Here is a 144,179-nt window from a genome sequence, read left to right as displayed (position 1 = left end):
ATTTAATTATAATTAAGCTGGTGTTGTGGATTATTTTCTCATGCTATGATTTCATACAACATTTGGGTTCTATGGAATTATTTGTTTTCTTATTGGACAGGAGACAGCTATTCCCAAAAGTGGGAATATCCCAGGTCAATAGAATAATCTGCGGCGGCGGCAGAATTAATGTATTGAATCAACATAGCATTTGTGATCGCAGGGTTGTTACCTTCGCCACTCTGCCTCAGAACCTCGAGGTTACAGCCAAACAAAACACCTGTGATTATATCATTACCCAACACTCCTACTCACACAATTTCCAATTGCTTAACCTCTTTTCAGCCTTGGTAACTGAATACTAAAATTAAACTTAGGTTGATTGTCAGTTATCAGTCTTATCCTGTGGGTCATGTGCACTGCTGTTATTTTCTTATGACTTAATATAAAGCATAGTTTGGATTGGATTCTGATTAGCAGTCAGTGGTTTAGCTACTCTCCACCTCAGCCTCTCCAAGGTCTTTATGCTCTCTCCTGGTTGACCAATGCCTACCCTGCAACGTGGTTTGTTTGTACACATCACTTGAATTCATGAAACACATGAATTTTACTTCAAATGTTAATAGAAAGAATTGTCAGTGTGATTTATTAATGTGTTCCCTACATGCATTTAAAATAAATGATTCATCAATTCAGTATCTGAATATATTTGATTGCTATTTTTCAACTGGGTCAGAGTTTGTGGAAATTAGAAAATTGTAGTTCTGAATGGTAAACATTAATCTCAGTTTAGCATTATTTTTGTGGGGATGAGTCATCAGGTAGTAAATAAACAGTACAAACCAGTGGTCCATTTTTCTGGCTGGAAGATAGTTTGACTTAAAAAATAAATAAATAAATAATATCTCTGATTATTATTGCATTTGATATAACCTCAGCTAACAATTGGTGTTGGGAAACGGCAACATTGCTAAATGACCATAGGGCCACGTTATGGCCACGTTGCTCAAGTCACCAAATGGCAACGTTACCAAATGACCATAGCGCCACGTTGCGGCCACGTTATTTAGACCACTAAATGGCAACGTTGCCAAATGACCATAGGGCCACGTTATGGCCACGTTGCTCAAGTCACCAAATGGCAACGTTACCAAATGACCATAGCGCCACGTTGCGGCCACGTTATTTACACCACCAAATGGCAACGTTACCAAATGACCGTAGGGCCACGTTATGGCCACGTTGCTCAAATCACCAAATGGCAACGTTACCAAATGACCAAAGCGCCACATTGCGGCCACGTTATTTACACCACCAAATGGCAATGTTACCAAATTACCATAGGGCCACGTTATAGCCACGTTGCTCAAGTCACCAAATGGCAACGTTACCAAATGACCATAGGGCCACGTTATGGCCACGTTATTTACACCACCAAACGGCAACATTACCAAATGACCAAATGGCCACTTCATAGTGGCAACGTTGTGGCCACGTTGCAGGAAGGTTGCCAGAATGTTAGTTGGCCGTGACCAACTGGCAGCTTATAGGCAACGTGGCTGTTTAGTTGTGTGTTAGCTGGGTCGTCCAGTTTTCTACATGACCTGTAGGCTAGGTCTACAGTAGCCTATGTTGTGCCGCACAAAATGTATCTATGTTGTACATTGCACAAAATGTATACCCCCCGAAATAAACACATACATAAATAAACATATTTTTCCCGTCACTTTGGCTTCCTTGAACATTTTCCCTACGTTTCGCCACTGCTTTGCAACATAGATTCCAGTGTCCATGCTCCGGCAGCGCCCACACAGTCATTTTCACCCAAATGATCCTACTGAAGGTTGAGCTGGAGCCTGAAACCCATCTAGTGGTAGTCAAGACACTACAGGCCTGTCCCTCACAGGCTCAAATTTGTAACCCATTCCATTAAAATTACAATTTTTCGTGTATACATAATATGCTGTTGTCTATAGAACTTCTCAGGTCCTACCATGCCAGTGACGTCATTGAAACTGGCAGCGTTCTAATACTAACAAACGCAATTTTGGTGTTGCTTGAAAAAGGCTACGTATTGATTTTTTTCATTATTTTTTTTAGTGTCATTTATTTTTAATTGTCATAATCAACACATTATCAATGCTGATTCTTTCAGTTCAGTTCATCTTTAAAGTCCGGGGGACGTCCCGAGTTTGTCGGGATGTATACAGACGTGACACACAGTTCTCCTCCCCTTGTCTTACCGGAGTCTTTGCTACGGTCCTGTCGGGTGGTGCGGCTTGCTAGCTGTACCACAGCATCGGGGAGAGCCAGGTGGAGCCAGGTTTCCGTTATCACTAGCATACAGCAGTCCCGCATAAAGTTGTTTTTCGCCAGCTGCAGTTCCATCCAGTGTTGCCAATTTAGCGACTTCTAGTGACCTAGATCTAGTGACAACAAATCTGGCGACTTTTTCGTGTGTCTGGTGACTTTTGTTTTCTCTTTGCGTTATCCTTCGGTTTGCCCAGGCTGACTGCAGCAGCAGCTCAAAGCGTGAGATCTTCTCGCAAAGATGGCAAACTCTGTTTCGTTGTTGAAACGTCAGAAAATCTCCCCTCTCATGCCTGTTTCTGTTTCGAATTTGCCCAAAGCGTTGCCCCATGATTTTAAAAGGAATGACTGGCCTATACAGTATCAGCCCATTTTATTACAAGGAAGTAGATGTTCTATCTAAGCTCAGACAATGCTCATTGGAAGGTGCAGCAACTAATATGAAATTAATATGTTTTTACATATAAATTAATATGAAATTACAACAAGAGAGTCAACGAGACGAGAGCAATGACATGATGACAGCAGGGACACGCTTGCCAGCATCGTTCAACAATTGAAGAAAGGAAGTAGGCTACAACTTCATTCACAAGCAAAGCAGATAGTTAATCAAACATACATGTTAGAAAAACCTATAGCATTCGTTTAGGCTATGTAGGCCTAGCTTCAATGTTGTCAATGCAAGTTGATGCAGGACTGTCGGCTGAGTAAAAAAAATAAAAAATTGTCTGTCCGAGTGACATTTAAGCCTATATTATGTAGCCTAAATATGTCCAAAATATAGCCGTAAGGGGGCATTGCGTGTAGGCTATCCTACCCTATGGTCACATTATAATCAGACGTCAAGCAGTGCAAAGCAGATGCAGCAGTGAATAGGTTGGAAATGACTGCTTTTCAGCCACCTGATGCTAGTGTAGTCAAGATGATAAGCTACAGAAAGTAAAGTGTAGCCTATCAATAAATATACAAGTATATTAAATCAAATATATTTAAACTAGGCTCTTAAAGTTGCCTATATGAGTAGGAGAAAAGCAAACAGGAGTAAAAGGGAATTAAAGGGCCATCACCGTTTTTTTTTGTCGTTTTTTGGGGGGGGGGGGGGTACGACGTGCTGACGTAATTAATATGCAAATTAGTGCGTGACGTCATCTAGCGACATTTAGCGAGTTTTGGAGCTGGCTTTAGCTACTTTTCATTCGAAATAGTTGGCAACACTGGTTCCATCTCATCCATTTTGTTGACCAAGGACCTGGCGTTGGAGAGAAATGTGCTTGGTAGTGGTGGCTTATGCGGTTGTTTCCGTAGCCTGGCAAGTAATCCGGCTCTGCAGCCCCGCTTCTGCTTGCTCTCCCTACACTGCCTCCACTGTTTGACAGAGCTGACAACAATCCAGGGAGAGCCCGGTGGTCTCGCTATTGCCGTGGGAATGTTGTTAGTTCGATGGAAGTCCTGAGTACTCCATTTAGCTGTAATCCCCAGTTTATGAGTTCTTGATGACTGTAGACATAATTTGCTCGGCAGTGCTCCAAAACAACTATCACACACAAGAAAGAACATCATACTGAGCACCATGCTAGGGCGCCGTAAGCCGTTGCACTCGTGCACGCCGCCATTATCCAGGGGCAATCCATGCTAAGGAGACTGGAAACTCCACAGCGATGTGGTGGCTCAAATTTCAATTTCAATTTATTGTGCTTATAGAGCGCCAGAGATGTATCATGGCGCTTTACAGAATGTAGGCAATCAGAGAAAAAGGAAAGAAAGGAAGAAAAGAAAAGAAAGAGAGAGACCCATGGGTAACAGGGGTGAGGAAAAACTCCCTAGAATTGGAGATACATATAGGAAGAAACCTTGAGCAGATCGACGACTCAAGGGCCTAACCCATCTGCCTAGGGTCAATACAGGACAGTAAGGTCTGTATACATGACAAATGCATATGATAGTCAGGTGTAGAGAATAAGATATGGTGTTAAAAAGCACTTGAGCTGAAAGTTACAAGAGGTGGGGTGATTACGTATCTAGTTTGATAATTCATTAATCCTGATTTAGTGACAGTTCAAATAGTCCAGCGTTGGATTTGTCCAGGGGAAGGGAGTTGTCAAGGGGCATGTGGTGGGTCGGCAGACGGGCCAGGAATCCGGGCAGAATTGTCGTAGGCAGGTGATGGGTCACTAGGCTGTACGGGCCAGGAATCCAGATAGGGTGACAGTAATAGGGCAGTCGAGGATGGGACTTCAGGTGAAATGGGTGAGAGGAGGGCCAACACATGGATGGTTGATGACTGGTGATGATATACCTCACAAGTGAGGTACAGTAAAGGGAAAGAAAGAGAGATGTAGAGTGGGTTAGTATTACTGAAAATCAAAATGGTTAATGTCAATAAGTAATCAGTGGTACTATATATTGTTACAGTATATCATAGTGAGAATAGGCAAGAGAGGGAGAGTGGAGAGAGAGAGAAGGGGAGAGGGGTTGTACGGCGTGACACATGAAAAGTCCATGACAGCACTATGCTATAGCAGCATAACTAAGGCATGGTGAGGGGTAGTCGACACCAGCGCAGGTATGGTCAGTGACCACCATCGCGTGACAAAAGCATGGATTAATTTCTCAGCGCCTGGTAGGGATAAAGACTTCCTTATCTTTGAAATGTTCCTTAAATGATAAAATAAAGTTTTGGTAATCTGTTTTATGTGATTACTTAGTGATAGGTCTTGGTCAATTGTAACTCCTAGATTTTTAACACTTGTGGATGAGGATAGTTGAAGATCAGTAAATGTAGCCTGTGATGAGGATAGGATATCCCTCATCTTTTTAGGACCTAAAACCATGACTTCTGTTTTATCGGAGTTCAAAAGCAGGAAATTATTTGCCATCCATGTCTTTATGTCTCTTATACATGTGTCAAGTAGTAGTCAATTCGTCAGGTTTTATGGAAAGGTATAGTTGTGTATCGTCTGCATAAGAATGAAATTTAATACCATGTTTCCTAATTTCTGAGCCTAGAGGAAGCATATAGAGAGAAAATAACAGGGGCCCTAGTACTGAGCCTTGAGGCACTCCATATTTTACCATAGTCTGGGTAGACGGTTTATTGTGAACCTGTACAAATTGTCTGCGGTTAGAAAGGTATGATCTAAACCAAGCGAGTGCTGAGTCTTTAATGCCTTTCGAATGTTCAAGCCTGTGGAGTAGTATATTGTGGTCTATGGTGTCAAAGGCAGCACTAAGGAGGACCAATATTGATATATGTCCATTATCGGCAGCGATGAGGAGGTCATTAAAAACTTTAACTAAGGCTGATTCAGTACTGTGGTGAGCTCTGAAACCAGACTGATATAATTCTTAGATTTTATTCATATGCAAGAAGGTACCAATTTGTTTCGACACTATTTTTTGTAGTATTTTTGACAAAAAAAAAAAAATCTGGGTCGGGCAAAAGTGGACTTATTCGCCTCTGGGGAGAATGTGCAATGTCCGATGTTTTTCTCCCTACGCGAACGGAACATTAGAGATAGATGCGTTGGCACACCAGTGGCCACACGTCCTGCTCTATGCCTTCCATCCATTGGAACTGATCACTCCAACACTCACCAGGGTGCAGGAACGGGGCCTCTCTGTCATCCTCATAGCCCCACGCTGGCTAGGGAATCCCGTTGCTCCTCTCCCCACGGTGGCCGCTGGCTCTCCACAGGGACCAGCTGTCCCAAGCAAACAGGGAGATATTTCACCCTCATCCAGAGTGCCTGGCCCTCTGGGTTTGACCCATGAAAGGCTGAATCTGACAGCTGCAGGTCTGTCCTGCAATGTCATAGCGATGTCAATGTCCAGTGCTCTGTGGACGTTATCCTTATGTTTCTGCAAGACTTACTGGATAAAAACAAGTCCTTCTCCACTGTCAAACTTTGGGGACAAAACAGTGGGCCAGCATCCTCTCATACGTCAATTTATGAAAGAGCCGCAACGCCTCTGCCCGGTTTCTAAACCACTGGCCCCTTAATAGGATCTACCTATGGTTTTGGATGTTCTGTCTCACCCTCCCTTCGAGCCATTACAGCAGTTTGATCTTAAAGTGCTCTCACTTAAGACGGCATTTTTGGTGGCCTTATCTACGGCTAAACGCATAAGCGATATTCACGTCTTATCCGTGAATCCAGCCTTTATGCAATTTTTCCCGGGTGACACAAGGGTTATAATTAAAACCCAATCCACCAAATCCACATTCTGAAGGTTTTCAATCCATTACTGTCTTGCCATCCCATTGAACTGTTTGCTTTCAACCCACTACCTTTTGCCGCCCTGGAGCAGGAGCAGCTGAATGCGCTCTATCCGGTCAGAACGTTGCATGCGTATGTGGACAAAACGGCGGAGTTAATATTCACAATATATATATATATATATATATATATATATATATATATATATTATATATTAATATTTAAAACTGTACAGGTAATTGAATACATTTGACAACACTTGTATACAAAATATGTAAGATTATATTATATTTATATGCCCATGAACAGAGAACAACAAAGCTGTGGAGAAAGAATGAATCACAAAGAACTATGTACAACAGGAACAGGCCAGTAGCCTGAATAGACACAGAGAGATATACAGACACACAGAGGGGGTTGGGTGTGCTATGACAGTAGACACAAGAGACCTTACCATTACCATTACACTCTGGGGCCTTGCAACCTATTTTAGTTTTCCTCTCTATCTTAAATTTTTTGTAACATATGCAACTTTGACCTCTGTGTAAGCATTAGCATTTTGGAAATTGGACAGGCACGAGACTACACGTGTGTCCTTCCACTGAACCACTAACACATCTCCCTCTATACCACCTCATGTCCCCACGTTTTGACGTTTGATTCAATGCCACAAACTAAATTATCTTTGTTTTTATGCATAAAAAAATAGTTCCATTTTCAATTGAATTCAATTGAATCATTGAAAAGTTAAAAAAAAGAAAGAAACATAAGAAAAGGGCTCTATTTTTATGATCTGAAACGGAAGTGTCCTTGCGCAAAGTGCAAATAGCTTTGTGGGCGGATCTTGGGTGCATTTGCTATTTTACCGGCGGGATAAATGACTGTTGTGCCCGACGCAAATCTAAAATGGGTTGGTCTGAAGTAGCTACATTACTCATGGGTGTGGTTTGGGCGTAACGTGCAATAAACCAATCAGAGCGTCATCTCACATTCCCTTTAACAACAGGTGCGCTTGTTCCGTGGCGGATTGCTATTATGATGGCGGATTTGTCGCAGCCAGTAGCTGTTCACAGCAAGGACTGTTCAGTTAGGAACAGTTTGCTATTGATTTTTCTTTTTGACAAAATGTAAATACAGAAATGTCACAAAGACATACTTTCCGATGTTTTTGGCACACTCTAACTGAATCACTATGACTATGGTGATATTTTTGCAATGTTCTTCTGTCAGATAAGCTCTCCTCTCCCGTACTGCTGCTTGGGCATTTGGGTTAAATGGCATCGGCATATGCAGTTCAACATCACGTCTCCTCAAGTCCTCTAATATTTCTTCATTTATGTCATCAACACATCCATGATTCATGGAAATGGCATGTACGCTAGATTTATGCTTATTTTCCCACATCTTAATGGACACCACAATGATCCCTCGTATTTTTCCTTGTAATTATGTATTATTTGCAGAAATGGGAACTGCTGCGTCCGTGTATATGAGAGGAACAACGTGTATGTGCTTTGTGCACACGCTACATTATGCCCAAGCAGGTGTACGGCCGTACGCTTACCATCAGACAACTCAACAACGATAGACAATTTCCTATGTGTCTTCACACCAAGTTGACCTACTATAACTTCCCAACTCTGCACAGTATCCCATTAACTGCATGACAGTAGGCTATTTACAATATTTTCTGTAGAGTAAAGTTTGTAAACACGTTGTCAAAATCAACTTAATGCACGCACAACTTTTGTTTGAGCAGGAGAGAGAATAACAATGCACGGACGCAGCAATTACAGAAATTGTAGGCTTGCTACTTTCTTTTACCATCTATGTGTTACAGGTCCCAAATATGGGACTGTAGTAACAAAGATAAAAAATATCCTGAAAGACAGGTGAAATAAAAGGAGATTTAGACACAGCAGCTTTCCATGTTTTCTCCCAAATTGCATCTGATTTATTTATTCAGAATAAATCACAAAATATCTGTGCATTAATTGTTTTGTTCAAGTTCCAGTGTGGTGTACAATATATAAAGAATATAATATATAAATATATAATAGTAGATAGCAATCTTATCCCCAATGCATACATAAACAATTCATACAAAACATTGCCATCTCCCAAAATAACAGAATATCACATATCATATACTCTACTGTATATTCACATTCCAACATATCAGTTATCCAAGGCCACTGTGGCTTCATAAAGTACTTTAACATGGCTACATTGTAATTAAAGTTGTAACTTGAATTTCCCCTTGAGGATCAATAAAGTATCTATCTATCTATCTATCTATCTATCAACTGCATATAGCTGCCTAGCGAATACTGGACTAAAACATTCAAACTGCATTTGATTACTGACAAAGGCTACAAGACATAAGAATCACTTTAAATCACTTAAACTAAACAGCAATGACCATTTACAAAACCATTTGTAAACCCTGTGTGTGTGGACTAATTCATACTTGTTCAAGTTGGCAAAATAACCGTTTCTAAAACCAGTGTGTACTTATTCATTCTCATTAAAGTTGGCAAAATAATAGTTTCTAAAACCAGTGTGTATACTTATTCATTTTTACCCGTGTGTATTTGCTAAATCATACTCATTAAACTTGTCAACATACAGTAACCGCTTCTAACAAGCAGAGTGTCAGATCTATGCTACATGAACATGGACCAAGAGATGGCAGCTAGCCGTCTGCAGTACTGGTTTTCCAGTTTGCCGCCACAGCTTGTTCGCGAGACGGTAGCTGCTAGCTAACTGTTTACAGTAGCGTACCTCAGCTAGCTGCCTTGATCAACGGCAAACTTTCAGACATTAAGAAAAAGGGTGATACCCCAACAAGTAAAGATGTACAGTTTACCCATTACTGACCTGAAAGGCAGGTGAAATATAAGGAGATTTAGACACAGCAGCTTTCCACGTTTTCTCCCAAATTGGATCTGATAGCGAGTGGAGGTCCGTTCCCATAGCAACCCAAACGCAACTGCTTGTGCCACTCCTTAAAGCGACAGTGTAAATATATATATATACATAGAGATCATATTTATTTACTAATAAACATATGACCAATGTGGTCACCTGTTTTGGGTGCGCCACACGCTCACCAACTTCAAAAGTGGCTCCCGACACTTGCTACTATCAGCAACTGAACTTAAGAATAACTAGTGAGAATGTCTGTGTAACTCAAGGTAAGTATGTGTGTGTGTGTGCATGTGTGTGAGTGTATGTATGCGGGTCAATCAGTACACCAGTACCCTACACATAGGGTATACTATGAATGGGAATAGGGTATGGAAATGGTGTCTGGAAGTAACTGAGGTATGTATGCACTCCCCATGGTGGCATTGGCAGTGGCCCATAGGCCCCTACTGTATTGCAGCTGGCTGGGGGTTGGGAAGAGGGCTGTCCTAAGGAGCGGTATATGAGCATCTGGGCAGGCCTCCTTTCACGTGTGGACCTCCGCATCTGTAGTGGGCTGGACTGTTCATTTTTGGACTGTTCACTCACTGCTTCAGGGGTTACTGGCCTCTCCTGCATGGCATCTTCCTGTCCATATACTGCAGGCATTGGATTGACGAGTAGGTATTCCTCTTGGTGTGCTCTGTGCTCACTCTGTCTGCTTTCCACTACAGGCATGCTCTCTCTCCTTGGAAGTACACTTTCAGTCCACTGGTCTTCCCTTTCAGGCAGGGTTTGCTCAGGTAAATTGAGTCTCTGAGGGGAGATTACTGGACTGTAGGTCCTCTGAAACTCTTGAAGAGGCTGGGTTTGGTTGTTCTCATACTCCATTCTTGATGGTATCCTCAACCAGTATTGAGTATCGAGGCTCATCCTCATTGTCGGAGGAGTCAGTACTCGGGCGCCACTCACTGTGTCTCTCTGTGTGGCGTGAAGAGCTGTTTCTTGCTCTCTGTCGGGGCTGGTCTGTTGATGGAGCAGGTAGGCGTCTTGGTGAGCCTCTGTCTCTAACAGGTGGTCTCCGTGATGACTGGGGTAAATCCACAGGTAAGTCGTTGACCAAGTGAAGCAGGTTGCGGTGTAGAGTTAGTACTCGACCTCCACCTGTTTCTGGAGACACTTTATACACCGGCCCATCTCCTCTCCCTCACAACATGAACTGTACCTTCCCAGTACGGCTTTAGCTTTCCAGGGCCCCTTCTTTCCTTCATGTTCCGCACCAAGACGCGGTCACCCTGCTCAAGGACAACACCCTTCAAATGTTGGTCATAGTACCTCTTTCCCCGAGAGCTGGATTGTTGACTGTTCTCTGAGGCGAGTCTGTATGATTCCTGCATCCGAGAGGCCAATTTCTCTGCATAGCCTCTTGGAGAAGTGGCTTCTTCCTCAGACAGCAAGCCAAAGATTATATCCACAGGCAGACGTGGGTGATGGCCATACATCAGGTAAAAGGGTGGAAATCCAGTTGCCTCATGCCGGGTACAGTTATAAGCATGAAGGATTTGGGGTAGGTCTCCATCTTTCCTTTTCCTTCTCCTCCAGGGTCCTGAGCATCTGAAGCAATGTGTGGTTAAATCTTTCTGCAGGATTTCCTTGGGGGTGGTAGGGAGTGGTCCTTGAGTGACCCACTCCACTCAACTGTTGTAGGGTCTTGAAAAGGTCATTCTCAAATTCCCTCCCTTGGTCATGATGTAGTTACCATGGGTAGCCGAACCGTGGAATGAAATCATCGAAGAGTTTCTCTGCAGCTACCTTCCCGGACTTGTTTCTGGTGGCATAGGCTTGGGCAAATCTGGTAAAGTGGTCTACAACAACCAGGATATACTCAAAGCCTCCCCTGCTAGGTTCTAGATGCAGGTAATCAATGGACACAAGATCTAGGGGTGAGCTGGTGGTAATGCTCCCCATTGGTGCTCTGATGTGGGAGACCGGTTTCTTCTGCTTGATACAGGGACACTTCCTTGTCACATAAGCTTCAACATCCTGTTTCATGTAGGGCCAGTAAAACCGGTCTCTAGCGAGGCCCAGGACTCTTTCCATACCCATGTGACCCATGTCGTCATGGAGGTGTTTAAGGACCAAGGATCGGTACTGAGAAGGCAGGACAAGTTGACTCCTCTGACTGGTTTCCCTGTACAGCAGACCATCCTTCAGCTGTAGTCTCCCCCACTCATGCAGTAGTTTCCTCGCCAGGCCACTTACTCCTCTTCTCATGTCACTGGTCAGTATGTTGCTGTTCTCTTTCAGTCTGATGATTTGACTGATCACAGGATCATCTTGCTGAGACTTCATGAGTTCGGCACGGCTTATGGTAGGGAGCAATTCTGGTGACTGAGATGCTGGGCTTTGTGAGAGGTTCAGAACAGCCACATAAGCAACGTCTTGTTGCTTGGCAGCCCTACTGCCCTCCCACATTGCCAGAATGGTGTCTCTTGACAGCTCTTCTGTGCAGGAGTCGACATAGCTGTTGATGTCCACCGGCAACCTTGACAGTGTGTCTGCATCCACGTTTGCTTTTCCCGGTCGATATCTCACCTCGAATCTGAAGTCAGCGAGCTCCCCCACCCAACGGTGACCGACAGCATTCAGCTTAGCAGTGCTCATCACGTATGTCAATGGGTTGTTATCCGTGTACACAGTGAAGTGGGGTGCATAGAAGAGGTAGTCCCTGAATTTTTCACATATTGCCCACTTCAGTGCCAGAAATTCAAGCTTGCCTGAGTGAAGGTGGTAATTTCGCTCAGCAGGCGTGAGTGTTCTGGACCCATAGGCGATTACTCTGAGTTTCCCTCCCTGCCGTTGGTACAGCACAGCACCAAGTACTTTTTCTGACGCATCTGTGTGTAAGACAAAAGGGAGGTTAAAGTCAGGATAGGCAAGCACTGGTGGGTTTGACAGGAAATGGATGAGCTGGTCCAAGGCCCTTTGATGTTCCTCCCTCCACTGGACAGGAGTCCTGGATGACAGCTGTGCTCCTTTCCCCTTGTTTGTTCTGGGTGGAGGCGTACCAGTGGCAGGGTGTTTTGCTTGCAAGAGCTCATACATTGGCTTGGCAATTCTTGAGAAGTCTTGGAAATATGTCCGGTAATAGCTGAGGAACCCTAGCAGCTTAAGGACTTCTCCCACGGTGGTCGGGGTCTTGGTTCTCAACGCCTGGATGGCTTCCAGATCCTTGGGGTCAAGTCTTACTCCCTCAGCAGACACCAGCCTTCCCACATAGCGGATTTCCTTCTTGAAGAGCTTGCACTTTGTTGGTCTGAGCTTCACACCGTGGTGCTGGAGGGCCTTCAAAACATGTCTCAGCGCCTCCACATGAGCTTCAAACGTCTTGGCATAGCAGAGGACATTATCTAAGTAGGGGATGCAGCATTTGTCCCGCAAGGAGCTGAGCATCTCCTCCATACTCCTCTGGAATGCTGCTGGGGCATTGGAAAGGCCAAAAGAGATACGTACCCACTCATACAAGCCCCATGGGGTGATGAATGCAGTCATGTGCCATGACCCCTCTGCAATGAAACCTTGATGGTAGGCTTTTCCTTGATCCAGGATTGAGAACCAGCTGTACCCACCCAGTGTGGCGATAAGATCTTGGATACGGGCCAAGAGTTGTCTGTCTGGAACGGTCTTTTGGTTTAGCAGCCGATAATCAATGCAAAGCCTCAAGGTTCCATCCTTCTTGCAGACACAAACGACAGGAGTGGCATAAGGGGATTTTGATTTTATGATCCACTTCTTAGCCAGCAAGTCCTGGATATACTCCTTGACTTCTTTGTAGAGGGGTTTGGGGACAGCCGCATAGGATCGCTGCACTGGGATGTCATCCTTCAGTGTTAAGCTCATCTGGAGACTTGGGACACATCCAATGTTGTTGTCATCTCGTGCAAAGGCGCTGGACTCCTCATACAGCATTCCTCTCACTGTTGCTTGTTGTTTATCTGTTATGTTATCTGTTTGTTCATCGGCTTATATCAACAGGAGGGTGCCACAGCTGGGACATAGGCTCTGCTCGGTCTTTGTCATCCTCCCCAACAGGAACAAGCTCAGGTGAGTTGATACTGTTGACCTCGAAGCTGTGCCTCTGGTCTGTCTCTACAACCTTGTCAATTGACTGGATACTGCCTAGTATAGGGATGTCCGGATCGGCCGCCGATATTAGCAAAAAAATGCATATCAATATGGATCGGCCTGCACGGGAAAATCCCGATCCGGACTCCCGATCCAGTTTGTTTTTAAAAACTCCGGTCCGTGTTTTCCAGCGTACCGATGTAAGTAATCCATTCCAGTTTTTTTTCAGCTTTTCCCCCCAAATCCAGACCGCGTTTTTCAGCACACCTAGCGACCTGTCCAGCATCCCACTTGTCTGTGCATGTCCCACTAAGAATTTAAAGTTATGGAGCAAACACTTCATGTCAGTTGAATTAATATAGCCTAATGTTAACCGCGACCGCGAGTTTCCGCGAGACCCTTTTACATTATTAAGGCTCTTATACATGTTGCTGCTGACAGCTTTGCCTGTCTAACGAATGTTATCTCTGTGATTTAAGATTGTTTGTGTAATGTATAGGCACATCACACACTTTAATGTCCCTATTTTTACAATCGGCTAGCCTAACAAAAGCATTTGACTTGGAGACGGATCGAGGAAGCAACCCGAGGAGCATCTTCTGTCGGAAGGCTCAGCAGCCGCTTCTAATAACAACCACAACTGTTAGACTCTGCACAGTTTTACTGTACTGTGAGACTTAGCCTGTGTTCTGTTATTCATTGTTGTACCATCTACAATAAATCATCATCTAATCGCCAATCCTGATCCCGCTGTCAAGCTTTATTGACCATCTTCAAGACATTAGAACTAAAACACAACGCAACAACCAGAGAATCCAACAAAGCTTCCAGTAGGTTATCTTAACTTTTTTTACTGTTTAGTCTGTGCATCAGCGCAGCCTACGACGATGCGAATTAGTGACAGCTGTTGTCGCGGTAAACGTAAGCTTCTTTCTCTAAATAGTGTAGATAGGCCTACTTGCTATGTTGCTTGATTTTCTGTTATAAATGCAGCCTGTAGCATAGGTTACTTCAGCAAACCCAGGCCAGTTGTGGCTATTTTCTACTCAGGTTTTGTGTGTGTTGCTTTTATATATATTTTTATATTGTTTACACTGATGGCGTTTTTAAGCCTTGGTTTACACTCTTGAGCAGAGCACTGATGCCAATTCAGTTTGTGTGGTTAATTGACTATTTTCTACTCAGCTTTTCTGTGTGTTTTGCATACAGTTTACAATATTGTTTGCACTGATGGCTTTTTAAGCCTTGGTTTACACTCTTGTTATTCAAGAGCAGAGCACTGATGCCAATTCAGTTTGTGTGGATAATTGACTATTTATTATTTTGTATATTTTGTGTTTATTTAACCCTGTTAAGAATAAACAGGTCAGCTTCTCATTACCAACCATTGTGGATTATTCAAACTACCCTAATTAAGTTGGCTAGTTGTTCTTAAGAGTAAAACCCTTTTCAACATGAGTATAACAACAAAATAAGTGAATATCTTTAATCTTTAATACATGCTTGGATCGGCCGGTATTGGTATCGGCCGATGCTAAAAGCTACAATATCGGTATCGGATCAGAAGTGCAAAAAGCTGAATCGGGACATCCCTAGCCTAGTACTGTAAAGTGGTTGAGCGAGATGCTGTGCTGAGTATGGTTGAATATAGGGATCTCGACAAAAGGCCGTCTGGTGTGGTGGACCTCAACCAGGCCATCGCCCAGGTCTAGCTGTTCCAGTCTTGGGTCTGCCTGGCTGACCTCAAACAGCGCCACTGGTGAGATGAACTCAACAGGCACCTTGCATCTGATGCGAGCAGCTCAGCCAGGGTGGATGACAAAATCCCGCCGGCCAACTCTCACCAGTGCTTGGTCCTGGGTGTTATACTGTGGCTGAAGCTCGGGGGTTGCTGGCTTCGCTGCTGAGGCACTGGACCGAAGGGTGTTCAGTACCTGGGTCAGGGCCTGTACTTGAGCACTCAACTCATGAATCTGCTCGTCCTTGGGGTCAGCGGTACACTTCCCTGCACTCTCGCCCCTGCTGCTGGCTTCAGTACTTTGAGCATGAGCGGTTCTTGGACGGGTGCTGCGCCCCAAGCGTCGCTTTCTCTCACTCTCCTCACTTGTTGTTTTAGTGACCTGCCTCAAGAGTGCCTCATCAGTGACTGCAAGGTCGGAGAGGAGGAGTTTTAACTCACTTCGCTTAAGCCCTGATAGATGGTGTGGAGGAATTTGCCCACCATGTATCTTGAACTCTTTCCTTTGTAGGAGGGGAAGGTCTTTAAGGGCAATCATCATGCTATCTGTGCTATGGGTGGTGTGTGAGGTGTTGAGTGCAGTTGCAGTGTGTCATGTGGACTGCGAGACTGGCTACAGTCCCGAGCAGTGGGTAGATTGTCAACCATGTGCGTGGTGGATGGAGCATTACTCTGTTTTAGCTTGAGTTCATTGTAGACCTCAACAATTTACTAATCTGTGTTTCAAGATCTTTGGTCTGAGAAGCTAAATCTGTTGTCTCAGCGTGTGTACTGGTACCCTGGGTGTTCATGTGTGCAACCTCAGATGTCACCGGTGACACTTTCACATCAGATACCACCTTCATATCAGACACAGTAGAATCTCCACTACCCCCTGTATGACCCACACTCTGATTATGGCTGTTAATCATTTCATCAACCTTGTCTTTTAGCAGAAGTAACTGTGACATGCCCTCATGCTCCAATTCCAGTAAAGTTACACTGTCCATGTATGAGCACAAATACTCAATACCACTCTCGTCATCATGTTGGTGCAACTTAGCTGGGTCCTGGTCGGGTATCGGCGTGGTGTCAGTTGCAAGCTGGAACAGTTCATCAACAGACAGATGGAACAGTCCCTTCTTGATGGACCACACCAGCTTCTTTCTCTCGTGGCTCATGGTGGACGGTTGTCAGATGCCTGTGGTCCTCGAACTCCCTCGCTTTGGCAGCAGGACGCCCTGGATTCGGACAGACCCTCTTCACTCTGATGACACATCACCGTCTGGTCCACAGGTTCATGGATCACTGGACTGGCGTCCTCCAACAGCTGTCAGCGGTGGCGCCAATCCCGGACTCGAGCCCCCAAAATTTGTTACAGGTCCCAAATATGGGACTGTAGTAACAAAGATAAAGATATCCTGAAAGACAGGTGAAATAAACTAAATATCTGTGCATTAATTGTTTTGTTCAAGTTCCAGTGTGGTGTACAATATATAAAGCATATAATATAAATACATAATAGTAGATAGCAATCTTATCCCCAATGCATACATAAACAATTCATACAAAACATTGCCATCTCCCAAAATTACAGAATATCACATATCATAATATACTCTATATTCACATTCCAACATATCAGTTATCCAAGGCCACTGTGACTTCATAGAGTACTTTAACATGGCTACATTGTAATTAAAGTTGTAGCTGCATATAGCTGCCTAGCGAATACTGGACTAAAACATTCAAACTGCATTTGATTACTGACAAAGGCTACAAGGCATAAGAATCACTTTAAATCACTTAAACTAAACAGCAATGACCATTTACAAAACCATTTGTAAACCCTGTGTGTGTGGACTAATTCATACTTGTTCAAGTTGGCAAAATAACTGTTTCTAAAACCAGTGTGTACTTATTCATTCTCATTAAAGTTGGCAAATTAATCGTTTTTAAAACCAGTGTGTATACTTATTCATTTTCACCCGTGTATATTTGCTAAATCATACTCATTAAACTTGTCAACATAACCGCTTCTAACAAGCAGAGTTGTCCAAATGAATAGGTCGTTATAAGGCGTTGTAAAGATATTGCATGTGGATGTTGTATATAGGCTACTTTTTAGGTGACCAACACACAAACGAAACCGGGAAACGGACAAATATTATCAATGCTTTGAATGTTTCAGTGCGTGCACAGTGGTGTCTGTAGATGGGTGTATATTCATTCATTCCTGCAAGCGCCCATGTGGCCATGAATGCGCCCTTAAAATAGCATCTGAATAACCGCCACTGACTTTAGACTAGGTTATTCCTGGTCAGTGGCGGAATTGTTTTCTGAATTTGCAAAATAGCACCAGGGAACATTTGCACCGGAACACGCCTCTTCTTTTCACTGAACTGCCCCCAGGAGCGCAAGTTAATTTCCTAATTTAACGACCTGAGTTTGTGGAGGGAAAATTCCGCTATGCGTTCAATGCAAAATAGGAATGATACAAGCGCCAGTGTATAAAGTCAATTGCACTTGAGTGCACGGTAGGGCCCATTAAGTGGTTTTCATACAGTAGTTTTGGTGCCACCCCAATAAAAAGTCTGGACCCAGCTGACCACCCCTATAAAATAATCCTGGTTACTGGATACGGATTTGGCAATGGTTTTCAAATTACCGTAATGTCTCTCTTGGTTTCAGATAGCCAGGTGTTAAAACAGTTAACGGCCCATGACGTTTGCTTAATGGTGTTGCTTTTGTGCTTTGCTTTTTTTGCTCTTCTTCTTTTCGATACAGTCCAGTTACTGGATGGATATGTGCTCTCCTCCCGCTTGACTATCTGTTCCTCCTCGTCATCCGACATTTCATATTTCATCATTTCATGTCGCTTTGGTAAAATTTACAAAATTAAGATATTGTACTCACATGAATGGTCATAAACTAAGCTTTCCAACAATATCTATATCGAGGCTATAGCAAAAAGTATTGCTAAGATAACCGCATCCAAAGTTGGCATGGTTCTTCCGTCACGATACGCCAGAAGAGGAGAAAATCATCTTTTTAAATAAATTGTCACGCTAATGTGTTGAATCTTCACCTAAATAAAGTCAGGGTTTAACAGTCAAAACGTATGTTCACAATATGAAAGTGTAGGCTGTATACTGTCGAATTATGCGAAAACGTGAAATTCAACATTTTAACCCGTACGTTTGTTTATCGTGGATTTTCTCAAAATAGCACCGTACGCAAAGCGACTGGTTTCGCCTTGCAGGGTCACATATATTATATTAACTCAAAAGTTATCTCAGGAAAATCGATCTCCATTTTTTTCTCCAATTGCAATTGCCAAGGCTACTTGCTTTTTAAAATTATGAGAACTTTAATTTCATTTTAATTTAACGGTTATTGCTACATTGAATCTTAGCATTGTATCGCAGAGTGATTTAGGCCTATTATAAGCTGTGCAAAGTCTGAGTTGAAAATAATGTCCAGGGATATTCCAACTCATGGAACGTCTCTCGGCCAATCAGAAACAAATAATTAGTTCCATAGAACCCAATTGTTGTGTAAAATTTTATGATGCAAAATGGAACATTTATAAGATATAGGCAATGATGTCACAATGCTCTGTTGTCTGGCTGCCACTATTAGCTTTCTGGTAGCTTTGAGAATTGTTTTCCTAGTCTTGCTGGTTCACCAGCTTCCCTCTACTTTGTGGAGGTATGGTTCACAAGAAGAGGGGAGCATTTGACCTGAACCGGTGCACAATGCGGCAGCTGGTGCAGCTGTCAGGAATATCCCAGGGCAGTGCTAGAAAGTTGGTGCGATTCCGGGTGCGCCAAATGAGAAAGGCAAAGCGTATGGATGCAGAAAGACAAGCACATCTCAAGAGAAGGCATGACCTTATGACAGAACTATATGAAGAGGTCCCCTCGAGATGCAGAATGGCTAGAGCTTTAATTAATGCCAATTCAAGGAAGAATCCACCATCAGTCCAAACAGATAAAAGACAACAAACAAATAGCAATGAAAAACAGAGAGGGGTGGTGATGCAGATGAAGACCTTTACAAAGAGAACTTCAAATGAACAGACTTCCCATCCTATGACAGAGCTTCTGTCAGAATCAGTGAAGACTTCTCCAGCTATGAAACACTCTCCTGATGAGACTGAGCCATACATGTCAGACTACCAAAAACCATGTGGGTCTCCAGAGGCATCAAACTCAGTGCCTCACAGCCCTGACATATATGAGAATGATGGCCAATATGGATGTGCCTGCTCACATGCAGGTTTGAAATGCCAGTGCTTTGGAAGAGGTTTAGTTTCCAAGGATGACAGGCTTTTCTGTAAAGTCTGTGGTGCAGCAGAGAGGTGCTGGGTGACATGCAACCAGTTTAAACTTTTCAGATCACATGAATGTAAGGCAGAGTGCAGGAAGAGGAGAAGAGAGAAGGACAAAAAGGCTTCTAGAAACAAAGAAACAAGAAAAAGCTCCCAAGGGCAGTGTGTCCTTCTCTAGTTTATTCAAACCAATCTAACCAACCACTGAACCCGAAGGACATGAACATCAAATCTTAATAAAGGACAAAACAGAGAATAATCTGATTTGATTTATTAATAACTTTGAAATTTCTTTGAAATGCATTGTTTGCTTTGTTTAGCTAAGCCAGAGGATGAAGTCAGCCGCATGCCATCAAGTCATACAGTTTCAAGAGAGACTGCTGAAGCAGCAGAGTGTAGTGCGTGAGAGGCCCTATGAGTGCAAGTATAATTTTAATTACTTCTAATACTTTTTTAAGAACTCCTAAAAAGGGAAATATATATATATATATATATATATATATATCATTTCAGTGGTGTCTGCCAGGGCTGGAATTTCACTGCGGGCATTTCCCCTTGCATTGGCCTTGATGCCCTTTTAAAAATAGGAAGTTCACAGGCCACTGTGGCCTTGGTGCCCTGACCAGAGACTTTCTAATGAGGAGACACAGCACTCAAAAAATCCTCCATAGAAATGCATGGGGTTAGTTTGTAGTGCCAATATGGCAGTTGTCTACACATATCCCAACCCTTCCGTTGCAAAAAAAGTCGACATGTGAATACATTGTGGCAATCATGTGGTGTGTTGTGAAGACATCGTGCCAATCATGTGTTGTGATCTCGCCGCTGGAGCAAGTTTGGTGTCGTGAAACCTTGCGCACGTGCATTTCTGCCGAAATAGATGCCCGATAAGTGCCCAAAAAGCATTGCAATATGACCGTGAGTGGAAGGACTTGCCTAAAAGGAGTTTGCCCTGACTGCTTCCCACTTATTTCCATATTCTGCTTAGTATCTGACAGATGCAGCCATTTTAATTTGTAGCCTACTGTATGTCCTATTAAAATAATCATCAGAACACAATGGTGCACTGACAACTACCTTCAGCTTAACATCAGTAAAACCAAGGAACTTGTAATCACCAACACCAGAACACCATCTGACACAATCCACAACCCCACCTGCATCAACAACGACACCGTAGAAATAGTGGGCTGTTTCAAATACCTTGGACTCACCCTGGACAATAAACTCAGCTTTGAGCAACACACCACTGACATACAAAAACGCAGTCAACAGAGACTCTATGCCATCCGTAAGCTCAGATCACTTTCTGTTGCCCCCTGTCACCTGCTCCTTCTGTACAAAAGCATAGTCCAGCCCATCCTCCTCTACTGCCTTCCCTGCTTTTTCAACATGCTAACTGCTGCCAACAGAAACAGACTCACACGCATCACTCATACCGCAGCCAAAGCAATAGGCCTCCCCACCCCTAATCTATCAGATCTCAACAGTAAATTCACCAAGAACAGAGCACAGACCATCGCTCATGACCCCACCCACCCCCTCAATCCCTTCTTCATTCTGCTTCCATCAAGACGCAGATACAGGGCTATGGGGTGGAAGTGAGTACGCTTTGGGAAAAGCTTTGTTCCCTCTGCAATAGCAGCACTGAACAACACACAGCGGTGATGGATCACTGTGCCGCCCTCATTCCTCTGTAATGCCAACTGGTGATGGTTTTCCTGTTTGTATCGGTGTAATGTGATGTATATGTGCTGTATATGTGCTGTTGTGATATATGTGCTGTATATGTGCTGTTAACATCTATGTGGGTGGGGTATGTGGTAACAGGGTGGTGGGTGAAGAACCGTAACTGTGTGTATCTATGTATTTAATGTCTGTGAGGCTTGTATTGTATGGTATGTGAAAACAAATTTCCTATGTAAGGAAAAATAAACTAACTAACTAACTAACTAAGAACTATGCAAGGATTCTAGAGTGTGTCACAGCGCACATTAATTATGTGGTGGAGAAAGTGACATTGTACGACAAGAAAAAATATTCAGCAGCCAGAAGACAAGGCAAGAACATTTACTGTATATATTAAGAAGCCTTGGATAGCAGTAGAATAATGTCAGCTCTCATTGATATATAGTGCATTGATATTGCGCTTAAGCACTTTATTGTGAAGCACTTTGGTGCAGCTCAGCCATCTGTAAATGTGCTATAGAAATAAAAATTGACTTGACTTGATTGATACATTCCCTTAGTGAAGTAATGTTTTCCGTGATTTTATGACTAATGTGTTGATAACGTACGTTAATTTATCCGAATCTCTCACATTAATCCAAGGAGGAATTTGTTGAACACAACCCTGTCTTGGCCTAAAGTGCAATACGTTTGCAAACAGTTTCTGTTTGTCTTGAGTTTTTGGCAAACACTCGCAAACAGTCTGGGGAGGTTCTCCGTGAACATACAGTGGAGCTGGACAAAGTGTTACGTTACAATGGAATGTTTACACCGAATTGTTCAAATTTAACTGTTCAGAGAAAATATGTTTGCCACTGTTTGCTGAATTTGAATGCACCGTCATTGTTTTAGACCAAACTTGTTTGGAACTGCCTAGTAGGCGGGTTAATGTTTGAAAAAAAATAACTTACCTCAACTGGTTTTTTCAACTGATTATGATACATTTAGATACAACATATTAAAAATCAAGTAAAATCTGACCCCAGTAAAGGGGTCATTTTCAAGATGGCCACCAGAAGCTAATTTTGGCTATATCTGAATCATTATTTAGCCTAGGAAAGTGTTTTTGGTGTTTAATCTGATTTAGAGCTCACTGAATCTGACTGATAGCCTGTCTGTCCAGTCAGAGGGGCCCGTATGATGCCCCTTTATTTTGCACAATTATGATTAAAACAGTAATCAGACAGCACAATATGTTAATGTAAGTGAATGCAGGAAAATTGTGAAGGCAATGTGGGCTATATCTGATATTACAAATATATTCTTGTACGCAAGATAGTTAGCTTGCTAGCTAATTTCTGACAAACTGGGATTTTCAATCTTGAATGAAGGAAGTACATCATTCTTTAAATAATGCCACCCTAAAAAGACGGTTTTGGCGTAACAGGAGGTCATGAAATTATTTATAATCTGTTGGAATTGTAATTAGGTCATCCTTTTCCACAACTTCCCGACCATGCTGCCAATTCAGTCTACTCAAAGCATATGGAGCATAATGGACATAATTTCATTCTACTAGTTTTCAACCTATCCTTTTTCCTTCACAACTTTCTAACTGTGATTCAAGTACAGTATGCAACTGAACTGACAGCATAGGGAAAGACATTTTACAAATTTTCATCCTAAAAAGATGGTGTGGGTGATTGACATTATTCAGAGATCATGAAATCAAATATAGTCATAGTCAAGTTTATTTATATCGCACAATTTGAAACAACCTGTGGTTGACCAAAGTGCTGGAAAAAAAATAGATAATAGAATACAAAATGAATAAAAACACAAAAAAAGCACAACAGGAAAATAAAACTAAAATAATATGTTCATATATATAGCCTATATAATTACATTCCACAATTAATTTAAAAGCCATTAATAGCATATGTTCTTTAACTTGGCTTTAAAAGCACCAATAGTTGGTGTAGATCTAATGTGAAAAGGCAGGTTGTTCCACAACTTGGGCCCAGCTACTGAAAAAGCACGGTCACCTTTATTTTTTAGACGACTCTGAGGTACTGAGAGCAGTAGTTTATCTGATGACCTCAGAGTTCTGGGAGGGCAGTGAAAGTGTACAAGCTAACTTAGGTATTGGGGAGCTTGTCCATTTAAAGCTTTAAAGACAAAAATAAGAATGTTTTCATTCAGTTTTAAAAAATTGGTCGACATCCATTGTTTAATCTCTTTTAGGCAATCAAGCAATGGGGTTATAGCACCAGAGGAACCACATTTAAACGGGAGATACAGTTGTGTATCATCCGCATAGCAATGATAGGATATACCATGCTTTTTCATAATTTGACTGAGTGGCAACATCTACAGTGAGAATAAAATACAACTAAGCACTGATCCCTGTGGAACACCATAAGATAAGGGGGCAGATAAATCATTGAAAGAAACTGAAAAGGTTCTTCCCTCTAAGAAGGAGGCAAACCATTTCAGTGCAGTACCTGAAATTCCAACCCAGTGCTCAAGGCGCTCTAAAAGAATGCAGTGATCTACAGTGTCAAAGGCGGCGCTAAGATCTAGCAGCATAAGTAATGCACAGTTCTTTGCATCCACAGATAGTAAAAGTCGTTAGTGACTTTAATTAAAGCAGATTCCGTGCTGTGTTTAGGTCGGAATCCAGACTGGAAGATGTCTAACATCTCATTCTCTTTCTCATTCTCTGATAATATACTTTCTGTTGAATTGTTATCACTCCATTATTTCCATTAAATATCAAACCATGCTGCGTTTTCAATCAGCTATTCTACTCAAAGGAGAGAGAGATATTTTCATTCTTCTAATTTTCACTCTATACAGTAAGTCCATTCTTTCCCACACCTTCCCAATTGAAAGAGCTCATTCAAGAATGAATGTGTCCTTTAGTGAAAATCTCTTTCAGGGCAAAGTCGAAGATTGATGGACATGATAATGTCCAAATTCGAAAGGGTAAATGCATAAATGCAGCTAGCCTCCAAAGAGATGACTCTATTGTTGTGACATCTGGCTCAAAGGTGCATGCTATACTGATAAATATATAAAGATTAATAATTAACTATGGATGCCTATGTATGGGTCATGGTTTTACCAAAATCATAGAACAGCCAAAACTATACATATTATAAAAGCATACCCTGTACATGACATATAGCTAATATAATCAATCAACTTATGTCCCATATTCATCCATACCATACATAATACTCCTCTATTCTGTATACTGTAGGCAAATCAAGTGAACAGCTGATACATTTTGGCCTGCAACCCTTTCCCCTTAACCCTTTCGTGCCCGTGCCGAACATTACATTTTTGGTGCTGGATGACGTCCTCACCCAAAAAAACTTTTTTCATTATTATATTACATAGCATCAATGGGATATACATACCATTGTAATCCGAAGGATTTGTTCTATGAAATTATGTAAAATAAATATGGTAATGTTGATATAGTAATGAACAGTCTTTGAAAATCCTGTCCAAATGTATCCAACATTTCTCAAAATTTAATTTCCTTCACATAATGAATTTTATGAATTTTCACAATATGAATTTTCATCATATTTCTCTACAAGAAAAGAAAATAGAGTGTATGACATGTTCAGCAAGTTGTGGGTTATTTAACAAAACAACTGAATTGGAATATCTTTCAAAAGGTTTGATACATTTAGTGATCAGTGTAAAAAAGTGTAAAAAAGGAAACAGGATTTAGAATGTTGACAGAATTCACATTCTCTTTCTCACCAACAACATAAACGTATGCATAAAAACTAATAATGAAGTCTGGTCTGGAGATATGTGTGCTGCAGCTCACACAATGGTTTAGATTTATTTGGTCTATAAGAATAAACCATTTATTTGTATAAAAGCAAATGATACAGTCAATAAGAATGACATTATTGGTTGTGTAGGGGTGGGTGGTTGTGAACATGATTGTGAGAGAGTCAATGTGCATAGGTGTGTGTGTGTGTGTGTGTGCGTGTGCGCATGCGGGTGGACGGTGAGCAACAAAATGTAAAACTCATGAGGACAACATACTGTAACTAGTATCAAGCCTGAGCAACTGCCTCTGACTACAGGAGCTGCAGCACAACACTCTTTGTGGGTATATCTCCAGACCAGAGATTGGCTACTGCTACAAAGTCCATCACTGGATGTCCTTGAGTATGGATAGAAACAAGAAGAACAAAGTTATGCACTAGTCCCTACAACAGATCCCAGTGAGATGCAGGGAAGTTGGATGAGGGTTGTTAAATTTTAAACTGAACTTTAAAGGACGTTTTGTTTTATGGATTTTGTATGGACTTGTAGTTATTTTTACTTACAACTAATGACTGGGATAGATTCAGCACCCCTAAAAAGCCCTAGTTAGACATCTCAAAAGCTATGGTAAAAAAAAATCATTCTTTTCCCCCATACCCTCTGGTCACCCCAAACTTGACTGGCTCTCCAGGTGTTTCCCTGAGGATTTAAGGATAAGAAAAATGCCTAACTTTCCCTAACTACAGTGGGCATCGCTTTCAAATGACCACTTAATTCGCGCATTACGAGGCGTGAAGCTGCGTGAAGCTTTAGTACCACTTTCAGCCACTGTACATCGCTCTGCCTTCCGCCCCTTCTGAAAAAGCAGGATCTACTACCATTAAACATAATTGTTGCCGAGAGTAATCCCAGCCTACGAATTCAATAACAAAATAAATCATGCATAATTAAACATTACCTCGATTTAGGCTACTTGGGTATGGCTTAAAGATTGACTACACGGTGGTAACGAAAATCGAAACCGAAATTTGCTGTCTACATTATTGTCAGTGTTGGGGTAACGTAACTACGCAAATCAAAACAGTGTCTTGTGTGATAATTGAGCCAGTAGAGAAATAACTGTTCAGAATTAATCTGTAGCCTTGGGTAGGCTTCTGCAGAAAACAATGTTGTTGCCGATTTAATACTATCTGGCGACGTTTTTAACAGGCTACGCAATAGAGGCTTAGACAACTATGACCCACGTTTTGGTTTCGTAAATTAATTAGCCCTACTTCTTGACTGCAATGTAGTCAATTGACTGCTTGACATGTCATTTTTATTTTTCTGTACAATAAACAAATACATCTGCTTTATGCCGCAGAATTCCATTCGGCTAACTTCTGCAGACACTGCCAGGCCATCCTTAAACATATTTTTGTTTGCCGTAGGCCTAACCCGACCGACCCTGTCAATTTAGAACCGACCCAATTTTTTTTTTTTCCCCCTTTTAGTCCGACCGACTTGCCGGTTGTAAACTTGCGACTACCGATTTTTTTTTACTCTAAACAACCAATACAAATAAAATACTATTTATTTTAGTAGGCCTAAGTATTGTGAATATAAATTGCCTACATACAAACGTAGGCTCTCTTAAATAAAACCCTGTGGCGTCATCTCTATACCATTGGTTTACGCATGTCACACTATGGCCTATAAGCTTCGTTTCATTCACACAAACATCTCGAAACGCTTATTACTTGGCACGAAGCTCTGGAAGAACTGTGCCCAGATCTTTTCCCATTCTTTCTCCCCCTCTAGTCTAACGGTGACCATGTTGAAGAATTGGAATTGGTTGTGGTCTATTCAGCATTTCTCAAAATATGGGCTTAACCCAGATTCGAACTCTTGGACAGGGGACTGATAACTGCTGCGTGCATAACTGGAGGTACACCTGTTATCTGAGCAGTCTGTATGTCCTCATTTTGCGAATGCGAGGACGATATGAGTCTGTTGCATTTCGTTAGATGTCCGAGTCACGCATAATATTTGAAAACCACTGGCTCGTAATCACAATAATTTAACACACGACAGTTGGATACTTCATCATGTTCCCATGCCTACATTTTGGTGAGTAGCATAGAGATCGTTAAAACAATAAAGTATGGCTCTCCGTTTGGGACATCGAAAACTTATATTTTTAATAGGGTAGACTACCGTCGGAGATGCTGACTTGCAAAGGCCTCGGGATAACACGTTATCTCCACTATCATCAGTCAATGCCCCCTTGATCAAAGTGGGGAATGAAAGAAAAAGTTTGAGAACCACTGGCTTAACAAGTTACCTGCAGTCCAGAACACACAGAATATTGCAACAGAAAGTTGCCTTTATAATCAACTACTATTTGTTCCAACAGCATTCAAACAAAGCCTTTATAAAAGTGAAAAAAATCTTATAGAAAAAAATTCTATAAGAAGTAAAATAAAATACTGTTACTGTACAGTAGTAACTGTATCCCAAGCTTCAGCTCCCCACGTCTGTGACAGGCAGACGTGACACCGCTAAATTCTCAGCTTGTTTATACCCCACACTGAACGCGTAAGACCGCTAGCTAGGCCCATCACTGTGGGGTGCGGTAGCCTACTCTCTGGGATTTAAGTCAAGCAATATAACCATACAAATGTTTCAAAATGAGTAATTTCGGCTTTGTCTGAACTGGCCATTGTAGGCTACGTAAAAAATAAACAAGTAGGCCTATCCCCTATCAATAGGACAATTGAGACACACATTGGATTGTGTTATTACTTGAACATTCCACACTATCCACAGCTGTGGTATCGGGGGCAGGAGGATTACTGTTAGCGCAGGCTTTACATAAAATTCTTCAACAGAAGGCCTGCCTCGAATGCAGGCTTGCACAAAATAAAGGCCTGTGGTTTGCGCAGCCTACAGTAAGTAGGTTAAATAACAGACCCGCCACAATGTGCGGTATGATGATTTTTTACGAGCAAGATGTTTTTGGTGCCTGCATGTTCTTAAATAACAATGATCATCAGTAGCCTAATATTCGACCATTATTCTGTGTAAATAGGCTATGCATTGGGTTAGACACCTGTGGCAGCCGTGGCCTACTGGTTAGCACTTCGGACCTGTAACCGGAGGGTTGCCGGTTCGAACCCCGACCAGTAGGCACGGCTGAAGTGCCCTTGAGCAAGGCACCTAACCCCTCACTGCTCCCCGAGCGCCGCTGTTGATGCAGGCAGCTCACTGCGCCAGGATTAGTGTGTGCTTCACCTCACTGTGTGTACACTGTGTGCTGTGTGTGTTTCACTAATTCACGGATTGGGATAAAAGCAGAGACCAAAGTAACATTTGTAGTATCTTTGTAACATTATTAAATTAATCTGTTACTATGCCTATGCCTACGTTTGCAAAAGAGAACATTTTCATTTGATTCACAATAATGTTACATTTAATTTACATGTTGACAATGAGTAGCCTATAGTTTTGGTTGTTGTTGGTGGCGTTATTGCATGTTAGTTATGCCTACAATGCAAAATTGCTTCCTCACGATTGGAAGCTCCTGTAGTCGCATAGGATTTCAAAACAGGCGAAATGCCACAAAACCGGTTTGTGAATAGGTCTGTGAGTTAGGAGTCCTCTTGACTTCTTTTAAGCTGTCACAGCTGGTGGGAAGGTGTGATTTGTTGGGGGCAGGGCCGGATTAACTGGGCACAAATGTCTGATGGCCCCCCCTGCCCCCCAGCCAACGTGAATCGGGTGGTCAGTGGCCTATATGGTGAAGATTTTTCTTGCCATCTAAGGCACGAGCGCATCTGTGAGGCCAAGCCTCACCAAGTAGCCCGTTTGTTTACAACTAACATTACATTTAATTAAACTGCTTATAGGCTATGCCGAAATAGTTTTCAACATTTTGAATATTAGTGTTGGGTGAATTAGGAAATGTTCTCAAAGTAGCCTTATGGCTGAAAGCTGCTTGGGATCCCCCCGTCAAGCAATATAACCATACAAACGCGCGGCACTCATTGTTTCAAAAGGAGTAATTTCGGCTTTGTCGGAACTGAAGAGCTGTGGACGGTAGGGCAGGGCATGCCCAATGAAAATAAATTAACGCAACGCAACACAACACAGACCCCGCTTCTCTCGCGTCAGTCACTGAAATGAACGAAACACAGAACCCGCTTCTCACGCGGCAGTCACTGACAGTAGCCTATAATAAATGCATGGGGAAAAACACTTCCCCATGACAAAGACATTGTAAAACACTGAAAGTTAATATTTTGTCACTAGCAACATACATCTGTGTTACATTCCAAGTAGCCTAGTGCATAATTCTGCTTCAGTTGAACAAATACATTTGCTTATTTCACAGAAAAATATAAATAGCCAGTTTAGGGTCTACAGTGCAGAGTTGGTAAGTTATGGTAGGCCAACTTGGAGTGAACATACAAACAGGGAAAATTCTTTCTCTAGTGGCTGAGTAGCCTGATGGTAGGCAGGTGCGCTCGTAGACATGCAGCCGAACATGCAAGCGCCAATGAATCGTGCTCTCACGACAATCACGCCGTTAAACTCAAATAGGTTAACATCACTCTTAAGTTCGCCTTCAAGCAAGGAAAACAATGATTTGAAGACATCTGTTTCGCTGACATCTGTTTCGCTGGCCTCAAAAGACTATTTTGAAAACATGAAAGTTTTAAATGTGCAAAAACTATAATTACAATAACATCGGGGCTGTTGAGCTCTATACTCGCAAGATACATTTGGATGGCGACCTATCTTTAATGTTGCATAGCCCATCTCTAAATTTGATCCAAGGTGTTTCTGAAAATACATGAATCTTTTACAGTAGCTCTATAATTTTGAACAATCTGTTTTAGAGCTTAATAGTCCTGACCTATGAAAACAGTTGTGTTGATGGGGACTGATGTGGATATGTTGTCCATTTTCTTATATCTATTCAATCATGTCTGGTCTGTTATTAGGCCTACCTCTTTTCAATCCATTCCCAGACAGCATTTACATCTGTGCCAGATACGTTTTTGAATCAGCAGATTCGTGCAGCAGTCGCACTCACTCTGCAGATTTGCTCCAGACTTGTCTGTAGCTTCTGACTGTGACAGTCCATCCAGCGGGTGCGGCGCCTATCCGGGGCAGCTTCGCAGACCAGACGCGCCACGACTGAATTGAGTCCGCCCGGCGGGTGTGGGCCGGATCCGCAGGAGCTGCGCAGACCTGACGCGCCACAACTAACGGAACACTTTTACCCCACATAAACCTGCAACTCTACATTATGCGATTATGCAGAGTGGAAGACTACAGGCTGCACCGTCTTTGTGATTATTGGTAAGTACATTATATAAGTATAATTTTAAATGTAAACTGGTGTTGATGTCATCTTAGTCTGCTAAATATTTAGGCCTGTATTAAACATGAAAGTTTACAAACTTAGTTTACTCTGAAATTCTGACAACCTGAAACGTGCCAGACAAGCTGGGTAGTAGCTACGGTTAGCTTGTAGTCTAGCAGCTAGGTTCTTTTAAACATGCATCCACAACTATGTGAACATGAGCTTTAAGGCTAAATTGGTGAGCTTTGCTTATTATTCTCCAAAACCGCTGAATATCGTGTGCAATATGTGTTCGCTGCAAATTCGTAGCCATGTTAGCGCTACCCACTTTGTCTGTAGCTAGCCACTAGTAGCACTGCATGTATTGCATACCCGGGCCGAGGCAGTGCATTGTTCCGGTATTGGCCCGTTGGAAGAAATGACCCCGGAGCAGGTCCGTTTAGTGGATCTGCGCCAAATGCTAATGAAGATCTGGACCAAATCTGGCCCAAATATATTTTGCTGTCTGGGTTATTATTAGATATTTCTTTTGTAAAGAAATAGGCCTACATCTATCCCTCATCCCAGATAGCAAACATACACTGGGACGGAACTGGGCCACACCTACCACAACGTCCGGCACGGATCTGCATAATGGACCTGATCCGGCGTCCAAACGCACATTGGTCCAAAATTGGTCTGGATCCGTTTGACGGATCTGGTACCAATAAGGGCTAAGACTGGCCCAGTTCCGTATGGTAGTCTGTGTTACTGACGTGTTCCAGATCTGTTTATCATATGCAATACGGGTCCGCTTATTGTGTGTGGTACGGACCCGTTTATCAGACATCAGCCGGCTTTATTTGACATGTGAAATGTGATTGGAAATTAGGGCTAATTATCCTGAAAAATCTGTTTGCTACACATTTGCTAACAGGTTCGTTATAGGTTCACCCAGGCTAAAGTTCGTAACGTTTTCCCAACAGCTCAACTGGTAAACATAAGCTAGGCTACAAACACAAGGGGGGTAAAAAAAACTTTACACATAAGTGTCTTATTATTTTTTTTATTCAACAACCTGGCTGTAGAAGTGCAATCCCAGACAAAGTTTAAGTCGTGTTAATTCCACATTTATTCCTTTTTGCAAATAGGCTAAGTCACAATTACACTATTTTTTTATCATCAGTGATCCTGTTAGTGTTATCACTGTTTTTTTCCAAAATAGTTATTGTGATAGCTGTTTTGCTTAAGTTAAGCTAGTTGTTGTTGCTGGAAAATAATAGTAAAGTTATCAATCGCTCGGTTGCTTGTTGTTGTCTCTGAATAAACCAACAGAGATAAAAAGCAGATACTACCTTGAAAGGTTGGGCTGTCCTAATCCAACCCCAGGCTGGCAAATCATGTCAAAAGATTGATAGTGAGCAAACCAAAGATCCTTGATTAACATTACTGCTTGGACTTCTTCATGCGTGGCAAGAATATGGGGTTGTTTCATAGCACTGTTAGATCTGACACAAACAACAATTGACTACTTTTACCACTGCTAGGTAATAATAAAAATAATGAAACGAACATATGATCAATATTGAGCCAACTATATCTTCTTTTCCAGCCTTACTGTAGAAATGAAGTGGCCATGGGAACATAGTGCACCCCCATGGTTTCTAAATTTGTGCCATTCCAAAATACCTTTTTTTTTCTTTAGCAGCCAGTTGACAATGAAGTAGGGAAAGGACAGTCAATTTAGAATCAGCACCTTAATTAATATCATTACCACCTGGGTCTGCTGTGAAAAAATGGTCCTTCGGCTCATATCCGTATTACAGGTTTGGGCCAAATCAGTGTTTTGTATTTTAAACGCATCTCCTGACTTCCAGTTGAGTTGCGGAAATTGGACCTGGGACAAATCTGTAAACCGGTGATAAAACAGCATTGCTAGCAGAGCTGAAACCTGTATCGGGAACAGACCTGGCCCACAGTCAGATACCATATGTCCGCTACAGGCGGATCTAAAGGCTTTTATGCGGATCCGGCCCAAAGGAAATTGCTATCTGGGATGTTATGCCAACATATTTAATTCACCTGAATATAGGCTGCAGTAGATAGAGGATTATTGACATCTGCTGTTGTCAGTGTGCAGGCTATCCCTAAAGGCACAATCCGTCAGGATTTCGTTTTATTTAATTCACACTCCACACGCCAATCCAGTTGGGGGCAGCATGTAGGAAAACAATGATTTGCTAGTGGTAGAAACGACAAAACGCACATTGGCCATGCCCTCCTCTCCTCCTCCCTCCCCCATCTCCGTTTTCGCTACTGTCTATCCCTATGTGTCTATCAGAGAATGTCTCTGTGTCTATGGTCGCCGCCTAGAAAAAAAAACTCCTAAATCCAGAAAATGTCTTCTTCAAGCGGCTCACCCTTACCCGATCACTACATATAACAGTTTTTATTAACGTTTTGCTTTTCACACTGGTATTGTTGGTAATGAGACATTTGAGAACGTAAGGGCCAGGCAAAGAAGAAAAGGCCTGGGTGTCTAGTGTCAGTCCCAGACCTGGAGAGAACAGTACAGGGACGGCTCGAGCTGTCAGAGCAGCCAGAGAGCGCGCTGACCAGCAGAGGCGTTTGTAGAACAGTCACAGTGAGAGTCTGGCAGCAACACAGGTGTTCTTGCTACGTAGCCAGTAACTAAAATCCTCCATGTAGTCAGTGGTTACAGCCAATCGTTCTGTTTACTATTAGAGGTCATTATTATTACCATTTATTATACGGCTCTTCACAATGCTAGTAGAACGCTCCATTGACTTGAATGGGATTTCCCAACGTTCTACGGTAAAATAAATTCGCTGCAAACATATAATTACCGCTGTCAATGGCAACGGGTTTTGTGCTGCTGATCATATCACTCCGCAAGTATTCCGGTCACTTCTTCCATTGGAATTGGAAAGCAGACGGTTGATCAGCTGAGTTCTAAAGAATGTTTGATTCAAGTTCAGCGTGTGTTGCGAACTATTTGTTTCTCAGCAAAAGCCACGACGAAACCGTAACAAATAAGTGTAAAGAGACATATCGTGGAGTTTATTTTTTCGTTTTGGCAGGTAGCCGTATAATAAGCGGGATAATGTATAGAACGCCGGTCATTATGGGAAAATAAATCCCTTCAGGGCGAAACAAGACCGGTTCGGTCCGGTTTGCCCCGTCGGGACTTATTTTCGTCGGGACTTATTTTCCCCATAATGACCGGCGTTCTATACATTATCCCTTACTTATTACACGGCTCTTTATAATGCTGTAGAATGCTCCTAATTTTTAGTACATAATACAAAGGCAGAGTACAGTATCTGACAAATAAGGGTTAAAGGTCAACTTTGAGCACAAGATTTTTTATATACACATATTTCTTCATCATGGCAACAAGTCACCAGATTTTCATTGCATTTTTCTCAGTTTGACACTCTGGTCAGTTACTGCCTTTTGGCTTTGTAGGGCAGTATGGTTTTGGGAGTTACTGTGAACACAACCCTCTATTTTTTTGAAAAAACAATCAAATTGAGTATAGATATTTATCCACATGATAAAGGAAGTCTTTAATATCCCAAAAATGACAATAACTCATTTTCGAATAAAGGAAGTTTGCGCTATTGAGGTGACCAATTAAATGTTTGAGATTACTATCGACCAATGACGGTAGCTAAGGTCAGGCTCTACACCCTACACTTTCCACTCAATGCAAAGCGAACTGTAGGGGGAGGCCGTGACTAGTATGTGAACGAAAGACATAGATATATCCATGAATGAAAGAGAGAGCAATGCAAATTCGCTGTAAACATGTTTGAGGCTAGAATAACAAAATCCCGGACGACTTTGAAATTCCGCCACATTTTTTGGTTTCAAAAAGAGGACATGTCCGGGCAAAAGAGGACGTCTGGTCACCCTAAGCATGCAAGCTCCCAGGAAAGATTGATTTAAGAACGTTATCACAGTGTGTCTTCGTGGCGCAAAGCAGCGCGGGCGGAAGACAGCGACAATTGGCAGGGGAGAGTCATGTCTTTTTTGACAATTCTGTCGGAGGGTCATTGAACAATTTCTAGCAGGCAAGGGAGGGTCATGCAACTTTTGCATGAGTTGCAAAAATGTTTAAATGAAAATGTAATATTGTGTAATATGATGCATTATGTGATAAACCAAATTCGATGTCTTAATGGATAAAAACTGACAGCAGTATAACAATGTGTATTTTACTCAAAATAATTTTAAGAGGACACTACGTAAAACTACTGCTCAGATTGCATCATACCAATGTGCAATGGTGCAAACTCAATCATCTTCATCTCAACACTTCAAAGACCAAGGAGATGGTGGTGGATTTCTGCAGGTCTAAGCCCACTCTGCTACCAGTCTCCATTGATGGGGTCAATGGAGGTGGTAAGCACCTACAAGTATCTGGGTCTCCACCTGGACAATAAACTGGACTGGTCAGCCAACACTGACGCACTCTACAAGAAAGGGCAGAGCAGGCTGTACTTCCTGAGGAGGCTGCGGTCCTTCAATGTGTACAGCAAGCTCCTCAGGATATTCTACCAGTCTGTTGTTGCCAGCGTCCTCTTCTATGCAGTGGTATGTTGGGGAGGAAGCACAAAGAAGAAGGATGCGGGGTGACTTGACAGGCTGGTAAGGAAAGCTGGCTCTGTAGTGGGAGCTGAACTGGAGTGCATCACTTCAATATCTGACAAAATGACCCTGAACAAACTGATCAACATCTTGGACAATGAGTGCCATCCACTCCACAGCACTATTGTTAAGCAGAAGAGCCTGATCAGCTGGAGACTTCGCTCACTGCCTTGCACAACAGACAGACTGAGGAAGTCATTTGTCCCCAGGGCCATTGAACTGTTCAATGCTTCACTTAAGGGAAGAGGAAAAAATAGACTTCTCCGCATAGTTTGTCTGCCTCTTCACCCCCTCCATGTTTTGAACTGTCTGTCCACTAGCCACTTTTTACCACTGTCTTCTGCCTCACTGTTTGCGTGCTATATGCACATATGCATAACCCCTCCCTCCATGCCACAGCCGAACTGTGGCCACACTTATACCTTTTCTTAATAAAGTTATATATATAGATATATAGACTTTATTCTTGCACTGTTTGACTTACTCATTTGCACCATCACCATGACACTCATTCACACAGAGCACCTTACCTTACCTTATTATGCACAGAGAATCACAGGCTCAGTCCCTGTCTCAGTCATTGCAAGCGCCTCTTGATTGATTAATCACCCACTATGTGGATACTGTTTTTTTTAATTGATTTAGATTAAGTGTTATTTAGTATAATTTGTATTTTAGTATATTCTTTATCTTCTATTGTCCTTATTGCTTAGTTGTGTTTTTTTATATTATATACTTTTAATTACTTTTTCTGCTTTTAGTGAATGTGTGTGTTGTCTGTATGCTACCTTGAATTTCCGCTGGGGATCAATAAAGTATCTATCTATCTATAACACAACAAAAAACTGAGGATATACATGCAGTGGGTTATACATATTCTCTTTTGGTACTTACTACTAATTATTAGAGATCAAGGCTTACTAGGTCATTATAAAGATTTTATCAAGAATAAAGGCCTAATTCGTCATGAACAAGAAATTTGTGAATACACGCCAAACAAATTATTAATGTTGCTTAACACATGCCTTACATGTCACTAATACAGGCATTAATTAGGTATGTATTAGTGGCTATATATATAATATATTATGCACATGTATACACACATTATACATTAACACATAATCAAAACACAGACTAAGAGACATAAATGGCTGCACAACAAAAGAATGGTGTGGAACAGTGAATTCTTTCAAAATCGTAATTCACTAAATGCTTAATTACAACAGGACTGATTTCCCTCCTAATATCTGATTTTTTTTTTCTCAGCCTAAAATGTCAACCACCCATTTATGGGTAACCTACAGTATGGTGATGCCCATGTCCTATGTCTGTAAATGTTTTCACACAGGCAGTTTGTGTGTATTGGGTAATGCTCATAATATGAGTCAGAGGATGCCTGATTTAGGATTACATTTTCTGTCTCACACTGCATTAAAATGGTGTATTTATCAGTCCAAATTTTAAAAATGTCCCTGGCAAAATTCTCGGATCCCCGAAGGATTCCAAGTCTGTCATAAGTTCTTATAATGAGCTCAATCTCAGCATGCAAGGACTAAACTCACACAGATGCTTGTTATGTGATATTATGCAAGTCTAACCAATAACATTTAAATTTTAGCCATATTTATGTGTTGAGATGGTTTATCTATAGGTTACCCTATATACTTATAGATTACAAGATAGGAATACTGTTTGCGGACATCCACATCAAACTTGAACACTGAAGCATGTAGCTGTACACTTTCTTCTTACTTAGGAGCATGCAAGAATATGCCCCATGGTTCCTTCGTGGTTCTCTCTCAGGATTTCCTCATTATCTTAACAAAAAAAGTGGACAACACCAGAAGTTTTCCTCTTTTTATTGATGCAGTCAAATGATAAACACATTTCCCATGTAAGAAAGAAAAATCAATATCGAACATCTTTGATTATAACCATTTCCCATCTCCCAAAGTATGTCTGCTGTTTGACAGAGTGTAAATGAAAGTAAAATAAAGCTAATGGCTCTGAAATAAAAACAATGGTCAATGTCATAAATATCACTGGTTCCCAAAATAGTTTTAAAGGGTCTAGAGAGAAACCTGATTAGTTGAGTAAAAATAAGTTAAATGATTTCATACTCCTCTCCCTCTGTAGGAGTATACAAAAAAGATATATTGGCTAACATTGCCATTTCCATGGACATCAATTTCTATTTACATTGACTTAGAGGGCCAACAGACCCATGTAGGACTTAATTTAAGCTTACTCACGGTTAAGTGCCTTGCTCAAAGTTCAACCGTGGAAGCTGGGAATTGAACCCTTAACTTTTCAAATAACTGCAAGCTAGCCCAGCTCATTAGCCACTATCCTACCACTGCCCCACTTGTTGATACTAACTACAGGGTAGCCCTGCTTACTTTGGTCTATTTGTAAATTCAATCTGGCACAATGAAAATGGACAAATCTGTACTTTAAAAACTGGAGATGGTCCTCACTGCAGAACACAAGATCCAGGAAGAAGAGCTGGATCTAGATCTAACTGTTTCCACTTTATGTACTCTGCTCCACCACATGGACTAGCATATTGGAATTTGCAAGATGAAAGAGAAGACTGTGGTCGAAGTGCTTTTCTACTGTTTTGGTCATGCAAAATGACCAACATGAATGGAGGATCAACTTGTTTTTGAAGACCAAATCAGTCACAAACAAAACAGTAATTAAACCTCATATTCATCCCATATTAATGCAAATATTATGGACCCTCTTATTTCTGGGGTAATGCAGTTTCATAAGTCAAGACATAAATAATGAATTTGTGTGATAACAACAGTGCAATACAACTTGCAGACATTGTGCTGCATATTATACTTAAAACAATATCTGCAGGTGCATGCACCCGTCCAATATTATGTACAAGCAATTTTTTTTAACACTTTATATAAACACTTCATTCTCATTCAGAAAGGGGTAAATTGCACAAGTAAGACAACTTAAATCAAATTATCAAAAGAATCCTGCCCATTGAAATCTTACTCTGACACTACCTAGTTACCATTGAACTCCTGACTGGAAACATTTTAAATTAGCTTAAAATGTGAATACACAATCCTACTTATTGATCCAACAGCTGTTCAGAATTGTACCCTTAATTATGAAATATCCATTTTTAATTAGCCTTTTGTAGCCAAATTGTATGTAAAAATGAATGTGCTTAAGAATGAGTTGGATGGAAACGCAACTAACGACAAATCCCTTGAAGGCTAATTCAATTGTATTATATTGCCTAAAGCTGATCAACGTTCAACTGCAGTAATTTATAAGCATCACATTGTTGTTGTACCACCATCTGGTCCAATGACCATTATCAACTATGAAAAAATCAATATTCAATATACTAAACAGGAGTTGAAGCCAGGGTTCATACGTTTTTCTTCTTGAAGTGGTTCCTCCTCAAACAGCATTCCATGAAGAACATCACATGACAGTGGGATGACCAGCTGCAGGGGATCCAGAGTGACCATTGTAAAAGAAAAATGCAGACACTCTCATCAGTTAACAGGAAACAATGATGGCATTTTATTACATTTCAAACATGGGACTTATTAGGGGTGTGCATATAAATTATTTTAAATATTTGAATAACCGACAGTGTTATTCGCGCTGCTAACACTGATCCTTTGAGAGTGCATTATCAAGAACTTAAGGTGGATAGCGCCTGATCTTTGTGGTACGGTGCAACGATGAGTTTCTAGCAATGCAATGGAAAGTCTTTCCTTCATTAGACTGTGAATTCAGTGGTCTCCCTTTTATTTTCTGCTCATTTCTCTGCATTGTGTAGACCAGTGGTTCCCAAACTTTTAACAGGCATGTACCCCCTGAGACATTATGATCTTCCGGAGTACCCCCAACACCACCAATTGTTAACAAGTTTTTTTTAATTGTTTTATTAATATTTATTTTTATAAATTTTGTCGAGAATAGTGAATAGGATCATAGACATATACAAATCTCATCAATAGTCAACATATGATAGGCCTACAAATGTGCTGAATAGAATGATTTTAAATAGATCTGCACCTAATCTCACACACAATCGTCTTGTTGAATGCAGTGATCTTATCTGCTAGGTGCTTGTCTTTGCCTTGTAACTGGAGATTTAACTGATTGAGCTTTCCAAATATATCACTAAGATAGGCCAGCTTCGTCAAGAAATGTTCATTAGTGAACGTGCTTGCAGATTCAAACATGCGCTCTTCCTCCAAGAAGGAGAAAAAGCCTCGGGAAAGCCACCTTGCCTCGCTGTGAAACAGTACAGCCTTTTGGTCAGCTCCCATCTCCTCTCAAAGTGCGGAGAATAGACACGCTTTTAAGGGCCGGGTCTTGATGAAATTCACCACTCTCACAACCTCGTTCAAAATCTCATTCAGGTGGGGACTATAAGCTGCCTTGACACGAGCGCTTCCCTATGAATAACACAGTGCATCCATTGCGCATCGGGTGCTACCTGGGCCTAGGCTACAGATAAAAAAATACATTTAAAAAACTCCTGTTTTTCACGTCAGTTCGCGCCCCACCTGGCATGTCTCCTCGCGACCCACAGTTTGAGAAACGCTGGTGTAGACTATCAAATACATTAACACAGCAAAGACTAGAAACGCATTTCCTGAAGGAAATACAGTGCATGAAAATGCAAAAATATGATGTAAAATATACAGAGTAAAAACAAACTATATTGGTTGCTAGGTAGATGAGGTTTAATATAGTTGGAATGACTGAACAGTTAAATAGATGGGTAGTTTATATGGTTAAATTATTTGCTTGGTAGATAAGGTTTAATATAGTTGGAATGACTGAACAGTTAAATAGGTGGATAGTTTAAATGGTTAAATTATTTAGGTAGATAGTTGACGATAACTGACAGTTGGAATGGCTCTAATGTTTGCTAGCAGTTATGCTAACTATGTTTCTAATCATTTTGTCAAAAATGATAAATTGAGCCTCAGCGTCAGTTCTGACAGGCCAAGTAGTCAAGGCGCTACAAACCGCTATGGGCGTCAGCTGATCAGCTGTCAACTCCCTTCGCACTCCCCTCGCTTCTAAATGGCTACATCCAAACAGGGCGCCTTATTTAAAGCTGCTTTAGTTATTCCTAACTGCTTGCTGCTCGCATTTATGCAACCCACGTCCTCCCCTGCTCCACCCTGTCGTGTATAACATGGCATAGGCTTTATGTCATAGTTGCCTGCTCTGTTCATATGGGGGAATAGTTTAGCTCGCTCAGTGTTAAACTGTGTGAGTCCCCCCTAATGCTGCTGCTGTCCCCAGGCTCACTGCTCTTTCATGGTGCTCATGAAAGGTCTGGGGGCCCCTCTGAACAGAGCCATACCGCCAAATTTAATTTGTAATATATTCAATAAAATTTCCTAAAGAATTTATTGCTGTGTTGTTCTTGACTTAATGGACCTGACAGAACTATGCTAACAATGCTAACTAGCATGTTAACTATGCTAACCATGTGACTTAGCTAATCATTTTTAGTAGTTATGCTAACTATGCTAAGTAGCATGCTAACAATATTAAAATGCTAACTATGTTAACCATGTGACTTAGCTAACCTAGCTAATCATTTTTAGTAGTTATGCTAACTAGCATGCTAACAATGTTAACATACTAACTAGGGATCGACCAATTATCGGCCTGGCCGATTATTAGGGCCGATATTTAGCATTTTTATAATAATTGGTATCGGTCATTTTTTCCACCGATAAACTGATATTGAAATGGATAAAGAATGAAACGCGCTACTTTGTCTGTAAAGCGTCTCTCACTCCCTGCATTTGCTACTCTGTGGTCAAGAGCATTGTCCCGCCCACTACACCGTCTGATTTGTTAGTTAGCACGAATGCAGCCAATCAGGATCGAAGACTGAACACAGACAAAGTTTAGGATTCTCACTGAGGCAGACTGTAGACTGGGCTTCAGCTGTACGGAGCTATTTTTTTTCGACGGTAAGGAAGGTAGCCTACATTGCTGAAGTTGCAATGAATCACAATCATCTAACACTGAAGTTACAAAAACACCACTTTGTAAGCTATTCTCTTTGATCCGGATCAATAAGTAAAGCACCCACTTCCTTCATTTAGCGAATTCCTGATTGATGCACGTTACTGTTTACTAGTTAGCCTACAAACTCGGGTGCTGCGTGTCGGGAGTTCTCTGCCTCTGCCTCGTTGGTTAATTGTGAATAACGGGACACCACGGCGGACATAGTACAGACAAGTCCGAAATTATGCGATAGTGAACGTCAAAAAGTCTAATTGCTCCTTTTTGAAACGGACTGTCAGAAAAGATAACATGCACCCAGGGCCAGCCGTAATTTAATCCGACCTGAACTAAATCGCGTCCTGAGCTTTAGGCTCTCAAAAGTGTAGCTTGTAGTCTACACATGGACACAAATTGCATACTTAAATAGCCTAAGAACTATTTTAAAACTGTTTTGTTAAACTATTCAACCGTAACACTTGCCATCACGCATGCACCTCTTCCTCTCCCTCTCTCGTGCACTCACACACACGATGGCAAAGCATCCTCTTTGTGACAGGTCCCTTAACAAGCACATAGCCCATTGTGTAGGCCTAGTCTATGAAAATAATTGCTATCACTTAGCTCTTGGATTAACATGATACACAGGATTTACACTTGCAAGTGATGCAAGTTGATAGACAATTGTGTATCAAAAGAAGAAAGAAAAGTTTGCATAATTAAATGCTTTTGAATTAATTTTTTGCAGCATATCGCCTTTAGTACCTACCCCCCTTTTTGACAACTTACATATCGGTTTTACATATCGGTTATCGGCCTCCTGTTTTAGTAATAATTGATATCGGTATCGGCCCTGAAAAAACCATATCGGTCGATCCCTAATGCTAACTATGCTAATAACCAAGTAACTTATCTAACCTAGCTAATCGTTTTTAGCAGTTATGCTAATTAGCATGCTAACTATGCTAACCATGTTCCTTAGCTAACTTAGCTAATCATTTTTAGAAGTTTTGCTAAAAATGTTAGCAATGCTATGCTAACCATGCTAACTAGCTACAGTGGGTAGGAGTCATAGTTTATGACAAGTAACAGTTACAATGGCTGAACAGTTAAAAAGTTCAGTAGTTTAAAGGGTTAAATTGTTTAACAGTGAAATGTTGTAGTGAGGACTTTTATTTTGAAATTTTTTTTTGTCAGAGGAAGCAGTTGAACAGGATGTGTAGTCTTAATAGGGCCAGTTTGTATGCTTAAAGCCTGAGACTGGCAGTTGATCCAGGTGGCCGGAACACCTGCCATAGGATTCTAATTGCTTAACGGCCGTATTATGATGTCACAATCGGCAATTTTAAGTCTATGGGGATTTTTAAAAAGTTTTTCTTTAATAGTTTAAAAAGTATAAAAGTTGAAAAGTCATACCAACCCGATCTGTTTGAAGACCTATGTTACAAAGTTTGAATGAAGTTTCTAAGTTAAACTGTTTGCAACATTGAACATTGCGTACGGAAAAAGTGGTAAGCAGGAATAATAATAAGAAGAAGAAGTAGAAGAAGTTGCCTAGGAAGAACAGTACAGTGCATTTTCATGCACTATAATAAGAAGAATTCGGATAACAGTAGAGTGCATTTTCATGCACTCTAATAAGAAGCCTAGGAAGAACAGTACAGTGCATTTTCATGCACTGTAATAATAATAATAAGAAGAAGAAGAAGCCTAGGAAGAACAGTACAGTGCATTTTCATGCACTGTAATAAAATGCCTTGGAATAACAGTACAGTGCATTTTCATGCACTGTAATAATAATAAAATGCCTTGGAAGAACAGTACAGTGCATTTTCATGCACTGTAATAAAATGCCTTGGAATAACAGTACAGTGCATTTTCATGCACTGTAATAATTTGGATAACAATAGAGTGCATTTTCATGCACTCTAATTACAATCCTATGCCAGGTGTTCAGGCCACCTGGAGCCACTGTCTCAGGCTTTAAGCATACAATATGGCTGTATTAAGACTGCAGATCCTGTTCAACTGCTTCCTGTGCCCACAACTGTTTCAAAATAAGTTTAATATAATAATAAGTCCCTTTAAACTATCCAACTTTTTAACTGTTCAACTGTTACTGTAACTGTTTGTCAACTATGACTCCCATCAACTGTATACTCTGCCTTCAACTGTTTCAAAATAAAAGTCCTCACTAGCTAGTTTGCATCATTAGCATTGTTAGCATTTTAGCAAAACTGCTAAAAATGATTAGCTGAGTCACATGGTTAGCATGTTAACATTGTTAACATTTTTTCCAAAACTACTAGAAAACATGAGCTAAGTTAACTAAGTAACTTGGTCAAAATAATTAGCTTTGTTAGCATAACTACTAGCAAACATTAGAGCCATTCCAACTGTCAGTTATCGTCAACTATCTACCTATATAGAGCCTTTAAACTATTTGTCTACCAACACGCATTAAACTATCAGTATGTCAACAACCTTTAAACTATCTACATATAACTTTTAAACTTTCAACATTCATTAAACTATCTGTCTATTAAACTATCTATTAACAACTATCTATTAACAACTGTTAAACTATCTACATTCAACTTTTAAACTGTCTACGTCTAAACTATCAACTTTTTATTAAGCTATGCTATGTCTGTCCTAGCTTCATTTTCATGCACTCGTAATTCCCTGGAATTACATTTTCTAGTTGCTCTTTTGTGATGTCATAATCTAATGTTAAGTCAATGGGGAAATTTTAGTAGTTTTTAATTAATAGTTTAAAAAGTATAAAAGTTACAAAGTTGAAAAATACATAGCTGAAGTCACATAAGTAAGACCTACGCAACGCAGTTTGAATGAAGTTTCTAAGTTAAACGGTTGAAGCTGTATTAAACGCACAAAAAGCGTGAGAAGAATAATAATATTAAGAAAAATTCGGATAACAGTAGAGTGCATTTTTATGCACTCTAATAAGAAGCCTAGGAAGAACAGTACAGTGCATTTTCATGCACTGTAATAAGATAGCCTGGCTAGTGCCACCACTTCTCAATGAGACGTGGTCTGGGAACCAAACGTTCATTTTCTCGTATTTGAAAAAAATGCCCAGATCCGTTTATTGGGTGCCACGGATGTCTATCAAATGCGTCTGTGCATAGCTCATCATCGTCTTGCTTTCCCACCTGTTCTGTGATTGGTTCCCTATCTCAGGCGAAAATTTGCTCCATGGTCTCCAGGCTGCCTTAGCAGCGTGAATCAAATCGCGCGCAAGGCAGCATGGGAACACCCAGGCTAGTAATAAGAAGAAATCGGGTAACAATAGAGTGCATTTTCATGCACTCTAATAATTCAGATAACAGTAGAGTGCATTTTCATGCACTCTAATAAGAAGAGGCCTAGGAAGAACAGTACAGTGCATTTTCATGCACTGTAAAAATGGGAAATGTCTCAGATCCATTGTTTATTGTGTCTGCAAAATTCTAATTTAATGGACAGTGAGGAGCTAGCAGAACTTCAATAATAGCAAGACTTCTATGCTATGTTATGCCATGTCATGCTATGGAAGCACATTCTGTGCATTTTAGAATATCCAAATAGAGATAGTCATATTCGAATAGTATATCTTGAACGGCTAACCGATTATCTTAACGTCAATACACATACAGTAAGCCTAAAACTAAAGGGATCAGTGGGATTAATTGCCTAAAGAATACAGGCTTAGCATCCAAGTTTTACTTTAGCCTTCTACTTGATATGAAGCATATTCAATTTAGCCTACGCACGTTTTTCTTTGTTTCCACGAACTGTGTCTTCTTAGATTCCAAAATGAATCTTTAGTCACTGGAACAGTGTCACCACATGGTTGTTCTTGCTCTACTTTGTTAGTATCTAGTTGTTTTGTAGGAATAGTACGCTTGTATGATCAGTTTCCTTTCTAAAATATTTAGCGAACTCCATCCTCATCAACGAACTTACTATGGCCAATATCTTTGAAATTTAACGGTCTCTGTTTTATTAGGAAGACATGAATTCTGGGTGGATTTGGGCATGCCTCAGACTCGTGGCGTGAGCGAAATTGGAGCGGAACAGAGCAGCATCTCCAGCCTCTAAATTAAAAAGCACTCCGCAATCCAACAAAATTCCATCCGTTCCGCTCCTCGCTCGTTCGCGCTCCGCTCACTAGCTCTGATAGCTGCAAGCAGCCATGAGGGGGCCAAGCAGACTGGAGTTGCATGGCAACATCAAACACATGGTTGTGTAACCAATGAAAGCGTGAAAGCGTTGCTGATATATGAGCCTACTTCCTGATTATAGCGCCCCCTAGTGATCAAAAGATACCAAATGTATTACAGTGGGCAGTGCTTCGACTTGGCTAGCTTCCCTCGCGGTCCGCACGCGGGATCACGCGACTTTAATTTGTATTTTTCCAGTGATGCTGCAACAACCCAAACAACCGGCAGATGTCTCAAGTGAGCAGGGTGTCTCGTAAAAAGAAATGGAGCCTGGAAAACCCTACACAGACTTCACTACAGACTTTAGCAGACTAGTTTAGAAATAATTTAATAGCCAGAAATATGCCTGCCCTGCCCTAATAAAGAAATATTTGGTTAACTGCGAGTGAATCCCGTTTGCAGCCGTAGAAGAAACGCAGGACAAATTAAACATTCTGGTTTTCTCCGAGTGCAACAATGATGGACAGACATCATTTGGAGAAAATATAGAGCATATTAACCTCCGTTGCTCAGCCAAATGCCTTCCTGTTACGTCCTGTTATCACAGAGTTACAGGCGATAAACGATTTTTGATGGTCACAAGTTTACTTCATTAGCGTTTATTTTTTTGATTATTAAAGAGTGTTTTTCATTTAAAGGCTTGACTTCGTGCTTATTCAGTAGAGCATTTAGTGCTCTCCCCAATTCCAGACGTTCACATTGCATGTTTGTTTGTAATGGATGCAACCACGAGATACGCTTGTCATAGGCGCCAATACCGTGTTCCGTCGCTCGAGCACCCACGGAAAACATCGAGCACCCACGTGTGCCAGCTTACAGTCCCGGCTAAATTTCCATTAATTTAAAATCAAGCATTACATTACATTACATTACATTACATTACATTTGGCTGACGCTTTTTTAACCAAAGCGACTAACAACATGGTAAACAGTAAGTTTTAGAACAATTCTCACAATTTTAGGACAGTTTAAAAAAAAAAAAAGCATCGCAGTTAATGTTAAATTCAGCATCTCTCATAATGTGATTGGCTACAGTATATGTTGCTGTCAATCCCCTACTCCATATACTAACCACCAATGAGAGCGTCTCTCGTATGAAAATTCCTGACACTTCCCACCTGAAGAATTAACGCAAGGCTTTGTCGGGTCTTCAGCCCCGAATGTTTAAAATGTATATAGCCCTGAATATCATTTTAAAAGTAGTCTGACAAAGCTTATTGTTTTGTGACACAGCTAAACACTGGTACCTCATAGAACGTCTATAACATAGCCTAGGTGGTCGCAACTCACAAAAGTAAAGCAGATAGAAAGAACTCTGCTTTATGATTGTTGGCTTCTGATGGTATCTTGCTAATTCACTGAACTGAATTAGGTGACACAAATGGTACTGCCTTTATCTTATAACTCCTTGTCTGAGCGACTACCAGGCCCAGGGGCGTCATGCAAGCCAAAATTCAGAGGGGGCACAATCAGGCAATTATTTTCGGGGAGGGGGAGGGGGGGGGGGGGGGGGGGGTGTCATGTTAGCAGTGTTGTAATGTATTGGAGTACAAATACTTCGCTACTGTACTTAAGTAGAAATTTCACGTATCTGTAGGCTACTTTACTTCACTATTTAAATTTATGTCCACTTTCACTTTTACTCCACTACATTTCCTAGATAAAATATATACTTTTACTCCGTTATATTTCCACTAAGCATCTTCGTTACTCGTTACTAAAACAAAAAATTAGAAGAAATGTGTGCAATAAGGGAGGTTTGGCAAATCACTGCTCCTAGATTGCATTACGCACGCTGCGCGCTCTATTTCAGCGCTGTTTGTTGCTATAAAGAAGGAGGACGCACAACTGAAACCGCCATGGAAGCACCTACTGGAGGACCTCCCGTTATCATAGACGACCACCCCGACGATAGTGGTGAACTCGGTGAACAGGGTAGTGGTGAAGATAACGTCATACGCCCGTGGCCGTATTTGCAAGGAATGTTTCTGTACATTGGCAGCTTTCTGTGAAGCTGAACACTCCGCTACCTGCCTCAGCGGCATGTGAAAGGCTATTTAGCATCGCAGGTCTTGTCTTCAGTCCAAGAAGAGTAAGACTGGGCCCGGGGTGGGAAATCGGGAGAATTCCCTGTGGGCCGCTTCACTTTTGGGCCGGTCGAGGAAAAAAATATTGACATTTGTCACGTTAGCCTATCTTTTCTTAAAGTAGGACATGTTCCGCATTCTGTGCATGACACCAATGCAATGCCTCTGCATGGGTTGTAGCCTACGTGAGGGAGTTCTCCCCTCCCAAAAAGATTTGGTTGGGTCCACATAGCCCGTCTTTTCCAAAATGTTTTCTCAGATACAGATAGCCGAGCCGGCCCTACAGTAGACACAAGCGCCAGGAAGGATGGATGGTAGAAAGAGGCCAGGAGAGACTGAGCAGCAGATCAACCAGTCGACCACTGAAAATGATGAGCCCGAAATTAGTGATGAGGAGGCTGACTACAGGGACAAGTAGCGAGGATAAATTAAAGTTATTTAATGTGAGAAAGCAAATACCCTACATGATAAACCTATATGCCTTGTTTGCTCAGAAGAGGGTTGTAGTAAAGGAGTAGGCTAAATCACCAAACAACAATATAGCCTACCCATGCAAAAAACATGTAGCCTAAACATTAGTTCAATATGCCTATTTGTGGAAGCATGGGATAGGCTACATTTCAAAGGCTTTCTTTCTTTCTTTTTTTTCTTTCTTTCTTTCTTTCTTTCTTTCTTTCTGTTTTTGTTAACTTATGGAATAGTGGAATATTTTTTGTTAACTTCTTAGTTGAAGTAAATTATTATATAACCTTTACACATTTGTTGAACCATGGTACTAATAAAAACTACAGGAGAGCTGAAATGTTGCTTCATTTATCCAATTTCCACCACTATGGAAAACGTGGGCCGGTCTTGGGCCTGAAACTCCCAAACACTGAATTCTGGCAACTTTGAAAACCAGCTTCTTTTGAATATGAACAGACACCTTTTCAGTTTCAACTAATGACTGGCATATTAGTAGCTGGACATTGTGGCCTGTGTGTGTGTGTGTGTGTGTGTGTGTGTGTGTGTGAGCGTGAGATGGTGACCTGGGGAGTAAGCCCTAGAAATGTTCATACCACATGACCAAAATTTTCTCCCTACAAGCAGGTCATTTTATTTTTAAAGAAATAAGCTATTTATTTTTCATTTTTACCTAAAGTTCATACAAAAGTGACATTTCTGTTTCTGTTTTTTTTCTTTGATGTCAGCTCTGAAAATATGCTGTTTGTTCTTTGAACTTAAGAGAATTGTGCCTGAAAAGTCCTAGAAAAGAATGTGATTTTGATTTGATGAGTGAGATTAAGAAGATATGGGAACCCTGAATATGCTTTACTATAAGAAAGCCAAAATAAAGTTCAAGATAAAACCGCTTGCTTTTTACTTTTACTTTAAATACTTAAGTACATTAAATATCAGAAAATTACTTTTGATACTTAAGTACAGTATATATCAGATACTTTAAGACTTTTACTTAAGTAACATTCTAAAAAGTAACTTTCACTTCTACCAAAGTCTTTATCTAGTGCGATACTTGTACTTTTACTCAAGTATTGCTTTCTAGTACTTTATACAACACTGCATGTTAGAGGGGGGCCAGAGATTTCTCCCCCTGGAAATGTTTAAATTCTGGCTGCTAAACATACCATTTCAATGCAGTTTGGGAGGGACAGAAATACCTAACAGAGCAAGCACCTATCTGAGGTCTAAGCTAAAGTATCTATTTTGTAAGTCAATGTAAAACACATAGGTTGGTGAAAGAACTGTAAACTCTAATTCAGTTTATTAAAGCATGTTTAGACACACACATTTACACTTGACTACACATGATTTTAAAAACAGTACCATTGCAGTTGTTATGATTTGATTGATATGTGACCTAAGAACAATCTTACATTAAAAAAGTTGCTGAGGTCTGACTTTGTGGTGCTCAGAAATTAAATTATTTTAATCTTAATTCATGTGATGAAGGTCTTTGAAAGAAGTTTGACAGGTTTCAGTGCTGAGTAAGGTTAACACTAAATATTTGAATATTTTACTAGGCTACTCATTTGTAAGTTGCTACCTGCAAATCATGAGCAAGAGACCGGATAATAACCTAAGTTATGAGCCCTCTACATCACGGTCATAGCGATCATTTATATAAAACAACTTTAGACCTCCATTTGATGGGGTAGCCTAGGCCTATACCTTTTCACTACATGGATTAGCTGCCAGAGCTTAAACATTCTGGTTTTCTCCGAGAACGATGATAGACAGACATCATTTGGACAAAATATAGAGCATATTAACCTCCGTTGCTCAGCCAATTGCCTTCCTGTTACGTCCTGTTATCACGGAGTTACAGGCGATAAACGATTTTTGATGGTCACAAGTTTACTTCATTAGCAGTTTATTTATTTTTTTGATTATTAAAGAGTGTTTTTCATTTAAAGGTTTGACTTCGTGCTTATTCAGTACAGCATTTAGTGCTCTCCCCAATCCCAGACGTTCACATTGCATGTTTGTTTGTAATGGATGCAACCGCGAGATAGGCTATGCGTTTGACGGCAATGAGTTGTTAACAGACATGAACCAAGACATATAGCCCAGCAGCAATCTAGGGACTGTTCGTTATTTATTGAAGGGGCCACCGGAGGAATTTTGAGTGCTTCAGTCAAAAGTTGCATGACCCTTTCTTGCCTGCTAGAAATTGTTCAATGACCCTCCGACAGAATTGTTAAAAAAGACATGCCCCTCCCCTGCCAATTGTCGCTGTCTTCCACCCGCGCCACAGCCACACACTGTGATAACGTTCTTAAATCAATCTTTCCCGTGAGCTTGCATGCTACCAGTCCTTCCTTTTCAAATGTGTTGCGTCTGTTTGCACAATTTCACAAATAATCATATGTGATTAATAATATGACAAATAATCCCTGTGCACGGGGACCGAAACAATGCATGCCAACTTTTTCCGTGTTTATCACGTATTTTAACTTTCCCCCGCTGTCTTGCCGTTTTAATGTTTTCCCGTAGAATATCCCATATTTTAATACTCTCATAACAGCCCTGCCATCGGGCCTGTCTCTGTGTTGCCCTGTTGCTACCCCTTGCCCTTCCAACGAAACAGATGTCTTCAAATCATCGTTTTCCTTGCTTGAAGGTGATAGTTAGAGTGATGTTAACCTATTTAAGTTTAACGGCGTGATTGTCGTGAGAGCACGATTCATTGGCGCTTGCATGTTCGGCCTTATGTCTACGTGCGCACCTGAGGCTACTCAGCTAGAGAAAGAATTTCCCCTGTTTGTATGCAAGTTGGCCTACCATAACTTACCAACTCTGCACTGTAGACCCTAACTGGCTATTTATATTTTTCTGTGAAATAAGCAAATGTATTTGTTCAACTTTATGAAGCAGAATTACGCATAGGCTACTTGGAACATAATACATTTGACAAAGGACAGGTGTATGTTGCTAGTGACAAAATATGAACTTTCAGTGTTTTACGATGTCTTTGTCATGGGGAAGTGTTTTTCCCCATGCATTTATTCTAGGTTACTGTCAGTGACTGCCGTGAGAGAAGCGGGTTCTGTGTTTCGTTCATGTCAGTGACTGACGCGAGAGAAGCGGGGTCTGTGTTGTGTTGCGTTAATTTATTTTCATTGGGCATACCGTGCGGTGCCGTCCACAGCTCTTCAGTTCTGACAAAGCCAAAATTACTCCTTTTGAAACAATGAGTGCAGGATGCGTGTTTGTATGGTTATATTGCTTGACGGGGGGATCCCAAGCAGCTTTCAGCCATACGGCTACTTTGAGAACATTTCAATTCACCCGACAGTAATATTCAAAATGTTGAAAACTATTTTGGCATAGCCTATAAAGCAGTTTAATTAAATGGAATGTTCGTTGTAAACAAACGAGCTACTTGGTGAGGCTTGGCCTCACAGATGCGCTCGTGCCTTAGATGGCAGGAAAAATCTTCACGATAGGCCTATTAACTAACCACCCGATTCACGTTGGCTGTGGGGAAGGGGGGCCATCAGACATTTGTGCCCAGTTTATCCGGCCCTGCCCCCAACAAATCACACCTTCCCACCTCTGACAGCTTAAAAGAAGTCAAGAGGACTCCTTACTCACAGACCTATTCACAAACCTGCGGCATTTTGCCATGTTTTGAAATTCTATGCAGCTACAGGAGCTTCCAATCGTGAGGAAACAATTTTGCATTGTAGGCATAACTAACATGCAATAACGCCGCCAACAACAACCAAAACTAGGCTAATCATTGTCAACATGTAAATTAAATGTAACATTATTGTGAATCAAATTAAAATGTTCTCTTTTGCAAACGTAGGCATAGTAACATAATAATTTAATAATGTTACAAAGATACTACATCAATCCGTATGTTTCATTAGGCTACTAGGCTATTTGTTTTGCCTTGATTCATTTAGGCTAGGCCTTTTTATTCAGGGGCCGTATTCACAAAGAATTTAAAGGCTAAAAGTAGCTCCTAACTGGCGAATTTAGGAGCAACTCCTAAAAATAATGGTCGTGTCACTCCTAACTTTAAGACTCCTAATTTTTTCACAAAAAGTAATTCCAAGCATTTTAGACCTAAAAGTAGCACCTAAGTCTGGGACAGCTTAAGAGAGGACTCCTAACTCACTAAGACCTATTCATAAACAGCTTTTTTGTGGCATTTTACGTTGCGATGTTTTGAAATGCGTAGCCTATGCGCAACAGAAGCTTCCAATCGCGAGGGAATAATTTTGCATTCATAAAAGGGATGCAATAACGCCACCAACAACAACCAAAACTACTCATTGTTAACATGTAAATGAAATGTAACGTTTCATTGTGAATCAAATTACAATGTTCTCCTCTTTGCAAACGTAGCCTAGGCATATGGTGACAGATTAATTTAATAATGTTGCAAAGGTATGCTACTGCATCAATCCATAGGCCTATGTTTCATTAGGCTACTAGGCTATTTGTTTTGCCTTACTCTTTATTCATTTAGGCTAGGCCTTTTTATTCAGTTATTAATCATCTTCCGTCCTTCGCACTACTTGTGTAGCGCACGCATTCTCCGACCTGTCACCTGTCACTCATCATTGGAAGAGAGGTGTTTGGAATTCCCGCGTTACAATCGTCAGCCAATCAAGGTGGTCACTTCAGTCAAGCTTGTGCATGAGTAATGACGTCATCCATAGCCACGAAGACTCACTCCTAGTTTAGGAGTTGTCTGAAAGGCTTTGTGAATAACTTTTAAGAGAAAACTCCAAGCTAAAATCTTTAAGTGCGATTTAGGAGTAGCCTACTCCTAGTAGTAAGATAAAAGCCTTTGTGAATAGCCTACGGCCCCAGTTATTCATCATCTTCCGTCCTTGTGTAGCGCACGCATTCTGAGACCTGTCACCTGTCACTCATCATCGTAAGGGAGGTGTTTGGAATCATGCCCGCGTTACAATCATCAGCCAATCAAGGTGGTCACGCTTGCCCATTTCCCCAAATTAATGGTCGAATATTATTGATGATCATTGTTATTTAAGAACATGCAGTGTGCGTAAGGTACCAAAAACATCTTGCTCGTAAAAAAGCATCATAACGCACATTCTGGCGGGTCTGTTATTTACTGTAGGCTGCGCAAACCACAGGCCTTTATTTTGGGCAAGCCTGCATTCATTCATTCATTCATTCAATCTTTATTTATTCTCGGAGGGTCATTGAGGGAAGCCCTCATTTTCAATGAAGCCGAGATTACAGAAGCGAAGCAAAGCGCTCCACAAACAAGACAACATTTGAGGCCTTCTGTTGAAGAATTTTATATAAAGCCTGCGCTAACAGTAATCCTCCTGCCCCTGATAGGCCTACCACAGCTGTGGATAGTGTGGAATGTTCAAGTAATAACACAATCCAATGTGTGTCTCAATTGTCCCCCGCTGACCACCTCACACATTTCTCTAGATTTTGCAACGAACTTACATGACACAATGCCATAAAATATGCCAGTTTTAGGACACAGAATAATGTTTGTAATGATACCAGGTAGGCCTACGTTTAACAGTAACAAGTGTAATGAGCTATTCATTGTCGAAGGTGCATGGTGAAGTGAAATTCTTACTTTGGAAAACAAACATTTGCCGATATCATCGCCGATCATCAGAATATTGCAACAGATTCTGTGTTCTGGACTGCAGGTAACTTGTTAAGCCAGTGGTTCTCAAACTTTTATTTCATTCCCCACTTTGATCAAGGGGCATGACTGATGATAGTGGAGATAACGTGTTATCCCGAGGCTTTTGCAAGTCAGCATCTTCGACGGTAGTCTATTGAAAATATAAGTTTTCGATGTCCCAAACGGAGAGCCATACTTTATTGTTTTTAACGATCTCTATGCTACTCACAAAAATGTAGGCATGGGGACATGATGAAGTAGGCTATCCAACTGTCGTGTGTTAAATTATTGTGATTACGAGCCAGTGGTTTTCAAACATTATGCGTCACTCGGACATCTAACTAAATGCAACAGGCTCATATCGTCCTCGCATTCGCAAAATGAGGACCAGTGTTTTGTCAAATTGCAAATAGCTATTCGTTTTAACGATTTTTTATGATAGTATGAAGTGCTTTTTGTATAGGCTACTATCTTAATCTTGGGATATGGGGAGGGAAGTGGCGCGTCTGCAGTCAGCCAAATATGAATGTAATTCTGCGGCATAAAGCAGATGTATTTGTTTATTGTACAGAAAAATAAAAATTACCTGTCAAGCAGTCAATTGACTACATTGCAGTCAAGAAGTAGGGCAAATTAAGACACTGTTTTGATTTGCGTAGTTGCGTTACCCCCAACACTGACAATAACATAGACAGCAAATTAAAATATTTTTTCGTTTTGTGGAGCGGCACTGGTAGGCTATCACAAGCAGATTTCGATTTTTGCTACCACCGTGTAGTCAAGCCTTAAGCCATACCCAAATAGCCTTAATCGAGGTAATGTTTAATTACGATTTATTTTGTTATTGAATTCGTAGGCTGGGATTCCTAACAATTACATTTAAAGGTAGCCTAGCCTCCTGCTTTTTCAGAAGGGGCGGCAGTCAGGCTACTGACAGAGCGATGTACAGTGGCAGAGCGATGCACAGTGGCTGAAAGTGGTACTAAAGCTTCACGCAGCTTCACGCCTCGTAATGCGCGACTGAAGTGGCCATTTGAAAGCGATGCCCACTGTACGTGAAGAGAACAAGTGGAGAAACATCCAACGTAATGCCTTGCACCTAATGTTATTAGGTTGAATTTTGTAGTTACTGCAAATTTAACACCCTCGTTTCTATGAAACTGGAAACAAATGAACCAGGAGACTGCTAAATATTTGTAATATTTGTAAGAGTAGCCTAGACTACGTTACACTGACACCATGTAGGCTAACGTTATGCTCTGAATTCGTGGCCAACATCAAATCCATAGTTCTAACTATTTGATCACCAAGTCAAAATTTCCTGGTCAACTACAAATAATTCCACTACTTTTTATTGCTTAGCTAGACTACTTACCACTTCAACACCATTGACTGTATCTGTTTAAACTGTAACTGTAACAGTTCAACTGTTCAAACTGTAGCCTAAAGTTAACTGTAACAGTCCAACACAAGCAAAACATTGCGAGCTCAATACACGTGTGAGTTTTTACGGGAACATACACAGACACCAATTTTAGGAAAAGGGCTGATGTTGACCGGTCTTCAGCTATTTTGCTACGGTTTATTACACATCCAGAAGAATACATTTGAGTCGTTATAGGCTCTGGCTTATTATGGAGCATAATAGGAACAAAGTTATGATCAAAAAAATTATCAGGGAGGAAATATCCGAGGGGGCACGTGCCCCCTTTATTTCAATGGGCATGACGCCACTGACCAGGCCTATGCTTTTGAAAAGTCAGATGTTCGCTGACAAAGACATTCGACAATTAAGAATGTTTATTGACTTGAAAAATACGCTAATTTTTGCAAACTCCCTTCATTCAACCCTTGAAGACATTGCGGTCTGGTGCGCTATGTAGATCGTTTCTCGTACCATTTAATTTCTCAGAATTTAGGTCTACTAGGCCTACAATAATGTCATCACCAAATACATCTTTTATTTTTAGTTGATCAACCACAAAGAGTAGCATAGGCCTACTGTGCACAGTGCACTGACGACTGTAGCAGCCCAAGGTAACCAGTTGTTGTAGATGAAGGGCAACCACTTGTTTCAGATAGCCTGGACAACATGTTACCTGTGTTGCCTACGTTATTAATTGATGGTAGCCTACAATAGTTAATTGTATCGCGTAACATATTACTTGGCTCAAAGAGTAGGGAATCAGGCTGGAGAGAGTCACGTGTGTGTTGCTTTTGTGGGATCGAATCCAGTTTAATGCTAGTTTTCAAAACATATTTTTTTTTACATGTCTTTTGTCTGAGTGGCTGTAATGTAGCCGGGAGCTCATGGCGTATGAAAAGCCACTTCAAACCGCCTAAAACAACTTGTTTGTGAATGTCTGACAACTGCTGCAGCGCATGCACGCGCAAGGAAACCAGTAGGTGGAGAAACCAGAAGGCACACAACACCGGAACGATTTTAAGTAGGGCTGTCAAAATTGCTCAAAAATTACGTTCGAATATCCCCTCTAAAATATATTGGAATATCTAGGCTATATTATTTGCGCATTATGTCAGTGACGCGCATCATGTTATCTGTTTTTAATTTTTTGTATGGTTATTGCTTGACAGGGGGGATCCCAAGCAGCTTTCAGCCATAAGGCTACTTTGAGAACATTTCCTAAGTCACCCAATACTGATATTCAAAACGTTGAAACTATTTCGGCATAGCCTATAAGCAGTTTAATTAAATGTAATGTTAGTTGTAAACAAACGGGCTACTTGGTGAGGCTTGGCCTCACAGATGCGCTCGTGCCTTAAATGGCAATAAAAATCTTCACGATATAGGCCTATTAACTGACCGCCCGATTCACGTTGGCTGGGGGGCAGGGGGGGCCATCAGACATTTGTTCCCAAGGGTCTATGAATTGTTAATCCGGCCCTGCCCCCAACGAACGCAACTTTCCACCTTTGAGACAGCTTAAAAGAAGTCGAGAGGACTCCTAACTCACCTACTTACTGTAGGCTGCGCAAACCACAGGCCTTTTTTTTGGGCAATCCTGCATTCGAGGCAGGCCTTCTGTTGAAGAATTTTATATAAATCCTGCGCTAACAGTAATCCTCCTACCCCCCGCTACCACAGCTGTGGATAGTGTGGCATGCTCACGCTTTATGTCTCCTTCTTGCAAACTAGGTCTATAGCCCAACCATTTACGTCTTCAAAAAATAACAACTTGCCAGATATGCCTTCATATCTTTGGGCTTCATTCAGCATTTTGTTCTTCCACTGGAAATTACTCTTCTACATTTGCTGCCTGCTGCATCCTTTCTGTTTGTATTGTTTAGAAAACGTTTGACGTCTTGAGTTAATGCATTAAACATTGTTTGCTGGTAACCAGCCACAAATAGCCTACAGATTCTTGCGTGCGTACATTCTCTATTCTCTCCCAAATGTGCCCGTTCTATAGGCTGGCCAAGTGCGTAATTCTGCGGCATAAAGCAGATGTATTTGTTTATTGTACAGAAAAATAAAAATAACCTGTCAAGCAGTCAATTGACTACATTGCAGTCAATAAGTAGGGCAAATTACGAAACCAAAACGTGGGTCATAGTTGTCTAAGCCTCTGCTGTGAGGCCAAACCCATGAACAAAGACGCATTGATATCTGCAATAGAGGTTTTTTTGGCTAAACAAACTCACAGCCGAACATTGCAATAAATACATAGACCATCTGGACAACGTCATCAACAGAGTCATAGCACTGAAGGGAGAGACAACTGGCATGTGATCTCCCCACGGGCCAATGGATATACAAGTTTTCTCCTGTGCCTACGATATTTAATCCAGTGTTTTGTCAAGTTGCAAAATGCTATTCGTTTTAACGAATTTTTATGATAGTATGAAGTACTTTTTGTATAGGCTACTATCTTAATTGCTTTATACTCAATACTTGACCAATGGCTATTGCATTTGTCTATTGAAAGTGAGAATGTGGCAAGTGATCTACTGTATAGGCTTCATAAAATAAAATAAACAGATTGCTAATGGCTTACAAGCTGATCTGGGGTGCGTTTCCCGTACAACTACGGAGGTTAGCTTTTTACTAACAGGATGCATCGTTCAACTAACCAACATGTAAGTTACGACTGTTTCCCAAAACAGTCGTACTTACATAGTACTTTGTAAGTTTGGACCATGATTTCCAAACTTCAGTAGTCTGAACTAAGGTGGTTAATGACGTTTAGTAGCACGTGAACGGGCACCTGCACATAATTCTGTGCCGCATTGCGTTAAGGCTGGCAGATGACAGCCGCTGTTGCGCAGCAGTTATCAGTCCCCTGTCCAAGAGTTCGAATCTGGGTTAATATTTTGACAACAATATTGACGTCGTTGGTTACCTAAGTTTATCTTTTGTGCAGATCATATAATCAAAATTGTACAGAAAAATAAAAATGACATGTCAAGCAGTCAATTGACTACATTGCAGTCAAGAAGTAGGGCAAATTAATTTACGAAACCAAAATGTGGGTCATAGTTGTCTAAGCCTCTATTGCGTAGCATGTAAAAAACGTCGCCAGATAGTATTAAATCGGCAACAACATTGTTTTCTGCAGAAGCCTACCCAAAGCTACAGATTAATTCTGAACAGTTATTTCTCTACTGGCCGAATTATCACACCACTGTTTTGATTTGCGTAGTTGCGTTACCCCCAACACTGACAATAATGTAGACAGCAAATTTCGATTTCGATTTTCGTTACCACCGTGTAGTCAAGCTTTAAGCCAAACCCAAATAGCCTAAATCGAGGTAATGTTTAATTATGCATGATTTATTTTGTTATTGAATTCGTAGGCTGGGATTACTCTCGGCAACAATTATGTTTAATAGTAGCCTCCTGCTTTTTCAAGTGGTACTAAAGCTTCACGCCTCGTAATGCGCGACTGAAGTGGTCATTTGAAAGCGATGCCCACTGTATGCGTCCTCATGATAGGGTCCAAATATGAGATATAAATTCAGTTCCTGTTTGGCGTCTTGGCTGATTTCGATTTCCTGTGATGGGCGAATGCTTTTATATGGCTTCAAAAAGCAAGATATTTGTGATGCTTGGGCTGAGTCAAATTTGGCGAGGACTGGAATTTGTGACCAGTGAAAATATTTTTGTTTTTCTGACAAAATCCGTAACGGCAAAACACCTTTTTGCTAGTTGCAGCGACCCCTAGGTCAAAGTGGGGTCCCGAATCCATATACCAAGTTTGGTTTCTATATATGTGTAATCTGTGATTATAGCCCCCCCCCCCAGTGGTCAAAAGACACCAAATGTATTGTGCGTCCTCGGAATGGGGTCCGGAGTCCATGTACCAAGTTTGATTTCTATACATGAAAGCGTTGCTGATATATGAGCCTACTTCCTGTGATTATAGCGCCCCCTAGTGGTCAAAAGATACCAAATGTATTGTGCGTCCTCAGGAGAGGGTCCCGAGTCCATGTACCAAGGTTGGACATCATACATCAAAGCCTTGCTGAGATATTAATTCACTTCCTGTTTGGCGGCTTCGTGACTGATTTCGATTGGCTGTGATGGGTGAACACTTTCGAAAATCAAAAATCCTTTCTGTAACTTTTGTGAGGCATGGTCTGAAGATCATGTACGTCAAGTTTCATGAAGATCGGACAAAATTTGTGACGTGAAACTTTCCTGAAACTTTTCAGGTCCCAATGTTTAAAAAATCATGAAAAAATCTATTGTGTGCATGCACTGAGTGTGTTTGTGCAAAGACAGAGAGTTGGCTTCTTTCATGTGATAAGCATAATTGTAAAATAGTAATCTTATTCAGCTCTCTGTCTAAGAATTCAGCTATATAGTAGTAAGCAATTTGTAGAAAGTGCATCATATCAATAAATGGTGGTTTGCTACAGTGGGTACTAGTTAAAAATGGACACTTCATTCACGAAAAACGTGACTCACGCAGCTGCGTGAAATGTAAGTACAACTGCAGCCGCTTGGGGGCAGCATAAGTCCACTGTGGCGTTCCACGGTCGAACCGGACAGAGCGTTCGACAGCAAGGGCTGTGATTGGCCGAGTTTTTAGTGTGTTGTTTGTCAGTGTGTTTTTAGCAGCCCCTGCAACATGCTAGTCCACTGTAGCCTATAAGTTTTGTACATAATGTCAGACATAGTATTGGATTCAGTGGCAGGATTTCTTGATTGTACAGTGCCTCTCTCTCAGTAATGTTTTAAAATGAGAGCTTCGTCAGCTGGCAATAGGCTACTTTGTCGGCAGTCATGAGAAGTTTGCTTGCTAACAGAACATAATGCTGCCCAGAAACTTTGTGAATAGTTCTGAATTTTTTTACTACACTAACAAGGTTGAAATATAGCCTTTGCCTACAGCATCTCCTTAACAGTAATGTTAACAAAATGACAGCATTCATATGACAAAAGAAAATGAATTCGGTCACTCAAGGCTGTAGAGCAACCAGTGTACAGTCCTACCAATAGGCCTACTCGAAGCAGCTAGCGTTGTCTGACGGTCGAGTGGGTTAATGCACGTATTTCAAGAGCAGGTCTGCAACTTTCAGGCAGTCCTGAGTTCGAATCCAGGCAGGAGTAATGATGCGATGTTTTTCTTTAGAAATCTTTTTATTGAATCAAAGTTGTAGCCTACTACAGACAGTCGATGAGGTGTTCTGAAGTAGCCTAGGCTTAGGCTGGGTGTAGGCTACTTTGAAACTTCTGCGGGGTAATGGGAGCATTTGCTTTTAAAACATAACTTGCATCTTTCCATTCCAACCATTATTAGGCCTAGGCCTATTTTTATCATTTTTTTTTTTTTGCAAGGTGTTGCTCCTGGCAAGACTTGTTTATAAGACGTTTGGTGATTAATAGCTGTTTTTGGGACACGTTAAACTTTCTTTATAATGAGCACATACGGGGAGTAGAACGACTTGTTGCCGTTTTGGGACATTAGGCCTAAGCTACGTTAAGCTTTTTCATGTTAAGAATTTTATGCCCTTAATTTATTTATATATTTAGGCTACTTGCGCAAACCCTGGATACTTTTATTGCCACACAACAATATTGGTGGTATTTGTTGTTACATTAGCTTCAGAAAGCACCGCTTCAGAAAGCTGCACTGCTTGTGAAAGAAGGGGGTGGGGTAGGGGAGCTTGCAGCCAAGTGTTGCAGCCAAGAAAAACACTTTGAGGATAAGCGCAGCGCAGCAGCAGTTTGTGACGTTGTTTATTAGTGTAACCTCATGTATGAAAACTAGTATTTGTCAGGCAATACTACTTTAAAAAGTAGTATTGCCGTGGCAATACTGGTGACGGCGGCCATGAGACAGTAGAATGTAGAATGTTCATTATTTCAATAAACACGTTTTCTCTGAAGCACTTTCCCGACTTTGTCTTTCTATACATATTATGGAGATAGGGTATTAAACTAGATTTAACTAAACAAATGTAACTAAGTAAACTGATTGTTTACTCTACAGTAGGCTATGTTCTCCCTCTCAGGCTGTACAGTAGGCCTATTGAAAGTAGGCTAATGAGCGTAATAGACACATTAACGCTTCCAGTCTAATGACTTTCACACATGATTTGAATGATTTACAGTAGATACATTAGCGCTCCACGTGTAGAGACTGCAGAATACAATGTGTGAATGGTGTTCAATGATTTGCCAATATAATAGTCTTCTGCTGGTTTGCATGTAGCCTACATGTTTTCAGCCTTTATTGGTTAAATTACCATTTTTATTATGAAAATATTTCTAAAACTTCAAAAACTCAGTGTCTACAACTCAGTGTCATTCAGACTCAACCCTCTTGTTGCTTGCTTGGTGCTTTGATATCTTTTTCGTTGTCGTTTGAACGTCGGCAAGCAGGTGTGCTGTTGTTTGGGTTAAACAAAATGAAAATGCATTTTTTTCAGAATCTTCGCTGCGCCAGTTCCATTGATTATAGCAGAAAACGTCTTTGACTTAACGTGTCCGTCTCTCTGGTGTCCAGTCTCCAAGTGTCTCATGCGCTATCGTTACACTATCAAATCTATAAGTAACCGTGACAAATAGGGTATAAGATATATAAACTCACGCTATTGTATTATCATATATGTTTGGTAATGGCTCAACTGTCTCTGATTGTTCTACGGACTTGGACTGACAAGTGCCACCTTGAGGTTGTTTGTGTCAACTGCAGTTTGTGCCATTTCTGCTGAGAATATGGTGCGCGATTCATGCGTGATTCGTGCGCGATTCATGCAGGAAACCGTCCAAACTTAACTGATACCCACTGTACCATTGGTTTGGCAGTCCTGGGTAACATTACAGTCTTTTTTGCCATGATGTAATTGTGATTCCGTATTTGAGTAACACCTGGAGAAAATAAGCCAGATCACAGCATTCTGTTAAGCAGCATATTTGTATATTTGTAAAGTAGGTCTATTGAAAAATGATTGGGCTGAACTACCTAGCTCCACTTTAGTCTCCTACCACCTACTATTGTTATACATTCAGACAGAAAAAAACAATGAAAAAAGTAGGACTACAGTTGTTTACCGGTAGTGAACACCAGAAACCAATATTGGTTTAAATGTGAAAGGTACCCAGCCCTAAGCTGGACACATCATTTTGTTCATCACACCCACATTTGCTTATATGGGTACAGGTACATTTGCTATATAAACAATGCGTGCGCCAGTCAGAAAAATTATATCTCCATTGGTCACAAAGTCGCAAAAACACTTAAAACATAAGAACAGTAAGAAAGGGATACAAGCATAGGTTCTCAAATAATCAACAAGAGGCTTACTTTTTAGTTGCACATAGCATGAGCTACAGTAGAGCTGTCCATTTTTTATTCTGACCTCAGTCCCAGCTTCTGATCCACCAAGTTCAGACTGGCAATTGTTGCACTATGATGAAAGAGGGGAGTGTGAAAGTCATTGGGGCATCAGTGGTGAATGGCAATACATCTCTGAGAAATATGTATGTGAAAATGTGTTCAAAGCAGTCTGACCTCTCACCTTGAAACAAGTCAAATGATAACACAGCACCAGTGACTCTATGATCATGGCTGCTCCTTTGCCAAGGGGTTTGTGACAGGATGAACAGATTTTCTTGCCACTGACTGACCTGTGTCACAAATATTAAGAAATAAGAAGAGTGTTGCGTAAGTCCATGGCTGATGACCAGTATTTACCCATTAATATCTGGTAAGGTGCAGACACTACCCTTGATAAAAATCACTCTTACAGACAGTTGAATCATGTCTGAAACTTTTGTAGCATGAACTCATGTATAACAATAAACAATATAACAATTCTGGTCATTGTAAGTGCCACACACACATATTATATATTGTTTTTTTTTCAGCAGAGTCTAGGCTATCCAGATCTGCCATCATTTCATGTATTAGTACTAGCATTGATTTTATTTTGATTTTTAAATAATTAAAATATAAAAATCATATTATAAAAAATATTATATTTTGACCTGTATCTCACCACAGCAAGCTCATAGCTCTACATGCATTTCATGTGTGTGTAGGGCAGACTGTCCTGAAACGGGCAATATAATTGCCATGTTGGAGGGATACTCTGGGGCTGAGCAATTTACAGAAATATGTGGTGTGTGATTTACAGAAATAAATGCCATTTTTTATTTAGCGATGAAAAATGACCATTCTGCGCTCCATATCTGTGACACGAACTGATCTGACCTGACTTGACCCAAGTTTGCCTGTTAGCATGTGTGACTATGGTGTATGCACTCATGATGATTCTCAACTTTTTACTGCATTACCATGAACAAAGTAAAGGCAAAAAAGGTGTTTCTTTGTTTAACAAATTGGGATGCAATGTGAGCCTTGAATTGGATGCCATGCAGGAATTTGCTAGGATCTCAAAACCGGATTATGAACATGTTTTGCCATAGAGAAACACACCATAGCGTTGGATTATAAACATGCTTTGCCACAAAAACGTGGGGTAAGTCCAGCTATATGAAGTTATTATTTTGCTGTCACTTCGTCTGTTTTATAACCCAGAAGGATGTATTTGGTATCAAATGATAGCTCTGTGTCACCTCTTTCATCTAACATACATGGCATATATATCCGATCACGGGTCCGCGAGTAATTACTCTGAGAGTAATGGGTGTGCAGCGTTGGTTTGTGTACATGACGTTAATATTTTGCAGTCACTTCGTCTGTTTTTATAAGCCATAAAGATCGATATCCATGGTACCAATGGATAGCCCTGTTTCCCCTCTTTCATCTGATATGCTTGCCATATCTATGCGATCACGGGTTCGCGAGTAATTCAAACGAGAGTAATGGGTGCGCAGGTGAACGCAGAGAAGTATAGACTGTAAATATGATGCAATTTGATTTAATTTCATGATTTTTTTTCATTTTCATACTTGATCGTACAGACAAGTGCGTAGTCTCTTTGGAAAGCCCCACTTCTTCTCTGTCATAAAATAAAGGTTTTATCTCGTTGTGATGAACAGTCGCGAAGCAATGTAACAGAGAAGAAAGGGTGTGTTTTTTGACGCACTTTGCGTCAATCGGGTTCTAAGGGTTAAAAGACACTTCTTAACATACAAGTCGGTTGTTCTCGTAATGTGTACATAAGTAACAAATCCGGTTGAAGTTTGAAATTATTGTAAATCTCATAATCTTAACCCTGCCATTATATCTGACAAAATAAATGTAAATAGCCCAGTTTGTGATAGCCCACAATTATTGCTGCAGGTGTTGTTTGATAAATGATTTAGATCTTAGAAATATGCGCTAGTATCTCCCTGCAATGCCGAAACTGAGCCATTTGGAGCACAATTTTAGAAATGGCAGAGGTTTGTTAGTGGAAAGTGATAATCTGACCTTCCTCTTACTTTTCGCTTTTAGTTCAATTTACATGTAATTAAGTTAAGTTACTGTATTTGTCCTGAAGGAGATTTGTCCTCTGCATTTAACCCATTCGGGGGTACTGTACATAATCACACACACACACACACACAAAAGAGGTGGGTAAACTATGAATTCTGTGATCAGGCGGACCACGACCCAGTCACCGGTAAGGCGGACCACGGTATATCAGTGTGTATCCTGACCACATTGCTATAGCCTACCATTTAATGGTACCAAGGGTATCGCTGGGTGTTTCCTCATAAGCCACACAATCGCTATTCAATTCCTATATTAATCTAAGTTCATTGTTAACTTGAGAAGGAACTAGATGTACCGCATAGCGGTACAAAATATGACCGCCGCTCAGTCCTGTACATCCATTCCGCGAAAATAAATCACACTTCAATTTGTCTCCATCTTTTACTCCATCCCCCACTCTTGAAACTTTTGTGTATGCTTGTTTGGCATGCCTGAGTGTGTGTGTGCGGCTCCACAGAAAGTAGCCTACTTGTGCTGAAAAGGTGAATAGATTGTAGAATAGCCAAAGAAGATGTAGCATTGTTATAAAACCTTTAAAATCTCTAAACAATCACAAGTAGGGCAGGTCATCACAGTTCATCCATTGCAACTGGATTGATGAAAGGTCACTTACACCTGTAGGCTACATTGTATTTGGGAAAAGCAAAAGGTATCAGCATAATGTTATTTATTTATTTATTTATTTTTTATGTATTTATAAACAAAAACATCTCTGTCAGTTCCATGCCGTTTTCAACAGCTATCAAAAACAAAGGTCATTTTTGGATGGATGGATTTTTTGTGAATATTTCTTCTTCTACATAAGATTTTAGTCATCTTTAGTTCATGTAATACTTTATTGTCAATGCACAAATTAAGTAACAGTAGTCTGAAACGTTATTGTTAATGCACAAATTAAGTAACAGTAGTCTGAAACGAAATGCTGTTTTACATCTAACCAGTGGTGCAAATAACTGACATGTCCAAATGGGCCTTGATGAAATGCGTCGCTAGACTGTTCATACACATTTTAACGGGCCAAAGTTGAAGAGCTTTTGTCCGTTATTGTTCGTGCAAATATAGGCTGATTCATGTTCCCTTGCATTGTGTAACTGAGGTCCATGGCTAGTCTGGCTTTCATCAGACCAAGCTCAATCTTTTAAGAAATCAAAAAATAAATAGCGGGCAGATCAGGCTGGGTTCACCCAGCCTAGTCCATAGGCACCCGATATTGTTTAATTTTCAGATTGAGATATACACGCTCTGGCTATTCTAAATGCAAAAATGGATTAGGGAGTTATGACAAAACTGTAACTAACAAACTAGATCCTAATAGAAAGCGGTTAGCTTCCCTAAGCTACAGGTAGGATTATAAGGTAGGCGGTATCAAGGCAGTATCAAGCGGACTTAAACTGCCATATCGTGGCGAAAAGTTGTAATAACATTCACGCAGTTCCATGAGTCAAGGAAAGCGCGAATGAAGTAGCCACTTCTAAATGGGACCCACTACACAGTAGCTTAAGGTGTGTTGCTAAAGCAGCCATAATGAAATGAAGGTGTCATTGTTTGGATACTTCACACACACGTGCTTTTTAATTTCACAGACTACAACTACCAAGCTGGAATCAAAGCACATCGATTCCCCTCTCACACCCTGCACGCACTTAAAACAAAATAAACAGGCGTCTCAGTCTCACGCATGTATAGGCAAAACTGTATCAGACCGGTGTAACGTTGGTAAATCTTCCATTGCACAGAATGATTTTGTAGCACGTGCAATAAATGACAGTCGAAAGATACAAACAGTGCTGCTATCAATTTGCTTGGTATAACCGCATTTATAGTTTTCTACAAATGCAATCAATCAAATGGGCCTCCATCACTCAACCAACGCTAACGGTAACATTACCTAGGTCCTTATTGATATTACAAGATTAACGTACCTGCAGTAAAAACCAAGCATGTCCGATAAACATCCTCACTTCATCCTCACTTACACTTCATGTGAACATCGTCCTGTCCTTATTAGATGTTCGCTGCGGTAAATTACAGTCCTTGTAGGAAGTGTCCATTATTTTTTCAACCCACTTTTAACTTCCAAAAAAATTACGTCTCACTGCAATGATGCGCCATCTAGTGGACAAACGACTACTTATCGCCAATACTGAAAATGCAGCCATGATGATGATGATGAATATTTTGGCTTTCTTTTGATCCTATTGAATTTGTAATTATGTATCGGCCGTTCTAATACCGATAGTATGTGGGTGCCTGTGTGTGTGCATGTTTATATGTGTGCACCGCCATTTACAGGCCAATGAGTGTACAGTCACTAAATGTACACATAACCAAATTTTTTTAGCCCCCCCCCCCATGGATGAAATTCTACGAAACTTGGCATACCCCCAGACCCCCAGAGAATGCCAGGTCAATCATACACATAAAATTTGGTGCAGTTCTGAACATCTTAACTGAAGATAGGGGCGATTAAAGCAGAATAATATTGCATTTTCATTTTTGACCGGGGCGGGGGGCGGGGGGGGGGGGCAAATCACAAATGAGTGATTATGAGCCAGGTTGATGTGGGCCCTTGAGACCAACATACCATAAAAGATTCACAGAGAACTGTGTCTGCCCTACCCTCCTTTCGGGGGGTCCAGTCCAGCGGGGGGGCTGCAGATCAAAACGAAAAACGATGGTTCCATGCTATCCATGTGGGGTTACATGCCCACCAAGTTTTGTGTACCCCGGTCTTTCAGTGTCCCGGGAATCCTTGTTGGTGTACGTCACTAAATGTACACATAAATTATTTTATTGTAAGGCCCCCCATGAACGAAAGTACACAAAACTTGGCATGCATTCAGAGGGTGTCATAATGATCCTACACTTTTAATTTCGTGCAGTTTTGACCTTGTCAGCCAGAGATATTGAGATGAAAACACCTAATTATTTGCTTTTTAATTTTTAACTAGGTGGCGCTATACATGAAATAAGTGGTAATGGGATGGGTTGACATGCCCCCTTAAGACCAACATACAAAAAAAAGGTGGACCTCCTAGGCCCTACGGTTCTCGAGATATTCACAGAAAACTGTCTCCGGCCACCTACAGGCCAGTTGGTGTATAGTAACATAAATTAATTTATTGTGTGGCCCCCCATGAACGGAATTCCACAAAACTTGGCGTGCATACAGAGGGTGTCATAATGATCCTACACTTCCAATTTCGTGCAGTTTTGACTATGTTAGGTCACAGATACCTTCAATTACACCACCTCATTTTTACTTTTTTGTGTTTAACTAGGTGGCGCTATACATGAAATGAGTGGTTATGGAATGGGTTGACATGGCCCCTTGAGATCAACATACAAAAAAAAAATGGTCCTCCTAAACCCTACGGTTTTCGAGATATTCACAGAAAACTGTGTCTGCCCTACCCTCCTTTCGGGGGGTCCAATTCAGCGGGGGGGCTACAGATCAAAACGTAAAAAGATGGTTCCATGCTATCCATGTGGGGTTACATGTCCACCAAGTTTCGTGTACCCCGGTCTTTCAGTGTCCCGGGAATCATTGACGGAAATTTGGGCATGCGAAAAAGAAAAAAAAAAAAAAAAAAAAGAAAAAAGAAAAAAAAATCTGACTAAACCTATATGACCGCCGCTTCGCTGCGCGGCGGTCATAATAAATATGATTGAAGTCTAAAGTTTATTAAATCACAATAAAGAGAAAACAAAAATGTCAGGATGTAGTCAGTATGTCAGAATGGCCAAATCGCCAAGAATAACCACAAAAAAAAGTAATTATATAATTCAATAATATATAACAATTTATTTAGCATGCATTAGGTTTGTAGGAGTCTAGTATGAATGCTATATAGTATAGCCTACCTAAACCTTTAAGTTAATTGACCTAACACTGCACTGGTCTCTGTGCCACTAGCATTTTGAAAAGGTTAAAGGGGATGGGGGAATCCTCTGTCACAGTTGTTTCTCTAAGGACTTTAATATCTGGGATGTGAAGCCATGTAGCAACTTCAACAATAAGTTGTGATGACTTTGAACCCAAGATTGTGCTTGAATGCTGTGCCTTGTTGACTTGTTCAATCTACCGCGCACCAAATTACGGTGAGACACTACAGGTGAATAGGGTAAAACATTTTTTTATAGCTATCATCATGAAACTTTCTAAGTTGATTACTTATGTTAAGATGAGAAAAAAATGCTTCACGCTTCAATAAAATCAATCCTTTTCTTCATGGGCACGATGAAGGCCGGAATGGTATAATAGGTCAACACTGCCTCTTGACCAGGTTCCTTAAAGGTTTCGCCAACTCAGACCCCCAAGTATACGTGTTTTCCCTTGGAAAAATAATTTTGAGCCTGGCTTTATCACACGATCTGATTTTGTTTGTTCGCAAATGAGCACATATTATCTTATCATGTTTAAACTAATTAATGAGATAGTAACATTAAAATAGTAAAAACATGCAATACATTTTTTCTTAGTAATCAACTGAGAAAGTTTCATGGTGATAGCTATAAAAAATGTTTTTTACCCTATTCACCAGTAGTGTCTCGCCTTAATGATCTTATTATGCTACTTATGCAAATTGCCAAGTGCAACTTTTAGCAACCAAGTTGAATCCACTAGGCCTATAGATGACATTTTTGCAATAAAACTTTAGGGTACTCAACATTTCTGGATTTACTATTGGCCCTATGGGGGATGTAACTAGACTATTAACAGAATGTGCCTTTGCAACATTGAATGAATGGTTGCTGATAATGGGTAATGTAGATATTGCATTAAAGATCAGCCATTTCTTTCTACAACAGTCGAGAACTCTTTTGCAATTATGTACACACATAATGTAATGTGTGTCTGAAAACTGCTGACCTGATTAAAAAACAATGCAAATGATCTCTGGTATTCGGTCTATAATGGAGTGAAATGGAAATGTCTAAGTGTCTCCAAACTTTTGACTGGTAGTGTAGCTGACCATGTCATGATGGGCAGTACTGACATGGTGAATTTAAGGATCATGTTTCACAATTACTACCATTCTACAGTAGTGTTATTGCAGAGTCATTGAGAATTGAAGCTGTACTGTAAACATGTAAATCTGGCTCTGATACTGTCTGGTGTCTCACCTGCCTTTGACCTCATTGCATGTCACTGCTGCAACGCCAACACAAATAAAAACCTGAGATATTTTTTCTTAATTAAAGGGACACCAGGCAAGCTTGATGCTTTTTCTCTATGAAACTCCCCCTCGCTTGGTCTGAAGCTCTTTTCCTTTTCTTTGCATCTTCTGTCAAGGGTTTTCGCTGCTTCTTCGCTGGCTCTGCCATTATACACACGTTTGCAACAATCGCTAGCGCTTCATTAGCCTGCCTCTGTGTTGTATGCAGGATGTAAACTGATCCTGCTTCGGTCGGCGGGTACGATACACTGAACTTGCAAGCGGGATATTCTTCCTACAGGCAGTAGGGGTGGGCAAGAGAGTCTTCATTCGCCCTGTAATGAGTCATTTAACCATATACTGACTTACGAAGATGAATAATTAACACAAAAACGTTGCCTGGTGTCCCTTTAAAAACTCCAAGTTGCATCGGCCCATTTACTAAGCATTCCAAATGTAACAATCATGGCTTATGATCGGCAAGTGAGCAGGGGCAAAAAGCCAAAATCCCAATACAATAATACATTTAAAAATACAGATCAGAACAAACTAACCTCCTATTTTGGTCCACAGATTCCTTGCTGGCACTGCTGGCTTGTTGCTGCATCCAGCTGTCCTCCAAGGTGCCCAATGAAAATTCATTTGTTGGATCATTATTCCAAGAGTTTCTGCCACTGTTCACCACTGGAATTTAAAAGAGTGAAAGTGAGAAGAAATGACCAAAAATGATATGGAAACTTATTACCATGCCACATTACAGAAACATCCACTAAAATCCTACATCATTATCTTAAATATGGAGATTTTAGTTGTGCTCTGATTTCAGCCAATAACAATTAGATAGAAAATTATATTATAGAAAAGAACACAAATTGTAATTTAAAAAGAAAAATCAAATGGGATTATGAATTGCAGGTTTATTTTGTATGTGCCCCTCAAAGTCATTAAATTGGATTGTTGAACTGGATGGTAACTGCACCAGCTAAAGTACAGGTTCACACTTCACTCATGAAACAACCAACCTTGAAACAAAGGTAATAAGGCTGTTGTCAAATAAGCTTACATCATGTGCTTCTAAATACTTCCTGCTACAAACAAGAATTGGACAGTTTGATTTTGTCCGGCTTGAAATTAAAATATCTTTTAGTGTTTTTTTCTTTTCTTCATGTAACAATTTTGATGTTGTTTTCATTGTTAGTAACTTTTTATTTATTATTTTTGATTTCTCCTCCATCTATCTACCCATGTCCTTGATTGCCTAGCCTTTCTGCCCCCCCATCCCCATCCTCAACACACACACAAAAAAACACACACTTACATCATCACTGTCATCACCTCACATACATACAGCACACTGCTTGCTACAGTAAGCCTCCTCTACATACTTGCTGCACACTGCCCCCCCTACATACACAGCACATTGTCTTCAGGACAGTCCCGGCGTCATGGGGGGGGCTTTGGGGGGCCGGGCCCGTCCTGGAAGTCATCTGTGCCCGCCCTGGATGAGCTTGGCTGCACCAACCAACCCCACTTCCCCAATCCCATAAATTGATTTTGAACAAATTTTAATTAAATGTAGGCCTATATTATAGGTTTGTCAATATAGCAAGTAGCAAATAAAACTTGTAAAATCTGTATTATTCCGTAGCTTATTAACATAAGGTAAGCCCAGCTATCACCTTAATGGAAAGGACGTTTTAGTGGCGCAGTTTAGCCTACTTCACTTCTGCACTAACCCCTGTCATCCGATGACAAATATGGCTTATCGGCTCGCAGGTAGTCTCATATCGTAATTAGTAGAAGTAGGCCTAGTTTCTGGGTTTGTTTGATAGCGTTAACCTTTACTGTTTTTTCTTCTGACCTAGTCGGAGAACATAGGGGAGCTTGTTACCGCTCCCGGGCCGAAGTTATCTGTATGGTCGGGGCTAACTCCCTAACCCTCTATCTGAAAGTGATTAGCAAATAAACAAGGATTTTGGTTTTATCTGCGGATTTATTTTTGCATTACTTTGAATATGACTCGCTCCAGTCTCAACAGCACGTCTACTTTTTCCACACGCATCTCAGTTCTAACACACATCCCCTCTCGCTTTCTCTCTCTCAATCCCTGCGCACGGGGCTCTCTTAATGGAGCTGCACCATTTTACAACAATTGCATCTACATTTTCAGTTTAAGCTTAAACTATCGTGATCAATTTAAGTTCCCGTGCCCCCCCTGGAAAGGTGTAATGCCCGTCCGTGAATTTGTGTCCACCGCCGGGTCTGCTTCAGGATCTTCTCCAACACACATACTCTACATACTTACAGCACACTGCCCCCACCTACCCACACACACACTACACACACACAGTCACCGCTCTACTCCCCTCCCGCCCACACACACTGTCATCACTCACATACATCATACATACAGTACTCTGCTTGCAATAGTGCAGTGCAGTGACTGTGTGTGTGTAGTGTGTGTGTGGGTAGGTGGGAGCAGTGTGCTGTAAGTATACTCGGCAAGCAGAGTATTATTACAGTGTGCTGTAATAATACTCTGCTTGCCTAAGCTACTTAGCAATGCTGCTTTGCGATTGTTGGACTTTTATTTTGACAAGTTGTCGTCGTTCTGTCTTCCACATTCATGAAAGGTTTGGTATGAATGTGAAGTCATGTCTCATGAAACAGTCATGAATGCTTTATGTGCAGTTTATGACAGCTGCTATGAATGTGTTATGAACTCATCCGTCAAGTAAAGTGTTACAGAAATTCTTATACTCACTTCAGATTAATGAGAAATGTAATAACAAATAAATCACAACTCAAAAAATGGAAACTCAGAGAAGCGGTAAATATGTAGAGAACAATTATTTGATTGGAAGGGCTGCACCGAATCCAAGGTTCGGTTTTGAATTCGGCCGAAGGCTTTTGATGGGGTTCAGATTCTACCAAACCTAGCCAAATCCTATGCAGTGTTTCTGCCGCTGCTACAGTATGTGATCAGTAATAAGAGAAAAAAATCCATGAGAGTTACTTTAACTGCAGGAACAGATGTCAACACATAGTAGGCTAATGTTCAGTTGATTTACTGGCTTGCATCTCTCAAGCCTATGTTGCTAACCTTCCTAGGCTGTAAAATTAATGCCTACTGTTGGGTTAATTACATTTGATTAATGGGCTATGCAACCATTTACATCTGGAGATAGTTCTTTCTAGCTAACTATCCAACTCACATCATGTCCTTTTTTGTGTTGTGCCATTTTTTTCATATTCATTTCTACCAATAATGTAAATGAAAAAGGTTCAAATTAGCACAACAGAAAAAAACATGAATAATCTTGTCTATAATGTGACCAGTTCAAGTGCTGAAATAATCATGCTTTGTAAATGTCATCCTTTTCCCACAATTTCACAGTTTTTGGTGATGCATTTCATGCACGCATTACAGGAATTATTGGGAATTGTTCAGTTTTGGATTCGGCCAAATCTTAAATATAATGGATTTGGTATTTGGCAGAATCTTAATCAGGATTCGGTGCATTCCTATTGATTGATTCAAGTACATAGACAACTTAGATTTGAGTTCAAGTTCATCGTTATATTTAGATTTGAGTTCAAGTCAACTGATTTCTTTGCATTGGTCATTAGGCATGGTCAGTGGCACACCTCTCTCTGGTTCTCTAAATCTCATAGCGTTAACAATGTTTCTCCTTTCAGCCTCCAGTTCTGCAGCAGCCTGCTGTCTGCGGACCTCAGTATTCCTCTTTCTCTTCATTTCCTCTCCAAGAAGCCATTCAGTCATTCCCCTATTTTTAACCTGAGCTAAGTACCAGCAAAAACAGAAGTCATATTACAGCCACACACAAAGTACAAATCATTAAGTGTGATAATCAAATGATTATCAGACTCTAAAATGTTAGTCATCTCATGTACCTTTGTTGAGTTCTCATTGGCATATTAGAACAGAAGAAATCAGACAGATATGAAATAAACCAACCTTTGGGTTTTTCAACTTCATCGATTGCCAGCATGGATTCTGACTTTGCCCTAAAATAAAATCAAACTTTAGATTTCATAATGCTTAGCTTGGTCAGTTATAAGAGCCCCTCTCACAGCCTTACCAGGTATGGATCACATATGCATGCAGTGACGGACTGGTAATCTGGAATTTGGCCAGATGCCAGAGGCGGTGCGGGCCCTCGTGGGCCAGCAGGCCAATCAGAGAGCGACATGCGACCGCTTGATTGTAAACGGCGGACCCAAGATCATTTCTCTCGGCCCCACCTTTCAGGCGTCAATTTAAGCCAACTGATTTAAGCCAAATTTCTCTGTTGGCGACAGAGAAAGAGGTCCTAATGAACTTGGATTCAGATGACGCAATAGACAGGGTTGCAGAGAAAAGCAAACTCCTCCGTACCTTGTTTAACTGCATGACGGTAAAACATGTTTTTATTATCGAGCGGCTGGCTCTGGTGGTTTATTAATTTTTTATGAATTGGGGTTGTGCATTGATATGTCCATGTTTTGGTGCTGTTTTTTATGGCATGGAAGTTTATGTTGACCATCACTGGGGCTATCAAAGGTGTGTGTTCTTTCTGTGCGTAAAAAGTTCTATCTGTGAGTTGCGCTGGTGGGTGGAAATGCCAGGGCCGTTTTTTGTTCCCAGTCCGTCACTGTATGAATGGCATACTGCCTGGCCTTCAGTGACATCAATTTGTGTGGGTTGCTGTTTAAATAACTGAATTTTAATCATACATACCATACACACATAAGAACGTACGCATAAACACATAGAAAGCATTAAGACAATAATGGAATGACACATTTTTGATAGCCCAGGAATACATAATACAGCTGTCTAACCACTGCGGCTGCGGTTGTAACATTTCTTTCCTATCTTGATGTGTTGTAGCCTCATCTTCCTTTTCCAGCCAACATTTCTCCATCTCGTCCACATGCTTCCTCTCTGTAGTGCTCTCATCTTCCTTGTTCGTTTGAATCAAATCATCTTTATTCTTCGAGCTCAACTGTTCTGCAAGATACTTCTTCTGATCTGTCCTTTGCCTTTCCTGGTCTCCTGTTAGACACGGGTTACACTCCTCTTGTGTCATCCTCCTATCCATCTCCTCCTGGTATTTCCCATCACTTGGAACTATCGGTTGGTTTAATTGGGGAACATGAGTGATACCAAAGCTGTCCTGCTTGATACCAAAGCTGTTCTGGTCCAGTGTTTTCACCTCCTGGTGAACATAAAATCAGAAAATCTCTTTCACCTGGCTTGCAGTAAATTCTACAGGCATTATTTTCATATTTACTTATCACCATTTTAAAACAAGTGTTTTCTCCTTATTACTAGTTGTGCACACCATTTTGTATTGCAATAATAATGTCTTCACATGCGAAGAAGACAATGGGCCTCATTCACCAATATCTTCCTAAGAATTTTGTTAACTGTTCTTAAGAAGGTCCTACAAAAACTCTTAGGCAGATTCATGAAGGTGTTCTTAAACTTCAGAATCATTCACAGTTTTGTTCTTATCATGCTGAATCCCATTTCTTCTTAAGTTGACAAGGCTTCTTAAGTTGATTGTTCTTAATTAGCATAGGCTAAGGCACAATAATTGAGGCGGAGGCACCAGCTTTCATCTGACCATATGTTGTACACTACGAGCAAGACAATTTGATTACCGCATATGACACATGCTTTAAAATGAAAGCACTGCTGCAGGAATTGAACAGTAAATAGTCGTTATATTTAGTAGTTAGTATAAAAAGTGAAAAAGTGTTATTTGTTGTGTTTATTTATTTTAAAATACCTTAATGCTTTGTAAAATAGTGGAATTTGGAAAGTGGTCGAGGAATGTTTGGAGCCTGTATTGACTGCTGAAATTTTTGGAATTTGGAATTTGGAATTGGAATGTATAAGTGTAGCAAATTTCACATTTTCAGATTTCACATTTGCAGTTGTAGCGTCAAATTTCACAAAATTTGGCATTCCTCCAAGTGATTGTATAAGTTTGGTTATGATTCGACTTTTACATCACAAGATGTGAATAATCAAATAATTACGAACCATGTAAAAACACATTATGTCAGAACGGTCTGTAGATACAATTTCATGAGAATCAAAAGAAAGACCTCAGACTAGTTCAGTTTACTTTCAACTTTTACTTTCAACTTGTACTTTCAAAAATGGTGGGAATATTTCAGATGGAAATGGCTGGGTGCTTTGGATTCGGGAGCTGTCACAGAATCAGGGGGAAAATAATTTTCCAAAATTCCAAATGGGGGACATGAGTAACCAGTAACATGTTAAAGAATTCCAAAGAACAAATAAGGCTACCAGTACTTACAGTAAATTTCCTAGGTAAGGAAGTGAGTCTTGTAGACTGAGTTCCATATGGGCGGGGAGTAACCACGGATGTTAGTCGTGCACTGTTGGATCTTTGAGCATTTGTGGGAAGAGAGGTTGACACCGCAGTCTTGTTGAAATAGGTTAAACTGGGATCTTGTGCTGCTCTCCCAAAAAGATAAGTGGGCTGTTCTGGCAAAATGGTGCTATCAGAACTTTTGTTCGACCCTGGATCTTCCCGAACACTTTGGACTGCCACACTATTGAAGTGGCTAGGAATAGATGTGATACTAGATTTGGGTCTGTTACTGCTGAAATCAAAGTGGTCTTGTGCTTTGGGACTGTTGTTACTTGGTAGGCTTGACAGTGTCTGTGATCTAATTAACCTTTGAGAGGGCAGGGAAAAGCTGTCCTGGGTAGGTGGTTCTGATTCTGATTCTGAAGAGCTGGAGAAATCCGTTGTTATGGCTGGATCAGAGTGGGAGACTGGTGTGTCCTGGGCAAATACTTTATTGACTGTCTCTTTGTAGACTGATACAGGTCTGCCCTTTGACACTGGCTTTGTTTCCTCTGATGACTGAGTGGCCGAGCGTCTGAGTCCTTTGTTGAAAGGGCCCTTCAGTTCCTTCTCTCTGTAACAAAACAATGGAGGAAATGACTGTGCCATGTGATTGTGTTACAAAAAAAACCCAAAAGAAAACAATAAAGGGCCGGGAACGATAACTATAAAGATAACTATAACTGTAACGAAGAAAGCGTCCACATTGACCAATGATAAGGAAAGTCTCTCCTCGTGTTGATGAATGTGATGGCTAAAATTTGATAGATTCTGATTGGCTGTTTCTTTGGATCTTTGGATGCCGGAACTCTGAGGGAACTAAAGGGAAAAATGTATTTCAAACAGAATTCCATTCAATTCCAGAGATATGGTGAATATTTGGTGTCTGGACCTATTACAGTTTGGGCTGTGGATTCAATTTTGCTATTTTGCTGCAGAGCAGCAATCAGAGCAAACACAATAGGATTCCCGCAGCTTCTCTGCTTGGACCCCTAATAATGCTGATACAATTACACATGCCATAATTAAATGTTTATTAAATGCATACACACAGAGGTCAGGGTTTCCGTTGTCCGGTAATTACCGGACATTGGCAGGGAAAAAAATGTCCGACAAAATTAAATCTCTCCGGTCAAATTGTCCGATTGAAATTGGCTAATAATCCCGTCCCCTAACGCAATCTGAATTTGAGAATAAGCCTTAATATGTAGGCCTACGCCTATATTATACGTCCTCTGGCTATGTTTTTAAATGAACAGGCTCTACCGTTTGAAAGTTATTAAACAACACGCATAACCTATGCTGCATTTCAAATAGGAAGCGCACGCTTAAAACGTCCATGTTAAACAACGAACAAATGAGAGGCGGTTCAAACATGGCCAGGCCCAGGCAGACTAGCCTAAAACGTTTTTTCAGAGGCCAGACGCGATGGATGATGATAAATTGGTAACGTCTGAAGCCTCAGATGTCCAGTCAACTCCACCACCACCAGATAAAAAGCAGAAGTGTCGGGCGTATCTGTCGGAATCAGTGACATTGGAAGTGGAGTTGCGGGGGGTGCGGCCGCTCCAAGACACTGTCATTCTCCGTGTACATTGGACATGCAAAGTGTTCTTTACCCAAAGCATATAGTAGGTTTATGCTTTCTCTGTCTATGATCTGCAGGGTTAGGGCCTCCTCGACGAGGCGATTACTGGTCCGTGGATAATTTCTGGCACAATTAAACGGTATCATTGAACGGCGGCCGAAAGAAAAATAAACTAAACATTTCCCAGAATAGGAAACATTTCTTAATTTATTGTTATCAAATAAAGAGGCATAGCATTAGGGGGTAGTGGTGTGAGCGCTCATTCTTGTGCACATCTGTGCAAGTTAAACAGTCACCACTGAGATAACGTGGGTAGCAGCAACAAACAACGTAGTCTTTTTAAAACAACGAACGAAGCGGACTCTTGCTGTCCATGAAAAGATACTGGCTATAGATCTTGTTAGGCATGTTTAAGTTAGGCTAATGAACATGTTGCATTCTATACAGATTATGTAGTTCTTTAAGCTATATAGCCTGTCTCCAGTTTTCCTCAGTTTGACTAATTAAGAAGGGATAATAGGATATTTGACCAGCATATCATCAAAATGTCCGGAAAACGAAACCTCTGCCGGTCACTTTGACCGGCACCATTTTTTTTCTAGCGGAAACTCTGACAGAGGTACAGACATGCAGCCCCTACCTCTTCTCCTGCATCTCAAATGTTGTGGATGTCTCAATTCCTCTGCCACTGGTGATCAGCTCAATCTTCTCTCTTTCCTCTTTCTTCCTCACAATATCAGAATTCACACTTTTCCGCCGATTCTTCCACTTGGTGAGATCCTGTTTATGGATACAAAACAAAACTGTCAAAGAGTTCAACAAAGAATGAAAGCAGAGAGAAAACATGTGTTTAGTGAAGCTTTTATCTGTTATCATATTCATAGCTATAGGGGAGAGCTGGGACAGTTGAAACACTTTTTAATTAAACATAATATACAAAGTGAGCTTTGAACAAAACCATTCAGTAATTATTGCAGCAAAAGTGGGACGTGCGTAATGTTTCATTTGTCCCTCCTGGTCAGGACGGTTGAAACACCATAAGGGGACGAATGAAACATACAGTTTAAGCCATATAAACTTCCCACAACTTCAAATTGTTACTACATCATAAAATTGTACACTACATCATGAATGGTACTCCCAAAAGGTGTTACTTTAGATAGATTGTTGCTGGACTATACGTCTTTGTGAACGTTAACAACTCATCATCGTGAAGCGTGTATGAAGCGGTTATTGAAATATCATGCACTGTGGATGATTCTGCCATTTTTATAGCAAGAACAGTAACATATCCCATTTATATAATGTTTCTATCATGAAAAATGTTGTTTTTACTAGGTTTTTACGTGGGTTAGGCCACTGCACATCCAAATAAGTGCCCTTAACGACCCACAGCCATGGGGAAACTCAACCGCCTACCTGGTGGGCCCAAATATATTTTCATCTTTCTAAAAAAAATGTTTTCCATGTGTCACCTCCATAAATTATTGTATAAACACATAAGTATATTTGTATATTTGTGCATTTACTTAAAATACATGGAGGTACAGCCTGGTCGGGACGATTGAAACAAGTATTTCAATCGTCCCGACCAGGCTGTACCTCCACAAAGACATATGCCACTATAGCCTGTTTTGCTTTCCATGTAAACAAGCACGCAATATGAAAATCTGGGATTGTGGAGAACACTAAATATTCTACTGAATAAGCATGAAGTTGAACCTTTACATGAAAAACTCATTAATAATTGAAAAAAATGTAACTGCTAATGAAGTTTACTTTCGACCATCAAAACTCGTTTATCGGCTGTAACTCCATGATTAAAAGACATAGCAGGAAGATATTTGGCTGATAGAAGGAGGTTAACATGCTCTATGTTTTGACAAAAGGACATCTGTCTATCATCATTGCACTCGGAGAAAACTGGAATGTTTCATTCGTCCCGCGTTTCAATCATCCCGGTTCTCCCCTAGCTATTATTCCAAAGGGGCAGATGTACAAAGAAAGCGTAATTAACACCTTCGTCACTCTGTAGAACAGGGGTCCCCAAATAGTTAGGCCCAAGGGCCAAATTATGTCAATCAAACCAAACCAAGGGCCAAAGCATTCAGGACTAAACACGCATACACCCTCAAACATTTAAAAATGGAAAACCATCGCATATTTCCATATCTGACTCTGACCAAGAACATTTTAATTAACTGCACCTCTGAAAACAAATTAGCAAAATTTGTAGTAAATGATTTACATTACATTACATTACATTTGGCTGACACATTTTTAACCAAAGCGACTAACAACATGGTAAACAGTTTAAGCTTTTTAAAGCAATTCTCTTAACAATTTTAGGACAATTTAAAAAAGGTAGAGTACAATAAGAAATATAGCTGCAAGCAGCAATGCGGGGGCCTAGCAGTGCGCTATAGCAGGAATGGCGTTGCCATGGCATGAGCAAGCAATCACAGCAAGAGGCCAAATTGCACCAATGTCCTTGTGTGTTCTCACAATCAGCTACCATGTCCCTCTACCAAGTTTGGACTTCATACACCAAAGTGTTGCTGAGATGTGAGCTCACTTTCTTTATTACAGCACCCCTAGAGGCCAAATGAGACAACTTTCCTTGCATGTCCTCACAATCAGCTAATATGTCCCTGTATCAAGTTTGGACTTCATACAATGAAGCGTTGATGAGATATGAGCCCACTTCCTGTATTACAGCACCCCCTATAGAGGCCAAATGATGCCAATTTCCTACTGTGTCCTCACAATCAGGTTCCAAGTCCCTGTACCAAGTTTGGACTTTGTACACCAAAGCGTTGCTGAGATACAAGCTCACTTCCTGTATTACAGCGCCCCCTATAGAGGCCACATGATGCCAATTTCCTAGTGCGTCCTCACAATCAGATACCAAGTCCCTGTTCCAAGTTTGCACTTCATACATTAAAGCATAGCCGAGATGTTAGTCCACTTCCTGTTTAGCGGCTTCATCACCATATTTGATTGGCTGTCACGGGCAAACAAAAATGAAATCGAAAAATCTGACAAGTATCGTTTGTGCGGCACGGGCAGAAGATCATCTCCGACAAGTTCTGTGAAAATCGGATGAAATTTGTAACCGCTGAAACTTTTCGTAGAGTTTGGACTAAATCTAATATGGCGGAGGTCCAATATGGCGGAAAGTGACGGGATAGGGGTCGATGAACTCAGGATGGTCCAAGGATTCAGATGCTACCTCAATTGTGAAAATCAGACAAAAGAGTCAAGGATCACGTGCATGAACGCATGTCCAACATTGAACTGGTGGTGGCGCTAGAGTGTTCAATGTATATGCATAAAAATTGCTGTGAGTGATTGGGACAGTATCCTGACTAATGGTATCAAGTTTTGTTTTGTTAACTCAAAGTACCACAGAGATGTTAGTCCACTTGCTGTTTGGCGGCTTCATCGGCATATTTGATTGGCTGTCACGGGCAAACGTGAAATTGAAAAATCTGACAAGTATCTTTTGTGCAGCTCGGGCAGAAGATCATCTCCGCCAAGTTCTGTGTAATTCGGATGAAATTTCAGACCGCTGAAACTTTTCGTAGAGTTTGGACTAAATCCAATATGGCGGAGGTCCAATATGGCGGAAAGTGACATAATAGGGGTCATTGAACTGAGGTTGGTCCAGGGATTCCAGCGGTTCCTGATATGTAAAAATCGGACGCACCGTTCAATGGTCACATGCGTGAATGCAATCCAGGTTTGACCCATTGGTGGCGCTAGAGTGTTGGGCATAGAGTTCTGTAAATTGGTGAGAGTGATCATGGGACAGTGCTGAATCAGTTTGCCAAATTTCATAACTTTAGACCCAGAGGTTCAATTTTCGGCCAGATTTTGACTTGTTGGTGGCGCTAGATGGCTGGGTTTAGAGGTCCGTAAATGAGTGTGAGTGGTCAGTGGAGTGTCCCGAAACTTTCTGCCAAATAATCTGCACTTTTTAGCCAGGCGTTCTATGGGCTGCCATAGACTCCAATGGCAGAATAATAATAGGAAAAGCTATTAACTCAATGGGGTCCTGCAGCTTCGCTTCTTGGCCCCCAATAATAGGAAAAACTAGTAAAACAATGGGTGCCTTCGCAGCTTCGCTGCTAGGCCCCCAATAAGTGCCAAGCCAAGCCGCCGCTGGATTTTCAGTGCCACTGCAAAATTTTCACATAATCAGCAATGTCAAAACATTAAGGCTTACAGTGTAAAAGCACAACAGCCAACGTCATCGTTGAAATTGTTTTGACAGTCATGACTAAGTTCAGTGCATCAAATCCTGGCTTAGCCTCTCATTATTCAGGACATGTAGGCTACATAAAGGTTACGTTACAGGCGATTGCAAAACTGAAGACAAGCCTGCAGCAGCCCATAGCTACTCTACGTTCTGAAGTACGATCTTTCCAACGGAATAACCGCCAAGTTGCTGTGATAAATGGTTCACGAGAATATTAACATTGAACATCTTCACTCAACACATGGCAAACCATATATCACAATAAGCAGCAGTCCTTATCGAATATGAGGATGTAAAGCATGTCTCTGTACAATAAGCGGTTCCTAAGTAATCCGGTTTTGAAATTGCAACACATTTCTGCATGGTTTCCAATTTAGAGCTGAAATTATAACGTATTCTAAAGTAAACTATTATGTCAGTACATTTTTGTAAATTCCGTAGCCATAGAGTATCCCACCATGGTTCATATATGATTCCAGACAATCCCACTTACACAGATATTAACATATATTTCTACTGGGATGTTTGACATTAATGCAATAAAAAGATTATTTCTTGATATAAAGCCACACAGAGGCTAAATCCTCTAGTCTTTTTTCAACATCGGAAAGACAAGAGAATACACTCAATTTAAATAAAAAGAAAGTGTGTTGACATTAAAAGAAGTCAGAGAATGTCTATGAAAACTAGATACTTTGTTGACAATGCCTATAGTTAAAACAATGATTAAAAGGTTTTAATCATCTGGAAATGTGACAAACATGCTTGGACAAAGACCCACGGTTATCTTGCCCCCATGGAGGATGATAAGACCATAATTCCATAAGAACCACTGTTGGAGAGTTACAGACAAAGGTATCATCTTGGGGTCACCAAGTCCCCCAAACAATCTTCAAAAGTGACCTCACTGCTAATAGATTATTTAGAGGGCATGCCAGGTAAAAGCCTGTCCAGTCATTTAATTACCAATGTTAACAGCAGGAGTTACTGAATGGTACAGTGACTTTGTCTGGAAGTGTGGTCTATTGTCAAATGAAATGAAAATTGCGCTCTTTGACTCGTAACACTTTAGGTGTGTTTGGCGTACATAGAAGAATGACTATACTGAAAAGAACCCCATGCCTAATGAGAATTATGGTGGAGGGGCTGTGCTATTGTGGGGCTGTTTTTATTCCCAAAGGCCTTGGGAACCTAATTAAGGTTCATGGTATCATGAACACCAAGAAAAACCTGAACATTTTCAAAGGAAATCTGTCAATCTCTGCCAAAACTTAGTCATGATTGGATCATTCATCAGGTCAATGAACCAAAACAAATGTCCAGATCAAAGAAAATATGGTTTGCTGAACACAAAATCAAGCTTCAGACATTGCCATCTCAGTCCCCTGATCTAAACTCCATAGAAAAACAGTGGGGTGAGTCAAAGAGGAGAATGCACAAGTGTGGACCTAAAAATCTGGACGATCTGGGGAGATTTTGTGAAGACGAACAGTCTTAAATCCCTTGCTTTGTATTCTCCAACTTTATGGGGTGTCACAGGAGAATATTACAAGCTGTTTTATTGGCAAAGGGAGGCTTAAGAAGGCATTACATGCAGGGGTGCCAATAATTGTGAGCAACGTGTTTTTGTTAAAAATATTTATTTCTTTATGAGATTTTCCTTTTTCCCGAAATAAATTTACTTTGTTTCAAGGTTGGGGTTTTCCTATTTTTTTCCATTTCGAGATTACAATAAATCACCAACAGATTATTTTTTATACTGGTTTTTAGTCAACTTTAGCAGAGGTGCCAATAATTCTGGAAGGTACTGTATAATCCCTTCATGTTCGGTTTTTATCAAAAAACCTCTTAGGGGTCAATATATTATTTTGGTCTACTTGTATTTGTCACTGATGAGGACATACTTACGTCTTGCCAGTGATTCTCACTTTCCTTCATTTGTTGCCGGATACTCTGTAGCTCCTCATACCTTGTTGCTGTTGTTGCATTCTGGTTCACTGGGATGTCAGTCATTGATTTACTCCTATACCATGAATATAGGAAGAAATATTTTTAGTGGTACAAACCAAATGTTTTATAGTTTGAATGATATTTTAATTTTCACAGCTCAGTGCAGTCAATATCACAGTGCAATGCAATCACAGAAAGAAAGATAACAACTGTATTTCAACCTGAAACTTCAAATAGGCTTACATGGTTCATTTTGCACCAAATTAAACAAGTTATACTGCTTTGTTGGCCAATTCTATCCTCAACCTAAATTAAGAAAATTACAATTTGGGGCTGTACATGGTGAACATGGTTTGACATAATTGATTTGTAACTGCTGAATTTGCTGATTGTTGTTTATGGCAAGCCGATTGAGCATTTATTCAGATATCTTGATATCAGGCATAATTGTCATGTACATGCAAGCCATTTCTGTCCACTAGTTAACTAGTGAGCCATTTCTGTGTGAACTAGTTAACTAGTGACCGCCAAAATGCCCACTAGTTTACTAGTAAGGCCCAAATTCTCTCTAGTTAACTAGTTCACATGTTTCATATCTTACTAGTTAACTAGTAATGCTAAGCATGTTCACTAGTTAACTAGTTTAAAGACTTCTATATTTTACTATTCAACTAGTAAGGTACAAAAATGTTTACTAGCTGACTACTGAATGTCAAATTCCCACTTGTTAACTTCTATGTAATTTGGCCAGCCGCTTCAATGTCACTAGTTAACTAGTGAACCATAAATGGCTTACTAGCTAGCTAGGTGATGGCAGCAGGCTCACTAGTTAACTAGTTGATGCATCCTTTGTCCAAACTAGTTAACTAGTGAGGTCATAAATGTATACTAGTAAACTAGTTCAAGCCTAAATTCACACTAGTCAGCTAGTGGCGCAGAATTAAAATTAGGAAGCGGAGAATTGAGGCTTTCTATTGGCTCCCTAGGTCCAAATAGAACATGACAACCAATCACAGCACATTAGTTAACTAGTGAGGTCTAAAAAGTGTCACTAGTTTACTAGTGTGCACCAAAACACCCACTAGTGAACTAGTGATGGCAATTTTCATTCGACTAGTTAACTAGTGAGGTGCAAAAAGTGTCACTTGTTAACATGTAAAGGCTAAAATACCCTCTAGTTTACTAGTGAGGGTGTTATGGGCCTTACTAGTTAACTAGTGCCATATATATTTTGTTCACTAGTTAACGAGTTACACCCAAAAAGAGAAACAAGCTGACCATTTTTGTCCACTAGTTAACTAGTGGAACAATTGAAGTCTCACTAGTCTGCATGTGTGCAGTGAAGCAGCTCACTAGTTAACTAGTGCCTGAAACGGTCATTATGCAAATTCTAATGAGAGGGTGGGTAGAAGACTCCAATTGGGTATCATGTAAGAAACCCACCCAGTCTAAATGTAAATTTACTGTTCATAGCCTCGCGATCAGGCCCTGATGGGTGCCCCTAGTGGCTAAGGCATAAAAAAAAAAGTTTTGGTTCCTGTTGGTTGTCAGTTGAGGCCATGGGTCGGTAGGGATTTTTTTTTTTTCCCCAGTGGCAGTAAGGGATAGGTAGAAAATCAGTCCCTCCAGGATTTCTTAAGGTTTTTTGAGACTGTTACGACCTAAAATGCCTGGATGGAAGTTGCGGTGTTTTTAGCTGTTTCTTGTGGAGAAATTGCGGGAGGAAGTGAAAATTGCAAAAATAGTTGCGATTTTTTTTTATTATTATTTAGGGCAATTAAGGTTAGTAAGACCAAAATCACACTGATAATCTTGATGCTTATTAAAAAAGGATAATCAAAGGTAAACAGTAAGGATTACAGAAAATCAAAGTAGGCCTACTTTATTTGTGAAAATGCTTTGACTGAGGTAATTCACAAAGCAGTATAACCTTTCGTAGAACTGTCACCTAAAGAGATGGCATCATGTCATATGCTTCAATACATTCATATATTTTGTAATTCATATTAAGTTCATATCTTTTTAATAATTCATAGTCTGTGGTCTGCATAATTACTAATAGCCAAGTAAGTATCTAGTAATTTCATATTGATTTAAACTATTTGACTACACTTCTGTTTAATGTCATTACATTGGCGGTGTACTTCTAATTGACTGCCTGCCCCTTTAAGGACGTGAGAGTGAAGGCTTGCATCTCACTGTGTTCGGCTACGAGTGTAAATCACTTTTTGCATAGTGCATTACGATATGTGGATGCAATTGGGAATGTCTTCTATGTCATTAGTTAAACTAAATGTTAAAAAAACAACTCGAATGAAATCATTCTTGGATCATAGAAGAGGTAAATGTCTTGCAATTTTATTAATTTCTATGATTTTGGTAGCACTAGACAAACTAACCCCACAAGCTAGCAAACATGACATAAGCTAAAAGGACATATCCAGGTAAACGTTTGCCAATGGGTTGCATAGCCTACTCAAATGTCAGTAAACCAAGTAGGCCTTAATTAACTTACTTTCATAGCCTAGGTAGGTTAGCAACACCAGGTTGAGAGATGCAAGTAAACAGATCATTAACGTTAGCCTTCTAACGTTAGCCTTCTAGGAACGAACACGTTAGGGCCATAGACTGTATATATAGTTTACATATAGTTCTATATATACAGTCTATGGTTAGGGCAGTCTTTGGTGTCATGCAGAAGGTGCAGAAGTAAGTGTGCCATCTGGCTCAATATTCTGCGCGAAGGACTGTTGTGGTAGGTGAAATTTCACGGTGAAACTACGATGATTGGTCAAATTTGCGAAAAAGTTGCGTTGTTAGGACAAAATTGCGAGTGCCTTGGTAAGTGACGAAAACAATCGTCTTCGTGAACAGCTGTGCATAGGCTACTTTGTAAAAGAGAGAATACGCTCATCCCTATACATAACGCAAGGGGTAATTAATGTAATTATAGTTCGCCTTTTATTTGTGGATTTATTTAATGTATTTAGTGTTATTTCTTCCCCAAGCTCATAAAATAAATTTGGGTCGCACATAAATTGACAGGGTCGGTCGAAATGTTTTATGCCTAAAGTGACACACTGCTCTGCAATGGTACTTCAGTAGTAAAGCAGAACCTGCAGTATGCAGTATCTCATATTCTGTCAAAATGTTTTTTTTAATAATAACAGGGAAACCCCATGCTTTAACAAGTGAGCTCTTAGTGATCCACACCAAAGATCACTTCTTGACATTAACCACATTGATTTCAAGTAATACTAACCCATTCTACATTTTTCTTTCTTCTCCCTTACTGTACCTCACTTGTGAGGTATATCATCACCAGTCATCAACCATCCGTGTGCCTGGCCCTCCTCTTACCCATCCCACCTGAAGTCCCATCCTTGACTGCTGTATTACTGTCCCCCTACCTGGATTCCTGGCCCGTACAGCCCCATCACCTGCCTATGACAACTCTGCCCGGATTCTGGCCTGTCTGCTGACCCACCACTGGCCCCATCACAACTTTCTTTCCTGGACAATTCCGACGCCGGACTATTGCACTTTCTCTCACTAAATCATGATTATGCTTTATCATACCGGACACGTAATCATCCCACCTTCTGTAACCTTCACCTCAGGTGCTTTAAACACCATGTCCTTCTCTCCACACCTGACTGTCATATGCATTTGTCATTGTTTATAGACCTTACTATCCGTATTGACCCTAGGCAGATGGGTCAGGCCCTTGAGTCGTGGATCTGCTCGAGGTTTCTTCCTATATGTATCTCCAATTCTAGGGAGTTTTTCCTCGCCCCTGTTACCCATGGGCCTTCCTTCCTTCCTTCTTTCTTTCTTCCTTTTCTTTTCTCCCTCTTTTCTTTTTCTCTGATTGCCTACATTCTGTAAAGCGCCATGATACATGTGTAATGTTTTGGCGCTATATAAGCACAATAAATTGAAATTGAAAGATTCAAGGGATCAACGTTAATATTATTCTTTGTTTATTGTTGCTAGGCAACCACAGACATAAATGCATCCATTCAGTCACGCTTTTCTGATTAATAACTGAAAAACAAAAGACTGTACACATTAACTGCACATGGTTTCAAAAGTAATTAAAAGCTCAAAGATCAAGAAAAAAACTTCATGCACTTCTAAGGAATTGAACCCTGGTCTCCCACATGGTCTCCTGCTGCTTAACCACTTGAGCTAGTCTTTCCACATTGGCATTACTATCATCAATGTTGGTGTTACTGAAGTGTTTTGTTTCTCGGCAACCATATACAAATGCCTCCAGTTTTATCGCGATTTTCAGACTAATAACTGAAAAACTAAAGATTGCATACATTAACTGAACAAAGATTACAGCGATGCACCATAACTTTGTCACTAGAAATGTTATCAAAACATATTTTTATGCTCAAACGATCTTAGTTTATAAAAGTTTGCTCTTTGAACAGCCTGGACGAAGTCAGCCATGTTTTCTAGGTTTCTGAGTCCTAAATGGACCAATCAAAATCCTTGTTCCGCCTTCTTCATTTGCATGCAAGTGTGACATTGCGCACTAGTTAACTAGTGGCCAATGTTACGTCCCACTAGTTAACTAGTGGCACAAAATGCCAGCCGTTTGTGTATTTATTCAAATTCCACTAGTTTACTAGTGTGAGGGGCATTTTTCTCCTGCTAGTTCACTATGGACAATGTTTTGTCCTCACTAGATAACATGTAAGGCTCAAAATGCCCTCTATAAGCCAGTGAAAGGCATTATAATGCAGATATGCTCACTAGTTAACTAGTAAGGCCAAACATGTCAACTAGTTAACTAGTAAATGGCCAATGTGTCACTAGTTAATTAGTAAGAGTACATTTTTGCATTACAAGTGAACTAGATAGCTCCAAAAACAATCACTAGTGTGTGTCTTGTGCGCACTAGTTAACTAGTGAGCTGCTTCACAGCCACACATGCAAACTAGTGAGACTTCAATTGTTCCATTAGTTAACTAGTGGACAAAAATGGTCAGCTTGTTTGTGTTTTTAGGTGTAACTAGTTAACTAGTGAACGAAATATGCATGCCACTAGTTAAATAGTAAGGCCCACAACACCCTCAAACTAGGGGGTATTTTGGCCTTTACATGTTAACAAGTGACCATTTTGGCATCTCACTAGTTAACTAGTGGGGCTGAAATGTCCTTCACTAGTTAACTAGTGGGCATTTTGGGGCACACTAGTAAACTAGTGACACTTTTTGCACCTCACTAGTTAACTAGTGAAATGGAAATTGCCATCACTTGTTCACTAGTGGGTGTTTTGGTGCACACTAGTAAGCTAGTGACACTTTTTAGACCTCACTAGTTAACTAGTGGGCATTTGTGTCTTCACTAGTTAACTAGTGAGCAGTTCTGCCTTCACTAGTTTACATGTAAGTGTCACACTGAAGCCACTAGTTTACTAGCTAAAGTTCCTTTGGCCAGCATGTTAACTTGTGTGCCACATGCAAATGTTGTGGGTGGGATTTCGGATCTATTTGGACATAGGGAGCCAATAAAAAGCCTCAATTTTCAGAATTCACCGCCTCCTAATTTGAATTCTGCGCCACTAGTTGACTAGTATGAATTTTGTCTTGAACTAGTTTACTAGTATACATTTATGACCTCACTAGTTAACTAGTGAGCCTGCTGCCATTACCTAGCTAGCTAGTAAGCCATTTATGGTTCACTAGTTAACTAGTGACATTGACCTACTCCAACTAGTTAACTAGTGAGGAGTTATGCCTTCACTAGTAAACTTGTGCACATTTTTGGCTGTCACTAGTTAACTAGTGTGGCCCAAAAGCCTTCATCTAGCTATCTAGTATGCATTTTGCCCTCACTAGTTAACTAGTGGACATTTCTGCCTCTCACTAGTTAACTAGTGAAGCCAAAAATGTGTTCACTAGTTAACTAGTGAGCATTTTGGCTCCCACTAGTTAACTAGTGTGCATATCTTGGCCCTCACTGTTTAACTAGTTCACACAAACATGGCTCATTAGTTAACTAGTTGACAAAAATGGCTTACATGTATATGACAATTATGTCTGATATCAGAATAAATGCTCAATCGGCTTGCCATAGTTGTTGGCTGTATGTGTGTTATTTCAAGTAATTTATATTCACCTGCTAAATACAGTGCAGGTGGTTTGGAATTTAATTACAGATTTAAGATAAGTTCGCTACCTAGGTGTACCGTTATATAATTTTGCTGCGGTATAGTCCTAATGAGGCTAACCATGGGGAAAAAGCAGTACTTCCTGATAAGCTATAAGATGTGCCATGTCTTGCAGACCAGTGGAAGGATCTCACTGTGGAGGTATAAAACTGACGAGATGTTCCAGTCATCAAATTTATATTTGGCTGCACGATTTGGGGAAAATATATTTTTTTCTGGCAGATATTGTGATTTTTGAATGTCAATAAATGAAAAATACAGTTCAATATTCCATTTTTCTCTTATTTGTGCTACCCCTGAATGATGAGCATGCCCGGTGCACAAGAAGCACCTGACCGAATGCGAAGTTCACCATTTAGAGTTTCTGTGTCCCTCCCTCATTACGCATACCCACCAACCAGAAGTGGCATAGTCAATGAGAATGAAATGAATATAAAAGTCAGAAATGTGACAAAATTAACTGCACTATTATTTGTAGCTTTTGCAATTGGGTAATTGTGTTGGTTCATATTGCGACTGCGTCTACGATTGGGATAATTGTGCAGCCCTAATATATATATAAATATAAATCATATATTAAAAACTCAGTAGCTGATGCTGACGTACAGTTTCAATACCTGAACTGTAAAAGAAGGGTTGCCACTAGATACCTTGTGAAATGTGAAATGCAGAGTTTCCTCAGCAGTCAGAATATATCTGATAACTATAGGTGCCAGCCCTGAAATTATTTATCATCATCCTTAAGTGCCTCCTCATTTGGAACAAAAGTTAACTTAACATTTTTTCTTTGTTGCTATTCATTGGAGTTAGTATTTTGCTACCTTCCAACTTCTGTATATAATCCAGTGTGGCCCAGGAAAATACCGCATTATCTTGTTATGTTGGGAAATGGAGGCTTGGATATGCAATACATCTAATGTCTCTACCTGAAAATTGTTTGCTCTTCTGTAAACCCAGGGCGGACCCAGCTTCTTCTGTTGTCTTCATTTCGCTCAGCACGTTTTTTTCGCAGAGGAGCTGGAACATACCCTGTTGTTTTGTCTTTGGAAGGCAGGAACTGATTGAACTGAGTGGTTACCCTTGGTGTGATGACCGAAGAACGATGATAACTTGTGTCTTTATTCTCCATAACTGTGAAGCCAAATTCGACCTAGGTCACTGCCAACACCTGTTGAAGACAAAGTAGCAGGTAGAAGTAAGCTGGACATCATGACACCGGGATAACTGAAAGTGACTTGTCACATACACACACACACACACACACAGGGGAACTGTCATGATTAATTTCTGATCGTGGAGATGATAAAATGAACAGTAATCCTTCCTGCTCTAAAGTTATAGGCCTAAATAAGACATTGTCTAAAAATTGAAAGGATAGTGCGTGGGTGAAGCCTATCTGTCTGTGTGAGTGCATAAATAACATGTAGTGAAACTGCAGGCCTCTTATGAATATTATGAATGGAATGTGCTTTATGGAGGCAATTCGTTGTGTGATAGACTTTAGCCCACTGATGGGCTACACACAACACACACACACACACCCCATTACCCCCCCCCCACACACACACACTCACAAGCAAACATTCACACACACACACACACGCACAGACATATAAAACACACACACACATGCAGGCAAGCAGACACATGCGCACACAGACACACACACACACACACACACACACACACACAAAGTTACAAGAGTAGGGGATGGAGTAAGAGATGCAGACAAATTGAAAAGCGTGATTTATTTTTGCGGAGAGAATGGGCAGGACTGAGCGGTGGTCTTTGTGGTACATCTAGTTTGATTTCATATCATAGCTATGCAGATGACATCCACATTTACTTAGCTCTGTCACCAAATGACTATGGTCCCCTTGAATCTCTTTGTCAGTGTATTGACCAAATCAACAACTAGATGTCTCAAAATCTTCTTCAGCTGAACAAAGAAAAAACTGAAGTAATTATATTTGGAGAGAAAAAGAAGGAAAGACTTAGAGTTGTCACTCTCCTTGACACAAAAGGGTTCAAAGAAAAGGATACTGTTAAAAATCTTGGTGTATTATGTAGTATTTTTTACTGTACGGGAATGATAGTATCAGTACTAGAGTAAATAAGGTAATGGTCGCCTTGAGCATATCTGTATCAAAACTGAACTTCGAAGTAAACAGCACTTACTTTGGCTCTGTGTGCTATTATTCATGCACAAATACTAATTGTCATTGATCTAAATTTCAACAGCCACATGAAAGCGATAACTAAATCAGCTTTTTACCACCTCAAAAACATTGCCAAACTTAGAGGGCTGATGATAAAACATGATTTTTTATCTCATTCATGCCTTTATCTCCAGCAGGGTTGATTACTGCAATGGACTTTTCACAGGCCTTCCTAAAAAGACTATCATACAGCTTCAGGTGATACAAAACGCAGCAGCTAGGGTTCTCATGAAAAATAAAATAACTGCCCACATTACTCCAATTCCCTGCACTGGCTTCCAGTAAGTCACAGAATTAACTTTGCTTGTTTATATATCAGTAAATGGAGCAGGACCTAAATATCTATTAAACATGCTTTAGCAGTACTGAATAGCTTACAATATTATAAGGCTAACATGCTATGCATATGAGACACTGTGGCGAAACTAAATGTGAAGAAATATGTTGCATCAGCAGGTAAGACTTGATGGGAGTGCCACTTGCCTAGACTCACTAAACCCTACCCCAAAGCACAACCAACTCGCTTTGAAACCCAACGATGACCCCGTGGTAAAATATAATATAGATGAGTTGTTTGCAATATTGAACCAACTTGTATGTAAATCCAAACAGTTCTGCAACACTATGTAAGCCTATGCTAGTTTAAAACATATGAATCCTCTGACACAATAAGCAAGGTGCAAAGACAATAAGCAAGGTGGTTCAGTGAGTAGGCCTATTGTGTAATATGTTTGTGATATTGTGTTGAAGTAGGTCTACTCTTTTTTTAACTAGGTGGTCTGTGAGTTTTTTTCTATTGGTTAAGTGGTCCTTGGTCTGAAAAAGTTTGAGAAACACTGGTTTAACAAAACCTATGGACAGTAATTCAAGTAAAAAAGTGTGCCCATTTTAAGCATGCTCCTACTGTAGATATGCCTCTTCCGCCCACAACGCATCATGGAGAAGGTAAACGTCTTGGTCTGAGCAGTGGTAAGAGATAGAGTTTGTCAGTTTTTTGGAAAGTCATAATGGTTAATCATTGTGTTTGTGCTGGTTGCACTAATCCCAGCCTGTCAGGACTACGCGGTCCTTCTACTAAGCTAAGGTGCTGTTCTCAGCCCTTCAGAGTTGAATCATCAAGCTGCCCGCCTGTCAAACAGACAGAACTCAAAATACGAAAACAATGTGCGCCTATACTGAATGAAGCAACTGCAGCACCTCGGATCGGGACTCCAACATGCTAGCTATTAAGCTAAAAGCCCAGGCTGCTAACTGTCTTACTAGCACATCTGTTAAGGCACCTGGAAGGATGTTTACACAATACTGCACTGCTACATATCAGCTGGCTACCATTACAGCAGTAATATAACCAGGCCTGGAATTTCATCATTTTAGGGGCAAGGCCACTGTCCCACCATGTAATTTTTATCAGAGGGAGAGTAATGCCTGACTTTAGAATATGGAACCAATTCATGACTAGTAAGTACATACTGCATAGGTATTACTGATGATAATGTCCTTGCTGCTAAGGAACCAGTTTCCACTTTAGAATGGGAGCCAATCTCCCAGTTGTTAAGTGCTGTTTGACAGAGTAACCTGGGCAGTGAAATACAGCAATGAGGTTGAGCCATATACTTACTTATTCTCCCACTATTCGGGATTTATTCAGACAGTATACTAGTGGGTTATGCATATTCTCTTTTGGTACTTACTACTAATTAGTAAGTAGAGATCAAGGCTTACTAGGTCATTATTAAGATTATGTCAAGAATAAAGGCCTAATTCGTCATGAACAAGAAATTTGTGAATACACGCCTAATGATTAATGTTGCCAAACACATGCCTTACAAGTCACTAATACAGGCATTAATTAGGTATGTATTAGTGGCTAACATATGAACCTTAAAATAAAGTGTTACCTTAATTATATATAGATGTCAGCAAGGCACTTTGTTAAATAATTGAAAAAATTATTTCGTCAGAGGACTGAAAACTGAAGTTTTCTGTGGATGACGGCATGTTTGTCAAAGACTTTAAATGTGCTCTAAGTGATGTTACACGGTTTCTAAGCCACATGTCACATACAGCAAAGATCACCTCACCATCTGCTGGCTGCCTGTGCCCTAAATACACTGTAAAAAAACGCAGCATCTGTGGACAGCCCAGGCTCCAAAAACGGCAACAAAAACAACTTGGTCCAACCTGGACAATAAAAACATAACGAACTGTTCCAGCAAATTAGGAGAGTTTCAATTGCACGGGAGGGAGAGGGAGGGAGTAGCGAGCAAACTCTCTTTTTTGTTTGAACGTCAACAGAAGTGACATAACCTAATCACTTAGAGCGCCTTTAACTAGATAGACTATTACAGCAGCAAAACAGTAAACAGTCCATTGTAACGTAATACTTTGTCCAGCTCCACTGTATGTTGGCAGAGAATCTCCCCAGACTGTTTGTGAGTGTTTTCAAACGTTCGTCAACAACTCAAGACAAACAGAAACTGTTTGCGAATTTGAACACACCTATGGAGGTTCAGCACCTAACATTGTGGTGCACCGACAACAACCTGGCTCTCAACATCAAGAAGACCAAAGAGCTCATTGTGGACTTCAGGAAGTCAAAAGCTACCACACACACCCCCATTCTCATCAACGGGACGAGGTGGAGCGTGTCACCAGCTTCGAATTGTGAAACTATAGCCCTGTGTACATAATGTTATGAATGAAATGTGCTTTTTTGGAGGCAATTCATAGTGTGACTAATTTAAGCCTACTAATTGCGTTAGTTGTGCATTATTCCCCGCTCCCCTGCTCCAGTAGGGAAATATGGTCCAAAGGGGAATCCCCCGGCCACCCCTTCCTCCTTTCCTTTCTCAACTTCAGTGTGTGAGACCTTCACAGCAGCAAGCACATGCGCCTGCAAAGAATATAGGGTGCCCACTCCCCACTCGGTGATAGTATATTGACTTGATGTGCTAATTAGCAATAAAAACGCATGAAATGATTTTGCTAGCATTTGTGCCGCCCTCAGCAAGATGCTGCCCATGTCAAATATAAAATTCCATGACTTTTCCCTGACAAAAAAGTAAATAAATCAAATGCAAATTTCCATGACTTACTATATAATGAATGGTACAATAATCAAATTTCAGAGCTGCCACATCATGTTCAAGAATCTTTTATTTCTTTAGAGCGGGAGATGAATAAATGGGCATTGAATAAACAAAGTTGGGCTACTCAAGCAAGCAGTAAAGCTAATTACCAGATATACACCAATTCTGCATGGAAATGTATTTGTATTAATATATTTTGGCAAGTACGTTTTAAACTGCTACAACAAAATTCCTTGATATTCCATAACTTTGCTAGCCTGACGAGCCAGACCCACATCAAGATGAAAGGCCTGTGAACTCACCGTTGGCAGTGCTCAATCCGAGGGGCGGGATAAACGGTTGTCTTTCAAATTCCCTCTGCACGCAATAGGATAGCACTACAACTCATGAGTCCCATGCGTTTTTCCACCAGCGGAGCTAGTTGGCTAGTAGATCAAACTTTTGCCAATTTAAAAAAAGCTTAACTTGAGTCGCGCTGTTCACCAGCAGCAGCATCCACCTTCGTTGTTTTTAAGTAGAAGGGGATTCTCGCAGAACCGTTGTAACTCTACTGTCATTATGTTAAGCCCGTCCACCGACTCTATACACAATGTGATTGGCCTGATCGAAATTTTATTTTTCCAGCTCGCAAGCCAACGAAGAGTTGCTATCAGGGGCGCAGGAGGCACGGGGATGTGGGGGATATGTCCCCCGCAGTGCTGAAGAGACAGCCGTCATCACCCTCACTTTTGATAAGAAAAAAAAGCCTTATAGGTACGCTAAATAAATAATAACATAGGATTTGCGCTAACTGTAAAACTCACCATTAACAGCATCACATTACTAACCACAGCCATTTACAGTACTGTAAGACTGCACAATCTCATATTCACTCTGTTGGATATCTAAAGCCAGTTTGTCTACTAACAATTATAAAATAATCCAGGCTACTTGCTTAGCATACATCATTCATCATCATCTTTATTTGAGGCAGGCTGGTATTCGAGGCAGGCTTTTTAAAATATTTTTAACCTGCATTTAGACATGCGTTTCGTTTGGAGCGGCATACCGGTAGGCTATCAAAAGCATTTTCGGTTTGGTTTGGGATTTAATTGACTTTTGGACTGTTTGATTATATTGCTAAATGTTGGGACTGATGGGCACTGAAATCTGGGAGATATTTGATGGTTCACTGTTAAGTTTCATGCAGTTGAAAAAGTGTCGGGATTTCCACTGCTGTTTATTGCGAGACAAGGTAGCCCTTCATTGAATAGGGGTTGTGCTGTAATGGAAACCTTTTTGCGTAGCCAAGTAGCCTAAATTGAGTTATTGTTTAATTATGCATGATTTAGTACTTTTTTTTAAATGTAGTAGGCTTCAGCCTCTGGCAATTAGCTCGAAAGGGGCGGCAAGAGAATGAGCTTGAGAACGTGTGTTGGAGACCCATGGTAGGAAAACGACTTTTATTTGCCAACTGTAGGCTATTAATCCAACCAACATAATACAATACAATACAACATATAATAAAATATTAAGAAGAGGTGTTATTTCATTGACTTAAATCGAAACAATGTCTTCTAGTGGACTGATGCCAATTGGTGGTATGGTAGGCAATTGTTACCCTGTCTTGTACCCTATATGGGAACCTGCCTTTATTTGTCCTGCTATAAATAGAATCAATCCCGGGCATAATTTGAGGATTTATGGTAGCCTAGTGCTCAACTCCTCCTGCTCAACATGACGTTAGCTGTTATGTTTATGATAACAAACTCAACTAGCCTACTTATCAACTCGTTTTCACTAGCCTAACTATAAAATAATAAGTCTATCAACGTTTTTGTTCTAAGACATTTATTTCAAACATAATTTCAAGACACAAATTGGATATTTCAGTTACCTTGGTGCATAAATCCCAGAGAGTAGGCTACCACACCCCAGAGTGGGCCTAGCGTTATGCGTTCAGTGTGGGGTATAAACAAGCTGAGAATTTAGCGGTGTCACGTCTGCCTGTCACAGACGTGGGGAGCTCTTTGAAGCTTGGGATAATGTGATACAGTTACTACAGTAACAGTATTTTATTTTACTTCTTATGTATTTTTTATTTTTTTTTCAGTTTAAATGCTGTTGGAACAAATAGTTGATTATAAAGGCAACTTTCTGTTGCAATTTTCTGTGTGTTCTGGACTGATAACTTGTTAAACCAACACTTTCTAACATTGCATAAATATTAACTGCAAACACACAGTGGAGAGTTGATTTGGTTTATTCCAGACAATTTAAGTAGGCCTAACTAGGCTATTTGATCATGTACAGTAGTCTATGTTTGGATCATAGGCATGATGATTCATTCATGGCTTCATAAAATATCAACATCCCATGTTGCTTTTTTCTACCATTGGCCCAAGTAGTGACCAGTATTCTACCATTGGCCCAAGTAGTGTGAAATAAATCTAAAAAAATAAATAAAAGTAGAATTGCACATAGCAAGAAGAAGCTGGTCTGAGGGCAGATCTGGCGTTGTGCTCATCTCACAGTTTTCACCATTTTTATCAAAAAAATATTTTGAAAACAATCAATGGTATTATCTTAATATTCTGGCAAGTTTAAAATATGATGGTCGAAAGTGGGCCAGAGATGGCGATCCGATATCTGGAAATCTGATCTCACTATGGGTTTGTGTTCAGAATTTGATCCCCCTCACTTTCAAAATATCTCCTGCGCACCCCTGGTTGCTAGACTATGACTTTGCACCAAAAATTATTAAATTCCTTGACTTTCCATGTCTGGAAAAGACTTTCAAAAATGTCATGATATTCCAGAAATTCCATAACCCTGTGCCCTGGGCGGCTGCCCATATTGCCCATATGAGAAACTTCCCCTGGGTGTGCAGCAACACCTGCATCAACTCCCTGTCAAGCATTGACAGTGTTAACTGAATAGACATTCACTGCTAAATTTTTATTTGTTAAAATGTGTAGCAAACAGTTAGCAACACTAGGTTAACAGCACATGACCATCATAAAGCTAGTTTTATGAGGCCAATAAAAGGAAGGGGAAAGGTCCATGTGGGGTAATCAAATTCAGGTGTGTAAGGGACCATAGATAACAGCCCTGATTATGTAAGCCTGAGTGATGAGGTTTCTGCCCAAGGTTTACTTGGTTAGAATAAAGGCTAAGAAACTTTTCAAGAACATGCAGAGTATGGAGGCTAATAGTTTAGCCTCTTTTTTGGACATTCTACCATATATATAACTTTATTGATCCCTAGGGGAAATTCAAGGTCACAGTAGCATACAGACATACACACACACATTCACTAACAGCAGAAAAAGTAATTAAAAGTATATAATATAAAAAACACAACTAAGCAATAAGGACTGTAGAAGATAAAGAATATACTAAATATACTAAATATACTAAAATACAAATTATACTAAATAAAATTTAATCTAAATCAATTCTAAAAAACAGTATCCACATAGTGGGTAATCAACCAGGTGCGCTTGCAACGACTGAAGCAGGGACTGAGCCTGTGGTCCTCTGTGCATAAGGTAAGGTAAGGTGCTCTTTGTGAATGAGTGTCATGGTGATGGTGCAAATGAGTAAGTCAAACAGTGCAACAGTGCAAGAATAAAGTCTATATATCTATGTATAAATAACTATATTAAGAAAGGTATAAGTTTGGTCACAGTTCGGCTGTGGCATGGAGGGAGGGGTTGTGCATATGTGCTAATAAAGCATGCAAACAGTGAGGCAGAAGACAATGGTAAAGTGGCTAGTGGAAAGACAGTTCAAGACATGGAGGTGGTGAAGAGGCAGACAGACTATGCGGAGAAGTCTATTTCTCCTCTTCCCTTAAGTGATGCATTGAACAGTTTAATGGCCCTGGGGATGAATGACTTCCTCAGTCTGTCTGTTGTACAAGGCAGTGAGCGAAGTCTCCAGCTGATCAGGCTCTTCTGCTTAACAATAGTGCTGTGGAGTGGATGACACTCATTGTCCAAGATGTTGATCAGTTTGTTCAGGATCCTTTTGTCAGATATTGAAGTGATGCACTCCAGTTCAGCTCCCACTACAGAGCCAGCTTTCCTTACCAGCCTGTCAAGTCGCCCCGCATCCTTCTTCTTCTTGATTCTTCTTGAATTTCCCCATGGGGATCAATAAAGTATCTATCTATCTATCTATCTATCTAGAGGACGCTGCCAACAACAGACTGGTAGAACATCCTGAGGAGCTTGCTGCACATTGAAGGAGCGCAGCCTCCTCAGGAAGTACAGCCTGCTCTGCCCTTTCTTGTAGAGTGTGTCAGTGTTGGCTGACCAGTCCAGTTTATTGTCCAAGTGGAGACCCAGGTACTTGTAGGTGCTTACCACCTCGACATTGACCCCATCAATGGAGACTGGTAGCAGAGTGGGCTTAGACCTGCGGAAATCCACCACCATCTCCTTGGTCTTTGAAGTGTTGAGTTGGAGATGATTGAGTTTGCACCATTGCACAAAGTCCTCCACCAGGCTCCTATACTCCTCCTCCTGCCCGTTCCTGATACACCCCACAATTGTAGTATCGTCAGAAAACTTCTGCATGTGGCATGACTCAGTGTTGTAGCAGAAGTCAGATGTGTACAAGGTGAACAGGACTGGAGAGAGCACAGTTCCCTGTGGCGCTCCGGTGCTGCTGATCACAGTGTCAGAGAGACAGTTCTTCAGTCTGACGAACTGTGGTCGCTCCGTCAGGTAATCTGTGATCCAGGTTACCAGGTGAGCGTCCACACCTATCTGCAAGAGCTTGTCTCCCAGTCTGAGGGGTTGGATGGTGTTAAAAGTACTTGAGAAATCAAAGAACATGATTCTCACAGCACTTTTCCCCTTGTCCAGGTGAGAATGTGTCCTGTGTAGAAGTGATGGCATCATCCATGCCCACTTTCTCCTGGAATGCAAACTGTAACGGGTCTAGTGCATGGCGTACCTGGGGTCTGAGCATACAGACCAGTCGCTCCATTGTCTTCATCACATGTGATGTTAGAGCGACAGGTCTGTAGTCATTAAGCTCACTAGGATGTGGCTTTTTAGGGACAGGGGTGAGACCAGGGGCGTGCAGAGACCCTTGAAGGGGCAGGGGCTCAAATTTAAAAAAAGGGTACCTGGAACAAAATTTTCAGAAAACGTGTTAACTTTACTTAAAACTTAATTTTGATTACAACCCAATAGAGAATACATAGGCTACATGCAAATTATATCAAAATAATTTCCTATTCCTTAGCCTATAAAGCTTTAATCATCTGAACCTGAGCTGGACTTTTTTTTTTTTTTGGATTTAAATTTTAGCATTATGCTATTTCAATGATGATGGTGGGACAGGCTATTATATGGTTTAGCAATTTGCAAAGTAGCCTAATGTACTGATAAACATTTGATACATTTTCATATTTATTCATTATGTATCAAGAAGAATTGGTGTAAATAGCAGACAGAGCTGTAACACATTTTTCTAATTTCTCTCCTTGGTTCTGAAAATTCAATAGGAGAGCATTTACTGTAGGCCTACTGTAGCCAGGGCACAGACAGATAGGTCTTTTCAGTTTTCATTAGGCTATTGTCTACAGAGAGATCATAGGCTATAAGGCTACATCTTTTTGATTAAATTCAAAGCTAATTTTAATAGCCTAGAAATCTAGACGCACCTTAGCGGCAGCAAATATGTTATTGCCTAGTCTGGCTATAATTTTAATGTTTATCACAGTGAACTACCACCATTAGCAAGCTGGTGTCTTGCAGATTCACGTGCTGTGCGTGTGGCCACTGAGTGAAATGAAGCTTAATGTAGCCTACTGTAAACAGAGAACGACGTGTGGAGTTGGGTTAGTTAAACAACAGTAGCCTATGTCGTCGGCTTATGACGATTTAGAAAAGGTTTGCCTACTCTGTTTTATGAACTAGGTCTACTAACCTAAGCTACTATAACATAGTAACCTAAACAGAATATGTTATGAACGTTCCAGTGCTGCAGGAGACGTTTGGGAGCACGGTAAGGTCACTGCAATTAGCCTATCTGAACATGCAATAGTATTCAGCTTAGAGATAGAGAATAAAAGTTGTTTCATGTTTAATGAAGTAGGCTATCAAACCCGTTTTAACCATGTCATGGTCCATCCATTTCAATAACCTGGCAGCTTCGAAAATCTAAGGCTGAACGTTCATAACATATTCTGTTTAGGTTACTATGTTATAGTAGCTTAGGTTAGTAGACCTAGTTCATAAAACAGAGTAGACAAACCTTTTCTAAATCGTCATAAGCCGACGACATAGGCTACTGTAGTTGTTTAACTAACCCAACTCCACACGTCGTTGTTTACAGTAGGCTACATTACGCGTCATTTCACTCAGTGGCCACACGCACAGCATGTGAATCTGCAAGACACCAGCTTGCTAATGGTGGTAGTTCACTGTGATAAACATTAAAATTATAGCCTGACAAGCCAGACTAGGCAATAACATATTTGCATGCCGCTAGGGTGCGTCTAGATTTCTAGGCTATTAAAATTAGCTTTGAATTTAATCAATAAGATGTAGCCTTATAGCCTATGATCTCTGTGTAGACAAGAAAATGTTGTTCCATGTGCCCTTTTTTTAAATTTGAGCCCCTGCCCCTTCAAAGGTCTCTGCACGCCCCTGCTCTACAACATACGGAAAATCAGGACTTACTTGACTCAAGATGCTACCCAACTTCTGGTTCAGGCAATAGTCATCTCACGACTGCAACGCCCTCCTGACAGGTCTCCCAGCCTGCGCAGTGAAACCCCTTCAGATGATACAGAACGCGGCGGCGCGCCTGGTCTATAACCAACCCCAAAGGGCACATGTTACCCCCGCTGCTCATCCAGCTACACTGGCTACCTATGGCGGCCCGCATCAAATTGAAGGCTCTAACGCTTGCCTACAAAGTAGTCTCCGGTTCTGCTCTTACCTACTTGAATGCCCTCATACGCTACCTCTAGACCGCTGTGCTCCTCAGACGAAGGACGTCTAGCTCTACCACCGGTACGCTCAGGCAAATCCAAACTTTTCTCATCTGTTGTTCCTTGTTGGTGGAACACACTGCCAGTTCCTACAAAGGCAGGGAGATCCCTCTCCATTTTCAAAAAAACTCCTGAAGACCCAGCTCTTTAGAGAACATCTCCTCTCATAGCACCACTTACAACAAGTCTTGCTGATCCTAGCACTTACCAGCCGTCTTGAACTGACACTCAACTGTTTAAAAACAGCACTCACTGATGCACTTATTCTTACTGTAGGCCTACTCTACCGTTTTTAAATTGTCTTAAACTTGTTGAGAGAATTGCTTGAAAACGTAACTGTTACCATGCTGTTAGTCGCTTTGGTTAAAAAATGCGTCAGCCAAATGTAATGTAATATAATGTAATGTAGATGATTGATCTCTACTGTAGGAGTTGTTCTGTAAAAGGATATGTAATTCATTAGGCTCTCAGATTTTTTTTTTCTTTTTCTTTTATTAAAAGCACTTAGAAACACTGATAAAGATTAGGGTAAGGCTATTTGCACCCCTGGTACAATTAGCAGTGTATGCTATTCGTACCCTGGTGCAATAAGAAGTGTGAATAGCAGGGGGTCAGGATTTGAAGGGTTAGCTTCAGCCACTTAGCATGGCATTTGGCCGCCGACATTTTTGAAAACATGGCGTTACATGGTTGCAACTTCCGGCACCAGTTTTTACATGCTGATTGGTAGATGACAGCTCATGCACGAGTTTAGTGTTGGGCACGAGCGTCCATGTTGGTTTGCATTTCTGGAAGACGACAAATAAAACAACTAACTACTTGGATTAAGCTACTGATACTTGACTTAATGCCTACATGGTTTAGGCTGTATTACCGGACTTTGTGGTAAATAAAAGAAAAATGTTAATGTGGTCATATTAGGCTATTATTTGCCGTATATGCGGGGTGGCAAGTAATTACCTTAAAGTAACTGACTATGACCATACACTTTGGCAGATGCATAGTAGTGACCTATATCCAATTATTAGCCTACTCATTGCGTTGTGTATGAAGACTATTTTAAAACGCACAGCCTGTAGTTCTGTAGAACGCAACGTCTGGATCATATAACCTATGTCTCCCCAAGTGATTTAAAACTAAACAAATGTCAATTACTTATTTCGTTTGCTTTCTTGCAACATTGACATGATTAGGCTATGCATTTGATTTAAATGTTCAGGCTGCCAGTCGAGGCAAAAGCCAAATGTCCAACAACAGTTGCAGACTCTATGCCTGCTCGAACCACAATACCCGAGGGATGTGCGCTTCTATCGGAAGTTTAACTTGCGTTGGCTTCATTTCGTCTGCCTGCAAATGTAGCCTAGGCTTAACAAGCTGCAAATTCACACTGGGTGTAGCAAAAATCCCAGCTATCCACAAGTTTCTTTCATCGCATGTCTACTTAATTAATAGTCATTTTCGTTGGATAGCCTATTGCGTAATACAAGATCATTATTTGTGTAGCCTAACGTGACTCAATATTGATTCGTATGTTTATTATCACAATATGAACATCACATTAAATAACCCAGGAATTCAGAGACAGGGCAAACTTCTACCACCATTCCCAAAATGTTACCCCAAACAATTAAATACATTTGCGCTTATAACGAGGTGAAGCGTGTTCCCGAATAACTTCTTTTCCTATGAGGGAATGTCCAATCTTCATCAACGACATACCGTTGTACCTTACGTTGTCCCTGTCTGTAACGTGGAATCTAATAGCCTAATTCTAGCTGGTGCCGGAAACGAACACCCGTGAAACGCCATTTTTGTAAAGATGGCTGCGGTCAATTTCAAACTTTTTTGGCTGAAGTAGCTAGCCTAGCATGGGCCATTGAAATGAATGGGGGCGGGACTTAGTCACTCTCTCCAGTTATATATAATACCTCCATGGTGAATAGCTCAGCTGTGTAATAGAGCATCACAGTCCCGCGCACAGGAGTTTCCAGAAGTAAGAATTCAATGCAATTTCTCCATTGACAATTCGGGTATAAGCCATAAAAACTTAACTGCACATGGTAGACTCAAAACCAGCTACGGCTGTACTAAGCGATTGTGTATGCTCATATAGACGCCAAAAGTTCACGGGGCACTAACCTCATTTTGAGATAAATGTCTTTTATTCGCGATGTCTTGGATAAGTACTTCATTACCCACAATCCTGAACAATCCCACAATCCCACAGTGATGCCTCTGATTGGTGGAAAGGCCGTTAAGGTCATAGTTTGAAACTTTATCAGCGAAAATTATTGACAAAGATGGCGGAGTTTTTACTGCCTATGGCGAAAATCTTAATGTGAATAAAAACTTTCTAGACGAACATTGGTACTTGTATCAACAAGCATTGTGGTTTATATATCACACAAACTTAGTCAGGGCCAATACACCATCAAATAGAACACTGGAAATGCTAGTTTGAACACTTAACTTTTCAGGTAGCCATTTCAGACATTAGAATGTCATTATAATGCTGCTAACATATTAGCCTACATGCTGCAACACAGGTATGAAATATATTATGTTTTAGTGACCTTGTTGTGTCTATGAACATGAATTGTTGTTTATATGAAACATCAACTTAGTCGAGGCATAAAAAGCCCTGTATATCCCCATTAACAACTTAAACCTTTCAACTAGCTAGCTAGCTGATAGCAAAGCTGGATGTTACCACCGGGTAGACACTGCAGTAAAATGGTTAGCAAACCGTCCATGCCCCGGTGAATATTTCAGTTTCAAGGACGAAATCAAGAGTGTCCAAAGGGGTGAAAACCACTTTAAATCGGGTCACATTATTGACTGTTGTGTTAATTGTCATTAACTGCCGAAAATTAGGGAGATTTCTGGGCGTTTACGGGGACGAAAATCACACTATTCATGCAGTGCAATGCATTTCTAATTTCTTAAAATTTGGATGACCCAAAACTTCTAAAAACTTAATGATAATAAAACAGATTCTTTTAGTAGGTTCTAAGGTCTTGAGACCTCAATTTCATTCATTGCTAACTCCCCTGTCTATAAAATCGTGTGAGAATGTCAGAAATGTAGGCATGATCTTAGATGATCTTAACTGAAGCACATATCTAACATTTCCAAGACTGTGTTTTATCGTCTGAGAAATATATCTAAGGTTAGATTCTTTTTAACTCAAGTAAACTCTGAAAATGTGGTTCATGCTTTTATATCTAGACTATTGTAACACAATTTTTGCTGGACTAACAAAACAGACCCTAAACAAATTCTAGCTTATCCAAAATGCCGCAGCCAGAGTACTTACCAGAACATCGATCTCATCACATCACTCCAGTATTAAAATCACTCCACTGGCTCACAGTAAAGTAAAGAATTGATTTTAAAATACTTCTGACTGTTTTTAAATCATTGATGGGCGTAGCTCCCTCCTACTTTTCTGACATGCTCATTGCATATACACCAGTCAGATCCTCAGGTAAAGGGCTCCTTGCAATACCCAGAATTAACTGAAATTCAGTACATGGTGACTTTAGTCTTAGTCAAGTCTTAGACTTGACTGGACTGTTGGGCATACACAAGATGTGTAGTGTTGGAGTGAACACGAAAGGAGCAGAATATAACAGAAGATGCCATTGCTGACGCTCCACCGGAAATAAATGTGCTGGCTGAAACAACCTTTTGTGGCATATAGTCCATTGGCAAGCTTGTATGCTATTCATTACCTAGAATTTCTTTGGTTGTGCGAATTAGTTTATATTATGCACAAACATGGACAACTGCTCTATATGCTAAAGTACAGTAGGTGAAGTGTCTCTTTTCCCTGTTGTCATAGAAAGACACACAGGTTGCAAATAGCCTACTGGTACAGTATGTAGGCCTAGGCTATACAGTAGGCTAGCATTAAAGGGATATGCCACCATTTGGGGAAATTTTAGCGAACTCTTTTGTGCTATTTGAACCGATTCCGACGGCCAGGACGACAGTAAAAGAAACACTGTCATTTGATTGGCGTCAATTTTTTTATCGCGAGATTAACATTCTTTTTGGCCTAGCAAACTTTGTAGTTTTTTCACATGCTGTTGCAACAACTAGTAACGTTAGAAAAACTACAACACCACACCGGATCTAGCTAGACCGGAAACAAAACAGGCACGCAGCACACACTTGTTTGGGCTTGCAAGGCTGCCAGGGCTAATTAAGGCTAACACATTCATTGGCGCCAAAGATTTTTCACTGTCACTTGTTCTGTTATCAACAATCCTCTTTGGCTGCTACTATTTTGACCCTTTGATGCACCGTTTCTTGTCCTCAAACAGCAGATACTTCCAAGCAAAGATTCTAAGAGCTTTGCTTCCTGGTAGGCTTCTGTCTAGTCCTCCTCCTGTAGTCATGGAGATAATAAACACCAACACAGTTCTGAACTCCCGGTCGGCTGAATGGTGCTTTAAGGGATAACGGCCGCTGAGGTGTCCTGTTATACGGAATTAATGGACAAGGGCGAGGGGCAAAGAACCCCCCGACGCGCAGCGGAGGGGAGTTGCCTCCGCCCGAGTCCATTAATTCCGTATAACTGGACACACCTCGAAGGCCGTTATCCCGCTTATCACCCGGTTGCCACTGTAAAGCAAAGGAAACACACGGTTCCGTTTAAAAAGAAGCTCACTAGTTCAGCTTGTTGTACAACTTTCATTGGCCCTATAACAGCGATAGCATGTACAGTTCTGAACCGCTTCTTTGCTCGCTTTGAAGCACAAAACAGCACCTGCCCACAGAAGACCCATCCCCCTCTACATGAGCAGCCCCTGTGCCTCTCTGCCGACAGCGTGAAGAGGACACTTGCTGCTATCAACACCCGTAAGGCAACAGGTCCAGACAACATCCCAGGTCGTGCGCTGAAGGACTGCGCAGGGGAGCTTAAGGATGTCTTCACAGACATCTTTAACACTTCCCTGAAGCAAGCCATCGTCCCATCATGTTTCAAAGCTGCCACCATCATACCTGTGCCGAAGAAAACTGCTCCATCCTGCTTCAATGACTACCGCCCTGTGGCACTGACACCCATCATCATGAAGTGCTTTGAGCGGCTTGTCATGTCACATATCAAATCCATTCTCCCCCCCACCCTGGACCCCTTCCAGTTTGCATACCGAGCCAAGCGGTCTACAGAGGATGCAATCTGCTCTGCCCTCCACCCAGCCCTCACCCACCTGGAAAAAAGAGACTCATATGTGAGATTCCTGTTTATAGACTTCAGTTCTGCATTCAACACCATAATACCACAACAACTCATCTGCAAACTTGACAAACTGGGACTCAGTACCTACCTCTGCAACTGGCTACTGGACTTCCTCTGTCAGAGGCCTCAAGTAGTACGTGTTGGCAACAATACCTCAAGCAGCATCACACTGAGCACAGGGGCCCCCCAAGGCTGCGTGCTCAGTCCGCTGCTCTTCACCCTGCTGACGCATGACTGCACTGCAACCTACAGCAACAATCACATAGTGAAATTTGCTGACGACACAACTCTGGTGGGTCTCATCACCAAGGGCGACGAGACTCAATACAGGTTGGAGGTCGACCATCTGACCACGTGGTGCAGGGACAACAACCTCCTGCTGAACGTCAGCAAGACCAAAGAGATTGTTGTTGACTTCCGGAGAGGTCACACCCAACACCTGCCACTGACCATCGACGGTGCTGTGGTGAAGAGAGCGAGCAGCACCAAATTCCTGGGGGTGCACATCAGCGAAGACCTCTCCTGGACCACCAACACTGCATCACTGGCGAAGAGAGCTCAGCGCCGCCTGTACTTCCTGCGGAAACTCAGGCGAGCAAGTGCTCCACCAGCCATCATGACCACATTCTACTGAGGCACCATTGAGAGCATCCTCTCTAGCTGTATCGCTGTGTGGGGCGGAAGCTGCACTGAATACAACAGGAAAGCCCTGCAGCGCATAGTGAACACAGCTGGAAGGATTATTGGTGCTTCACTCCCCTCTCTGAAGGACATTTACACCACCCACCTCACCCGCAAGGCGACCAAAATTGTGAGTGATGCAAGTCACCCCGCTCACAATCTGTTTGATCTACTGCCCTCTGGGAAGAGGTACAGAAGCCTGCGCTCCCGCACTACCAGACTCACCAACAGCTTCATACACCAAGCTGTAAGGATGCTGAACTCTCTCCCTCCTCTCCCCCCTCCACCCTCAGCTACATAACATCCTGGACATTGGACCCACAATGGCCGCCTGCACTACTCCACTTGCACACTTGCACACTTGTACACTTTACAACTTGTTGTTGTTGTCCTGAAAACACAACACTTCTGCTGCTCTTACATAACTTGCACCACTATGCCACTTTCTTTCTTACTTAGGTCAAACAGAACTACCCAAGCCTTTTATTGGCCTGACTTTGCACTAGTATTTTATTGACTGTCTATGCACAATTTCAACCAAATTTTGCTGCTCTTATTTTTTTCATTATTATATGTGCCCTCTTATTTACTTATTTACTTACTTTTTTGTTTACTTGAATGTTATGTTTGTCTGTGGACTTAAATTGGTAAAATATGTCTTGTCTTCACCGTGGGATAGTGAGAAACGTAATTTCGGTCTCTTTGTATGTCTGGAAAATGTGAAGAAATTGACAATAAAGCTGACTTTGACTTTGACTTTGACTTTGACAGTTAGCTTGTTTACAGTTGATTCCATTGTTGCGAAGCCTGCCTCCAGGCTCAACCGTCGTCCTACTATCGTTGTTATAGTTACCATTCATAAGCATTGATATGGAACGGCGATTAAACTTTTTTTTACCAGATCTACTTCATAGGTGTCCCGTTATTCAGAATTAAAAGCCACCCCGCCAGCCAATCAGAAAAGAGTACTTCTTCTCTCCGGGTGATAAAGCGCTGTGGACACCGATGCTGACATGAGTGCGGTGCACTCTACTTTCGATATTCAATAACATTAGATTCCATTCTCCTTAATACAACTCTGCACACCAGCATCACACTTTGCCGCCCTGTAAATCACGATTCAGTTCTATTTGGTCGGCGCCGCTCCATAAAATCCATTGTTCATCCAGTGTTTGCCAGTTAAAAACTTCGGCGCTAATGTGTGTGGCAAGTGACAGTGCACCATAGACTGTAGCCTATAAAATAGCAATGCACTCATGTCGGTGTTGGTTTAGTCGACATGGAATTAAAATATCACCGAAGCACTTCAAGTTTAATCTAGCCTAGCCTAGCCTTCTGTTCACTTCATTGAAATGTGCTATAGGCCTAGGCTTTGGCTACATTTTGCACACTTGTGCATATTTTTCAATATGAAAAGTTCCTTATTTTCAACTGAACCCAAAGATAATGAATATAGGCTATATGGAGTATTTTTTGTTTGTTATGCCCTTTATAATGTGTGTACATTTTGTGCATGCACTTCTGCTGTAGCATTTATTTCAGTTTATAGTCCTATCTATGTATCTGATGCCTCAGATCTGCTGCACATCATTTAAAATTTGATTTGAAATAATCAAATAGACCTACAAATAGGCCTTTCATTTGAATCCCAATCAAGATACACTGGTAATAATTGCTTTATATTGTTAATATGGACTTCTGGAAAGTTCAGAAATGCAAAATAATAGAATTTTAATCATGTGATAAAATATGCAATTAATCATGATTATAACTGAAGCGATTAATCACAATTAAAAAACATAATCGTTTGACAGCCCTACTGTCTACCAATACAAAACCCAAAAAAGCCCAGTAGGCGTACTACATAATTATGTTTGTCTGCACGCATTTCTTCTTGGAAAAAGTCAGTGTAACTTCAGTTGTCTGTGTGTGTGTGTGAATATGACTGAAAGGACATAAACAAACAGACTCACATAAGCATACGCGTAAGCATCTTCACAAGTGCTTAGACACAAATATGGGACTAAAGGTGGGTTTGAGGGGAGTGGTGTAGCAACCACCAAACAATACAGCTTTGTTTACCGTAAACCCAATTTATTGCATTATAATCTGGCTCCTCATGTTGTAACAGTCCAATATTCCACTAGCTAGTCACAGAGCTAATATATCATTGTCCATGGTGGAATTAGGTAAACATAGACACCCAACCTCTCATCTAGTATGCTACTCAATGCCATTGTCTGCATGGTGATCCATGATCCACAGCACGGTAGCACATCTGGTCTTTTACAAGCCAAATAGGACACATGTAATTCCTCTACGAAATATGAATGAACATCAAATGTACACCTGCATGTTTTTATTCTATTATTCAGAACTACTCACCTTCTCAACCACTTTGTTCCTATGAATGTTGGTAACTTTTCTACTTGACCTTAAGATCGAAGCCTCATGCTTAGATAAACTGAATTGGTCATTAATCCTAATGTTGAGGCAGCTTTAGTTGGGGTCAGTGATTAATGTTAAAATTTTGTATGATAGCCAGATTGGCCTATTTATATGCGATAACATATTATAAATATAGCTGCAAGCAGCAATGAGGGGGCCAAGCAGAAGGCCGGAGTAGCTACGGCAACAAGATAGAACTCAGCAGGCACCCGCGATTAACACTTTTAACAACTTTCACATCAAAACATAACTGACTTTGTAGGGTTATAACAGTGCTGAGTATTGCCGCCTCCGCCAGCCAGCTCCCCCCCACCTAATCACCCCTGTCTGTCCCACCCTGTCCCGCCCCGCCGTTGCACGCACGCATTAAAATTAACTGGATGGAAATGTTGTCATCAGTTTCACATCAAAAAATAAAAGATCAAAGCAACTACAGATCAAAATGCAATATTGCTAATTGCAGCACTCCCTACAGGTCAAAGGTCACCACATTTTTTGAGCTTCCTCCTAATGGGGCCATGAATCTATGTAGTAAGTTTGGTTATGATACATGGCAGGGTTGCTGAGATATGAGCTCACTTCTTGTTTGGCGGTTTCGCCACCAATTTCGATTAGCTGTTATGGGCGAATGCTTCTGTCAATTGTTCCAGAAAGAAATGCACTGATAAGGCATGGTCTGAAGATGGTCGCTGCCAATTTTGGTGAGGATCCGCTGACATTTGTGACCTGCGAAAACTTGTACGTGTTTTTGATTAAATCCAATATGGCGGCCAAATAAATTACGATGACATCACAAGTTGGCTTGGGTCGGCCTAAGGACCTCCAACAGTATTACCAGACACAACTACTGCGTTTTAGTTTTAAGCACAACTGCAGCTACAGGCCAAAAGGCATGTTTCTAAATTACAGCGCCCCCTAGAGGTCAAAGGTCACCAGATTTTTTGAGCGTCCCCCTAATTGGGTCCTGAGTCCAAGCACCAAGTTTGGCTTTGATACATGCAAGGGTTGCTGAGATATGAGCTCACTTCCTGTTTGGCGGCTTCGCCGCAAGTTTCGATTGGCTGTTACAGCCGAATGCTACTGTCAATTTTTCCAAAAAGCAATGCACTTATAAGGCATGGTCTGAAGATGGTCTCTGCCAATTTTGGTGAGGATCCGCTGAAATTTGTGACCTGCGAAAACTTGTACGTGTTTTTGATTAAATCCAATATGGCGGCCGAATCAATTACGATGACATCACAAGTTGGCTTGGGTCGGCCTAAGGACCTCCAACAGTATTACCAGACACCACTAGTGCGTTTTAATTCTAAGCACAACTGCAGCTACAGGCCAAAAGGCATGTTTCTTAATTACAGCGCCCCCTAGAGGTCAAAGGTCACCATATTTCTTGAGTGTCCCCCTGATTGGGTCCTAAGTCCATGTACTAAGTTTGGTTATGATAGACGAATGGGTTGCTGAGATATGAGCTCATTTCCTGTTTGGCGGCTTCGCCGCAAACTTCGATTGGCTGTTACGCACGAACGGTTTTAGTTCCGAAGACAAAAAGCAATGCATTAATGAGGCATGGTCTGCAGATGATATCTGTGAAGATTGGTGTCGATCGGACAAAATGTGTGACCTCTGATAGATTTTAAGTGATTTTGATGAAATCCAAAATGGCGGAAAATCCATCATGGCGGAAAATGACGTCATAGGGTGCGTTGAACTTGGCTTGGTCCAAGGATTGGATGACTGTAGATAGTTGTATTTTAGCCTACGTCTTCGTAGACAGTAGGCTACACCATTAGGCTATCTTGAGAATAAAAGACTTCACAGCTGCTAACGATCATCCCCCACAACCACGAGGATAGGTAGGCTAAACGGTCGTTCGTTGCCTTTTTGCTTCTTATTGTAAAACCAACTGTTAGGGCCTACACAAGTGGTCGGCATCCCGGTCAATATTTGATATTAAAATTTCAATTTTGAAGCTATTTGTAACTATGTGTAGCCTATGCAACCCGACTGTTGTAGGCTTGCCTACCACTCTCTGCAGTGCCTTGCCTACCATTCTTGCCTACCACTCTAGTTGTAAACAAACGGTCACATGACATTATGACGTAGGTGCAAAACCTTAATAGAGGCCACATGATGCCAATTTCTTAGTGCGTCCTCACAATCAGATACCAAGTCCCTGTACCAAGTTTGGACTTCATACATTAAAGCATAGCCGAGATGTTAGCCCGCTTCCTGTTTGGTGGCTTCATCGCCATATTTGATTGTCTGTCACGGGCAAACAAAAATCAAATTAAAAAATCTGACAAGTATCGTTTGTGCGGCTCGGTCTGAAGATCATCTCCGCCAAGTTCCGTGAAAATCGGATGAAATTTGTAACCGCTGAAACTTTTCGTAGAGTTTGGACTAAATCCAATATGGCGGAGGTCCAATATGGCGGAAAGTGACTGGATAGGAGTTGATGAACTCGGGATGGTCCAAGGATTCAGATGCTACCTCAATTGTGAAAATCAGACAAAAGAGTCAAGGATCACGCGCATGAACGCATGTCCAGCATTGAACTGGTGGTGGCGCTAGACTGTTCAATGTATATGCATAAAAATTGCTGTGAGTGATTGGGACAGTGTCCTGACTAATGGTATCGAGTTTTGTTATGTTGACTCAAGGTACCACGGAGATGTTAGTCCACTTCCTGTTTGGCGGCTTCATCGCCATATTTGATTGGCTGTCACGGGCAAACAAAAATGAAATTGAAAAATCTGACAAGTATCTTTTGTGCGGCTCGGGCAGAAGATCATCTCCGCCAAGTTCCGTGAAAATCGGATGAAATTTCTGACCGCTGAAACTTTTCGTAGAGTTTGGACTAAATCCAATATGGCGGAGGTCCAATATGGCGCAAAGTGACGTAATAGGGGTCATTGAACTTAGGTCAGCCCAGGGATTGCAACGGTGCCTGATATGTGAAAATCGGACGCACCGTTCAATGGTCACATTCGTGAATGCAATCCAGGTTCAACCCATTGGTGGCGCTAGAGTGTTGGGCATAGAGTTCTGGAAATTGGTGAGAGTGATGATGGGACAGTGTTGAATCAATGTGCCAAATTTCATTTCAAATTTCAACTTTAGACCCAGCGGTTCAATTTTCGGCCAGATTTTGACCTGTTGGTGGCGCTAGATGGCTGGGTTTAGAGGTCCGTAAATGAGTGTGAGTGGTCAGTGGAGTGTCCCGAAACTTTCTGCCAAAAATCTGCACTTTTTAGCCAGGCGTTCTATGGGCTGCCATAGACTCCAATGGCAGAAGTGTAATAATAGGAAAAGCTAGTAACTCAATGGGTGCCTTCGCAGCTTCGCTGCTCGGCCCCCAATAATAGGAAAAGCTAGTAATTCAATGGGTGCCTTCGCAGCTTCGCTGCTTGGCCCCCAACTAGAAAAGCATTTCCTGAAGGAAATACAGTGCATGAAAATGCTAAAATATGATGTAAAATATCATACAGAGTAAAAACAAACTATATTGGTTGCTAGGTAGATGAGGTTTAATATAGTTGGAATGACTGAACAGTTAAATAGGTGGATAGTTTAAATGGTTAAATTATTTAGGTAGATAGTTGACGATAACTGACAGTTGGAATGGCTCTGATGTTTGCTAGCAGTTATGCTAACTATGTTTCTAATTGTTTTGTCAAAAATGATAACTATGCTAACTAGCATGCTAACTAAGCTAACCATGTGACTTAGCTAACTTAGCTTATCATTTTTAATAGTTATGCTAACTATGCTAAGTAACATACTAACAATGTTAAAATGTTAACTATGTTAACCATGTGACTTAGCTAACCTAGCTATTCATTTTTAGTAGTTATGCTAACTATGCTAACTAGCATGCTAACAATGCTAACTATGCTAACCAATTGACTTAGCTAACCTAGCTAATCATTTTTAGTAGTTATGCTAACTAGCATGCTAACATGCTAACTATGTTAACCAAGTGACTTAGCTAACCTAGCTATTCATTTTTAGTAGTTATGCTAACTAGCATGCTAACAATGTTAACTATGCTAACCAATTGACTTAGCTAACCTAGCTAATCATTTTTAGTAGTTATGCTAATTAGCATGCTAACATGCTAACTATGTTAACCAAGTGACTTAGCTAACCTAGCTAATCATTTTTAGCAGTTATGCTAACTAGCATGTTAACATGCTAAAATATTAACTATACTAACCATGTTACTTAGCTAACTTAGCTAATCATTTTAGCAGTTTTGTTAAAAATGCTACAAGGAAGTTTATTGTCACATGCATATAGTTACTGGAAGTAAGAAATGCAGTGAAATTATGTCTGGTGTCAGCCTATTTGTGCAAAGTGAGGGGGGGGGGGGGTAAAAAGTGCAGTAGAAGAGGGGTTTAGTAGATTAAGTGGCAAGGGCTGCATAAGAAAGGTGAGGGAGGATTGGAATTGGGGGGGAGGGGGGAGGGGGGGGGCTAACAATGTTAGCAATGTTAATATGCTAACTATGCTAACCATGCTAACTGGCTACAGTGGGTAGGAGTCATAGTTGATGAGCAGAGGAAGCAGTTGAACATGATGTGTAGTCTTAATATACCCAGTTGCTGAGACTGGCAGTTGATCCAGGTGGCCTGACCACCTGGCATAGGATTCTAATTGCTTAACGGCTCTATTGTGAGCCCAATGTTAAGTCTATGGGGAAATTTTGAGTAGTTTTTAATTAATAGTTTAAAAAGTATAAAAGTAACAAAGATGAAAAATACAAAGCCCACATGTCCTAAGGAAGACCTACGTAACATAGTTTGAATGAAGTTTCTACGTTAAACGGTTGAAGCTGTATTAACTGCGTTAGAAGAAGAATAATAAGAAACTTTGGAAGAACAGTACAGTGCATTTTCATGCACTGTAATAATAAGAAGAAGAAGCCTAGGAAGAACAGTACAGTGCATTTTCATGCACTGTAACTAGAAAAGCATTTCCTGAAGGAAATACAGTGCATGAAAATGCAAAAAATATGATGTAAAATATCATACAGAATAAAAACAAATAATGCAAATATAGTTGCAAAATTAAGTGGTTGCTATGCTGGTTGCTTAGGTAATCCTGTTGGTTGCTATGGTGGTTGCTAGGTTGAAGTTGTGGTGGTTGCTAGGCTGTTGCTAGGGTACTTCAGGTGGTTCCTAGGCTGTTGCTAGGGTAGTAATGGTGGTTGCTATGCTGTTGCTAGGTTAAACTCATTGGTTGTTAAATTGGTTGCTAGGTTGTAACTGTAGAAGTGGTTGCTAGGCTGTTGCTAGGGTATTTGACATGGTTGCTAGGCTGTTGCTATGGTACTTGAGGTGGTTGCTAGCTTCGCTGCTTGGCCCCCAATAAGAACAGTTGTATCACTACTGTCATTCATATCATGCCTTATTTTTTCTTCTTTTTGACAATATTCTTTCTTATGTTTTGTTGATTACTTTAGAGAAAATCCAAAGACATTAGGCACTACAAAATGACATGGTCAGGTGTGGCTGTTAATATTCTAACTGCATGTAGGGTGAAATAATCTGCATGTAGGCTGTTAATAATCTAACTGCATGTAGGGTGAAATAATGTCAGAACCATTGTGGTTTTGATTTAACATAATACCTCTCAAAGACACACCTGTGCGAAAACTGAACAGGTTATTCAAGATGCCATGTGAATTGCTCTTGTACATACACGTACAAGGCAGCAACACACACTGTCTATTATGTATGGGAGAGGTGAACACAAATAATGTAAAATATGCACACACACACATATGTACAACTTTCTTAAGCATTTCATCATCATTTCAACAATAAAACACACACATGGATTTCAGCCATTGGTGGTTGTCCTGTCATCTGCTCATTTTACAGGAAGATCCAAGGCAAGCTACTGATATTTGCTGTCTTTTAGTTACATTTAAACCAAGTGGCTACAACCTTCATTCAGACTGGGATAGACCAAACATATAATGAAAAGGTTTATTGTTAGTCACCTGTGTGTACGAATCCGACTTGAAAAATAAAAGTTGGGCTTCTGTTAATCCTTTTTTTGAAAAGTTTAGGAAGTCCTTGACGTTGTTCTGCTGATATGAGAAATCAGTCCTCTATGTTGAACAGTTTGAACTTCACTGGATCCAAAGTTCAATCCTCCTGTGAAGTGACAGGGGTGGGGATAAATGGAAGCGTGTATGCATGGGTGTGTGAAACTGACTCATACAAAACTATGTGTAGGCAGTCCTGTTTTCAGACTGCATTGATTCAGTCTCTACCCCTTCCACCTATGACATTTAAAATTCTGCCTAATAGGAAGTGAGAAGAAATAGGCCTGCCTTAAAAAAAACAATCACACACCCTAAATCTATAATTAGAAGGTAGGTATCCTTAGGGTGCGCAAATATGTAGGGGAGTCAAATGGGTAAATTGTACACTGTTCCTCAAAAAGAATCCTGTAAAACTAGGTGCAGTATCTCAAAACTGAAATATATTTTGATTCAAGTTTCAGACAGTTCAGGCACTCTGATGCTGAAGGCATTATATGGAGGCAACATTGTGAGTGATCAACCATGCACGATACAGCAGCTCCAATGCAGGACCAGTAAGAACCAGTTTTACCTGTTATGCCCTGCAGGATGTATAAACCCTGTCTAGACTTTTAATGTCTGCAGTGACGACCTTATTGAAGAATAGAGAACAAATTTATAATTTATCTATAACAGCGTGTACACACATGTAATTTCACAGCATCTTCTCTTTGAAGAAAAAAAGTTACGAAAACAAAGTAATAATAACCCCAATTATTTGAGTGGGATATTGCTCTATTTTACATACAAATGAGGTTATTTTACATGGAGAATATGTAAAGTAATTACTAGGCTTCTTCTTATTATTATTACAGTGTATGAAAATGCACTGTACTGTTCTTCCTAGGCTTCTTAATATTATTATTCCGCTGACCACTTTTTCCATACGCTATTTCACTTGAACCGTTTAACTTAGAAACTTTGTTCAAACTTTGTAATGTAGGTCTTCTAATATAGGTTGCTATAGCTTTTCATTTTTGTAAACTTTGCACTTTTTGAGATATTAACAAAAAACAAGCTTATTTTCACCCATAGACTTTGCACTGACAATTATGACATCATAAAGGGCCGCTAACACTGAGGTGCATTCAAATTCACAAACATAGGCGAACAGTTTTCCGTTTGCCTTGAGTTTTCGGCGAACGTTTAAACAGTCTGCGGAAGTAGTTCTCCGCCAACATACTGTGGAACTGGACATGAGCTTGATGAATGTAACAATGCAATTACCGTTACAATGGAATGTTAACACTAAATCGTTCAAATTTAACTGTTCAAAGAAAGCAATGTTCACCACAAACGTTCGCCACTGTTTGCCAATCTGATTTGCACCTGTTCCAACTGCCATCTGCTGAACCAGGCTCCAATCCTCTCTGTGTCTCTTTCTATTCAACAAGAATACAAGGCACCTTCCAACCAACTGTTTGTATGATTATGCTACATAACAGAGACCAGAATCAATTTGTCACCTTTTGTTCAAAAGTTATGATAAATTTATTAGATCTTTGCAGATGGCACAAAACATTCAGTTTTTTCATTCTTGATGCCCTCGTGACATAAAAAGGCTTATTGTGTGGCCATGCTACATGGCAGAGATATAATATACCCACCATTGTAATCAGGAGAACTAGCCCTTTAAAATAATATACATCATAATTAATAACTTTGAGTGTAACACACATTGTTTTACTGTAACTCAATACATTTTTCTGTGCCTCCAGAAATGTCTTAGGAACGCATAGGATTGTTTGTTTCTGCAGTTGAAAGGGTCTATAGGCCTATGAATACATACTGTACACGACCCCCCCCCCCACACACACACACTCACACACACAAACACACACATTTGAATGTTGTGTGTCATGTTGTGTGTCAAATTTATTTAACCATTTAAGTATATTGCATATGGTATGTTTTACTATAGTCTTAAGAACCAATAACATTTGTGAGGGAGGAAAGACTAAATGTGAAAGACTAATTGATGGTGAGTGCTTCTCCCTGTGTATCATTCTGCTTCGAAAACAAGAATAGAGAAAAGACACTGACACATGTTAGATTTTCTAAAGGGGAAAAAAATATTTTTCATTTTATTAAGAAATGTATCAATTTCATTAAATCACCAGGAACCCAAGTATATCACGTAAACATTTACAAACAAGCAGTAACTATTAGAACTACAAGAGTAAGAAGACAACACAATAACAAAGTTCAGGACATGGATAACAAGATTGCATAATGAAATTATCTTAAGGCAATTCAACTTAATATTCACATTTATATTGGAATATACATATATTAATATTTAAAACTGTACAAGTAATTGAATCATTTGACAACACTTATATACAACATATCTAATTATATTATATTACATTCATGCTGAACTCATAAACAGAACAACAAAGCTGTGGAGAAAGAAAGAATGAATCACAAAGAACTATGTACAACAGGAACAGGCCAGTAGCCTGAATAGACAGAGAGAGACATACAGACACACAGAGAGGGTTGGGTGTGCTATGACTAGACACGAGAGACCTAATCTCGAAACTTATCGCCTTCAGCCGAATGATATTCCACAAAACAATTCCGCTCACTAACAAAACAAAACCGTTGTAAGCCCCGTCTTTTGTCCAACTCTTTTAAATTTCTAAAGAATGCCTTTTGCATTCAATTTACATGTGTGGATACCTGTGTTCGATCTGTATTGTCTTAGCTGGCCATGGCTAAAGATTCCCAGCACCCGCTCATACATAAAGTGGCCATTTGCTCTTTGTTCTGGCCCCTCTGCTGAGAGGTTAACTCAGTCCTGGGCCTACTACTCATTATAATACAGTATTGGTCTATAAATGTATGCTGTGAATAATACACTCATGTTTGGTCTTGAAATAATACTTTTAATGTGGTCAACAGTCTGATCTTGGTTTCATTACAATTTAATGTATCCTTGCATTTGCATTGCTTTGAAGACTGTGACTGCAGCACTGTATCTACAGCAGGGATGGGCAACTGGCAGCCCGCGGGCCACATGCGGCCCTCCTCCTCACTCAGTGCGGCCCGCGGATCAATTTTGAAATGTCATTAAAATGTTCGTTTCACGTGGTTTTACCACATCTGATCAGGATCCTTATTGTAATGATACGGTAGGGGCGCTTCCTATATAAAAAATTCAGCGGAATCGAGCTTTCTTCACTACAGCCAGCGAGCGAGGAAGAAATACAGAGAGCTGTTTATAAAGAACTCAGAATCGTAGACAAGGTGGGAAAGGTTCAGACAAGGTGGGAAACAGCTGATCTTAACACAGAATTCAAAGTCAACGTATGTGTTTAGTAGGCTATGCTTAAAAATGAAATCAGCCATGAACTTAAGTCAACACTACAACACCATGCACGAAGAAAGTAGGCTACATCGTCATCGGAGCTGCCTGAGCCGCTGTAGTAGCCGACCTCAAGTAAAGCAGGGTTCCCACGGGTCATGTGGATGTCGCAATAACCAGCTCACTGCACGCTTCCTACATCTAAGCCTAACGGACGGTGGGGTGTAAATGCAACGGCGGTTGGTGTCACTGTGTCTGTGTCGGTGTAGAGGGGTAGGACACGGCGTCAGAGAAGCATCTATGCTTTCTACCTGACACGGGACCTGTCAGGGAATGGCTAACCACACCCAAAATAAATTGTCATAAGAATATTAGTTAGTAGAAATGTAAATATAAATGTAATGAAACTATTACCCTATTATTCCTGTCATATTATGTTGGCTATCAAAATCAGAATCAGGTTTATTGGCAAGTACTGTATGTTTTCACATACAAGGAATGTGCATTGGTCTCAAGATGCATGACATACACTATTTAAAATACATAAAATACAATAACACAATAAATATACAACATGTTAGAGACTCGAGACAACCATAAGTGACAACAAAGTTGAAGAGATATGTAATCACATATCACTGAGTAGTGCAGCGTGACTGTATGGAGTCAGTGGAAGTCAAGGTAAGATATTAATAGTTAGTGTTGGTAACGGTGGGAGACCTGGGCTTTGTAGGTGAGGCCAACTGCAGTCAGGAAGAAACTTAGTTTGTGCCGTGAGGTTTTGGTCCTGATGGACCGCAGCCTCCTGCTGGAGGGGAGTAGCTCAAAGAGATTGTGCCAGGGTGGGAGGGGTCAGCCACAATCCTACCTGGCCGTCCCAGGGCCCTGGAGGCATGTAGGTCGTGGAGGGATGGCAGACAGCAGCCAATCACCCTCTCAGCAGAGCGAATGATACACTACAGTCTGCGCTTGTCCTTAGCAGAGGCCGCAGCGTACCATATGGAGGAGGTGAGGATGGACTCAATGATGGAAGTGTAGAAGAGCACCATCATTGGCTTTGGCAGGTTGTATTTCTTCAACTGTCGCAGGAAGTACATCCTCTGCTGTGCCTTTTTGGTAAGGGCACTGGTGTTCAGCTCCCACTTGAGGTCTGGGTGATGATGATGCCCAGGAAGCGGAAGGACTTCACAGAGTCTACAGGGGAGCCACACAGGGTGGTGGGGCTGGATTCCTCCAAGTCCACAACCATCTCCACTGTTTTTAGAGCATTTAGCTCCAAGCTGTTTTGTCTGCACTAGGACACCAGATGGTCAATCTCCCTGTAGGCAGACTCATCACCACCAGAGATAAGCCCAATAAGGGGAGCTCTATGCTCAAGCGAACATGTTGGGTCATAAGTTTAGCATGTGCTCTGTATCGGTGAAGATGTCTTTTTAATGAGAAAGGATAATGGAGAATGACATGAAGCGAATGTGAGAGAGTCGGGATTCAGAAAGGAACACGGGGTGGGAATCGAACCCGGGTCGCCGGTGTACGGTGTAGGTGCCTCAGCCAGTCTTTAGGCCACCCTTTAGATCGTAGAGCCAAACGATCCACGGAGGATGCAATCTGCTCTGCCCTCCATCCAGCCCTCACCCACTTAGACAATAAAGACTCATATGTGAGAATGCTGTTCATAGACTTCAGTTCAGCATTCAATACCATAATACCACAACAACTCATCAGCAAACTGGACAAGCTAGGATTCAGTACCTCCCTCTGCAACTGGCTGCTGGATTTCCTGTTGCAGAGACCACAAGCAGTACGTGTCGGGGACAACACCTCAAGCACTCTGACCCTGAGCACGGGGGCCCCTCAAGGGTGTGTGCTCAGCCCCCTGCTCTTCACACTGCTAACACATGACTGTACAACCACTCACAGCTCCAACCATCTGGTGAAGTTTGCGGACGACACAACACTGGTGGGCCTCATCACTAAGGGCGATGAGGCTCACTACAGAGAAGAAGTAGACCTGCTGGCCAAATGGTGCAAAGACAACAACCTCCTGCTAAATGTCAGCAAGACCAAGGAGATTGTTGTCAACTTTCAGAGAGGCCACAAACAACTGCCACCACTGTCCATCGACGGAGATGCTGTGGAGAGAGTGAGCAGCACAAAATTTCTGGGGGTGCACATCAGCGACGACCTCTCCTGGACCACCAACACAGCATCACTGGCGAAGAAAGCCCAGCAGCGCCTCTACTTCTTGCGCAAATTGAAGAAGGCAAGTGCCACGCCTCCTGTCATGACTACATTCTACAGAGGGACCATCGAGAGCATCGTCTCCAGCAGCATCACAGTGTGGGGCGGAAGCTGCACAGATCAGAACAGGAAGACCCTCCAGCGCACTGTTAACACAGCTAAGAGGATCATTGGAGCACCACTCCCCTCCCTGCAGGACATTTACACCACCCGCCTCACCCGCAAAGCACTAATGATTGTCAAGGATACAACCCACCCTGCACACGAACTGTTCAGCCTCCTGCCCTCTGGAAAGCGGTACAGGAGCCTCCGCTCCCGCACCACCAGACTGGCAAGTAGCTTCATCCACCAAGCAATCAGGATGCTGAACACTCTACCCACTCTCCCATCACTGACAGCCCCCCCCACCCACCAGCCAACCAGGAACCTAGGAAACTAGGATCCTGTCTACCAACCCCCCCCCCAACACCGCCATGTGGAACTGCACTGTGACTGCGCAGCCAAACGTGTTGCTGCTTCACATCAAGCCTGATATACTTGAATTACTACATACTGCATATCAATGTAAATATACAGGTCACACAAGCACAAGTTTAAACTTCATGTAACTGTTAAGACTATAGAAATATACAACACAACTACCTCTATTTTTTTTATATATATATATATATGTCCTATATTTCTATTTTGATACATACATGTTCTATATTTCAGTCTTGCACTTTAATTTAATGTTTATTGTCTATGGCTATGTCCATAGTATGTCTATGTCTGTATTTAAAGCATGTCTATGTCTGCATGGGAAAGTAAGAAACGAAATTTCAATTCTTTGTATGACCAGTGCATGTAAAGAATTTGACAATAAAAGCCGACTTGTACTGTACACCTTTGTATACTGCCCACCTATGGTGTCGTTATAAATAAGGCAGCATTAGAAAACTCACAGTGGCGTATAATGACAGCATGAGGCTGCTACTGAGAGCTCCAAGAAGCTCCAGTGCAAGCCATTTGTTTGTCAGTGATGGGGTATCAACTTGCTCTGCTGTTTTACGTAACCTGATGTATAGATTTATGTGTAGGGTATTGGAGTCAGAAAACCACTAAATCACTGTGTTGGCTAACCCTGTACCCAGTTCTGTCAGATTTTCTTCCAGACTGTGGAACCATTGGCGAACATGTCTGTATGCAGTGATGGGCAGTAGCGTTGCTACAAGTAGTTACTAGAAGTTACTAGCTTAACTACTTGTCAGTAGCTTGGCAGTAACGTCGCTATTTACAAAACCAAGCAACTTTTCAGTAGCTAAGCTCTTTTATTGATCAAAAAGCGCAGTAGCGTCCTCAAAAGCTAATTTCTCCTGGACATTTCTGACATTTCACACATCGTTTCCTTCCTTTAAAGGAACCGTATGTAAGAAATGTATTTCAATTAATCATAAAATGGCCCTGATATGTCACTAGACATTAAGAATCATGTTCATTTCAAATACTTATATTACTGACAACAGTAGTCCGGCCAGGATATTGTCAACTGATGTTGATGTTGTCATATTGTGTTTTGACCTGATGCGCCACCCTCCACTTATCTACTAATCACAAAGTCAGTAGTGTTTCGGCATCCAGGTTGCCAGCTCTGCCAGTCAGTGGGGAGGGGGAGGGGGAGGGGATACACCACTCTACAGTAATTTGAAAGTGATTGCAGTACCAGTTTTGGCCACAATCTTACATACGGTTCCTTTAAGAACTGCCTTTTTGCGCCAAGCGCCCAAAGTTTGATAACAAAATCCCAAATGTGGACTGGACAGACCCCTAAATGTATTTAAGCCATTCGCCAGTGACCATGCGTTTTAGATCGCCAAGGGCCCAATGTCTCTCTTGCTTTTTCTTTCTTTCTCTATCTTTCTTTTGTTTTGTCTCAAGGAATTGCATTAAATGTAAGCCATAGACCTTCGTATTTAATTGTTATTATTATATTCTTTGCACACCTTGGTATTTCCTTTAAAAAGGCATTACTTGTTTTTATTGCAAATTCAAGAGCCATCTATTGAATGCTCTGCTGAGGCGGACATGGGTCTTTAACCACTCTCCAGAGGCACTCAACAAAGCCAAAAGGTTAATTTTTAACAAGACAGTGTTTTGCTAGATGAATCTCTATGGTAACATTTAACTCTACCTGGAAACAGAATCTGTCCCTGAAAATAGTGAGTATTTGAGCTTCTCATTTTGAAAATATGCTGTAACTGTAACTGATGATAGCCTAAAAAATAGCCTCAACATGAGAAGGACAAACCCCTATTATGAGCTTATAATAGCTAACAATAATGATATATTTGGTTGAATTCTCCACAGGCATATTGAGCTGTATGTAAATGATGTGAAAATGCCACAAAAAGCACAAGAGGTAAGACCAAGACATATAGAATTTGAAAATAGCATGCAAAGCTTGCAAAATCATTTCATGGACATGGTATGAACTGCCTAAATTATCCTCTTAGGATGCTGTTACTAATATGAAAACAGTACAACACATTTCCAAGCAGCTGGGATTTGAATGGACTGTTGTAGCCTATGAGTTGGGTTTTACTCGAGAGGAGGTAAGGGAGTTCCATGTGAAGGTGCAGCAGAAAGGAGCCCAAGCAAAAACCATGCTGGAGTGCTGGTATGAGTGCTTTCTTACCAAGAAAATGATTGTCATTTTACACTGATGAGATTGTAGTGTGATGCAAATTGTACTGTAGTTTTACTTTTCTCACCTCAAACATCTTGATCCCCATACCGTTTTTTATATTATCTGATTATTCTATAACCAGAAGAATGAAGTTGTTGTCTCATGTCTTTGTCCTTGTCCTTTGTCTCAATGTCCTTGGATGCATTCATATACTTAAAGGTACAGTTCACAATTGCTGATATTTGATTATTGATAGATATGCCTGCCAGATATAGTAAAGCAAAGAATGGCCACTCTTGAAACCAGACTGAGTAGGGGCTAGTAGCAGGACCAAATACATCGAGTCAAAAGAGGTCAAAACATGCTCTAAGTATGTACTGTATCTATTCGGTTTGTGTATGTATGTTGGGAATGGGTCTTATCTTAACTATCATTCACTTGGGAAGGCAAGCCGAGTGAGCATTTATTTTGATATCAGGCGTCACTGCCATTTTCTAGTAAGCCATTTTCGTTAAAGTTTTTTTCCAATCTTGTGAGGCTCAAAAATGTTGACCATGTTTACCAGTGAATGCCAAATGACAGAATGCTAAAGAGTAGGTGGGGATAAGCATGCCCCCAAGTTCCCTATTCATTGGCTCTCCAGCAATAATTCTACCCTACCAACATTTAACACTATAAAGCCTGATGATCTTTCACAGTTTTTAAGCACCAGCTTCTGGTTTGCTATTCATGCAGAATTTTTCTAAATACAAAGTAGAATGAATGAATGGACTTATATTTTAATTCTGTTGTCTTAACTCATTGCTTGCCTATGCATTTTCTGTGAGCAAGCAACATTTTCTATTGTGAGCTTCACTGCTTTAAATTCTTTCTTTGCATTCAACATGATCACATTAATGTTTCACCAACATAAATACCACTGTGTCCAAATACTGGTAAACCTTGACGTCTACTCGCTATTAAAATCCCAAGGGGCCTGTGGGACCCTAACGCTGCTAGCACTGTAGTGCCCAGGAGCCCTAGTCATCATCTTATGTTAAACCAAGAGGTCTAGGAATGCTAACAACACTGAGGGGGCCTAGCACACATATTAAACAGCAAGGGCCTCAGAGGCTTTCCAATTGTAAGCACCGAGGGGTCTGGTCGGCTCTTGTGTTTAGCTCACTCTATAGGCATCCAGGTGCCTTGTGGTCAGCTTGGATTGTGAGCAGTGAGGGCCCTGACATTCGACTTTGTACCTTGGGGGGCACATTGTGCATGGCCTGAGCCAGGGTCGGACTGGGAGCAAAATTCGGCCCTGGCAATTTTCTCCTGGACCGGCCCATCACTGGACCGACAACCCCCCCCCCCCCCCCCACACACACACACACACACACACACACAAAATCCCCTCCATAAATAACAAACACACAGTATTATGCTGTAGCAATCACACCGTTTTAAAGTGATTTGAAATTGAGAGGGACAGGATTCAGGGATAGGCTACTAAAGACAGGCTCATCTTCTGTCTGTCTCACGTCATGTTACCCCATGCATTAAACCACATGTCACTGCTTGACTAAATGGAAAATATAGGCTACTGAACATGGACATCGTCATAGTTGACAGAAATAACATTTTGTGCCAACATGTTGTAGAAACACAAACACAGCCTTTATTTGGTGCAAATCTTCTTTTTTACTTTGGTTATAGTCCGCGATTCACATTAACTGTAGGCTATCACCACAAGTCTAGGCTATACTAAACGTTTTTGCCCTAGTTTGTGTGCCGTCATCACATTTTGCAATACCTTCGTTACTAACCTACCAGTTGATAGCCTACTTTTTACCTGCATCGACTCGCGATTGATTGTGCATCTAATGTAACACTCGATGGAGAGACCACTTTCCAAGTTTCACTTTCATTGTGAGCTAAAAGGATAGGCCTACATTACATATGGGAAATACTTTTGAGTAGTATCAGCTTCAAAAATGAATGGGTTTTCTTTAACCTGCGCTACACTTTTCCACCAAGTTGTGCGAAAATTGTAGGCTACCCGTAGTTTTTGTTTATGTTGACAGTAGGTGCAGTAGCCTAAATGAGCTCTTGGTAGTGCGTGCAACTACGTTTATAAAAACAATAGCCTATATTTATGGAATAAAACTAGACCTCTGATTGTTTACGGTTAAACTGCAATAACACCAGCCAGCGGAGGGCACTTATACAGCCTAGGCTACCATGCACTCGAACTAGCGGCTGCTTGGACAAATCCACTTGAGGGGTGGGGCAGGGGGGCGCGATCGTAACACACACTGAACCTGTTTGGCGTCATTAAGAGGCCAAAATGATTGACCTGTCACCCCCCAAGCCAAATGGATGCAACTGCATTTATAGGCTAGCCCAAGTCCTACATAACGGGCCGCAAATAGGTTAAATAACTTAAAAAAAAAAAAAACAAATCCCGGAGGTCACCGGCCCACATGTAGACCGGCCCACGGTTGTACAGATTACCAATCCGAGCCTGGCCTGAGCCTTGGAAGTCCACTGGCAGTCTTAGGCCCTAGGGCACTAGCCCCACTGTCCCTGTACTAAATTAACAACAGTTTACTCCTTCAACAATCTTTTGAATGGAATTAGACATCATTAGCACAGCTTCTGTATTTAATGGGTTGCGCCTAGGCATACAGTAATATTGATCATATACCTTAGCTGTCTGCTACGGAGCCCCTGAAGTGACATGAAGAAAAAAAAAAAATACCAAGCCCCTAGAAGGAGAATTTTTTTTTTGGTGTACTTTTGTGAGATCTCGCAAGTTTTGTCGGATCTCAGAAAACTTTTGCGAGATCTCTGCAGTCATTTAAACATACACCGACTTACGAAGATGATTAATTAACACGAAAATGTTGCCTGGTGTCCCTTTAACCCTCTCTGTTGTACTGTAACTGTGCAGCAGCTCAGTTGAGGTCCTTAAGTGATTTAAATGCTGAGTGCTTACAATCTCAAAACTTTGCAAGTGTAGTCCATGAGGGAAGGTATATGCTAAAGAAATTTTGGTAACACTTTACTTGACGGGTGAGTTTCTAACACATTCATAGCAGCTGTCATAAACTGCACATAAAGCATTCATGACTGTTTCATGAGACATGACTCAACATTCATACCAAACCTTTCATGAATGTGGAAGACAGAACGATGACAACTTGTCAAAATAAAAGTCCAACAATCGCAAAGCAGCATTGCCGTTTTTCTCTCCAGCCTTTGTAAATATTTCATGAATATCTAAGTCAAATGTGACTGATTGACAGAAACATGTTTCTTCCAATTAACCAATGTGCATATAATGTATAACCTATTTCTTCATACCCTTATTTCCATATATAATTCTAAGGTACAAGAGATCCTGGGACAAGAGCAATAAAACAAAGTTACTGCAAGATGGACTAGAGCGGGCTGGCCGTCGTGACCTGGCTGAGCATCTGCGCTGCCTTCACTGGGGACATCAGAAACTAAGCCACAAAGTGGAGCTTCCTTCTGCATTTCCTTATATCATTACTGTCCATAAGACCATAAAGAACAAAGAGGGTTTGCGTCGAATTAATGATCTCAACCAGAGTTACAGTTAACTTTGAATATATCAATTTATGAGGGTTTTCTGCTGGTTTTAATGACTGAAATTTAAGAAGATATTGTTAAAGATGCTGTAAGTGATCTTAGGATTTCTCTTCGCGTTAGTATGTGATTTGGGTCATTTTATGAAACAGGTGCCTTTTCCCACTATAACATTTTCATCAAAAGTAAACTTCTTTTCATTTTATCCACAGCATTAAAGACTTAGTCACCCTCCAAAAAATCTTATTTGCCCACCTCAGGCATTTTTTTCCCTCCATTGAAATGTAATGGATTGAAATAAAATACATATGACAGGGTGGTAAATTTCATGATAAAATGGCTTTAGCTATCCAATAACGGTCAAGATATTGACTTAACATACATGCCTTCAATTAGAAATGTAATTTGCTTAGCATTGATGGTGTTAAAACTGTAATTAAAACTGTTATTCCTGTCAAATTTGCATGAAGGGGTGAAGGGGTGGTTGGATTAAGCTAGATGGACCCCCTCATAGTAATGAAAAAGCAACAAATAAACAAGTTAAAAGAATGTCAGATTTTTTCTGCATAGTTTCCTTGGTGCGCTAGAGACAGACATTATTAAAAATTGTCTTTAATTTCAAGTAACAGTATACTATTTACAGAGAAAACAAGTTAATGTGACAAGGTGGCAAGTCAAACCAGGGGACACAAAAACATCATAAAATATTTACCAAAAAACTTTATTTTATTCTGTCTAATGTCGTCAGGAAAATATATTTTATTATTAAAATAAAAGTTTGCTAAGAATAAAATGTGGTAATATTTCTTATTTAGTAGTTATGTAGTGCCATTTACTACACACCAGAACAAGGTGTCCTGATAAACGGAGGCAAATAATTCTACGATGCATAGCAGAGTATCTTCAGCCTCGAAGGCTGTTATCCCGCTTATCCCCCGTTTGCCACTATGTATATAGGCAATAGTGTTGCTTTTATAGCATGCAACGAAAACAAACGGTTCAGTTTAAAAAGAAGCCGACTTGTTCATTTTGTTGTACTACTTTCTGTGGTTCTGACAGTGATAGCGGCGGGTAGTTAGCTTGTTTACAGTTGATTCCATTGTTGCAAAGTCTGCTTTACACTTATAATTCTTATTTCACCTATCTTGGTCATTACATTCATGTGTATTGAAGGTGTGCTAACTATGTTACATTTCCCACAATGCATTTCCAGAATGCCACAGTCCCAGCCCACTTATTTGTAAAGATATCACATACAGTATTAATCCTTACTGAAATTCAATCTAAAGTTACAACAACAAAGTGGCAGTGACAGTAAAGGTTATGTTGTATTTGTGTAATTTATGGTGATGTATGGACACATCATCCATAGAAATGCATGTAGCTAGGCTGCAATTGATGAAAATTGGGCACTTCTGGATAAGTTTTTGATTTTTGGCAGGGTGTTAGGTATAGGCCTAAGGTTTTCAAAAATCCATGGATACAAGTTGGGGTGGCCCCCCTAGTGGCAGTTATCCATAAAATCCAAAATGGCCCCCACCGAAAAGAAAAAAGGTTATATCTCAGCTTCCTTTAGTCTTAAATTGTTGTATAATGTATTTTCTCTACTTTGTTTGATACAAAGAATCCAATTTTGATATGTTCTTATTTTAAGTCCATTTCCATGTAGTATCATAGTCATATTTAGCTCATAAACTGTCAATATCTCTGAAAAAGTCACATTGAAATAGCCTACTCAGGTCCCTAGACCCATATTTTTACCTCCAAGGTTTGCTTTTCTTTGTTGATTGGACAGGTCACTATCACTATAGTGTCAAAAATCACATGTTGTGACCAAAAGGACCATTGTTGAGGCCTTAAATAAACACAACTTCAGAACTATGCCACAGTGAAAAGTTATTAGGCTTTTCACCATGTTAAGGATCACTATTATATTTTAGTCAAATAACACAAAAAAACAATTCATACTTAAACGGTCCATGTATCATTCGTTCATTTGATATTCAATTGAGAATCCAAAATGAAAAAACGAAAAAAGGACTTGTTTTTTCATTATTTGTTTATGAATGTGATACAAACCAACAAATAATGCTTTGTTTTTCAGACTTTTGATTTCATGATCAGATCAAAAGTATTAACGTTTAAAAAATGGCTTCAGGGCCGAAACTGATTTTGATATTTATTTGTTCCGATTTCTGTGACCTGGAAGTCTATCCAAGTCACTTTCTTGGTCTAGACCTGTCAGTGGTCAATATTGCCATTTTAGTGACTTTGTTGCTAGATTTAGCGACTAATTTTGGCCATCCCATAGTGACAGAAAATATTGTCTAACAAGGCCTATAGCGAGAAATTGGGTGACTTGCGCAAGATGGCAAACTCGGTTTCGTTGAATCGACAGAAAATCATCTCCTTTCTCATGCCTGTTTCGTTTATGAAAATCGCGTTCGCCCAAAGCGTTGCCTCATGATTATAGAAGTAATGACTGGCCTAGGCTATGTAGTATCAGCCCATGTTAGGGAAGTAGGCATAGATATTAGATCTATCAGCTCAGATCGTCATTTGTCGCCAACGTCATTGGAAGGCAGCCAGCTGCCGTAGCCTTCTGGTGAGATTACACCAAAGACAGTAGATATGACAAGGAAACTATAGTGACACACATCGTTCAACAAGCACATTGATCAAAGGAAAGAGGGACTAGAACTTCATTCACAAACAGAGCAAATAATTCAAATCGAGCCATAGGCATAGTCACAGGCGGGCCTAGGCCCGTCTACTTGTCAGTCTTGCCCGTCCAATTACGTTCACCATCTAAAAAAGATGCACAAGTCAGCTTTGAGAGCTCAAGAATCAGTCAAATCGCAAACAGGCGGCAGCTCCGTTTAATTGTCAGGTGTGAAATGCGTTCATATTCCACTTTTTATGTCATAGACGTTGCATGCCTATGGAAGGAAAGGCTTTGCAGTAGGATTGTCCAAGCTGTTGCTGCAGTTTGTGTTTTAAGTTCCGCACCGTTGCTGGGTTCATGCCGTTTTGCGCAAGTTTAAAATGTTTAGCCGACTGCGTAATTTGCCATTTTTGTTCAATAAGTTCTACTTTTCATGTCATGAATGTAACATGCCTATGATAAGGTTTTGCAGTTGTACAATATGGTCAATCTGTCTCAGTTGTGTTTCATGTGACGCGCCGAAGCTAGGCCTACATCCATGCATTGTTTTGCTCCAGTTTAAAATGTTTCAGCTGTGATGAAATGCGTTCAATAAATTCCACTCCACGTATGGTGTATCTCATCTTGGCTTCTCTTAGGCTATGTTCAATCAAATTGGCTTTGCCCACTTTTCTTTCTGTGCCCACCCATTTGAACATGTCTGGCTACGCTACTGAATCGAGCATATAGAGTAGAAAAAAATCGTTTAGACTGCCGACTGAGGGGAAAAAAAGAGATTCTGTTGCTCTGTCCGAGTGGTCATTTGAATATAGATCTTTAGGTTAAATTGTGTGTGGTAAAGTTATAATCTGACTGGTAGGCCTATAAGCAGCAGCTGGCAATGGAAGTCAATAAATAATTTCAGAGCAATCGGAAAAAATAAATATCAAAATCAGTTTTGGGCCTGAGGCCGTTTTTTAAACGTTCTACTTTTGATCTGATCATGAAATCAAAAGTCTGAAGCATTATGTGTTGGTTTGTATCACTTTCATAAACAGATATTGAAAAAACAAGTCCTTTTTTCGTTTTTCATTTTGGATTCTCAATTGAATATCAAATGAACGAATGATACACGGACCAGGCCCAAAACTGATTTTGATATTTATTTTTTCCGATTTCTGTGACCTGGAAGTCTATCCAAGTCACTTTCTTGGTCTAGACCTGTCAGTGCTCAGTGTTGCCAATTTAGTGACTTTGTTGCTAGATTTATACTTTATATTAGATTTATACTATAGCGAGAAATTGGGCGACTTGCGCAAAGATGGCAAACTTGGTTTCGCTGAATTGACAGAAAATCATCTCCCTTCTCATGCCTGTTTCGTTTATGAACATTGCGTTCGCCCAAAGCGTTGCCCCATGATTATAGAAGTAATGACTGGCCTAGGCTATGTAGTATCAGCCCATGTTAGGGAAGTAGGCCTAGATGTTAGATCTATCAGCTCAGATCATCATTTGTCGCCAACGTCATTGGAAGGCAGCCAGCTGCAGTAGCCTTCTGGTGAGATTACACCAAAGACAGCTATGACAGGGAAACTAGGGACACATCGTTCAACAAGCACATTGATCAAAGGAAAGAGGGGCTACAACTTCATTCACAAACAGAGCAAATAATTCAAATCGAGCCATAGGCGAGCCTTGGCCCGTCTACTTGTCAGTCTTGCCCGTCCAATTACGTTCATCATCTTAAAAAGACGCGCAAGTCAACACTGCTCTGAGAGCTCAAGAATCAGTCAAATCGCGAACAGGCGGCAGCTCCGTTTAATTGTCAGGTGTGAAATGCGTTCATATTCCACTTTTTATGTCATAAACGTTGCATGCCTATGGAAGGAAACGCTTTGCAGTAGGATTGTCCAAGCTGTTGCTTCAGTTTGTGATTTAAGTTATGCGACGCACCATTGCTGGGTTCATGCCAGTTTAAAATGTTTAGCCTACTGCGTAATTTGCCATTTTTGTTCAATAAGTTCTACTTTTCATGTCATGAATGTAACATGCCTATGATAAGGCTTTGCAGTTGTACAATATGGTCAATCTATTGTCTCAATTGTGTTTCATGTGACGCACCGAAGCTAGGCCTACATTCATGCATTGTTTTGCTCCAGTTTAAAATGTTTCTGCCTAATTTGTCAGCTGTGATCAAATGTCTTCAATAAATTCCACTGTCATAAATATAACATGCCGATTAATTAGTATGGTGTATCTCATCTAGGCTTCTCTTAGGCTATGTTCAATCAAATTGGCTTTGCCCACCCTTTTCTTTCTCTGCCCACCCATTTGAACATTTCTGGCTACGCTAATCGAGCATAAGAGTATAAAAACCTATTCGTTTAGACTGCCGACTGAGGGGGAAAAAAAGAGATTCTGTTGCTCTGTCCGAGTGGTCATTTAAATATATATCTTTAGGTTAAATCGTGTGTGGTAAAGTTATAATCGGACTGGTAGGTCTAGTCCGATTTAACCATAAGCAGAAGCAGCAGCTGGCAATGGAAGTCAATAAATAATTTCCGGGTCAGAGCAATCGGAAAAAAATAAATATCAAAATCAGTTTTGGGCCTGAGGCCGTTTTTTAAATGTTCTACTTTTGATCTGATCATGAAATCAAAAGTCTGAAAAACAAAGCATTATTTGTTGGTTTGTATCACATTCATAAACAAATATAGAAAAAACAAGTCCTTTTTTTCGTTTTTTTCATTTTGGATTCTCAATTGAATATCAAATGAACGAATGATACACGGACCTTAAACATCATGTATTTATTCAAAGATTTTGATCAGCATTTCTGAGATGTGGTGGATTGGATCAGGGAAGGCATATAAGGCATATAAAGATATTACAATCCACCACATCTCAGAAATGCTGGGACCTCAAAAATGCCAAGCCTTGCCCCTCTTCCACGCATTCACATGATGTGACGTTGTATCAGCAATGTATGGAATTGGCAAAAAAACTGCATGGATTGCGTGGGCAGCTTACCCAGAAGTCACCGACACCCTCATTCTGATCACCAAGACCCAACCAGCCTTACACTGGAATCAGTGCACATGCAAGTTCTCAAATGCCGACTGTACTCATGTATAGTAAGAACTGCGGTGTCGTGACAGTCAATGAAACCCGGAAGCTTCTTTTCACTCATGGCCTCAAGTCCCTGGATTCAATCCCCCCGACCCATCATGTCTTATTCCAGCATGGAAAGCGTGCCCTGCACACTGCAGCTTTTGTCTGGAAGCAGTCCCTCTCCAAAACTCCAGAGATTCCAGACCCCAGTGAGTGGGGTTGGGAATGGAATGACAGAACCAAAGTCTGGGTGCCATATTGGACAGATCTGGAAGATGCCAGCAAGTGATGCTCACTCCTCCTCAACTGTGGCTGTGTGGTTGCCTGTATGGGCAACTGTAAGTGCCACCGAGCTGGACTTTGCTGTACCACATTGTGCAAGTGTGAGGGAGGCTGTACTGATAATGATGAAGAGTGAAACCAAAAAATCTTTGAATAAATACATGATGTTTAAGCAAAGTCCTTTTAGGCAAGTCCCTCCACTCGGCGGTCATATTGCAACGTTTTTTGGGCACTCATCAGGCATCCATTTCGGCAGAAATGCACGTGCGCAAGGCTTCACGACACCAATCTTGCTCCAGCAGTGAGATCACAACACACTACATTATTGGCTCAATGTATTCACAACACAGCACATGATTGGCTCAATGGATTCACATGCAGGGCTTGAAAACGAAATTATTTTTCAAACGTTCCGTTCCGAACGGTTCAGGTAGGCCTATGTTTAACGTTTTCATTCTTGCATGCGTTCCGCCACCAACATATCGGTCCTGAACCGGTTCGGAACGCAAAATATCGTTCGTTCTTAAAGTTCCGGCAGTGTTTGGCGGGCCTATCAAGTCTATTTTTGTAGACTTTACCTGAGAATAGACGTAGGCTACTCATTATTATGACCGCCGCATGCCCAAATTTCCGTCAATGATTCCCGGGACACTGAAAGACCGGGGTACACAAAACTTGGTGGGCATGTAACCCCACATGGATAGCATGGAATCATCGTTTTTCGTTTTGATCTGTAGCCCCACCGCTGGACTGGACCCCCCGAAAGGAGGGTAGGGCAGACACAGTTTTCTGTGAATATCTCGAAAACCGTAGGGTTTAGGAGGACCATCTTTTTTTTGTATGTTGATCTCAAGGGGCCATGTCAACCCATTCCATAACCACTCATTTCATGTATAGCGCCACCTAGTTAAACACAAAAAAGTAAAAATGAGGTGTTGTAATTGAAGGTATCTGTGACCTAACATAGTCAAAACTGCACGAAATTGGAAGTGTAGGATCATTATGACACCCTCTGTATGCACGCCAAGTTTTGTGGAATTCCGTTCATGGGGGGCCACACAATAAATTAATTTATGTTACTATACACCAACTGGCCTGTAGGTGGCCGGAGACAGTTTTCTGTGAATATCTCGAGAACCGTAGGGCCTAGGAGGTCCACCTTTTTTATGTATGTTGGTCTTAAGGGGGCATGTTATCCCATCCCATTACCACTTATTTCATGTATAGTGCCACCTAGTTAAAAATTTAAAAGCAAAAAATTAGGTGTTTTCATCACAATATCTCTGGCTGACAAGGTCAAAACTGCACGAAATTAAAAGTGTAGGATCATTATGACACCCTCCGAATGCATGCCAAGTTTTGTGTACTTTTCGTTCATGGGGGGCCTTACAATAAAATAATTTATGTGTACATTTAGTGACGTACACCAACAAGGATTCCCGGGACACTGAAAGACCAGGGTACACAAAACTTGGTGGGCATGTACCCCCACATGGATAGCATGGAACCGTCATTTTTCGTTTTGATCTGTAGCCCCCCCGCTGGACTGGACCCCCCGAAAGGAGGGTAGGGCAGACACAGTTCTCTGTGAATATCTTGAGAACTGTAGGGCCTAGGATGACCAATTTTTTCCGTTTGTTTGCCTCCAGGGGTCATGTTAACCCATTCCAGCGAACATCTAATAAGGATAGGACGATGTTCCCAAATTTGGTGGGTATGTAGCCCCACTAGACTTTTACGGAAAAATTTCATTTCGTCCCCGGGGACCATCACCCCCCCCGCCCCCCCTTGCTGGGCCCCACGAACCGCAAAAAAAAACAGTTTTTCCTAAATAACTACCTGAACCGTGGCACTGAGGATGAAGAATCTTTTATGGTATGTTGGTCTCAAGGGCCCACATCAACCTGGCTCATAATCACTCATTTGTGATTTGCACCCCCACCCCCCCGGTAAAAAATGAAAATGCAATATTATTCTGCTTTAATCGCCCCTATCTTCAGTTAAGATGTTCAGAACTGCACCAAATTTTATGTGTATGATTGACCTGGCATTCTCTGGGGGTATGCCAAGTTTCGTAGAATTTCATCCATGGGGGGGGTCTAAAAAAATCAGGTTTTGTGTACATTTAGTGACTGTACACTCATTGACCTGTAAATGGTGGTGCACACATATACACATGCACACACACAGGCACCCACATACTATCGGTATTAGAACGGCCAATACATAATTACAAATTCAGTAGGATTAAAAGAAAGCCAAAATAAATATTCATCATCATCATCATCATGGCTGCATTTTCAGTATTGGCGATAAGTAGTCGTTTGTCCACTAGATGGCGCATCGTTGCAGTGAGACGTAATTTTGTTGGAAGTTAAAAGTGGGTTGGAAAAACAATGGACGCTTCCTACAAGGACTGTAATTTACCGCAGCGAACATCTACAGTGGGCATCGCTTTCAAATGGCCACTTCAGTCGCGCATTACGCGGCGTGAAGCTGCGTGAAGCTTTAGTACCACTTTCAGCCACTGTGCGTCGCTCTGCCACTGTACATCGCTCTGTCAGTGGTAATTGTTACCGAGAGGAATCCCAGCCTACGAATTCAATAACAAAATAAATCGTAATTAAACATTACCTCGATTAAGGCTACTTGGGTATGGCTTAAGGCTTGACTACACGGTGGTAGCAAAAATCGAAATCTGCTTTTGATAGCCTACCGGTGCCGCTCCACAAAACGAAAAAATATCTTAACTGGCTGTCTATGTTATTGTCAGTGTTGGGGGTAACGCAACTACGCAAATCAAAACAGTGTCTTAATTTGCCCTACTTCTTGACTGCAATGTAGTTAATTGACTGCTTGACATTTTCTGTACAATAAACAAATACATCTGCTTATGCCGCAGAATTACATTCATATTTGGCTGACTGCAGACGCGCCACTTCCCTCCCCATATTCCAAGATTAAGATAGTAGCCTATACAAAAAGCACTTCATACTATCATAAAAATTCGTTAAAACGAATAGCTATTTGCAATTTGACAAAACACTGGTCCTCATTTTGCGAATGCTAGGACGATATGAGCCTGTTGCATTTAGATGTCCTAGTCACGCATAATGTTTGAAAACCACTAGCTCGTAATCACAATAATTTAACACAGGACAGTTGGATAGCCTACTTCATCATGTCCCCATGCCTACATTTTTGTGAGTAGCATAGAGATCGTTAAAAACAATAAAGTATGGCTCTCCGTTTGGGACATCGAAAACTGCTGACTTGCAAAAGCCTCGGGATAACACGTTATCTCCACTATCATCAGTCATGCCCCTTGATCAAAGTGGGGAATGAAATAAAAGTTTGAGAACCACTGGTTTAACAAGTTACCTGCAGTCCAGAACACACAGAATCTGTTGCAATATTCTGATGATCGGCAATGATATCGGCAAATGTTTGTTTTCCAAAGTAAGAATTTCACCTTCGACAGTTTCACCTTCGACAATGAATAGCTCATTACACTTGTTACTGTTAAACGTAGGCCTACCTGGTATCATTACAAACATTATTCTGTGTCCTAAAACTGGCCTATTTTATGGCATTGTGTCATATAAGTTCGTTGCAAAATCTAGAGAAATGTGTGAGGTGGTCAGCGGGAGACAATTGAGACACACATTGGATTGTGTTATTACATTCCACACTATCCACAGCTGTGGTAGGCCTATCGGGGGCAGGAGGATTACTGTTAGCGCAGGCTTTATATACAGTTCTTCAACATAAGGCCTCGAATGTTGTCTTGTTTGTGGAGCGCTTTGCTTCGCGTCTGTAATCTCGGCTTCATTGAAAATGAGGGCTTCCCTCAATGACCCTCCGAGAATAAATAAAGGTTGAATGAATGAATGAATGAATGAATGAATGCAGGCTTGCCCAAAATAGGCTAAAGGCCTGTGGTTTGCGCAGCCTACAGTAAATAACAGACCCACCAGAATGTGGGTTATGATGCTTTTTTACGAGCAATATGTTTTTGGTACCCTACGCACACTGCATGTTCTTAAATAACAATGATCATCAGTAATATTCGACCATTAATTTGGGTAAATGGGCAAGTGTGACCACCTTGATTGGCTGATTGGCTGATGATTGTAACGCGGGCATGATTCCAAACACCTCCCTTACGATGATGAGTGACAGGTGACAGGTCTCAGAATGCGTGCGCTACACAAGGACAGAAGATGATGAATAACTGGGGCCGTAGGCTATTCACAAAGGCTTTTATCTCACTACTAGGAGTAGGCTACTCCTAAATCGCACTTAAAGATTTTAGCTTGGAGTTTTCTCTTAAAAGTTATTCACAAAGCCTTTCAGACAACTCCTAAACTAGGAGTGAGTCTTCGTTGCTATGGATTACGTCATTACTCATGCACGAGCTTGACTGAAGTGACCACCTTGATTGGCTGACGATTGTAACGCGGGAATTCCAAACACCTCTTTTCCGATGATGAGTGACCGGTGACAGGTCGGAGAATGCGTGCGCTACACAAGTAGTGCGAAGGACTGAAGATGATTAATTACTGAATAAAAAGGCCTAGCCTAAATGAATAAAGAGTAAGGCAAAACAAATAGCCTAGTATCCTAATGAAACATAGGCCTATGGATTGATGCAGTAGCCTACCTTTGCAACATTATTAAATTAATCTGTCACCATATGCCTAGGCTAAGTTTGCAAAGAGGAGAACATTTTAGGTGTAGGTGTGTAGGTGAGTAGGTGCTACTTTTAGGTCTAAAATGCTTCGTGAATTACTTTTTGTGGAAAAAATTAGGAGTCCTAAAGTTAGGAGTGGCACGCCCATTATTTTTAGGAGTTGCTCCTAAATTCGCCAGTTAGGCTGAATAAAAAGGCCTAGCCTAAATGAATCAAGGCAAAACATATAGCCTAGTAGCCTAATGAAACATACGGATTGATGTAGCATCTTTGTAACATTATTAAATTATTCTGTTACTATGCCTACGTTTGCAAAATAGAACATTTTAATTTGATTCACAATAATGTTACATTTAATTTACATGTTGACAATGATTAGCCTAGTTTTGGTTGTTGTTGGTGGCGTTATTGCATGTTAGTTATGCCTACAATGCAAAATTGCTTCCTCACGATTGGAAGCTCCTGTAGCTGCATGATTTCAAAACACGGCAGAATGCTTCAGGTTTGTGAATAGGTCTGTGAGTAAGGAGTCCTCTTGACTTCTTTTAAGCTGTCAGAGGTTGGAAGGTGTGATTTGTTGGGGGCAGGGATTAACTGGGCACAAATGTCTGATCCCTGGTCTGGCCCCCCTTCCCCCCAGCCAACGTGAATCGGGTGGTTAGTTAATAGGCCTATCGTGAAGATTTTTCCTGCCATCTAGGGCACGAGCGCATCTGTGAGGCCAAGCCTCACCAAGTAGCTCGTTTGTTTACAACTAACATTCCATTTAGTTAAACTGCTTTATAGGCTATGCCGAAATAGTTGTCAATATTTTGAATATTAGTGTCGGGTGAATTGAAATGTTCTCAAAGTATCCTTATGGCTGAAAGCTGCTTGGGATCCCCCCCCCGTCAAGCAATATAACCATACAAACGCGCTTCCTGCACTCATTGTTTCAAAAGGAGTAATTTTGGCTTTGTCAGAACTGAAGAGCTGTGGACGGCACGGCACTGCATGCCCAATGAAAATAAATTAACGCAACGCAACACAACACAGACCCCGCTTCTCTCGCGTCAGTCACTGACATGAACGAAACAGAACCCGCTTCTCTCACGGCAGTCACTGACAGTAACCTAGAATAAATGCATGGGGGAAAAACACTTCCCCATGACAAAGACATCGTAAAACACTGAAAGTTAATATTTTGTCACTAGCAACATACAGCTGTCCTTTGTCAAATGTATTATGTTCCAAGTAGCCTATGCGTTAATTCTGCTTCATAAAGTTGAACAAATACATTTGCTTATTTCACAGAAAATATAAATAGCCAGATAGGGTCTACAGTAGCCTTCAGAGTTGGTAAGTTATGGTAGGCCCGATGGAAGGGCTGTTATGAGAGTATTAAAATATGGGATATTCTACGGGAAAACATTAAAACGGCAAGACAGCGGGGAAAGTTAAAATAGGCCTACGTGATAAACACGGAAAAAGTTGGCATGCATTGTTTCGGTCCCCGTGCACAGGGATTATTTGTCATATTATTAATCACATATGATTATTTGTGAAATTGTGCAAACAGGCGCAACACATTTGAAAAGGAAGGACTGGTAGCATGCAAGCTCACGGGAAAGATTGATTGAAGAACGTTATCACAGTGTGTGGCTGTGGCGCGGGCGGAAGACAGCAATTGGCAGGGGAGGGTCATGTCTTTTTTAACAATTCTGTCGGAGGGTCATTGAACAATTTCTAGCAGGCAAGAGAGGGTCATGCAACTTTTGACTGAAGCACTCAAAATTCCTCCGGTGGCCCCTTCAATAAATAACGAACAGTCCCTAGATTGCTGGGCTATATGTCTTGGTTCATGTCTGTTAACAACTCATTGCAATCAAACGCATAGCCTATCTTGCGGTTGCATCCATTACAAACAAACATGCAATGTGAACGTCTGGGATTGGGGAGAGCACTAAATGCTCTACTGAATAAGCACGAAGTCAAACCTTTAAATGAAAATAACTCTTTAATAATAATAAAAAAAATAAAAAAAACACTAATGAATTAAACTTGTGACCATCAAAAATCGTTTATCGCCTGTAACTCCGTGATAACAGGACGTAACAGGAAGGCATTTGGCTGAGCAACGGAGGTTAATATGCTCTATATTTTGTCCAAATGATGTCTGTCTATCATCGTTGCACTCGGAGAAAACCAGAATGTTTAATTTGTCCTGCATTTCTTCTACGGCTGCAAACGGGATTCACTCGCAGTTAACCAAATATTTCTTTTTTAGTGCAGGGCAGGCATATTTCTGGCTATTAAATTATTTCTAAACCAGTCTGCTAAAGTCTGTAGTGAAGTCTGTGTAGGGTTTTCAAGGCTCCATTTCTTTTTACGAGACACCCTGCTCACTTGAGCCATCTACCGGTTGTTTGGGTTGTTGCAGCGTCTCACTGGAAAAATACAAATTAGAGCCGCGTGATACCGCGTGATCCCACGCGCGGACTGCGAGTGAAGCTGGCCAATTCGAAGCACTGCCCACTGTAATAAGGATAGGACGATGTTCACATGAAGTGTAATTCCCATTTCTTCTTGAAGCCGAAATAAATCTGAGGATGTTTATCGGACATGCTTGGTTTTTACTGCAGGTACGTTAATCTTGTAATATCAATAAGGACCTAGGTAATGTTACCGTTAGCGTTGGTTGAGTGATGGAGGCCCATTTGATTGATTGCATTTGTAGAAAACTATAAATGCGGTTATACCAAGCAAATTGATAGCAGCACTGTTTGTATCTTTCGACTGTCATTTATTGCACGTGCTACAAAATCATTCTGTGCAATGGAAGATTTACCAACGTTACACCGGTCTGATACAGTTTTGCCTATACATGCGTGAGACTGAGACGCCTGTTTATTTTGTTTTAAGTGCGTGCAGGGTGTGAGAGGGGAATCGATGTGCTTTGATTCCAGCTTGGTAGTTGTAGTCTGTGAAATTAAAAAGCATGTGTGTGTGAAGTATCCAAACAATGACACCTTCATTATGGCTGCTTTAGCAACACACCTTAAGCTACTGTGTAGTGGGTCCCATTTAGAAGTGGCTACTTCATTCGCGCTTTCCTTGACTCATGGAGCTGCGTGAATGTTATTACAACTTTGCGCCACGATATGGCAGTTTAAGTCCGCTTGATACTGTAAGGCGTAAGCCATTGGTTTCCAAAGGAGATTTTATTTGTGTCGCCAGCATAGCCTATTGACAATTTATGTTGTAAATAGGCCTACCTTATAATCCTACCTGTAGCTTAGGGAAGCTAACAACTTCTATTAGGATCTAGTTTGTTAGTTACCGTTTTGTCATAACTCCCTGATGCATTTTTGCATTTAGAATAGCCAGAGCGTGTATATCTCAATCGGAAAATTAAACAATATCGGGTGCCTATGGACTGGGTGAACCCAGCCTGATCTGCCCGCTATTTATTTTTTGATTTCTTAAAAGATTGAGCTTGGTCTGATGAAAGCCAGACTAGCCATGGACCTCAGTTACACAATGCAAGGGAACATGAATCAGCCTATATTTGCACGAACAATAACGGACAATAGCTCTTCAACTTTGGCCCGTTAAAATGTGTATGAACAGTCTAGCGACGCATTTCATCAAGGCCCATTTGGACATGTCAGTTATTTGCACCACTGGTTAGATGTAAAACAGCATTTCGTTTCAGACTACTGTTACTTAATTTGTGCATTAACAATAACGTTTCTGTCATGAGCTCTCTCTCTGCCTGGTAACACGTGCTGATTGAAGTCTGATGACCTCCACCTGTTCCTGCTCTGCTCTGCCTCGCCCTCGTTAACCTACCAGCTGCACTGCATTCACCACTCATCATGTCCTGTATATAAAGCCTTGCTTTTCAGTCCACACTTGTCAGATCGTCTGCAACCAGCACCAGTTACCTGCCTGTTTTGGAAAACGCCTCTGACTCTTTGCCTGTGATCCCAGACCCGCTCGACTACTTCTGTGTTCTCCAGCCCCGGTAATCTTGACCTGCCTTCCGTCCCTCTTCTACGAATACCGCCTAGTCCTTGACTGTACTGCTGCTTCGTTTCAATTGCTGTTGTGTGTGTGCTTCCCCCAGGACTTCCCGGATCATCCAGCTCCTGCCATCGCTGTTCGGCTACTGGGGGAACACACACACGCAGACTCTTGGAACTCCTGTACCCCCCCCGGAACCCCCTTAACCCCCAACCCTTAAATAAACTTTTGAACGTGACGCTTTTGTGGTCCTCGTCCTGTTTGGTGTCTGACAGTACGATCTGACCAAACATGGACCCAGCGCACGGTCGAACCAGCATGGAAACCGACGAACCAGAACCACCCACCGCCATGCAACGCCTGGAAGAGACAGAGAGAGAGGTAAACCGTAACACTGCTGACATTGCCTCCCTACTTCAAGCCGGCTACCAACAGCGTCAGCAGTTCCAGCAGCAACAGCAACAACTTGCAATGATCATTCAACTTCTCACCAACCTTTCTCCTCTGCCTGCTCCCACCGGCCCAGCCCCAGCCAGCCTGCTCACCGGCCCAGCACCCGAGTCTCCTGCCCAGTCCACTGCTGCCGTGGCTGCCGGAGCCCCAGAACCCAGGATCGGCAATCCAGAGCGGTTCAGCGGCGACCCAACCCAGGTACGGGCGTTCCTGACGAGCTGCCGTGTCCAGTTTACCCTGCAACCCAGGACTTTTGCCACTGAAGGGGCGAGGGTCGGTTACGTGATCACTCACCTGACGGGCCGAGCTCGACTCTGGGGAACGGCGGAGTTCGAGCGCCAGACCCCAGCATGTGCAACCTTCAACCTATTCGCAGAGGAGATGCTCAAGGTATTCGATTTGGAATCCACAACAGCCGAGGCATCTCGGAT

At 40.9% G+C, this 144,179-nt stretch overlaps 2 protein-coding genes and 1 long non-coding RNA gene across 4 annotated transcripts; 1 reads left to right on the top strand and 2 right to left on the bottom strand.

The window, feature by feature from the left end:
* Positions 1 to 36,903: 36,903 nt before the first annotated feature.
* On the bottom strand, positions 36,904 to 116,849 carry LOC121685572 (LIM and calponin homology domains-containing protein 1-like). 2 transcript variants are annotated; one of them, XM_042066176.1, is made up of 12 exons: positions 116,670 to 116,849; positions 90,913 to 91,154; positions 83,758 to 83,872; positions 78,229 to 78,368; positions 75,944 to 76,574; positions 74,454 to 74,830; positions 73,588 to 73,637; positions 73,257 to 73,412; positions 70,163 to 70,292; positions 62,525 to 62,633; positions 62,311 to 62,413; positions 36,904 to 38,539 (listed from the first exon to the last, which is right to left on the bottom strand). In XM_042066176.1, the coding sequence occupies exons 2-12, from the start codon at positions 91,113 to 91,115 to the stop codon at positions 38,517 to 38,519; spliced, it is 2,037 nt and encodes a 678-aa protein (XP_041922110.1). In that variant the 5' UTR covers positions 91,116 to 91,154; positions 116,670 to 116,849; the 3' UTR covers positions 36,904 to 38,516. The 2 variants fall into 2 exon arrangements, with proteins under 2 accessions (XP_041922110.1, XP_041922115.1); XM_042066181.1 differs by lacking the exon at positions 73,257 to 73,412 and having other exon boundaries at positions 116,670 to 116,848.
* Positions 116,850 to 121,340: 4,491 nt separating this feature from the next.
* On the bottom strand, positions 121,341 to 123,360 carry LOC121685756. The gene is made up of 3 exons (XR_006023429.1): positions 123,181 to 123,360; positions 122,487 to 122,493; positions 121,341 to 121,495 (listed from the first exon to the last, which is right to left on the bottom strand). It is a non-coding gene; the product is annotated as an uncharacterized LOC121685756 (long non-coding RNA).
* Positions 123,361 to 124,489: 1,129 nt separating this feature from the next.
* wu:fc50b12 (uncharacterized protein LOC103911624 homolog) lies at positions 124,490 to 129,091 on the top strand. The gene is made up of 4 exons (XM_042066349.1): positions 124,490 to 124,505; positions 124,654 to 124,705; positions 124,800 to 124,963; positions 128,340 to 129,091. The coding sequence occupies exons 2-4, from the start codon at positions 124,685 to 124,687 to the stop codon at positions 128,572 to 128,574; spliced, it is 420 nt and encodes a 139-aa protein (XP_041922283.1). The 5' UTR covers positions 124,490 to 124,505; positions 124,654 to 124,684; the 3' UTR covers positions 128,575 to 129,091.
* Positions 129,092 to 144,179: the final 15,088 nt, after the last annotated feature.

Source organism: Alosa sapidissima, chromosome 2, assembly GCF_018492685.1.
Source record: "Alosa sapidissima isolate fAloSap1 chromosome 2, fAloSap1.pri, whole genome shotgun sequence".
Taxonomy (NCBI): Eukaryota; Metazoa; Chordata; class Actinopteri; order Clupeiformes; family Clupeidae; genus Alosa; species Alosa sapidissima.
Note: the sequence above shows the minus strand (reverse complement) of the source record. Positions and strands in the feature narration are given on the sequence as shown.

What these genes read in the sequence shown, in the direction of transcription:
- LOC121685572 (XM_042066176.1), bottom strand. Translation starts at nt 91,115, where the DNA reads ATGGAGAATAAAGACACAAGTTATCATCGTTCTTCGGTCATCACACCA. An exon ending in GAAGAGCAAACAATTTTCAG is followed by an intron (nt 83,873 to 90,912) that starts GTAGAGACATTA and finishes TTCATGGTATAG; the next exon opens with GAGTAAATCAATGACTGACA. An exon ending in ATCATTTGACTTGTTTCAAG is followed by an intron (nt 62,414 to 62,524) that starts GTGAGAGGTCAG and finishes CTTTCATCATAG; the next exon opens with TGCAACAATTGCCAGTCTGA.
- wu:fc50b12 (XM_042066349.1), top strand. Translation starts at nt 124,685, where the DNA reads ATGCCACAAAAAGCACAAGAG. An exon ending in TGCCACAAAAAGCACAAGAG is followed by an intron (nt 124,706 to 124,799) that starts GTAAGACCAAGA and finishes TTATCCTCTTAG; the next exon opens with GATGCTGTTACTAATATGAA. An exon ending in AAAACCATGCTGGAGTGCTG is followed by an intron (nt 124,964 to 128,339) that starts GTATGAGTGCTT and finishes TATAATTCTAAG; the next exon opens with GTACAAGAGATCCTGGGACA.